We start from the raw sequence: 144,179 nt of genomic DNA on the forward strand, positions 1-144,179 counted from the left end.
TAAAAAGGAGAGAAATTAATAAAAGTAAATTACCACAATCTCCTTGAGAAGATCCTTAGTACCTTAAATGGCAAGCAGTCTTAAGGGTCATTTTGATAACCCCACATTCACAAAATGTCGCCGCCCATAATTAGTTTAAAGACAAAAGCATGCAAGCTTATCCACGTTGTCATGAGTTGGCCTCTCTCTCTCTCTCTCTCTCTCTCTGTATTTTTGTGAAAGAGGTCTCATGCATCCAAGGTGGGTCCGGAATATGAGTGATCTTGAACACAGATTTATAAGATCAACGGTCTAGACATAATAAAAGAGAACATCATAAAAATTTTCTTGGTTTCTTGAAAGGGAGACGTCATCCTAAAAGGTGGCACCCAAGTGGGTGCACTGCAATATATTAGTGATTTGGTCATACATTCGCAAGATCAACGGTATCTAGGCATAAAGAGAAACATCATAAATTACTTCTCTCTGCATTTAAGCGATGGGCAAAAGAAGGCTAACGGTAGGGATGTCAACGAATCAGATTTTATCCAATATCTGACCAAATTGGTTTTAGTTTAGTTGCATTTGGTAAGCCAAAACCATATGGGATTATAAACGGATGCGGTATCCATTTTTTGCTACCAAATCTAACAAATATCCGAATTTGACAAATATTAGAATCTGTTTACACGTAACAAAAAAGTAGATCTGATGAGAGTCTTTTACCATTAGAATGGGTTTGGCCAACATCTGATTAGTCAAATATGATATTAATGGCCACTTACCATTCAAATCCAAACAGTTTGCATCCCTAGTTAAGGGTGCTTTAAAACGGCACCAAGATTACTGTAGTAGCCTGATCCATTTTTCAAACGGTTACAATCAGGCTTTAAATGAATGGTAAATTGGATAGCTTCACACCCATTCATTACGCATGAAGAGAGATACCTTGTCTTGAAGTTAAATGACTGGAACACCCCCAAACTCTTTGGACAATTTACTTAGAAGCGCCACAAGAAATGGTATTGGTTGGGAGGATCGGAGATTGAACATACGTTGATGAGAGCGAGGCCTCCATGCTGTTCCATCTCTTTTGAACAAGTCAATTATCCAGGAAAAAACACCTCCTTTTCTAGACCCAAGAATTTTTCAAATTGCTTACAGAGATGGAAATTGACCTGAAACGGTTATTGGAGGGTGATGACATTCCATTTCCTGGAACAGGGAGGTCTAGCATCTCGTACCAACATCAAAATTCCATGATTTCCAGTTCTGGAATGCGAATTTTTTTTCCCGTCCTTCGATCCTGGATACGGTGGTAGGAGAATCGTACACTTGACGCAGCAATCGTGGCGGCTTTTCGGAGAATTGGCATGGGAAGGAAACTGAAGGTCTGGTCAGAATCTGCAGCTCACAGGAGCTTCAACCTCAATCTCCTGATTCATAGCATCAACGGTCTATCAATCGACGGCATCAAGCAGAACGATAATTACAACATTATATTGCAGATCCACTGGAAGGGACCGCGAAATCGTGGCAGTTGCCGATCCAAATCCGTTAGAAACACGACCGCAAAGCAATCTGTTCAGATTGGTGGCTCTGTCACCTGGAACGAGTCATTTGATCATGTCTGCAAGTTGAAGTTTCTGAACACCAGATGCTTATCAAGTTGGGACATTCATCTTGAGGTTCATGTAAGCAGTTCTACCTGACGCCGTTTACAACCATGAAAGCCATCTAGATATGATCAGATCTGCATAATTACTTACATTGAAATCATTGAAATTGATCAGGGTTTGGCTCCAGATTCAGATAGCCGAACATCGATCCTCGGCAATGTCATGGTGGACTTTGCAGAGTTTGTGACCCCAGATGCATCAAAAAGAACCATACAAATTCCAGTTGATTGCAATGTGGGAGGATTGAAAATGGAGGCCGAATTAACGGTAAGCTTCATTGGTCTCATTTCTTGTAACCAAATTCTCACGTATGATCTCACACCTATCCATGCCTTTGAATTTCCAGATGACGCTCGCGTTCTCTGAGATTCAAACTGAAAGCAGCAGCAGCAGCGTGATATCTCGCGCACGAGCTCTTCTTTTCCATACTGGATCATGCAGAGGTCTTCCTCAAATCGACAACAGATCTCAAGTTCTTATTCCACAACATAAAAAACTAGCTAAAGCAGTTGAACATGAAGCAGAGAAGCAAGTCGCTTCGGAGTATGATGGGATCAGCGACTGCAAATTCACTCCGGAACAGTCGAAAGAACTCACAACTACTGAATCATCATCATCACCATCATCTGAAGAGGGGACTGAATTTAGTTACGGGAACATAGCTGAAACAAATCTCCTGGTTGGAGTGAAGAACAGAAACCAGGAAAACAACAGAATAGAAAACCAGGAAGAGTCCCAGCCATTAACCTCTGATTATCAAACCGCACAAAGATCTACCCTGTTTAGCCTCCTTTCATGGAAAACCCCAAGTTTCAGAGGGTCCCATCGTCAAAGAGGAACTCCATTGCTTAACAAAGACTGCGAAGATGGCGGCGACGATATTGACCAAGATAGGCGCTACCAACCAAACCTGCAATCAGAAACAATAAAGCCAAGTGATGCTCCATTGCAGAACAGTTCGCCAGCTTCAGGGTTCGATGACGAAGACTGCTTCGAGATCGGGTGTTGGGAGAAGAAGCTCTTTGTCAGCAGGGACAGCCAGTCGGAGCTGTTTACGAACACCTTCTTAGCTTCCGTCGACCAGTGCAGCGAGAAGGTGGCAGGAGAGGGTGCTTGTGCAGTTCTTGTTGCCGTTATAGCTCACTGGCTGCATAGAAACCAAGAGACTCTGCCTCTAAAATGCCAATTTGACAAGTTGATAAGAGAAGGATCATTGGAGTGGAGAAAGCTCTGTGAAAATGAGAACCACATGGAGAAGTTCTCAGACAAGCACTTTGATCTTGAAACTGTTCTTGCAGCAAAAGTGCGACCTCTCACTATTGTTCCACAAAAGTCGTACATAGGATTCTTTGTGCCAGATGACATGACAGAGCCTTTTGAATTCCTAGAAGGGGCAATGTCCTTTGACAGTATATGGGAGGAACTTGTCAGCAATGTTGGACCTGAAGGGAGTGTTTACATCATTAGCTGGAATGATCATTTTTTCATTATCAAAGTAGAAATGGAGGCGATTTACTTGATTGACACACTAGGGGAGAGGCTACATGAGGGCTGCAACCAGGCTTACATATTGAAGTTCGACAAAGATACAATAGTCTATGGACTGCAGCCAGAACTCAGCAATCCGGACAGGGAATTGCAAGACAATAGTGACACTGCTTCAAGCTATACCATGGCTGAACAAGGAGCAGTTTTGACAAGGGAGGTCATAAGCCAAGGGATGTCTTCGTGCAGAGAATTCATCAAGAACTTCTTGGCAGCCTTACCACTGAGAGAGTTGCAGGATGATATGAAAAAGGGATTGATCAGGAAAGAGCTGTTGCACCGCCGATTGCAGATCGAGTTCCATCATACTGCTCTGTGTGACTAGCCAACTAGAGAAACAAATACCACACTGAGAGACTCACCTGATCATTCCATAGACATTCGGTGTCGAATTGTAGGAGGATAGCCATGAATTTCTTGGATAAGCCTAGGGAATTTGACCAGTAAGGGAAATCTAGTTGACATGAGATGTACATACACAAGCCCCACCGGTGTAATCTAAGATGCACAGTACATGTAGCCAATGATCAATGGATATAAAGCTTTTAAATTTTCATCAGTATATCATGCCACATTCTTTTTTGGATATCAAAAGTTTTATCTTGACAATGCAAAACAACAATCAACTTCTGAGGAAGTTATCATTCACATAGAGAAATATCAATAGCCATCAGATCAAGCCAGTTTGTCTCCTCACTGTAACCCACAGAAAACCAAACGCAAAAGAGACTGTAGTGTCATGACATGCCACACCCTCTGGCATAAGGGCAACACCGTCCTTTGTATTTCATTGTTTGTTCTTGAGTTCTTTTCTGAAGGATCATTTGATCGCCCTGTTGCAAATTGCAAGTGAAATGGAACATTGGTCTTCTAATAATAAGTCCATATGCTTATCCCTTGTTGCAAATTGGAAGTTATGTGGCACTTATCTTTGAACAATAGTCCCTGTGCTTTCACATAATGCTGTTACATAGAGTTGTCCAACCCCAAAAGTTTGCAAACTCAACGTTACAAAAGCCCTTTAGACTCGTGCATCAAGCTGGTTCATTGTCTATCAGTTGGATAATTACTGGCCATTCCCCAAACTTGTGTTACTTAAAACCTTTAAGCTCTGTTTGGGAGCTGGAGCTGGAGATTCAATGAATCCCACCTACTGCCACAGATTGGAAGTCCAGATTTGGGAGATGCCCTCCCATTCCCAATTATAACATCCTGACAAGGATGTAGTTGAGAACTCCAGTCTCATCACACATTCCCTTCACTCCCACCACCCCATTCCCTTCACTCTGATCATCCTCTCATCTCTCGAACACTGGCTGCCAAACAGAGCCTTAATGGTCTTCAATTTCACTGCACCTGCCTACACATCCCACCAGAGCCCTGGATGCTGCAGCTGGTCCTCTGGTGATATTTAATCACAGGTTTTAACGATTGTTCATACAATCTATGATTTGATTTTCGTGGTTGAAATCATTTTGCTTCTTAAATTCCTACTGGGTTCCCATATGTTCAGAGAACTTTCTGAATCAACTGCAACTTCACAAACTCATAAAGACAGACAACAAACAAGAGCCATGTTGAAGGGGCATCACTGCAGATTGATCGATAGGAAGGTCATGCAATAAGCTTACGTACAAATGTTAAAAACAAAAAGGTTACTGAAATACATCCCCTTTCACTAAGTTCTGTTTGGGAGCCTTGAAACGGAGTGGTGTTGCGGTTTTCTCCCAGTGCTCTCACACTATTTGCGGTTTGGGGGCAGCAAAACACTGCATTGAGAATGGAATTGGCATCCCCAACACCACATTTCAACACCATTCACAAGAGCCTGTTTTTGGAGGGATAGGTAGCCAAGGCTGGGCAGTACCTTGCCAATTACATTTCTGAAGATGGCTATAGACTTGATTCTATTTCAGTTAAAACGATGGTTGAAATTTAGGTAACATATCAAGGAGAAAATAATAGAATAGCATTTTCTTTTCTATTTTCCTTTTTGAAACATTACCTCAAAATGTTAGAAACTAAAAGAAGTCCATCTGATCATCTTTCTAGCATCTTTGAGCTTATCTCTTTTGAATAAATCCTCTCATTTTATGGGATCAAAGATGTAAGCACTTCTGAAAGAACATAAAGCCAATTGATTAAGGCTCTGTTTGGGAACCTGCAGCTAGCGAGGCAAGCAATGAATCCACGGTTTTTATGGCTTTGTCAAATCCACACGGTTGTTTGGAAGGCCTCTTACAGTTCAGACGAGGATTCCCCAATTCTCTTTTCAAGTTGTTTGGGGGTGCAGCTTGCATGGTAATAAATAACACAGTAAAGGCTGTAGGAAAGGTCACTGAGGAGTGGGAGGCTCCATCAGAAGGGCAACTGGTGCAGCAGTTGCTAATTACCACCTTCATGGGCGCTGAAGTGTGGAACTGGCACATGCAATGCACTCCCAAGTGCATCTTTTCCTACTTTTCCACTCTCCCAAACAAGAGTTGATGCTGGGGATTCCTCAGCTCTTCTCCGATGGTGCTCTGACGGTAGGCTCCCAAACAGAGCCTAAAAGCAAGAACAGCTATCAAAACTTGACAATAAATTACATAGAGGTGACAAAATATACAAGATTAGCTTGGATGCTAACCCAGGCAACTTAGACAAAACTACAAGATGGTCTGGGGAGCATCAAACTTTGATAATCTAGAACAATGGGCTTGGCATTTGGCATCTCAAAGACAGAATACAAGACATGATAAATTACAATGTTATACCATGCTGGAATCCGCAACACACTGTTATAAGGGAGTTATTGGCTGCTCTCGAATTATGTTATACAGAGAGATAAGTATCTCAACACTTATTAATAGGATTATTATCCACTCCAAGAAATCTGATTTCCTATTCTGAAGAATTTCTTGTAGAAACCGAATATTATGCTGCAAAAGGAAAAAAATTGCATTTCAGATAAAGAAACATAAGATCATAGCTGCCCTTTTATTACACAAAAAAGCAGGACAGAATACAGATGAAAGCTACCTCCACAAATTTCAGTTTAAAGTCCAGGCTTCCAAATCTTTGAGCTAATTCATACTCATCCCGAAGATACTCCCATATTTGAGCATAATTGGCACTTTTCCAAGCAATGTCTGATCTGGAGGAAAAAAAAAGAAAGGCATCATCTAAACTGCATGAACCTAGTAAAACATAAGACCTAAGAATCTGTAGTAGGTTCCTGCTCCTCTGTAAAATTACAATGTGGCACCAAAATTCCTCTTCTCCACATCTTGTACATGAAGACTGAGGCAATATTGATATTCTTTAATGATTACAATATGTCGCAAAAATGGTATCCAATTGTATGATATGATGTCAGTGCACAACCCCCTTTCCCTCCCCCCAATACAACACGATACTCTAATTAGAAAATTCAGTGTACTTTATCATATCATGAAATATAATCATATTATTATGTTGTGCAATTCAAGATGTACTGCTCAAGTTAATTTCAAATAACAAAAATGATAACAACAACAGCCACTGCAATGGCTATTTTTTGGTATATTTGTTTCAAACAATTTGGCTAGACTTTTAAGTGCATATTGGGTTTGACTCTTTTTTTTCATTCTTTACAGTTTTTAACATCTGCATGATTTTCTCCAAATTGTCAAGAAAACAAACTAACATAGGGAACTTTTACCCATCCCCAATCCAGCCTAACATAGGGAACCTCTTAAATCTTGTGGAAAAGCTCAATCCATACTTGAGGAGGTAAGACATAAAATTTAGGGAGGTGAGATAAGGCAGCTTCCAAGGTTTAACCAGCATGCACCTCTAGAGATCTCGTACATGCAATAAACTGAAATTAATAATTTAATTGATAAAATTTAAAATACCAAAACAAAAGAAAAATGGATCGAGAGGCCACAAACTGAAAATGAAATCATTTAATTGCATAAAATACCAAAAAAATGTGTGGTTATTTATCTAGTAAGTCAAAGAAAATGGAGGGCTTGTCATAAATATTTGGTTAATGATAGAGATGTTAAAACTTTAAATGTGGTCCATCTTATTATTAACAATGCAATTATGTGAATAGTTCAAGATAAACACAAGTATTTTTGTTTGATGCCCTTTGGCAGCCTATTGTGTAACATTTAGATTATATGCTTTTGGTAAATGGATCGAATAGCCCATGTTATTGAAAGCTCAAGCATGTAGCTATAGTTTATTAACAACTACAGATGACTATTGAATTTAAGAAGGTTCACTAATGATGTAGAGTTGGTATTCACGCACAAACAAGATAACAACATTTTAACACTGCAAAACAAAGTTTTGCATTGTATGGTATAAAAACAGATGCTTGCACTAAATGACCAATATTCTCACAAAGATGATATGTTGGTTCGCTTTTCTAAATTGTGGTGGAAACACATTGTATTTTAGAGGTAAAGCACCAATAATAACATTGAGAGGTTAACACTAATGACATGTTAACTATTTGCTATTATATGAGGTTATGGGCAAAGAAAATTAACAAATTAAAGATAGTTATGAGGGCAAGAAAGTTACTTCATGAGTTGGTCAGATTAATAATCTTGATAAAGAAAGTCATGTCGCAAACTATTTTTGAATCACATAAAAGATACGTCATGCTATTATCATAAGCAAGTCTGGAAATTTACATGCATCAATTAAAATCATACATACTGTTTTCATTTCTTCTTTTAAAAAAAACTCCATCACCCATAAAAGATCAAATTCTAGAATTTTAGTGCATTTAACTAAACCTTCAATAACATGGTGCACCAAATCAAGCATGCACTAAACTGTAGAAATCGATCACATGGGCCATTTCATGATCATAGTAACAATGTAAACATGGCTGACATCCAAATTTTATGAGCACCATCCAGTTTTCAAATTTGGTAAAGAGAACACAAACTTTTCGTTCTTCTGTATTAATTTTTTTTTTTCAAAATGAGAACCTGCCCAGCTGTACCAGATTGATTGGACCTGGTATGCCAGGCCAGCTGAACTCGGTTCAGCTGGGCCTGGTAGGTCTAGAAGGGCCTGGCAAAACCTGGCAGGGGGGTGGGGCATACCAGTCCAGCCCAACAGGCCCCCAGCCTGCCCAGCCAAGTCACTCGGCTGGGCTACCAGGCTGCCAGCCAGCACTAGGCCGGGTTTGGTCTGGTCTGATCAGACCCCAGCCGAACCTGGTGGGGTCTGGCAAGTCAGGCCAGCCAAACATGGTTTGGCTGGTCTGACAGCCAGCCCACCAAAAATTTATTTAAAAGATTTTTTTTTAAGACATACCTGCCCAGCCAAACGGCTGGGCCCTGGCAAGGTCTGTCAGCACCTGTCAGGTGCTGCCAGACCTGTCCCTTGCCCAGCCGACTGGCTGGGCATGGCAGGGACTGGGCTTTCGCCCAACCAAGCCCACTTGACTGGGCCGCCATCCAGGCCAGCACAATGATAGCACAATGATAGGTATAAAAAAAGCATTATGAACCTGCAAAAACACATGTATTTAGGTTGGATGATGCATGCATATGTGTAATCAAATTCAGACTGCTTGCATATGAAATTTTTATCTCTTATGTATGCATGGATATACATGTTCACACCAATTTGTATGTAGAAACAAACTCATTTTTCAAGTATGCATCTATGATTCTATATACTTATTTATTATCGAGAATACATTCAGATTTGCATAAATCCATAACCCAATAAACCATGCTCATGTAGACATTCAATTTGGTATGCATGCACATGCTTATTTATTATTATTATTATTATTTTGAATCCAATTTCAAGATTTTACCTATACTAAATCTGGAACAGATTTGCGCATGTTGCAAACATGGCAAATCTGTCCCAAAATAGGGTTCCACAAATACAAGTATTAAATACATGTATTTTTCCCAAAATAACCCCCTGAAAAAGAGAAGCATAAAACCCATATTGGAGTAAATATCCAGGTTTACTCTTTTCCCATAGATTTTTATTAAAATCTTACATGGAAATCATATCCATGTTTTTTTTCTCATTCGAAACAAGAGAAAGACCCATACCTTACGTGTAGATCGAAAAGGAATATGGATTTAATGGTGAAAATGACGGATGATCGAGAAAGAAGCTCCCTTCTTCTTCCTCTTCCTCTCTTTTCCTCTCATTTTCCTTCTTTCTCTCTCTTTCTTTCTTTTTCTTTCTCTTTCTTCCCCTTTTTTTTGACTTATTTATAGAGCTTTAGATGGGCCGGAGAAGAGAGTGCAGCCCCAGCCGGAACTCTCTTCTCTTAGAGTTCCAAAAATTTTGAAACTCTCCAAGTTGACTTTTTCAAAGTTTTATTTCATTTGGAACTCTATATTTCTTAAACCTTCTTAGATGCTTCTAGGTGTATTTAAGAGCTCTACTAAGAGTCCTAAAGAAATGTCAAATTAAATTTTTGGAATTAAATTAATTACTTGATTAATTAATTATTTAATATTAAATAATAAATAAATTTTCAGAAGCTTCCAAAAATTACTAAATTAACTTGAGAGGCTTCTTAACATTAATTAACTCTAATTTAAAGGTTTCTAATGAATTTAAAGTTGAAAAAGTCGTTGAGCATGGATTTGGATTTGGATTTGGATCTGAATCCAAGATCCAAATCCATCTCAAAAAATCCAAATAAGTTTTGTGCTGGATTAAATTCATCAGATCCGGTCCGATCCAAATCCAGATCTGAACCGCCAAATTGCTCAATTTTTTAAAAAATGTGATTTTCGGGCCAACCGTAACCCGAATCAAGGAAAATAAAGTATCGTTACGCTCATAATTTCGAAACGCATCCAACGATATATAACTCAAATTTCGCTTTCAAAATTTGCCTGAAAATAACCTGAATTTCGCTCGAATTTTGCTTGAATTTAAAAGTCGAAAATAAAACTTTTTCTCACGTTTTGAGTGGCTCGTTTAGGCCTTAACAATGAGACCTGAGCCAAGCCCAGACTCCAAAGCATCGGCCTAAAATTGAGAATCTACCAATTTTTCTTCTATACTTAGCCAAATTTTCAAAAATCTCAAATTTAACTAAGTGCGAAAATACGCGATATTACATCCCTACCTCCTTAAAAAAATTTCATCCACGAAATCAGAATATACTGAATAGGTATAAGTATACATACATCTAAAACATAAAAACTTTTAGAGAGTTATACCCTGATCGATCCTACCCTTTTAGGATTGATCCCGTACGCTTACAATAAATACAATTATATAAACACATTAAAATTTCTTAATTTATACAATAAAAATTAAGAATTAAACCATGAATATATAAGAAATTCACATACTTTCATAAAAGTATCTAATAGCCTTACCAGTGAAAGAGACAACTCTGGAGCACGAGGCACGACTTTTTGACATTCTTGGACAAAGCTCAATAAACAACATAGACTTTTAGTACAAAAAGATGACAGAATATAAGATTTTATGGTGGGCTTTGATACCAAACCTATAACGACCCTAACTCATATCCATGAAAAAGTGACAATTTTTTTTTTCAAATGCAGAAACATTCTCCGAAACCCGAGGCCTTTACAGTTCAAACACAATCACCATCACAAGGGATCTTATACTCATCTTTCAAACAAAACCCAAACTTTATTTATTAAAGTGCATATAGTCTGAGACATGAACAAATAATATAAATAAAGTAGAAAGAAGAGTCACGCTGTCTAAATGTATCTGTCAAGCAATCATGTAGTCCCCTCGTGACTCCTCTCAAAAGCAAGTCACATCACTAGGCATTTGAGGCCGCGAAAAACACAATAGTAGGAGTATCAAAATTCAAAGAATTTTGTGTACGAATCCCTCTAATAAAACAAATAAATAAAAAGAACACAAATAAGATTCATGCATTATTTTAGAGAGATACAATTATAACAAATTCACAACTCAATTAACTATTATTGCAATAGAGAACAATTGCAAAACAAGAGAAAACAATTACTATCAATAGGGACCACAATTTAAGCATTAAAGATATTTTACATGCATTAGGGAACAAACATCATGCATTCACCAATATATCAAAATTAAGGGAACAAGTAAATATGCATGATCTAATGCATAGCAGGAATATGCATGATTTCATTTCAATGCATAAATAAATTATTATCTTTTATTAGAGTTTTCTTTTCATATGCATGTCTCTTTTAAATGCACACAATTTAAGTTCATCTTTTTAATTACCGTTGCCCGCAGATACTCCAAACGGGTAAAAATCTTCGAGGTCAAGTTAGGTTCCCAGGGTAGCTTAGCACACAATTTGTATTTTATTACCATGTTTAAAACTTAGCCCTCGACCGAAACAACCTTTGGAACATTAGACATCAAAATCTAATGTCGGAGATAATAGGGACATCCAAATCCACAAGTGTCACTTTCTTGGGATACCAAAACAACAGTTGTGTTTACACACCACCCCCAGACAAAGTGACAGATTCTTCCTAAAACCGTGACCAGGAGAGGAACCTCACTATCGGATTTAGGGGGAACAACAACGTACACAGAGTTTTAGTATCCTCATGGTTCTCCAAAACCGCAATGTCCAAGATTTCCACACTATAGAAGGGACATCAAGGAAATGTAGATTACACTATTCTTTAATTTCTTTTAATCTTGTTATTAATTCATCTATTTTAATTTGTAATTCAACATATAGAATTAATAACACAAGTTCGCACATCCACATGCGAAGGGGAGTATATCAGTCCAGCCGAATGGCTGGGTTGGGCTGGGCCAAATAGGACCCCAGCCGAGCCACTCGACTGGGCTACCAGGCTGCCAGCCAACACTAGGCCAGGTTTGGTCTGATCAAACCCCAGCCGAAACTGGTGGGGTCTGGCAAGTCAGGCCAACCAACCCACCAAGAACTTATTTAAAAGATTTTTTTATTTTTTAAGAAATACCTGCCCAGCCAAACGGTTGGGCCCTAGCAAGGTCTGTCAAGTGCTGCCAGACCTATCCCTTGCCTAGCCGACTGTCTGGGCATGGCGGGGATTGGGCTTTTGCCCAACCAAGCCCACTCGGTTGGGCCACCACCGAGGCCAACACAAAGATAGGTATAAAAAAACATTATGAACCTGCAAAAACACATCTATTTAGGTTTGATGATGCATGCATATGCGTAATCAAATTCAGACTGCTTGCATATGAAATTTTCATCTCATGTATGCATAGATATACATGTTCACACCAATTTGTACGTAGAAACAAACTCATTTTTCAAGTATGCATCTATATACTTATTTATTATCGAGAATACATTTAGATTTGCATAAATCCATAACCCAATAAACCATGCTCATGTAGACATTCAATTTGGTATGCATGCACATGATTATTTATTATTATTATTATTATTATTATTATTATTATTATTATTATTATTATTATTTTGCATCCAGTTTCAAGATTTTACCTATACTAAATCTGGAACATATTTGCGCATGTTGCAAACATGGCAAATCTGTCCCGAAATAGAGTTCCACAAATACAAGCATTAATACATGTATTTTTTCCAAAATAAACCCCAAAAAAGAGAAACATAAACCCCATATTGGAGTAAATATCCAGGTTTACTCTTTTCCCATAGATTTTTACTAAAATATTTACATGGAAATCATATCTATGTTTTTTTTCTCATTCGAAACAAGAGAAAGACCCGTACCTTACATGTAGATCGAAAAGGAATATGGATTTAATTGTGGAAACGACGGATGATCGGGGAAGAAGCTCGCTTCTTCTTCCTCTCTTTTCCTCTCTTTTTCTTTCTTTCTCTCTCTTTCTCTCTTTTTCTTTTTCTTTCTTTCCCTTTTTTTTGACTTATTTATAAAGCTCTAGATGGGCTGGAAAAGAGAGTGCAACCCCAGCTGGAACTCTCTTCTTTCTTAGAGTTTCGAAAATTTTGAAACTCTCCAAGTTGACTTTTTCAAAGTTTTATTTCATTTGGAACTCTATGTTTCTTAAACCTTCTTAGATGCTTCTAAGTGTATTTAAGGGCTCTACTAAGAGTATTAAACAAATGTCAAATTAAATTTTTGGAATTAAATTAATTAATTAATATTAAATAATAAATAAATTTCTAAAAGCTTCCAAAAATTACCAAATTAACTTGAGAGGCTTCTTAACATTAATTAACTCTAATTTAAAGGTTTCTAATGAATTTAAAGTTGAAAAAACCATTGGGCATGAATTTGGATCTGGATTGGATCCAAGATCCAAATCCATCTCCAAAAATCCAAATAAGTTTTGGGATGGATCAAATCCAGATTAATTTGGGTCTTGAATAGAGTCCAAATCCATATTAACTTGGATCAAATCCATCAGATCCGGTCCGATACAAACCCAGATCTCAACCAACAAACAGCTCAATTTTAAAAAAAATGCGAGTTTTGGGGGCAACCATAACCCGAATCAAGGAAAATAAAATATCGTTACGCTCAGAATTTCGAGACGCATCTAACGATATATAACTCGAATTTTTCTTCCAAAATTCGCCCAAAAATAACCCGAATTTGGTTCGAATTTCGCTTCAATTTAAAAGTAAAAAATAAATCTTTTTCTCACATTTTGAGTGGCTCATTTAGGCTTTGACAATGAGACCTTGGCCAAGCCCAGACTCCAAAGCATCGGCCTAAAATCGAGAATCTGCCGATTTTTCTTCTATACTTAGTCAAATTTTCAAAAATCTCAAATTTAACTAAGTGTGAAAATACGCAATATTACACAGATAGTCTTATAGAGCATAATCATAAGTTGGGCTTGCAAACTAATGATAAATATGAAGACATCTGTGTTAAGATTAATGTATCATTATATATATATATATATATATTGTTTAATTATATATATATATATATACATATATACAACAACAACAACAACTACGCCTTCATCCCAAAACAATTGGGGTCGGCAATATGAACCAACAAAGAAAATCATTCTGGGTCTTCCACATGAATCCTTCTCCTTCAATCATTTCTATCAAATGCCATGTCCTCGGTGAGGTTCAAAGAATTCATATCCTTTCCTATCATCTCCATCCAAGTCTTCCTAGGCCTACCCCGACCTCTTTTAACTAATATATTTTCCCATTTCTCCATCCTTCTAACTGGAGCATCATTAGGCCTTCGCCGAATATGTCCCAACCACTGTAAACGATTCTCTCTCATCTTATTTTCAATGGGTGCAACGCCTACCTTGTAATGAAATGATGGTCTTCAACAAATGCACGAATAACTCACAAACAAGTGTCTATTGGAGACACTACAAGCATGACCCTTGAAAGGGTATAAAAGCAAGAACACTTGAAAAATAAATAATACTTTATTCATAAACAAAATGCTTAAGAAGCATAGTAATTTACATTGAAGGGGTTCACCCCTATATATACAAAAAATGTGGAAGAGAGAGGAGAGCTCATTTTGAGCTCTCCAAAAGAGACGTTGGACTGTAGTCCAACGTCTCTTATTATAGTTGTTGGACTACAATCCAACAACATTTATTATAGCTGTTGGACTACAGTCCAACAGCTATTTGCACAGTCAAGTTCCAACAGGAACTTGACTGGATCAAATATCTAGTTTCTATTAAACTAGATGCTAAAAAAGAAAATAAAAAAAATCGAAAAAGAAAATAATAAAAGAAAATATAATAATATTAAATAGTATATATATATATTACAGTTTACATTTTAACACTCCCCCTCAAACTTACGGTACAATGAGCGAGAAATCTGGGAGCAGCGAGAGGCTTGGTGAAGAAGTCTGCTAATTGATATTTTGATGTAACATATGGCAGATCAATGGTTCCATGTAAGTATTCCTCTCTGACATAGTGACAGTCCATCTCAATGTGTTTAGTGCGCTCATGGAATGTCCGGTTGCTTGCAATGTAGATCGCACTTTTGTTGTCACAGCACATCTTTGAAGCTTGCGTTGCTTTAGCTCCCATATCCGCTAGCAATCGTCTGAGCCAAACAACCTCCATAGTGGTGGTTGTCATGGCTCTGTATTTAGCTTCGGTGGAGGAAAGAGAGACTTTCTGCTGCTTCTTGCACCTCCACGAAATTAAGGCTTCACCTAGGAACACACACAAACCAGTAGTTGAATGTCTATTATTGGGATCACCTCCCCAGTCAGCATCAGTATATGCAATTAAATTTAATGAAGATGAAGCAGACAAGAAGAATCCTCGTGAAAGAGAGGATTTTAAGTATCTAATAATACGCAAAATTGCTCTCATATGCACGGAAGTGGGAGCATGCTGAAACTGACTGGCTGTATGAACCGCATGAGTTATATCTGGCCTACTAATGAAAAGATAAGAAAGAGCTCCAACAAGCTGTCTATAAGGAGTAGGATCATCAAGAAGTTCTTCATCATCAATTTTCATTTTAACATTGACAACTTCTGGAGTGTCTACTTTCTTATCATCTGTAATTCCAGACCTGGAAACGATATCAAGAGCAAATTTAGATTGAGATATCAAATACCCCCGAGGGGAATAAGCAACTTCAATGCCTAAAAAATATCTTAATAAACCTAAGTCAGTCATTTCAAAGTGAGTTTTAAGAAGAGATTTGATATTTGCAACTCCTTGTTTGTCGCCTCCGGTGATGATCATATCGTCCACATAGAGAAGAAGAATAATGATGCCTGTATCAGATTTCTTAACAAACAAAGCAGTGTCAGTTAAACAAGGTTGAAAACCAATATCAAGCATAACATGACTAAATCGGTCATACCAGACTTTTGGAGCCTGTTTAAGACCATAAAGAGCTTTTTCTAGACGAAGAGCTTTACCCTTAGGGATACTAATACCAGGTGGGGCTTCCATGTATACTTCTTCAACGAGATTCTCATTCAAGAAAGCATTTTTGACATCTAATTGAAAGATAGGTCATGTTCTAATGAAGGCCAAGGCTATTAAAGTTCTAACAATGGTCATACGTGCCACATGAGCAAATGTTTCTTCATAATCGATGCCATACTCTTGGGCATATCCTTTTGCTACTAAACGGGCCTTATATCTTTCCAGGGTCCCATCACTTTTGGTTTTGACTTTGTATACCCACCTACAGCCTATAGGTTTCTTACCTGGAGGGATATCTTGGATCGTCCAAGTATTGGCCTTTTCTAGTGCATCCAATTCTATTTTCATGGCTTCTATCCATTCTATATGATTTTTGGCTTGATAATAGGATGATGGTTCAACATATGATTGTATTAATGTAATGGCGGCCCTATACATGGGTGAAAAAGATTCATAAGACACAAATTTTTCTGGAGGTCTAGAGATTCTAGACGTTCTTCTAGGTGAGACTTCAGAGTATTTTTGTAATGCACATGGAAGATTTTGTTCTCTACGTCTTGAATATTGTAGACTAACATCCCTATGGATTTGCTCTTCATTATCATCATTTTCAACAACAATAGGACTTTGATCATTGTCAAGGTCACATCCAACATCACATTCATTGGATTTTGAAGTTGGATCAATTAAAAACGAGTATTCAGTGGCATCCTTGGATTTTTCAAATTCAAAGAAGCTTTCTTTTTCCAAAAAAGATACATTTCTTGACACATATAATTTGTCATTTTGAAAATCGAAACACCTGTAGCCTTTTTTATTATCAGCATATCCTAAAAAGGCACATAGGATTGCACGAGGAGAAAGTGTCATTTTTGTTGGTGAAAACAAAACATTTGCATCCAAAGACTCTTAATCTAGAATAATCTGGAGTTAAATTAACAAGCTTTTCTATTGGAGTTGTATTCTTTAATGAGGAAGATGGCATCCTATTAATGAGGTAGGTGGCAGTTAGGACCGCTTCAGCCCAAAAACTTTTTGGAACTTGATTTGCAATTAGCAATGTCCTAGTAGTTTCCATAATGTGCCGATGTTTGCGTTCGGCTAGGCCATTCTGCTGTGGAGTGTGTGGACATGATCTTTGATGTGTAATACCATATAAATTGAGATAGTCTTTGAATTTGTTGGACATAAACTCTTCCCCTGAATCAGTGCGAAAAACGGAAATATCATTTTGAAACTTATTTTTAACCATTTTATGAAATATTTGGAAGTTAGCAAAGACATCAGATTTATGTTTAAGAAAATAAATCCAAGTATGTCTAGAAAAGTCATCAACAAAAATGACATAATATGTATAACCACCTTTGGAAATAACTGGCGCGGGACCCCAAACATCTGAATGTATTAACTCAAGTGGTCGTGAGGAAACAAAAGTTCTACTAAGAAATGATAACCTTTTCATTTTGCCAAGAATGCAGTCTTTACAAGAAAAATTTTCAGAATTACAAAAAATTTTCAAACTTGGAAAATATTGAATTTTAGACATATGAGGATGGCCAAGTCTTTTGTGCCATAAATCCAATTCTAATTTCTGAATATTATAACAAAATGCATTCTTGGGTAATTCCAAAAAATCCATGTAATAGAATCCTTCTCTATGGCCTTCCCCAATCAGCTTCCCTGACTGGCGATCCTGCACCCAACAAGCATGAGAAGAGAAGGATATATTACATCCATAATCAGATATTTGCGAGACAGATAAGAGATTCAAATTAAGTTTAGGGATATATCTAACTTCTGGGATAAAAAAATTTTTGGATTTTTGAAGATTTTCAAAACATTCTATTCCTTTTACTTCAAGAGATGTGCCATCGGCTGTAAAAACCTTTGACACACTTGAGTTATTTTTAAGACATTCGGATAGACTATTAACATTTGGGGTCATGTGAAAAGAAGCACCAGAATCTAAAAGCCAAGGAAAGTTACCTGGACCGGAGAAAGATGCAACTGTCGCTCCAGTTGAGGCTTCGGTTGAGGAGGATACCTCTTTGAGAAGAGGTTGAAGGATTTCCATCAGTTGAGCCATAGACACAGGTGCATCTTGATATTTTGACTCGGATTCAACAGATGCAACTCTTTTTTCTTCTCTTCTTTTTAACTTTGGACAGTGAGGCCTATAGTGCCCCGGTTCATGACAATGATGACAAATAACTTTTCTTTTATCAAAGTCGTTGTTTTGCCTTCCAAAATGAGGCGGCTTGTAAGTACGAGTATGATTCCCCGGTCTAGATACAGCTAAAACTGAGTCATCATCAACTTTTGGAGTACTTTTTCTAAGTCTATTTTCTTCCATAGTGAGTTCTTCTATAGTATCAACAATAGAAGGAATTTTTTCACGATGTAATAGGGCCAATTTGGTGGATTCAAACTCCGGCCTTAGACCATTCACAAATTGATAGAAATGTTCCATATCGAGTTGCTTTTGGCGAAACTCGATATCTTCGGCACAATGCCATTTGGGCTCAAGAAGAGCCAACTCTTCCCAAAGTTCGGACAACTCATTATAATATTCTCGAATAGTTTTATCTTTTTGAGTCATTGTCCGAACTTTGTCTTGTAAATTGCATACATGTGCAATATCTTTAAGGGAATACATGTTTTTGAGGTATTCCCAAGCCTTATCGACATGCTCAAACTTAGCTAGACTAGAGCATTTTTTAATGTCTATGCTATTGATGAGCCATAACATAATTTTTGCATGCCCTATCCTCCACTCTTTCCATTTCTTTTCATAAGTGGCTAACGCCTTACTCTTCTCTTCTTCCGTTAGAGGAACCTCTTTATCACCCTCTTTCTTGGTAAGAGATAGTTTAGGTTCCAAATCGGAACCATCCACTATACCCCATAAACCTTTTCCCCAAATGTGGTGCTTCATAATCGAAGCCCACATTACATAGTTAGTATCATTTAGCTTCATAGGAATGATGGTGATCTTATCATTGTCATCCATCTTTTACAAGGGTAAGAGAGAAATAAATAGGAGGAGAGAGAAAAATAAAAAGAAAAGAAAAAGAGTAGACAAGGGAATAAGAGAGGATACAAAACCAAAAATTTTTTAGCACAAGTTCGCCTTTCTTCAAACAAATCTTCTTGAGCCAAGAACAAGGTGATGAAACACCTTTTGTAAATGTGGCACGGAAATCGAGACGAAAGCGCTTCAAGATCTAAGGATTTCGTAGCTCTGATACCATGTAATGAAATGGTGGTCTTCAACAAATGCACAAATAACTCAAAAAACAAGTGTCTATTGGAGACACTACAAGCATGACCCTTGAAAGGGTATAAAAGGAAGAACACTTGAAAAATAAATAATACTTTATTCATGAACAAAATGCTTAAGAAGCATAGTAATTTACATTGAAGGGGTTCACCCCTATATATACAAAAAAGTGGAAGAGAGAGGAGAGCTCATTTTGAGCTCTCCAAAAGAGACGTTGGACTGTAGTCCAACGTCTCTTATTATAGTTGTTGGACTACAGTCCAACAACATTTATTATAGCTGTTGGACTACAGTCCAACAGCTATTTGTACAGTCAAGTTCCAACAGGAACTTGACTGGATCAAATATCTAGTTTCTATTGAATTAGATGCTAAAAAAGAAAATAAAGAAAAATAGAAAAAGAAAATAATAAAAGAAAATATAATAATATTAAATAATATATATATATATATTACAGTTTACATTTTAACACTTCTTACGTATCTCCTCGTTCTGAATCTTATCTTTTATTGTATTTTCAAACATCCATCTAAGCATACGCATCTCAGCTACACTCATTTTTTGAATATGATGTCTCTTGGCAGCCCAACATTCCGTACCATATAGTAAAGTGGGCCTAATTGTCGGCCTATAAAACTTTTCCTTCAACCGCAATGACATTCTACGATCGCACAACACTCCAGCTGCACTTTTTCATTTCATCCACCCAACCTTTATCCTATGATTTACATATCCATCAATTTCTCCATACTTTTGAATGATAGATCCCAAATATTTAAAACAGTCACCGGTATTTCTTGCTCACCAAGCTTCACTATACTCCCATCACTACTTCGTTGCTTACTAAACCAACATTCCATATATTCTGTCTTACTCAACTTAAAACCTCTTGCTTCCAATGTTTGTCTCCATAATTCTAACTTAGCATTAACCCCAACTCTAGACTCATCAATCAAAACAATATCATCAGCAAACAACATACACCACGGCACATTTTCTTGAATTGATCTCGTAAGCTCATCCATCACTATAGCAAATAGGAAAGGGCTTAAAGCAGATCTTTGATGTAACCCAACCATTATAGGAAAATTGGTTGTTACCCCTCCACAGGTGCGGACATTGGTTACTACTCCTTCATACATATCCTTAATTATACTAATGTATTTGAGAGAAACACCTTTCTTCATCATTGTCCATCAGAGAACGTCCCTAGGTACTCTATCGTATGCCTTCTCCAAATCAATAAAAACCATATGCAAATCTTTGTTCCTCTCTCTATTTCTCTCAATAAGTTGTCTAAGAAGATGTATAGCTTCCATAGTTGATCTTCCAGGCATAAAACCAAATTGATTCTCCGATATCATGACAACCTTCCTCAACCTAGACTCAATCACCCTCTCCCAAAGTTTCATAGTATGACTCATGAGTTTTATACCACGATAGTTTGTGCAATCTTGTATATCACCCTTATATACATGTATACATATTTATGTATATAGTATAATATATACATAATATATATGTTGGGGACCAAGTCAAACTAGTTGAGAGAGTGATGGGTAGATTTAGGATTTTGTGTGATTTGAGTGTATTGTAGTGAGAAATAAATGTAATCTTCTTTTGTTTTTTTAATGTTCTTTATCAATGAAGATATTCATTCATATTCTGTGTTTCATTGTAGTTCTCATGTTTTAGTCGAAATGTATAAGGTTCTTGGAGTTCACTATGGAGTGCATTGGGATTCATGTCATAGTATCAGAGCAAGGCATCATGGTCTTGAAAAAGATTCACATTTATGAATGGCATGGATTCAAGGATTTCACATTCCGGTATGTATCATTTTTTTTCTATCTTTATATGTATGGTAGGTGGTTTTTAAAAGGGATATTAAAATTAAATGTATTTTCTTTTGAAATTAGCATGTGTAGAGATTGTTGTCTTTTGATATATGAAATATATGTTTTTGAATTATGAATATGTAGTGAAAATTTATGTTTTGCAAAGATATGTGCTTTCTTAAAATCCTATGTGTTCATGTTTTGCAAAATGTTAAAATGTTTGAATGTCCCTTTAACGAATGTGTATAAATGGACTATCTTTGGGATTACTAATATATTGTGATGTTTCTTTAGGTCATGTTTAATTTCTATCAATCATATGAATGTATTATTCGGTTATTCTATATATGTTTGAGTGATATTGCTCTATAACTTATTAATATTATTTTTAAATTAATGACTTAAGTTGGATTAAGTAATTCTTGGTATATGCCTGAAGTAGTCTTTATGATTATTATTGAATGTTTGCCTTCTCAAAAAAATAAGCATGGCTTGTCATCATGTACTCGAATGCATATTTTAATAATACTAAATGTGTTTCTCTATTATGTGTTGTATCTTTCTCTTAGTGGATTTTTGTGTTTATGCTTCCTCTTGAACATTGTTAAAACTTATTTTTGAAAGATTCTTGTAGGATTGTCATTTAGTCTTTAGTGACTTTATGTGCTTTTGTCCATTAGTGATTTATTGATTTGAGTACTTGTGCACCCTTGCAATTCTTAGTGGTTTCTTTCTTGTTATATCATGATTCTTAGAGATTTTATACTTGCTGCATTGTAATAAAATTTCTTGTATGACACATGATTAGAGATAATTATGTATGTTATTAAACTTCTATATGTAGATCTTTATGAATCTCTACAATTGTCTCATGGTAGACTTGTGGTTTAAATTTAGCTTATTAAAAGGCTATTATTTTTATCTCTTTATTGATTTCTATTGGATCTTTATGCCTTGGTGCACATGCTCCTTGATTGATGGATTTATTATTCCATTATCTCTTGAAAGGTACTCCAAAAATTTCATCTCCTCTGTGTTGATTGCTTAATTTGGGCATAATCCTTGTTCATCATTTGCTTGTTCAAATTTGTGAAAAATTATCATGAGACATCATGTATTGCATATAATTGCATCAATTGACATATTGTTGTACATATGATTGCACTATATTCATTCTAAGTTTTCATCCACCTTTATTGGATTTGATTTGAAACTTTGTCTTTTCAAATCAGTTATTTTATATAAACTCACTTGTATGAAAATTGATTTCCGTGAGTATTTATTGGATAATTTCTCTGGCCTTGTTATTATTGAATCAGAGATGCTTGTTGGGGTGAGTTGTGGGGACCTCGTTTTAAGTTAGTTTAGATTGTCAACTTATAGTTTGACTCTAACTGACGGTTGTTTGATCTCTAGCATTTGTAATTGGGCTTTTGTTCTACTAGCTGATACACTCAAATTTTTGAAGTTTGGAGGTCTAGTGAGGTGATTGCTTGTGATGGTCAAACTATTGTTGAGATTTGCAAACATCATTTATTATGTTATATAAGTTTTTTAAATCTATCCATAAAATTTCTAAGTTTTTACTACTCATTTGCCCTTGTATGGGAAATGGTTATTGAAATATTTGTATGCATTGTTATGTGCATTGAATATGCTTTAATTGAATGAGTAAAGATATTTTAAATTTGTTCCATGTTGGTTGTTTTACATGTTTTGCATAAACTAATGCTTTTTGCTAAACATATTATCAATAAAATCCTTTATTTTTGTATGCTCTTTGTTGGCTTTTTGTGTTGTCCCTAGTGAACTTATGATCGTGAACATTGAATTGTGTTTTTTGGCTCAAATTTGTCTTTTATGACATTCATATATACATTAATTGTATGGTTAACATTGCTTCTAGAAATGAAGCAGTTGATTAATTTATGTTTGTCATTCTTGTCTTGTCTTCATTGAATGATTTGAATCACTATATCTTCCGCTGTGTAAAAATATTTTGTTCGCAAAAGAAAATTTATCTATATCAAAATTTACTCTTATGGGATTTTATGAGTTAAACTCCTTTGTGAGTTACTTATTGATGTTTGTTTAAAAATCCATATTTCATGTCCTTGATTCATTAATGTGATAGATATATGTGTATTAACTTTAAATTATGCATGCTTTCAAGAATGTTTAAGGTGGTTAATGATTTATAAACCTATCTTTGAGATATTTTATGCATAATCTCTCCTTGTGATATTATGCATTTATATTCTCTTATTAAGAACTATGACTTCTCAAAATTAATGATTTTTCAAAATGGTAAACAATCTTATTAAATGTTTCCTATATATTGTGTTTTTGGTGTGTTTGGCCGTCCTCTCTCCACAATATATAATTAATATAAGTAATCTTTTTTAAATCTTTTTATGATATATATGTGTACAGTTGGGATATTTTGTGAGCTCTATTTACTAGTTCTCAAGCCTTGATGATAATAGAAATCCTAAAGACCTTTTCAGAGCATATGTTTGAAGACCAAGAGCACCCTTTAAGGAAGCAACAAATGGAAGAGCTTGATGAAGTCAAATGTAATGGGTTCTTAGTCTGTATTTGCAAACTTCCAATGAGTCACTGTAAGTTTGAGGAGTGTTAAGATTAATGTATCATTTTTTTATATATGTATATATACGTATAAATATATGTTTATATATTGTTTAATTGTATTTGTATATATACATATTTACATATATAGTATAATATATACGTATATACATGTACATATCTTTATACATACACATTATACATATATATAATAATATATATTATATATATTTTAATATATATAATATATAAGTTGGGGACCAAGTTCTAGCCGTTGGGAGGTCTCTCATTCTTTACAAGAGACGACTCCTTCCCTCATCTTATGCTTCACTATTCTTCTTCCTCTCTTTATCCTCTATAAATAGGGACGTGTATGTATGTGTAGGGGCTGAGAGCATTAAAAACGTGCCTCAAGGCGCAAAAAATGTGCCTCGCCTCAAGGCGAGGGCCTTTGTGCCTTGAAGTGCAGGTATAAAGCGTAAAAGCCTCGAGGCATACGCCTTGAGGCGTACACCTCAGGGCGAAATGCGCCTCAATGTGAGGCGTATACGCCTCATTTTTTTGCTCAAATGAGGGTTTTGGCCCTTATTTGACCAAAACATAGATTTTAGAAAATCAGGGCCCCCGACCCTAATTAGGGTCGGGGCCCCTAATTTTTCATTTTTATTCACTCATCTCTCTTTCGTCTCTCGCAGTCCCTCTCTTATCTCTCGCAGTCTCTCTCTCATCTCTCTCTCACAGTCCCTCACTCGTCTCTCGCAATCTCTCTCTCGTTTCTCACTCCTCTCTCTCTCGTAATCCCTCACTCGGCTCTCGCAGTCTCTCTCTCGTTTCTCACTCATCTCTCTCCCACCTCTCTTTGTCTCGTCTGTCAACCTAACTCGAGCTTGGGTTTCGGAAGAGAAAGAAGAAGAAGAAGAGAGGTACATGTTATATATATATATATTTGGTATTTTTCTGTGCGAAATAGCAGTCTGCAGTTTGGTTGAGTTCTAATCTCCTTTAGCGTTAAATTTTGGGCTGGTATACAACATGAAATAGACAGAATTTATGTTGTACAACATGAAATAGATAAAATTTATGTTGTACAATGCATTGTACATACATGTATATGCATGTGTATGTGTGTCTATGTGAGTGTGCACGTGTGTGTGCATGCGTGCATGTTTGTATTGGCAGACATGCAAACATTTGCATGTGGGACCATACAAGGGTTGTTTGTGACGCTGAAATAACTATCTTTTTGTCTTGAATAACTCTGTCACCTTGCTGCCCCAAATTGGTTTTCCCTATTAGAAAGCACATTCATTTTTGACAATTTGAAAAGACAAACCATATCAACCAACAAAATCATAAAGCTTTGCTGATTTTATAGATATCTGGAGCTTGTTAAGCATGTTTCGCTGGTGGAAATATTCACATGGTCAAACAACTAAGGCCTGTCATGTCTTTAGTAGCTTTTTAACTTGTCTGCCTGCTCATTGAGTAGGCACCACTTAGTAACCAAATTATGCCTTAGAACAGATGCTTTTCCATGATCATTGAATCACTTCTGATATGATTTAATATTTACTGTTGTTTCGAAGAGGAAAACAAAGAAATGAATACACCCACTTAAGGCCATCCTTTTTGTATGAAACTAAGGTTGTCCTACTCTTTCATGCATGTCCTTGAAAGGTATCATTTGCTTAGAAAATGAATGGCAAGAGGTCTTTCTTCAAACACCAAATGCCACGAGGAGGAACCAGCTTCACCTGATACTCTTTGAATTGTTTGGCAAGTACAATATTGAGATTGTATAAATCTTGTATGGCTTGGAAAATTTTATTATTTTTGTAGTAGAGATTTGGAGAAAAGAAGTTGTATCTTCTTAGTTTCCAAGTTATATATGTTGATTCTTATTGAATATGAATCTAAATTCATTGGATTATATAAAGCAGTCTTAGTTTTTTTTTAACTTTTTTTGTAAATTTTTGTGTTAATATATATTTTCTTATATGCATTTTTGCAGTTGAACAATGAAAAAATATGTAGGATGAGATCATGGAGCTAAAGTTTCAAATCTCACTAAAGATCCCAAACTCGTAGGACATGTAATTTACAATTACTGTCATAAAGAGACTACAGGAGGCATCTGTAATGAAGTGCCAAGTGAGAGAGGCGAAATCTCCAAGAGAGAGCACGGAAGCACGCACATACACAAGAAACCACTAATGGGCAAAATAAACCACAAAAAGTGGTCAAGCACACAAAGAGGTAAAAAAATATATTTCACTCATGAAATGCTTCATAAGAAGCTTAAGAAATACATGGGGCCATGCCCCTTATTTATACACAGCAAGGGACCCAAGGAGGGGCTCCCATAGAGTTGTTGGAGCCCCTCCAACGGTCATATTTATGACCATTGGAGGGGTCCAACGACTCTATGTGGACCCCTCTCAAATAAATAAAAAAAAGAAAAACTAAAAAGGAAAAAGGAAAAAGAATAAAAGGGAAAAAGAAAAGAAAGCATATCTATGATATGCGTGTACAAGTGAAATGACAGAATTACCCCTATCGGGTATTACAAAATAAATATATATATTTATATATGTAGATAGACACATAGACATATATATGATAATATATATGTGTATGTGTCGTAAATCTATATATATATACATCATATTTTAACACCCCCCTCAAACACACGGTGAAATCACCGAGAGTTTGCTAAGAAGGAAATAGAAGCGAGGCGATGGCAAAGCTTTGGTGAAGAAGTCCGCCAACTGATATTCGGTAGGAACATATGAGAGTTGAATGGTGCCCCGTAAGAACTCATCACGAACATAATGACAGTTCATCTCAATGTGCTTTGTTCGTTCATGAAAGGTGTGATTGCTAGCAATATAGATAGAGCTCTTGTTGTCGCAACACAGCTTTGAAGGAGTTGAGAATGAGACATCCATATCTTTAAGCAGGTTTCTTAACCATACAATCTTAGTTGTGGTAGTGGCCATCGCCCGATATTCTGCTTCGGTAGACGAGAGAGAGACTTTATGCTGCTTCTTACACCTCCAAGAGATGAGTGACTCACCAAGAAACACACAATAACCTGTGGTAGAAATACGATCATCGAGGTTACCCCCCCAATCAGAGTCAGTATATGCAAGTAAAGTAAGAGGTGAAGAAGAGGATAAGAATACTCCCTTAGTTATGGAATTTTTTAAGTATCTGATAATCCTCATTATTGTTGCCATGTGAACAGTAGAAGGAGCAGTTTGAAACTGGCTTGCACTATGAACTGCATGTGAAATGTCGGGTCTGGTGATAGATAAATATGTCAGAGATCCAATCAATTGACGGTAAGGCATGGGGTCTGCTAAAGGAGTGTCATCACTGGCTCTCATCTTGGCATTGATTACTTCTGGAGTCTCCACCCTTTTGTCATCTGTCAGCCCAGACCTAGCAATAATGTCAGAGACAAGCTTCATCTGAGATAGGACATACCCCTTGGGGGAGTATGCAACTTCAATTCCTAAGAAATACCTTAGAAAACCCAGGTCAGACATATCAAAATTTTTCTTAAGAATATTTTTAATAAGGTCAATACCTTTCTTATCATTACCTGTGATAATCATGTCATTAACATATAGCAACAAAATTGTTATGTATTCATTAGAAGATTTAACAAACAAAGCAGTATCTGTGTAGCATGAGAAAAAACCATTATCAATAACTACTTTGCTAAAAAGATCATACCAAGCTTTTGGTGCTTGTTTAAGACCATAGAGAGCTTTGTTCAATTTTAGAATATTTCCTTTCCCAATTTCAAGACCCGACGGGGGGTCCATAAGAACTTCACACAGAGTTCCATTAAGGAACGCATTTTTAACGTCAAGTTGATATATCGGCCATTGCTTGATGGAGGCTAAAGCAATTAAGGTTCGTACACTAGTCATTCTGGCTACAGGAGCAAAGGTTTCTTCATAATCAATCCCATATTCTTGGGCATAGCCTTTAGCAACCAAGCGAGCTTTGTATCTTTCTAGAGACCCATCACATTTAGTTTTGACTTTATATACCCATCTACACCCAATTGCTTTTTTTCCTAAAGGTTGAGGAATAATGCTCCAGGTTTGGGCTTTGTTAAGAGCCTCTAATTCGATTTTCATAGCTTCAATCCAATGTGGATGATCTTTAGCTTCCTTGAATGAGGTAGGTTCATGATACGAATGTATTAACATGAGACAAGTTCTATAATTCGGAGAAAAGGATTCATAAGACACAAACTTTTGTGGTGGCCTATTAGTACGAGAAGATCTCCTAGGAGGATTGTTGTTCTAAAGAGAAGTCTTGAGAGTATCTGTCAATAGCAGGTTGATGTTCATTTCCTAATTATATCATTAAGATTTTCATTTTGGGAAACATTATCATGTTATGGTATATCATTATAATGTAAAATGCCATCACAAGTAGTATCACAAATAATTGCCTCTGGGGACTCAAATCTAGGAGCTAAGTCAAATAGAAAAGAATAGTCAATGTCTTCCCTAGATGTGTGGATATCGAAACCATTTTGTTCTTCAATAAAGTTTACATTTCTCGACACATATAGTTTATTGTTTCGAATATCATAGCATCTATAGCCTTTTTTATTCTCACCATAGCCAATGAACACACATTCAAGAGCTTTAGGTGATAATTTATCTTGTCCTTTACTAAGTACAAACATTTGCATCCAAAGATTCTTAGTCTATTAAAATCTGGAGTAATTTTAAATAATTTTTCAAAAGGTGAAACATTTTTTAAAGAAGAAGAGGGCATATGATTTATAAGATATGTTGCGGTAAGAAGAGCTTCGGCCCAAAAGTTTTTAGGAACATTTTTAGACACAAGAAGAGTTCTAGTGGTTTCGATTAAATGTCTATGTTTTCTTTCCGCAAGACCATTTTGTTGCGGAGTTTTAGGACAAGATCGTTGGTGCAAAATTCCATTTGTTTTAAAATAATTTTGAAACTCTTTAGACATGTACTCACCTCCAGAGTCAGATCTAAATATGGCTATATTGTGTTGAAATTGATTTTGAACAAGAACGTGAAATTCTTTAAAATTATTGAAGACATCGGATTTATTCTTAATAATGTAAACCCATGTATATCTAATAAAGTCATCAATAAAAGAAACATAGTAAGAATAACCCCCTTTGGACATAACGGGTGCCGGTCCCCATACATCGGAATGCACAAGTTCAAAAGGCCTCTTTGACACGAAATTACTATGTGAATATGGAAGTGAGTGAATTTTCCCAAGAATACAATCATTGCATGTAAATGTATTTGTATTACAAAATTTTTCCAAAAATGGAAAGAGGTACAACTTGGAAATACTAGGGTGTCCAAGTCTCTTATGCCAAGTCTCAATATCTTTAGATTGAACATGATTACAAAATGATTTGGATGACAAAGACAAAAAAACCATATAATAAAGGTCCCCTCTTCTATGGCCTTGCCCAATCCGCTTTCCGGACCGGAGATCCTGCACATAGCAATGGGTAGGTGAAAAAGAGACATTACATTCAAAATCGGTAATTTGAGAGACGGGAAAAAGATTTAGATTAAGTTTTGGGATGATTCGGATTTTGGGAACAAAAAATTCTTTGTTTTTGTCATAAATTTTCTCAAGGTTTCCAATACCCTCAACATTTAAAGAAGTTCCATCGGCGGTGGATACATATGATTTAAATTTATTGAGACTTGGTTTGGACAAAAGTGAAGCATTTGGAGTCATATGGAAAGAGGCACCCGAGTCAAGAATCCAAGAAGTCATACCTGGAAAGGAGGAGATGGCGGCACCGGAAGTGGAAGGTGAAGATGATGATGTAGAGGAGTTCATCTTTATAAATTGTTGAAGAGTTTTGGTTAGATGAGCGATGGACTCCTTTATGTCACCATCCTTCTTTGAATCTTCATTGATAATTGGAGGACTTTCTCCCACAGAAGCCACCTTCTTTTTGAATTTAGGGCAATCCGGACGAATATGACAATGTTTATTACAATTGTGACAAATGATTTTTCTTCCTCCACCATCATTATTCTTCCAAAAATATGGAGGTTTATATGATCTAACATTGTTTCCGGGTCTAGACACGGCATGAACTTCATCATCTCTTTTCAAGGCCAAACGGGTTTCTTCTTGACATAAGTCGGCCAAAATATTACTTAGAGGAGTAGAGGCCCTATAAAGAAGAGATCCTCTAAGTTGCTCAAATTCGGGACGAAGCCCGTGAATAAATTGAAAGAACCTCTCTTTTTCCATTTGCTCTTGTCTCATGGCAATAGCACTTCCTTCCCATTGCGGTTCGAGAAGAACAAGCTCATCCCATAAAGAGGATAGAGCATTATAGTAGTCTCTAATACTCATATCACCTTGCTTGGTGGCTCTTACCTTTTCTTGTAGAAAAAAATGCCTAGCAAGGTCTCTTTGGGTGTACATGCCTTTCATAAAAAACCAAGCTTCATTAGCCTTCTTGAATTTTGCAAGATTTGCACAAATCTTCAATTCGACATTATTCATGAACCATGCTAAGATTTTATCATGCTCACTTTCCCAATCTTCCATTTTAGAAGAGTAATCAAGAATAGCATTTTCTTTTTCTTCTTCGTTCAATGCTTTTTCTTCATTTCCTTCAAACTTAGTTAGCTTCAATTGTGGTTCCGAAATGGTTCCACATACGTAACCCCAAAGTTTTTTACCTTTGAGATTATTTTCCATAGCGGCCGCCCACATGCGGTAATTGGTCCCATCCAATTTGAATGCGAGATCGATTTTTGCATCTTTGTTGGCCATTTATAGAAAAAGAATTTTGAATACAAGAGAGGAGAGATATTACTTGTCAAGAGAGAATCCGATGAAGCCTATTCAACCAATGCTCTGATACCATGTAATGAAGTGCCAAGTGAGAGAGGCGAAATCTCCAAGAGAGAGCACGGAAGCACGCACATACACAAGAAGCCACTAATGGGCAAAATAAACCACAAAAAGTGGTCAAGCACACAAAGAGGTAAAAAAATATATTTCACTCATGAAATGCTTCATAAGAAGCTTAAGAAATACATGGGGCCATGCCCCTTATTTATACACAGCAAGGGACCCAAGGAGGGGCTCCCATAGAGTCGTTGGAGCCCCTCCAACGGTCATATTTATGACCGTTGGAGGGGTCCAACGACTCTATGTGGACCCCTCTCAAATAAATAAAAAAAAGAAAAAGTAAAAAGTAAAAAGGAAAAAGAATAAAAGGGAAAAAGAAAAGAAAGCATATCTATGATATGCGTGTATAAGTGAAATGACAGAATTACCCCTATCGGGTATTACAAAATAAATATATATATTTATATATGTAGATAGACACATAGACATATATATGATAATATATGTGTATGTGTCATAAATCTATATATATAGATATATATATATACATCATATTTTAACAGCATCTATAGGTTAAAACATCACTTAGCTGGCACAAAACATGGTGTAAGCACGTGCGAAGCAGTTTCACCTGATGTGAAAAGGTTTTTTCAGAATCATCTAAGAGATCAGAAGCAAAAGCAACAAGAGGAGGAACAAAGCAACTTCGAAATTGAGAGGAGTGTTTATTTTGGATCATCAAGAGTCGATAATTTGAACAAAGAAACTAGTAGATCATGTAGTGATGCAAAAACAATCATAGGTGGTCTCATAGACCTCTTTGTGAACAAAAAAGCATGACAAACAACAATAAACAATGCTTTCAAAAGAGATGAAAGAAAAAACGTACGTCGTGCCATTGGTAAATTTTTTTATTCAAATGCCTTATCATTTAATCTTTGCAAGAGTCCATATTTTGGTGCAATGGTAGAAGCTATTGCAAATTATGAGTGAGTTCAACCCATCTTTTTATCACGAGATCAGCACGTGGATTTTGAAGGATGAGGTAGATTGTACTCATGAAATTTTAAAAGAGTTAAAAAATGAATGGTCAAAAGTTGGTTGTAGCATTATGGCAGATGGTTGGACAGATAAAAAAGGAAGAAAATTAATTTTCTTGTGAACAACTCATCTGGGACAGTATTTTTGAAGTCCGTTGACATCAGCGATATGGAAAAAACTAGTGCAAATTTGTGTAAGTTGTTTGAAGAAATTGTTAAAGAAGTTAGTAAAAGCAATGTGGTGCAATTCATTACAGATAATGCACCAAATTATATGACAACTAGGAATATGATAACAACAGGAAAAACATGTTTTTGGACACCATATGTGGCGTATTGCTTGGATCTGATGTTAGAAGATATTGGAAAGATATCAATTTTTAAAGATACAATGAAAAATGCAAAAAAAATTACAAGATATATCTATAGTCATACATGGGTATTAAATTTGATGAAAAAGTTTACAAAGAAAGAAAGAACTTCTACGTCCAGCCGTCACTCGTTTTACCACAACATATCTCACGCTTCATAGTATTAGATGTTATAAGAAAGAGTTGAAGTCGATGTTCTTGTCTTCAAATTTAGATCATCTAATTACTATAAGAAATATGATGCTAAGAACATTTCTTATATTGTTCTTAATGATCATAAGTTTTAGGCAGCCATATCATATGTAATTAAAGTTACACTGCCTCTCGTAAAAGTATTGCGATTAGTGGATACAGATGAGTCTGCTATGAGATTTTTGTACAAGGCAATAGATAGAGCAAAGGAGAAAATTGCTTTAAACCTTGACAAGGTTGAAAAAAAATATAAACCTATTTGGAATATCATTGATAGACGATGGGACTTGCAACTTCATAAGCTGTGAGATTCTTAATATTTTCTTTATGTTTTTGTTAATATTTTCTTTATGTTTTTGTTAATTGTAACATTCTTAATGTTTTTATCAATTCTTTATTGTTTTATTTGAATGCAGCTGATTGGTGGAGTTCATTTGGACAAGAAAATCCTGAATTGATAAATTTTGCAATTCGAATTTTAAGTTTGGTGTGCAGTGCATCGGGTTGTGAGAGGAATTGAAGTACTTTCTCATTGGTTTGTGACTTTATATTTTATTTTTGAAATATATTTTTATAATTGTAATTATCTTATAATTGATTACCAATGATTTATAATTATAGGTGCATTCAAAACGGAGGAATAGACTTGAACAAGAGAAGATGAATGCATTGGTTTTTGTAATGTACAATATGAAATTAAGAGAGAGAAATATGAGGAGGACTACCAAAGACCCTATATGTTTAGATCATATAGACTTAGACGATGAGTGAATTGTGGAGAAGGAAGATCCAGTGTTGCCTATTGATCCCAATTGGTTGAAGGATTCATGGTTGGATCCAAACTTCGACATAAATGCCATTGAGCATGTGCCTATTGAAAAAGTCACTTCACCTCATGATTCACAAAGTGGTTCTAGGCAAGACAACTCTTCAAGAGATCGAGGTAAAGCTATATTCCTTTTACCTTGCTATGAATATAAATATATATTTTTAATTACATAAAATAAGTATTTAATACATGATTTTTTATTGAAGGAAAAAGAAAAGCAAAAGAAGTGACCGGAGATGTGGAGGAAGAAAGTGCAGATAATGAAAAATCAAAGAATGAAGATGAAGAAGAACCTATTTATATGGATTCCTCAGATGATAACATTGAAGACTTAGATATTGATGATGATGAGACACAAGAAGAGCCTAAGCCCTAATTCATATCATAGGGCTATGGCCATTTATATGTTTTTTAGATATTTCATTTGCAATTGTGAATGTTAACACTCATTTTGAAGAGTTTTGGATAAATATATTAACATTTGGTTATTAATGCTAACATGCATTTTCTAATTATGATATGATGTTGTTAATGCTAATATGCATTTCGTTGTTAATGTTAATTTTTTATTGAATGAATGCTAATATTTTATTTCTTAGATACTTACGTAGATCAAGTTCTTGCATTAATGTTACTTTTACATGTTAATCTTATATTTTTTTTAATATTTATTTGAGATTTTTTATTTCTTATTGGTTGTTGCTTCACCAATAAAGCATTTTTTATTTATTTGTAATTTTAGATATTTTTTATAGTTTTTTAAAATTTAAAAAAAAAATTGAGGCTTACGCTTTACGCCTCAGATTTTGGTGGAGCTCCTCGCTATGCCTCAACGCTTTTCACAACATTGGTTGAGAGAGTGATGGGTAGATTTAGGATTCTGCGTGATTTGAGTGTAGTATAGTGAGGAATAAATGTAATCTTCTTTTGTATTTTGCCATAATCCCTCATCTAACACCTCAAGATGTAGATATAGTCTTTAAAGAGTCACAAGCATCTTCCCTCCAACTGGTAAAATCTCTCTCTCAACTTAACAATAGAAGGAGCTAGTGACACAATAGGCAGCTGCATGTCACCAACAAAGCAACTAAGCTTGAAGTTGATTTGAAATCGAAAATGCAGGAATAGTAGATAAAATCATCTACAAATATGTGTTGTGTTTTATATGCACACACACAATAAGCATATATATTATTTATTTATTTAGTACTAACGAAGGTACAAAACTATTGCCTATAAATCACATTTTTTCATATTTTTTCAATCTTTTTGAAGATTGGACCTACAAATATGATCTACATGGTTTGTTTAGTAGGAAAAGGTTTTAAATCGACATTGTGACTTTTCAAGGGCTTCAAAATATAACGGTATACAATGCAGAAAACACTTTGGGACTCAGATAATCATGTTCTTACATCAGAAAAACACGACCCAAGATCAGATGTTTAGTAACCAATCATGATGCACACATTTATATAGTCAAATTGAGTCGGATATAGCTTGTACCTATGATTTCCAGATCAATATTTTTTACCTTGATTAGTACCAAATATTTTCCCATATAAAATATATACACCACACACACACACACACACACACAAACATATATATATATATATATATATAGAGAGAGAGAGAGAAATTAGGTAAGTTGATACACAAAGAACAAATGTTACCTTTCCAAAAGCTTGACCTTAAGGATCACGTCAGCCAGATTAGAGTTCGCCTTTCCTACAAGCTGAAATAGTTTCTTTCTCTCCATTGTAAATGTACCACTTTTTTCCATCTCACGGTTTATGTCTGTGAACTCTGCAACCATACCATCAACCTGTAGGGAAAAATGTTGATCAGAATTTTATAGAATAAACAGTGTGCTTCCTGATATTATAAAAGACAAGATTAAAAAGAAAAAAAAATGAGAAAGATATTACCTGCCGGACGTAGTAATCAAGAGCGACACTTTGACCAAGCACACTTCCAATAGTACGTATTCCATCAATGTTTACATTTTTCAGAACTATGTAGTCTAGACCATCTTGCATCCATGTCTCCAATGTAGGCTTCTCAACTACAGCATAATCTGTCAGTTCAAAGAAAAAGACATAAATTTACCTCCATAACAAAAATCACACAGTAGATAAACCTTCAATTGCCACAGTTGCAGAAAAGGATGTTCCCTCTACTAAAAGATGGAGCAAATGAAAAAGAGAACAAAATAAAAACCATGTCCTATTTTTTTTCAGGAAAAGGCCATGGTTCAAGCCTCATGAATTACTGTTTTCTTCTCCAAGAAAAGTTCCATTTTTCATAGAAAAATCAGAAATAAACAATCTAAAAGAACAGGGTGTAAGTTCTTTTCAGAAAAATCTTTGATCCTACAATTACTTTGACAACAATCTTTTACAAATATAAAATTACATTGCCCTCTTCAAGGAGGCGTCAGAAGTGCACTTTCATCAAAATTTCATGTTCCACCTTGATAGATATATCTTTTACCAACTTTACCCTCTTTTCCTTAAATGCATCTCGTAAATCAGTGAGAAAAGGTGCAGATGCTATGTTGGAGGGTACCAGGAGAGAAAAGAGTTAAGATATAGGGAGACTTATGGCAACCAACATCATCCACACCCAACCACAGCAAACATAGCATCTACCCTTTTATTCTTTTTCTCCTTTTAAATCAAAACCATAAACCCGGGTTTCCCATCAACAATATTTTTCTTTATTATTTTCCCTTTCCATCAAAATGGTTCAAGATGCTGACCCATTGCAAGTGCATGCGAGAGAGAGCGCGCGCGCGCGAGAGAGAGAGAGAGAGAGAGAGAGAGATTGATTAAAAGTAAATGTTAAGAAGGAAATCAGTAGCATTAGTAAGGGGTTGTTGAAAAAAATATCAAAGCAAGGGATGGTGACTTTGACTGGAAAAATGCCTCACACTTCTTCAGAGGCAAAGAATGAATTTTTCCTTCCTAAACTTCTAAAGCCACATTTATAAATATTGTCAAATCAATCAACAAGGTAAAAGCAGAGAGTGCCTCATTTTAAATTAAATATTTTGATAGAGATTAGTATAAAAAATTAAAATTCCTGAAAATTAGAGTTCTTGACAGGGAAAATATTTAAATTGCTAGAGTTAAATACATACCATCCTTCCTCATTTCCGTGAGCAAGCCTGAAGCGTGATTCTTTACAATTTCAAGAAATCCCTCAACTTCATGGTCAGCAACATTGAATAAGACAACTGAACCATATTGAAAAACTACCATGTAGCTATAATGATTACTATTATCCAACCCCTGAAAATTAGAATCTATCATCAGGCCTATTAACCACTACCATATTTAGAATTGTTTATGGTTTACATGGCAAGAACAGAAAAGAAATCAAGAATATCATGATTTCCAAAAATTTCAGGATCAAAAGGGTTGTGCATAGTGTACCCACAGAATATCATGATAATGCCAAAAAATTCAGTCTCATGGATCAACAAGATGTGCATGATACATATGAAGAGAACTTTTTAAAGGTGCCACAGGGCAAGGAGATGAGGAAGTCCATTGCTATGTCCCTAAATGGTGGATCTATTATAATTCCTAGCACTGTTCCTAAAGATGATAATGTTATTCTTATCTCTATGGCATCTTATAGTTAAATGAAAGGATAAAATTGTCTTTTGCCTTTCAAAATTCTCCAGGAAATTTCTTGTTCGTGAGAGTTAAAATTGTCTCAAAAGACATGTTCTTTCCTGAAAGGATAAGATTGTTCTACTGCAAAAAGGTTAGGTTGTTCATTCAAATTGTCAACTATGTCACAGGGATACTCCAATGTACTCTCATGTCACGTCCGCTTACATACTATTCTTCGTGAGAAATAACCCGAGTGGTGTATCCCATGCTCTTGTGCCATTTCCTTGTACTAAAAAATGTGTACTCGCCTTAACATTTCTCTTGAAGGTAGAAGTAGAAAGTAGGAATTATAAAAAAAAATTGGAACATATAACTTCCAAAATCAGTTTATAGACCTTATCCTACTCTTGAGTCACATCAAGAATGAGAATATTTCTTGGAAAGATAAGCCACCAGACTGAGATGCACTTGAAATGTCTGGCACAACCTTCTAATTATAAATACAAGGAGGCATACTCATAATTTTGTGATATCTAGTCATTCATTGAATTGGTACCTTTACTTTTTTCTGAAAAGAAAAAGAGGCATATTTAGCCCCGAGCTAGATCATATCATAAAAAGAAAAAGAGTATAATAAAGAGTGGCAGAGGTAGTCACATGTACGAAACCACGTGTGAAATTTTTTCTACCAATTTTCAATGGGACATATCAAATTGAGATGATTCTTTTTCTTTTTCCTTTTCCTTTTCCACTGAGAAGAAAGCAATGGCAAATGGAAAAAAATAATTAAATAAAAAGGAATTGCAAGTGCAACAATTTTCAGGTTTGGTAGACAAAATATAATGAAAAAACATCAATAGCTTATCATGAATGTTTCTGGAGAACAATCAAGTTATATTACCCATCATGCAGGTGAAATCCCAGCATGTCAAAGAATATTCAAATGAAGAATCACAATATTGTTATCCATAAAATAATTTGATGTCTCCATAATATAATAAACATTCATACTGTAACACCAAACTAGCAACTCTGAATAGAGCAAGAAATATTTGTTCAACTATTTGGCTGTGGAAGTACAAAAGCTAGCTACTTAACGAAATTTAGTGAAATTCACTAGCTGTCCATCAAAGAACATGGTGAGGAAATCCAACACATACTAGCAAAAACTATTTTTGCAGTGAGTGTTGTCGTAGACTTCATAATTTTGGATATGGAAGGAGTTGATGAGGTTAGGAAGACGCCCATCATCTTAGGTCGACCTTTCTTAGCTACTGCCAATGAGTGCATTAACTGTCGCACAGGAGCGATAGATGTATCATTTGGTAATAGAAAGATATGGTTGAATATTTTCAATGCAGCGATGGGCCCTGCAGGCGAGGATGCTTCCTTCCAGGTTGACTTAGTTCAGGACCTAGTAGAAGCAAAGCCGGAATGGACGTTGAGTGATTCACCTCAGAAGAAGGATGATGAATCACTCAAGGGAGATAGTTTTGGTTTGAGGCACTTTGAGCCCCTCCCAGATTTGGCAAAGAAAATCGCCTGAACTTGAGCTAAAGCCTCTGCCTGCTTTGCTCAAATACACTTTCTTAGGAAAGGACCAGACTCTACCAGTTATCATTTCAACGGACCTGACGAGCACTCAAGAGTGCTAGCTTCTCCATGCTTTGCATGAGCATAAAAAGGCGATCGGTTGATCTGTGGCGGATCTCAAGGGAATAGACCCCTCATTTTGCATGCATCGGATCATCATGAAAGAGGGCGCTAAACCCTCTAGAGAAATGCAAAAGAGATTGAATCCCTACATGAAGGAGGTGGTGAAAAAAGAGGTAGTCAAGCATCTATTCCATCTCTGACAGACAATGGGTGAGCCCAACCCAGGTTGTCCCCAAGAAATCTGAGCTCACCGTCACCATCAATGATAAAGGAAAGAGCGTCCCCGCGAGGACTACCACAGGCTGACGAGTTTGCATCGACTATCAAAAACTGAACAACGCAACGCAGAAAGATCATTTCCCACTGTCGTTCATTAACCAAATATTAGAGCGACTCGCAAGCCAACACTATTTTTGTTTCTTGGATGGATATTTAGGATATAATCAAGTGGTCATTCACCCTGAAGACCAGAAGAAAACTACATTCACCTGTCCTTATGACACCTTCATATTCAGAAGAATGTTGTTCGGGCTTTGTAATGCCCCGACAACATTTCAAAGGTGCATGATGGCTATTTTCTCCTACATGGTGGATGACATCCTTGAGATTTTCATGGACAATTTTTCGTTGTATGGTTCTTCATTTGATGATTGTCTCTAGAAGTTAGCGAGAGTGCTTAAGCGGTGTATGGAGACAAATCTTATACTTAGCTGGGAGAAGAGTCATTTCATGGTTCAACAGGGGATTGTTTTGAGATATATTATCTCTGAGAAAGGGATCAAAGTCGATAAAGCCAAAGTGGAGTCAATAGTGAAACTCTCTCTACCGACCTCTGTGCGGCAAGTGCGTTCATTTTTAGGGCATGCACGTTTCTATAGGCTATTCATCAAGGATTTCAGCAAAATTTCAAGACCGCTCTGTAACCTGCTTTCCAATGATCAGTCATTTCATTTTGATGATGCCTTTCTGAAAGCATTTTTCTCTCTGAAGGAGGCCCTGACCACCGCCCCTATTCTGTGATTTCCCGATTGGTCACTACCCTTTGAAATCATGTGCAACGCGTCTGATTACGCGGTTGGAGCCATTCTTGGCCAAAAGATTGAACAGAAGTCATATATTATTTATTACGCTAGCAGAACCCTCTCGAAAGCTCAGATGAACTACACTGCTAATGAGAAGGAATTGCTAGCTATAGTTTTTGCATTAGAAAAATTCCGTTCATATTTATTGGGCTCCAAGGTCGTTGTTTACTCAGATCATGCCACCCTATGGTATTTGATGAGTAAAAAGGATACAAAATCACATATCATCCATTGGATCCTTCTGCTATAAGAATTTGATATCGAGATTTGAGACAAGAGCGGATGTGAGAACCTTGTAGCAGATCATCTATCCAGACTGACAGTGGAGTCATCCACTGATTAGAGACAGATTAATGATTCATTTCCAGATGAGCAGCTTCTGCATGTTAAGCGTCCACCATGGTTCACAAACAACATTAATTATTTAGTGATTGGAAGGTTCCTTGCGCATTTTGAAACAAAAATGAGAAAGATCGATTTGTAGGGCACGTGAAATATTACTTCTGGGAGGATCCAGAGTTATTCAAGCTATGTCCGGATCAGATGATTAGAAGGTACATTCCCGAGAAGGAGTTCGAGTCCATCCTGGCTTTTTTGTCATTCCTTGATTTGTAGAGGCCACTTTTCCAATCGGAAGACCACCGTGAAGGTCCTCCAATCTGGGTTTTTGTAGTCGACACTACATAGAGATTCACACGAGTTCTGCAAGAGATGCTTGTGTTGTCAGCAAACTGGGAATATTTCTAAGCGCAATATGATATGCCCCTGCTCCCTATTCTTGTCGTTGATATCTTTGATGTTTGGAGCATCGATTTTATGGGTCTCTTCCCGCCTTCGTTTGAAAATGTTTATATTCTGGTGACGGTAGATTATGTGACCAAGTGGATTAAGGTCGTAGTCACCCGAACCAATGACCATAAAGAGGTGCTTAAGTTCATTAAACACAATATCTTTAGCAGGTTCAGCGTTCCGAGAGCCATTACTAGTGATAGAGGCAAACATGTCAAGAATGTATATGTTGCTTATTTAGGAAGTATTCGATACATCATTGAATTTTTACACCATACCATCCGCAGACTAGTGGTCAGGTCGAGGACTCAAATAGGGAGATCAAACGAATTCTTGAAAAGACAGTCAAAACAGACCGAAAGGATTGGTCTCAGTGCTTGAATGATGTATTGTGGGTGTACAAGACTGCTTTCAAGACTCTAATTGGCATGTCTCCTTACCGGTTGGTATTCGAGAAACCATGTCATCTCCCTATTGAATTGGAACACAGGGCCTATTGGGCGATAAAGAAATTCAATTTTGACTTGGCTCAAGCTAGCACAAAGCGGAAGCTTCAATTGAGTGAGCTCGAGGAGTTGCGAAATGATGCTTATGAGAGTGTCAAAATTTACAAAGCTCGAACGAAGAATTTTCATGATAAGCATATTTTGAGAAAGCAGCTTGAGCCTGGTCAGAAAGTTTAGCTCTTTAATTTGCGACTCCAATTGTTTCAAGGGAAGCTGAAGTCGAGATGGGATCACCCGTTCATAGTCCAGGAAGTATTTCTACATGGTGCAGTTAATATTTTGGACCCAAGAACGGGTGGAAATTTCAAGGTCAATGGGCAAAGACTGAAGCCCTGCTTTTTTGATGTCGCTACAAATCGGGATATCGAAGTCATTGACCTCATTGATGTGTAAGGAAGCGCGCAGTGTATATTGTGTACGATTAGCATCTAGTTTAGCTTTTCAGAGTTTTTTCGTAATTTTGTGCATAATTCTTTCTTTTTGGTTTTTGTGCACGAATGATAGGTCATGTATACATCTCATTTCTTTGTAGGGTTTATAAGTTGCAGGTAATAAGCCATGTTGGAGCCTCTCCAGGAGCAAGTATAGTATGAAGCAACATCTGAGGTTCCACAACACACATCAGGTGATACCTATCCCGTCTCTTGTATGTCTTGTTCGTAGTGTGCATTCATTTAGTTGCATATAAGCACGAGAGAGTGTCACTGAGGACAGTGTCATTCAAGAATGGAGGATGGTATAGTTTGCACCCAATTTTTTTCTATCCATGTAATTACTCTGATAAAAACTCATAAAAATTAGGCTTTCAAGAAATAAGTTGAGCTTATATGAATGTGTTACATGATCCAACATTTTAGAGATTTTTTAAGCCCTACAAAAAAAATTCTGACACTAATCTAGAAAGCGTGGTCATTTATGCGGATTTCAAAGAAAGGACGGTAGATGAATATGAGAGTTTATTTTGAATCACGAATATGAATATGCACAGCTTTATATTTAAAAAACTAAGCAAATGAAAAATATCAAGAATAAGAGCTTAAAAAAAATGAGCATACGTTTAGTCGTTTGATGTCTTCGTTGTTCCCTAGTAGCGGGGCTCAAATACAAGTTGAAGTGTTTGATTCTCATGTCAAAAGAGACAACGAAGGAAATTACTTCTTTGTCTAAGTCAATATTTATGGCCTATTTGGTTCGAGCAAGTAGAGCCTGGGGGGTGTTTAACACCTGGTGCCCTAAAGTCATCTCGTTTGAGAGCCACCGGCTCAAAAGCCTGCTATATGGACTTTATAGAGAGCCTAAGAGATGTTGACATGACACATGACAAGAAGAAAGTTATACGTAGAACTATAAAAATAGAAGGTCTAATGACTCGAGCAATTAAGTCGGAGGGATACTCTGTATCTGGTGCCCTAAGGTCGTCTGGCCTGGGAGTTACTGACCCAAAGCTCGTTACACGGGTCACGAAAACTAGAAAATTGATATAGTTCTCAACTGAGAAAAAAAAAGAAAGGAAAAGAATAATGAAAATTTATTGCTTAGAAAGAATCATTAAAAACTGTGCAGAAAACATATAAGTGAGGATAAATAAGCAATGGCGTGAGTGTACGTGATTTTTTCATAATAAAGCATAGACAATTGCAATTTTTAGAAAAGTAAAGGAAAAGGTTTTTCTTCTATAGTGGCATGTGAAAACTCTAAATATGTTCTGAAAATGTAATGGCATAAAATTTTTGTAAAACAGATTTCTTAACTGCCTAATGCTCTTTGAATTTGAATTCTGATGTTTACATGACAGAGATGTTTGTGGGAAGTATCATTGCAAACCCTCACGAAACCTTACTCGTCCACTGGGGTAACCCAGGATTTAAAAAGCTTGTTGCATACGCTAAATACAACCGTGATTCTTACGAAAGTGAGTTAGGTTGTTTTGCATGTTTCATTTTGTTTTTGTTAAAGGGTCAGTTTACTCGAGGACTAGCAAACAATAAGCATGGGGGGAACTTGATCATGCATAATTTTATGCATATTATATATATGTTTATGTGCATGATTAATAGCGAAAATAGACTAAACACTTGTGGTTATCAACTTTTTCCAGGGCATTACTCAATTCCTGAAAAAGAGAAAAATCGCACCAATTAATCTCACCTGAGTGTTTTGGGAATTTGATTTCTTTTAATAGTCTTCTTTTGAAAATAATTTCTAGAAAAAGTGGTTTTAGGAATCTTATAAAATTAGGTAGAGTGTTTAGAAACTAATTTGTTTAACCTAATTTTGTTTTATAAATAGTACTAAACAAAGAGAGGGGGGCGTCTTCCCTTGGGAAAAATGTCAGCCCCTCTCTCTTCTCTTTCCCTCTCCTCTCTCTCCACTGCTGGTTTCTCTCCCGTTTCTTTTCTTCTCCGTTCTTTATTTCATCTTTACTCCTTTCTCGTCTATCGCCGGCATCCTTTCCCGTTCATCAGAGCTAGCGTGTGACTTCAGGGAACGACCACTTCTCTCCTCAACCCCTTCGTCGGAAGTGGCTGCGAGGTACGCTTCTTCTCCCCCATTTCTTTATTTGCTTTACATTTAGTTTAGATTTATTTCAGTTCGTTGAATGCATAAATCAGTTTTTATTTTAGCGTAGCATATAGGGTAACTTATTTTTCTGCATCTTAGTTGCATATAGAATAGGATAGAATTTAAATTTCTGCAATACCTAATTAGTCTTGTAAGAAGATGAAGTCCACAAACAAAAACTCTCAAAATACTCACAAAAATGTCTCTCACAAGAACCATAAAGGTTCACAAATAATGCTCAATCACAAGAACCACTAGGGTTCATACAAAATACCCAAAAAAGGGTATGCACAATGAAGAAAAAAATGTATTTCATTAAGTGGGAGAAATCCTAACTCAAAAGATAATATTACAAGGGGGAAAGCACCCAAATTTATGTAATGAAAAGAGGCGGAAGCACCAATAGAGCAAAAGCACTCTTTAAGAGTGACCACAAGAGCCAAGAACACAAACACTAAAGGTGTACACACAAAACTCACAAAAGTAGAAAATGACTTAAAGTCATAAGTTGAATATTATTGAAGAAAGAAAGAGAAGGGTGAAAACCCCATACCTTAGAAGAGGAAAAACCTCCTCTATTTATAGAGGAGGGAGTCATAAGAAGGGGACCACAAGGAGCTCCCATGTAGTCGTTGGGAGCCCCAACGGTCATAAATCTGACCGTTGGGGCCCCAACGACTACATGTGTGGGGCCCTTGTGGTCTTAAAAAAGCTGAAAATAAAAAGGAAAAAAGAAAAAAGAAAAAGGAAGAAAAGAAAATATATAAAAAGAAAAAAGATTACATGTGGTTTTACCAAAATACCCCTATCGGGTATTTTGAGGAAAGAAAAAGAAAAAATTGTATATATATATATACATATATGTATATATATACTTATATATATACGTATGTATATATATAAGTATATGTATATATATATACATAATTTAACACGCCCCCTCAAACTTTACGGGGAGAAGACCGAAAGTTTGCCAAGAAGAAACATAAATCGTGGAGTTGGGAGCGCTTTGGTGAAGAAGTCAGCTAGTTGATATTCTGAAGTGACGTATGGTAATGTGATAGTTCCTCTGAGGAATTCATCTCGAACGTAGTGGCAATCCATCTCGATATGCTTGGTCCGTTCGTGAAACGTATGATTGCTTGCAATGTAGATCGCACTTTTGTTATCCCAGCAGAGCTTGGTGGGTGAGGAGATGAGGACACCCATGTCCCCAAGGAGTCCTCTGAGCCACACGATTTCCATTGTTGTCATTGTCATAGCCCGATATTCAGCTTCAGTGGATGATAGAGAGACATTTTGTTGCTTCTTACATCTCCACGAGATGAGGGATTCACCTAAAAAAATGCAAAGACCAGTAATTGAGATACGATCATTGGGATTTCCTCCCCAGTCAGCATCAGTAAAAGTAGTTAATTCAAGAGATAAGGAAGAGGATAAGAAGAGTCCCTTGGAGATGGTATTTTTGATGTATCGCACAATTCTCATTACGGCTGCCATATGAACCGAAGTAGGTGCATGCTGAAACTGGCTTGCTGCATGAACCGCATGAGCTATATCTGGACGTGTGATGGATAGATAGGTGAGGGATCCAATTAATTGACGGAAGGGGGTTGGATCCTCAAGAAGAACACCATCTTCAAGTCTCAGTTTTGCATTGATAACTTCAGGAGTCTCAACTTTCTTTTCATCAGATATTCCTGATTTGGTACAAATTTCTGCAGCTAATTTCATTTGAGATAGGATGTATCCTCGCCCGGAATAAGCCACTTCAATTCCTAAAAAATATTTCAAGTATCCAAGATCAGACATATCAAAAGTTTCTTTTAACATAGACTTTACATCATTTACCCCCTTTTTGTCATTCCCAGTGATGATCATATCATCAACATATAGCAGAAGCATAACAATGAAGTCACCTGTCTTCTTAACAAAAAGAGCAGTGTCAATATAGCAAGAAGAAAATCCTAAATTGATTAATACATTACTAAACCTGTCATACCAAGCTTTAGGAGCTTGCTTAAGTCCATATAAGGCCTTTTTTAATTTCAAAAATTTTCCATTTAAATTCATACCTGGAGGTTCCATATAAACTTTTTCATTTGAATTTCCATTCAAAAAGGCATTTTTGACATCAAGTTGAAAGATTGACCATTTTTTAACAGAGGCTATAGCAATAAGAGCTCGAACACTAGTCATTCCAGCAACTGGGGCAAAAGTTTCATCATAATCTACCCCATACTCTTGGGCATATCCTTTGGCTACTAACCTAGCCTTATATTTTTCTAATGAACCATCACATCACTCTTAATTTTTACTTTAAAAACCCATCTACATCCAATGGGTTTCTTGCCATTGGGAGGATCAATGATTTCCCAAGTTTGCGCCTTTTTAAGAGCATTAAGTTCTAGTTCCATAGCTTCGTTCCAATGAACATATTGTTTAGCATCATTGTAATGAGATGGTTCATGAAAGAAGTGAAGAGCAAGTAGACATGCTCGAAAGTTTGGAGAAAAAGAATCATAAGAAACAAATCTATTTGGTATTTTGGAAATACGATTTGATCTTCTTTGAGAGGTTTCTTCGATCGACTCACTTTGAGAGAATTTTTCAAGGGCACAAGGAGGATTTCTTTCATTCCTTTTAGAGTAGACTTGTATTTGTCTTGAAACATTTTCTTCTAAATTTTGATCATCATTTGGATGTTCAAAATGATCTTCAATAAGAGGTTCACTAGGATCAATATGATCATCTATGATGTTTTCTTGAGGCAACAAGTCAAATAAAAAGGAATAATCAATATTTTTATTTGGTTGGTGCGAAAAACCATTTTCTTCTTTTAGGAATGTGACATCTTTTAAGATATAAAGTTTGTTTTTTAGTATGTCAAAACATCGATAACCTTTTTGTTTTTCGCCATATCCTAAGAAAATACATTCAATAGCCCTAGGAGAAAGTTTATCATTTTTATGAGTTAGAACAAAGCATTTACATCCAAAAATTCTTAGTCTTTTATAATTGGGAGACATCTTGTAAAGTTTTTCAAATGGAGAAAGATTTTTCAAAGAAGATGAAGGGGTTCTATTGATAAGGTATGTTGATGTTAGAACCGCTTCGGCCCAAAAGGACTTTGGAATATTTTTTGAAATTAATAACGTTCTTGTAGTTTCTATTATGTGTCTATGCTTTCTTTCCGCAAGACCATTTTGTTGCGGAGTGTTGGGACAAGAACGTTGATGACAAATTCCATTGTCTTTTAAATAGCTTTGAAAATCATTCGACATATATTCGCCTCCCGAATCGGACCTAAGAATAGATAGATTTCCCAAAAATTGATTTTTAACCATCGCATGGAATTCTTTAAAGAAGAAGAAAACTTCGGATTTGCGACTTAGGAAGTAAATCCATGTAAATCGAGTGAAGTCATCAATAAAGACCACATAGTACGAAAATCCTCCTTTAGACAAAATAGGGGAAGGTCCCCACACATCGGAATGAACAAGTTCAAAAGGCCGAGTGGTGAAGTAACTTCTTTGAGGAAATGGAGTAGCTTTAAATTTCCCAAAAATGCAATCTTTACAAGTCATGTGATTGTCTTTACAAGTATTGTTCGAAAAAAGAAAAAGAGACATTTTTACAAAATTTGGATGACTAAGTCTCTAATGCCAAATTCCAATACTTTTGTCTTTTACAAGATTGCAAGATGACTTAGATGGAAGAGTCAAAAAATCCATAAAATAGAGATCACCCCTTCTATGGCCTTGCCCAATCAGCTTCCCTGACTGGAGATCCTGCACGGTGCAATCTTTAGGTGAGAAAGAGACTTGGCATCCATGATCAGTGATTTAAGAAACGGAAAAAAGATTTAGATTAATTTTTGGAACGATTCTTACTTTAGGAACGAAAAAGTTTTGAGAATTTTTAAAATCAAGTGTTCCAATGCTTTCAATTTTCAAAGATGTTCCATCGGCCGTTGAAACATAAGAGGATATGGGTTCGGAAAAAACATTTGAAAGAGAGTTTTTATGAGATGTCATGTGAAAGAAAGCACCGGAGTCTAGTATCCACGTACTTGGAGGTGATGAAGAATAGGCGATGGCGGCTCCGAATGTTGAAGAAGAAGTCTTGAGAAGATGTTGGAGAACTTCGGAGATATGATTAAGAGTTTCTTTGATATCTCCCTCTTTGGCACTTTCTTCTTCCTTCTTTGGAGAATTTTCTCCAACCGCGGCTACTTTTCCCTTAAGTTTGGGACAAACTGGTCTAATGTGTCCCGGTTCATTACAATAATGACATATCACTCCCTTTCTAGGCCCATTACTATTTTTGTTAAAGTGAGGAGGTCTATATGCTTTTACATTTGATCCGGGCCTAGTAACGGCCAAAACTTCATCACTCTTAACGCTTAAGCCAAGTCGAGTTTCCTCTTGGCATATTTCGGCAAGGACGTCTTCAATGGGTAAGGCTTTGCTTCTATGGAGAAGGGATGCCCTAACTTGTTCAAATTTCGGTCGAAGACCATGAAGAAATTAGAAAAAGTGCTCTTTTTCAATTTGTTCCCTTCTTAACTCAATATCTTCCGGAGCCACTCATTTAGGCTCAAGAAGAGCAAGTTCATCCCAAAGAGGGGTTAGAGAGCTAAAGTAGACTCGGACACTCATATCCATTTGTTTGGTGGAACGGATTTTTTCTTGACAAAAGAATTGACGAGCAAGATCCTTTTGGGTATACATACCCTTAAGGAAAAACCATGCCTCATTGGCCCTTCTAAATTTGGCAATATTAGCACAATTTTTAAGGTCTACATTGTTCATAAACCATGCCAAAATTTTGGCATGGTTACTCTCCCAATCCTCAACTTTGGATTGATGGTCATTGATAGCTTTGATGCGTTCATCGCCATCTAAAGCTTTTTCAACCTCATTTTCGATTTTAGTGAGAACAAGATAGGGTTCGGGAGTAGTTCCCATAACAAAACCCCAAAGTTTCTTACCTCTTAGATGATTTTCCATAGCGGAGGCCCACATAAGATAGTTGGACCCATTGAGCTTAAAAGAAAGCTCAACTTTAGAATCACGTTCCATCGGCACCAAATATTCTTCCTTTCTTCAAAAGCTTGAGAGGCACACGTTCCAAGATAACAAAGAGAAGCTCAATCACCAACCGAGCTCTGATACCATGTAATGAAAAGAGGCGAAAGCACCAATAGAGCAAAAGCACTCTTTAAGAGTGACCACAAGAGCCAAGAACACAAACACTAAAGGTGTACACACAAAACTCACAAAAGTAGAAAATGACTTAAAGTCATAAGTTGAATATTATTGAAGAAAGAAAGAGAAGGGTGAAAACCCCATACCTTACAAGAGGAAAAACCTCCTCTATTTATAGAGGAGGGAGTCATAAGAAGGGGACCACAAGGGGCTCCCATGTAGTCGTTGGGAGCCCCAACGGTCATAAATCTGACCGTTGGGGCCCCAACGACTACATGTGTGGGGCCCTTGTGGTCTTACAAAAAGGAAAAAATAAAAAAGAAAAAGGAAGAAAAGAAAATATATAAAAAGAAAAAGATTACATGTGGTTTTACCAAAATACCCCTATCGGGTATTTTGAGGAAAGAAAAAGAAAAAACTGTATATATATACATATATGTATATATATACTTATATATATAAGTATGTATATATATAAATATATGTATATATATATACATAATTTAACAATTTATAGATGATAAAGAAAGGCCATTGAGGGAGTCGTTGGGCTCTCTCTCATAAAGTTGCTTTTTGACTTTTGGTCAAAAAGCAAAGTGGCTAAAAAGTCTAAAAAAAAAGTCCTAATCCTAATTAGATTAATTCTATCCTAACTAAAATACATAACAAGACTAAAGGAAAGAATCATGCATAAGGTTTTGCTTTAAAAATAAATATGTATACAGATTCTATGGGTCGATTTTCGATAGAGTAGGTGCATACCCAGAAACAGCGTGTATCGATCTTTGATTTTTTATGTTTGTGTACAGATTGTATACCTTGAGTTACCATTTTTTTAGATGCATGTGCAGATGCTTGTTCATTCATGTGTTGTCTGTTATTAAAGATTTATGTATGGATTCAGGTCATCATATATCAATTCCTTTAGGATGTATGCACAGAAATTTTTTTTATTGCAAGTATTGATTATCATTGAAGGTAGCATACAGATTGTCCTTGTAATTATTGCATCCAAGTTCTGTTATGGGCCATGTACTGATATTGTTTTTTTTTATTCAATCTAATCTGCCTTTTGGTTGATCATGTTTAGATTTCCTGGACTGAATAGGGAATCGGTTTTTGTTGTTAGACTTGATGTCGGACCGAACTTGAAATCGGTCCTGACTGAATTTGGTAGGTATGGACGGGACTCTAGAATCTGTCCAAACCTAGATTCATGTTTGTGATCATTGCAAAATTTTTCCTCTTTTGTTTCCCTCTTTTCCTTCTCTTTTCCTTTCTAACCTCTATTTCCCTTTTTAAAGGGAAAATAAAAGACAGAAAAGAAGAAAGAAAAGGAAAGAAAGAAAAAAAGAAGAACTCTTTTGCAAAGGTCTCACTTGACCTTAATTTTGAAAATGTTTTGAAATTACTCGCCTCCGTTTTGAAAATTTGCGGGAAAAATGAAGATACGGGATTCGCTCGTCGGTACGAGGTTCAACCGTTCCTGGTACCTTTACCAGAGGTAATCGAACCAATGATCGAATTTATGTCTTTTTGCTTTGTTAAAATATTATCTAAAAATTTATTCTAAGTCTAAAATGCACAGAGAATCATGCTTGTGCAATGCAAATGCAGAAATGTATGCTTTTGAGAAAACACTTTTGGAAATTTGAAATTTTCCGAGTGATTCTGAAATAAATGTGATAATGGAGTGAAGAAATGATTTTTGAAAGTTGAATCTAACTTAGAGCTTGAGATAGATCTGAAAAGATATTTGAAGTTCTAAGTTTTGAAATAATTAGAGTTGGGAAAATAAATCTTGAATTGAAAAGAACGAAGAGAAAGGGGGGAGAGAAGATGAATCGGTGACTTACCTTTGTTTTTGCAGAGTTTTGGAGGAGGGAGGGGAGATCTTCCTTTAGCAACTCCAAGAAGGACCAGAGAAATGGGATTGAGAGGAAAAATTTGGGTGGAGAGGCAGAAGACCGATCGGAGCGACGATGGTGGGGTGAAACTGGACCACTTTCTTCTTCTCCGTTGCTTTCTTTTATAGAGAAGGGATGAAGAATCGAGAAGGAGGTTGGTTGGAGATTGACGAAAGAGGGAAAGGATGGAGAGAGATCGAGAGCGGGAGGGAGCAGCCTCTGCGATCCTCCTTGCAACGGAAAGCCGTTAGGGGCTTTTTCAAAGCATGTCCTTCCATTTTTCAAAATTTTCAAAAAAATGGTTTCGTTCAAAAACTTTTTCTAAAAAAGAGGTTTTATAATAAAGACAATTTTGGCAAAAAGAAGGGGTTTTCAAAACCATTTCCTTTTTTGTATTTTCTTTTCTATTTTCATTTTTTTTCTTTTCTTCATATTTTCTGCATTTTTTTGTATTTTTGAAATAAAAACTCTAAAAAAAATTGAAGGAAAATAAGAGATTTAAAACTTTTTTTTTTGTATTTTCAAGAAATATTTACAAAAGAGGGGTTTTCCGAGGATTCGAGGTTAATTTCTTCAGAAAACGGGTTCTGATCCGGAATTTGAGGAAATATTCTAGTTTTTAACCTCGAATCGGGAAATACAAAGCAGTGGATCCAAACGGTCACCGAATAGACTGTTTGAGCCTTTCAGAAATTATTTTTGATATTTTTGTAAAATTGGTTTAAAAATTGGATAACGAGGCTCAGATTTGGATTCTGAACTGGATCCGAATCCGGAATTGAGTCAGATATATAAAATGAATTTGGATTCTAGTGAATCCGAGAAGTAACTGAAATTTAGATTGAAAATGACTCAATTTATTCAGAAAAGTGAGGTCAGGGGCAAAAACGAAATATTTACAAAATTTTGAAAATTTTGGGGTGTTCACAACGTTCGGCTTGGACTGATAAAAAAAACAGAAAGAAAAAAAGTCTGAGTTTGTAAATGAATTGGTTAGAACTGATTTTTTTTTTCTTGCAAGTATATGCCCATGTTCAGTTCTTGATTTGTTTCCGCATACCGATCTCTGCTAGGTTATGCTTAGGTAAAGATTTAACCCGCACTGATTTTTGCGAATCTAGGTTTATGTACAGATTCTCAAGTGTGAGGTATCGATATTTTTTTTATTGACAATACATGCACAGATTATTAGTTGTTCATGTATCGGTTTGATAATGCATGCCCAGACTATTAGTTATTCATGTATTGGTTTGATGCTGCATGCACCAAATTTTTTTTTTAATGTTCAGGTCTCGATTGTTATTGAAGGATAAGTACAGATTTTGTTTTTTTATTTACCCTGTTACCTGTAACTATTTTTCTCTTATGGTTATGCACCGATTTTTGGATTGAAGATGATCCGCATGTTTTATGGTTCGTGATTGGAGTTCGAGAACGGATCGAAGAGAATCAGTGTGGCAGGTTCACGTTGGATCTTGAATGAACCAAGGATTTGTTGGGATTGGTTCAACCTGTGTTTTTGGAGAATCTTTCTTTGTGGTTAATATTTAAAAATCTAGTTTTAGATTTAATAAAATTTGAGTTTTTTTTTGTCAAATCCGACTTTTTTGGTTTATATAGATAAAATCTGATTTTTTCACTATCATGAAGCTGTTTTTTTGGTTGGCTTAAAACTGAATTTCTGATTTTAGATTTAGATTAAACAGGCTTTAAATCAGTAATTTAAAAATGGGCTTAAATCTGGAATTTAATTAAATAAATCAGAATTTTTGTTAAATGATTTAAATCTGGGATTTTAGTTAAATGAATCTAGATTTTTGTCAACCACGATCTAAAATCTGAGATTTTAAGTAATAAATTAGAAGTTTTACTTAAATAAGTAAAATATGGGATTTAGTATATAAATCAAATAATTTTTACTGGGTATGATTATAAAACTGGATTTAAGGGTTGTAATTAAAATTTCTGATTTTTGGTTATAAGGTTCATGAAACCTATTGTTCTAATTTGGTTCATAATCCGCATTGAGTTCAGTACTTCTTGGAATCTAAATTTTTATCTAGTGCCCTGATATTTAGAGGGCCTTTTAAGGTTGTGTGTTTGTGCCCTGATATTTAGATAATTGTGAAATGCATTGATAAGATTATTTATAATGCTTCTGATTTAATGTTACATATGGCACAAATATTACATTGTTGTAACCTACTCCGGTGATAACCCAATCAGATAATGCACGTTGATTTGTATGTTCTTGTGTGAAGAACCCTTAATAGGTTAAGAAAGGTACGAGAGACCCAAGAAGTATAATTAAATTTTCTTCCTTGGTTGCCCTCTAAAATGGTGGGATCCTTGGATGGCGGTCATGGAAGACTGTGAGGATACTAAACAATGTGTGCACTGTTTACCCAAAGAACCTGATAGGTGGTTCGTGTTCCTAGCCACAGTCAAATGAAACTTTCACCACTTTTATTGGGGGTGTTGTTTTAACTCAACTGTAGTTATTGGTATACCAAGAAAAGTGGTGTTGAAGGGTGATGATGCCCTTGTCGTCCTGGCATTAGGTGATGATTCCTGATGTCCCGACTTAAGGTGATGATTCCTGACATTGGTCGAGGGACATATGTGAAACCCAGTTAATAAAAATACAATTGTATGATTAAGATACAAACTGAAAACTGCCTTGGACTTCGAGATTTGACCCGTTTGTAGTATCTGCAGGATTGTTAAAGATGAAAACTTACATAAGGTGCATTAAGCATACACATGCATTCAAAAGCAATGGTTAATAATTAGATAAAAAGTCATTCAGTAAATGTGCATTAGTTCATGCATCAACTATGCATTGGTTTATATATGGGTTACCGAAAGCATCATAGGGCATGGGGAAACGGGCTTCCCCGAAGCACAAAACGTGGCACTTCTGAAACATGCTGAGAAGTGTCGAAAATTTTGGGAAGCGCGCTTCCCAATTTAAAGGAAGCATGCTTCCCCTTCAAAGGAAGCTCACTTCCCTTTATTTTTTTTTGTGTTTTCATTTTTCTTTTTTTTTCTCTTTTTTTGCTTCCCCCTCACTTCTTAGGTCCCTTCTAGTTTGCTTCCTAGGTCACTTCCGATTCGCTTCTTAGGTTGCTTTCAAGACGATTCCTGGTTCGCTTCTAAGTCGTCCCGCGCTTCCTGCTTCCTAAAATTTTGAAAGTGCCTCGCTTCTCGCTTCTCGCTTCCGCTTCTCGAATCGCTTCTCGCACTCGCTTCCCCGACTTGCAACTCTGGTTTATATAGCATGTGATTTTGTATTGCCTGTATTAAATTGGTTTATATTGCAAGTATGTCTTAATTGTGAATTGTGCTTTCTTAAACTTATATTTGTTTTGATGTATGCTTCTTTCTTTACTGTTGGATTTTGAGAGTGTTTCTTACGATAACTTCGGTTCCTACCCCATTTTTAAAAACCTTTTTCAAGTGTTGAGGCTCAGGATTAACTAAGTATGGTGATGGCGGAGCTGAATTACTGGAGGTGGCGATGTTTATGATGGGCTACTGAGATTCTAACCGTGTCAAGGATTTGTTTTTGTTAAACTTTTGGACATAATGTTTGAGTCTATTAAGATTTGATTGATTTCCATTAAATCTTGGTTAAATACATTTTTGGTTTGTGATCATGCATAATATTTGCATTTTAATAATCATTATTTATGCATGATCCATGATTAAAATTACTATAAAAACCCATTTTTATCGTTAGTTTTGAGAAACCGCATTGAATTGAATTTTATCAGAAAATCGTATTCTTCAAAGCTTTTCCTGCGTTTTTAGTGTTTTAGTGGTTTAGGAAGTTTCTTTTAGTTATACTTTGATTATATTAGGTTCTAAATAGCTAAGTTAGTAAATTTAGGAATAGGCATTTTTAGGAAAATTATTTTTTCAAGCAAAGCCTCTTTTGAAAATTGCTAAACTTTTGGGACTTGTTTTGAAAATTTTATTTTAACCTAATATTGTATTATAAATAGCATAACTCAGCAAAGAGGAAGGGTCTCTCACTTTGGAATTCACGCAGCCCACTTTGAAGCTCTCTCTCTCTCTCTCTCTCTCTCTCTCTCTCTCTCTCTCTCTCTCTCTCTCTCTCTCTCTCTCTCTCCACCATCCAGTTCGTAGTCTCTTCTATTTTTCCAGCACACAAAAAGGCAGCGTGTTGATTTCATGGGGAGAGACCACTCTCTTCGCAACCACTCCAGCCGGGCCACTCGGTAATCCTTTCTTCTGCTCCCCTCTCTTTTCACGTATTTGAGTTCAGTTCATTATTGTCTTTGCTGGTACCATAGGCTCTATGTTTTGTTGGTTCATAGGTTCTGCATTTATTTTGTTCTGTTGAGATTCAACGTTGTGTTTATTTAGTGTGTTTAGTCTATTCAATCATGCGTTAACAGTCTATGTGTTTTGATGGATCAACATGTTTTCAGCAAGAGTTAGTCGTCAGTCATTAGAATATTAGTAATTGGCATATGTTGAGTTGTTAGTCGGTGTGCATACAGTTATCAGTTGAAATAAATATTTTATTTATCAGTAATTTTTATGCAATCAGCGTTTTTATAGATTAGTGTTCTTCATTAGCGTCAGGTTTTACAATAGTTAATTAGATCTGTTAATTGCTTAGGTTATCAATCTTTATTCAGTCGGTTTGATGCACCAGCGTTTTGGTTTATTCAACAGCATAGTCGTTGGTTAGAAATTAATGTTAGTCGTTTTTTTTTGGGTAATATTATATTGTTTGAGTTGGTTATTTAAACACTTCCTTTTAACCTTATATCGTGTGTTCCTTAGTTTTGTCACTCAGCACATAGAAGTCTATGTTTCTAACTAGTTTTCCTATTACATAGTATAGTATAGTCTAATGTCTTTAGCCGTGAGTCCATTGTAGTGTAGTATTAGTTAATCTTTGTCTTCTAAACTGTCATGTGGACTATGCTTTCCTTTTCAGCAATTAGTTTAGTGCTATTCCTATTTGAATGTCATTAACGTAGTTTAATTAGGGTAATTAGCTTAGGCTAATTTAAGGTAGCTGATTCTTGTTTCCATTCAAGTAAGTAGTTAGTGATTAATAATATTACATAGCTAGTCGTAGTTTCAGATTTAGCATCCGTACAACAAGTTTTATTTTGTTGATTGATAGCCATTAGTCTTGCATATAGTTTAGTAATTTGTGTTAATTAACGCTTGCCAGCCGATTCACATTGTTTTCTCGTAAATTTTGTTGCTTAAGTCCTGCTTACTTTTAATAGCTTGTTGATATTAGATTAATGGATTGGTTGGATTAATTTTTGAGTTCAGTGGAGTACTTTCTTAATCGGTGTTAGTTTACTTTAGTTTCTTGAATTCTCGATTTCTTGAATTAGCTAGATGTTAGTCATTAGTTGGTTAGATGTTGACTTCTTGATTAATTAGTAAATTGTTATGCTATTTCGTCAATTAGTATAGGTTGTTACAAGTTAGTTCGTAGTTAGTTCATGTTTAGTTTAGTTTAGTTAATTCAAATCGTGCTTTTGCTGAATATTTTTAATCATTAGCTATTAATTTCTTGTATAGTTTTCGTAGTACTGCTTGTGTTTTATTTTTGTGTTTTGCAGGGAAGCGCTGGGACGTGCGATAGAAGCGATTTTGACCCTCAGAAAGGTCCTCAGAGAGCCCTCAGAGAAGCAAAAGTGCAAGAAAACATACATTACTTCAAGAAGGGACAAGAAGACTCGAAGCACTGAAGCCTTTCTTTTCTTTTTAGATTAGGGTTTTATTTTATTTTATTAATTGGGTCTGTAATAAAACCATTTATTTATTTTGTTTAAGCCCTCTGCGTAGGGCCGTACTCTCGTAGTTAATTATTTAATTAATTCTTTTTATTTTGGCAATAAAGAGTAGTTAGATTGTGTGTTTGAATACGAAGTATTTCCCGTTCCCTGAGATCGACCCGGACTCCACCACTCGTGCGAGCCGGTTTTTATATTTTTGGTGTCTGGCTTTCACTTGATTTTGATTAAAAATATTGTTTTAAAAATTGTTTTCATAAAACTCACACCAGTTTGGAATGTATATGGGTTGGTGATATAAATATGTGATGTACCCCGGATTGATGGGTTTGTCTTTCCACATTGATTTAAAAATATGTATTCGTTTAAAAGGAAAAATCTGCAAATTTTCAAGTGTGAGTTTGGGGTAGTTACAATAGTTATGTCCTCGTACCCATATTTTTTTGGAATTGCCGTGTCGTACCCTCCGTACCCGCACCCAGGTGACATAGTATCCACCTGTAAATTTCCACCCTTTATGATGGCAAGAAAGTTCAATATTTGGACGCAATCCTAAAGAATGCATTCACAGCATGAAAATACAAAAAATTCTAACCGAATTGTTTCATGTCCTTAAAGTATTGTTTTCAATAAATTTTATGGATCAGATATTTAACAAATCAGTGACATGAGCTTTCTAAGCAAGTCAAAGATATTCTTTCCACAAAATCTGGACATGAGAAACAATAATATATGATTTATAAACTATTGTAGTCCTATGCAAGACTAAGAGTCTGTGAACTAAATTTAAAGAATACTTCATGAGCAATCCTCACACATCCTTTTCATTTATAAAAGATCATAAAATAACATATTCAGTGCATGCCCTTGAAGCGACTGACACTGAATTTTTATTGTATATTAGGACTTATGAGTGGCATATTATCTTGCTTTTCTTTTCATCGCTATACTTTTTTTCCTTACACATAGATGCTTTTTTATGTTTGGTGACATATTCTCCTCTTTTTTCCAACTTTAATCCATCTTATTGGATATCTCATCATTTCCTTGAAAGTAAAACAAAAAATTAATGAATAATTTAAAGGATTGCCAAAATTATGTAGGTCATGCATCAACTAAGTGGCCTAACTTTAAAATATCAAGTGTACCATTTGCAGAATTTTAAGTCCAATATCTTAGCATTGAGATTTCCAGCATACTCAAAGGACAAGCATGTGAAACTGCTAAGATCAAAGGACCTGAAAAATATTGTACTAGGAAGAGGATGGCAACTAGGAGCTGTAACTTTAAACTTGAAGTGAATCTAGTGTCTTCCATATGATCTTGAGATCTCATAGCAAGTACAAAATTTCAACATCAGAAAGTATTTATATCATATAATGTATAAAAACAATAATGAAAAGATCCCAAGCCTTCCAAAGTCAAGTTTTGTCCTTTTCAAATAAAGGAATTGGATGACATATAATGCTTTTGAAAAGTGTTACAAATAAACCAATGAATCTGTGCCAAACCAACGATATTTCAGGTGTCAGCTCTACATAAGTCACAGAAGATTTAGAGCATTTTTATGCCCAAAACTCATTACTAAAGAACATTTTTTCCACAAATGTTGTATATATTGACATATATGCTTGATTTGACTACTTTTTGCCTGATCTTAAATCATTTGCATATTGTAGTGCCATAAAACGTACATAAAGATATACACTGTAATAGATAGTGGCAGGACAAGGAAGATATCATTCCATGAAGAATTCCTAATTGAACAGACAACTGCAGTATGCAGAAATTTTTCAAAGCTCAAGTTCAACAAATAAAGGAACAGCTGCTGCATCAAGAGATTCCTGGCAACAAGGTCATAACCACATGGGTTGCAACTATGAAACCGAATGACCTCAATAACATTGTCGATGTAAAGTGACAATAAGAACAGCACAATGTTTGGGAACAACCAGAGAGATGATGGGATTAAGGTAGATATATACTAACTCAAAACCGATTCCTTTTCAAGAAAGTTTCTTAAACTGTTCATTCCACACTACTTTCTAAATTGATAAACTGCAAAAATTAGGCACTATAACTTACTTTTCCACTGAAAAGTGAAAACATAAATTTGCATGATTCAATACCTAAAGAGTCATATTATGTTTTTGCAGCTATCAGAAACAAGGGGCTTACAAGGAGAACGGAAGCTACAAAATCAAAAGCAGAAAAAATGCTGAAGGATCATCAATGTGAAAGAGTTCCCCTTAGGTATGAAAACTGCAAAGACATTCTTTTGAAGACCTTATATCATTAAGATAGCTAATTTAGTACATGAATACACAAGAATTCCACCTGCCATCTGCTCAGTAAGGACAGAGAAAAAAGCAGAAGAGTCCAATAATGCTAGATCTATAAATTTCCTTCTACTCTTGTCGTAGACTAGAATGAGCTGCATCAGTGATATAGCCCGTGAACAAGAAGATGATCTGAAAAACAAAACCAATTAAAGCAAAGACACACTTGGAGAATCCCTATGAGTTGGGAGAAGAAAAGGACCCATGGTTGAAGAAGGTGATTTAAGGTTCAAAAACCCATCAATCAACACAGGAACGAACAGAGGAACACTGGGTTTCAAATAGCCCAATTACAATATTATGGCCTCCAAAACCACAAAACAGTCCCCATACAAAATGCTTTATAATTCATGAAAAAAGAGGGTAATATCAAGATGGATCAAAGCATACAATGGAAACAGTAACCAACAAAAAGAATGACAAATACGCATCCAAAATAAATAAATAAAATATAGGCACCAAAAATAAAGTAAAGAATTAATCCAATCCCCTTTCCTCTGAGACCAGTAATCATTCCGGCATAACTAAACCAGCCAAACTCAAAAAAGCAGAGACAGAAGAAGCACTCACATTGGGACTGGGCATGGCACTTGGGTACCTAAGAACCACGTAATTAGCAGCACGAGAACTAGGAGGTATCACATTTGGAGCATTCTGCGCCTGCAAGCTCTTCAAATCCACACTGCACGCCCCAACCGCGCACTCTTAAAAGCCAATTCCAGCAAAAAAACGCAAAACCAAACAAGAAACCAAAACAAAAGCAGAAAAACAGGAACCAGAAACAGAACCCGCCTAGTGCAAAGGAAGAAGGCGTTAACAGGGATGAACCGGCTCTGCTTCTCCTGCCGAACCTCAAGCAAAACCTCACGGTAGTCATCATCATCGCCAAAAACTTCCGGGCTCGAATCATTCTCCTTCCACTCGACCTCGCTGCCAGAGAACGCCGAAGAGGCAACGCGCCTCGAGAGAGGTGGAAACATGAAGCAATTCGGGACGAAGAAGCCACGACGGCGATGGAAGGAGGTCGGGGTTCTGGAGAAGGAGGAGCAGGCTCGACATCGGATTAAGAGGGGGGAACAAGAAGAAGAGGTGCGGAGGAGGGTGGTTCCGAGGTGGAGGAGGGCGAGAGAGGGAGAAGGGGCGAACATGGCTCTGAGGTTGTGGCTCAGAGAGAAGGAAGAGGATGAGAATCTCCGCATCCTCACATCAATAGTCGAGAGGGAGGAACGAGCGACGCAGACAAGGGACGACGAGCTCGCCCATGGCGGACTCTCTCTCTCTCTCTCAAACACACCTCCCAAGTGGAGGGGACGAAAGGGTCTCTCTCTCTCTCATATAACGGGACGAATGCATCGTCATCAGATATGGCGGGGCATCTGTGGTGACGGTTAGGCCTGCAAAGAAGACCCGATCCATCCTCAATTGGATCTTATCCTAGACCATGGTTAGCAAAACTTGTTTAAAACGTGCCTTTTTAATAAAACTTTGATAGCCACTAAAAAAAACTTAAAGGTCGATCTTCTGCAAAAATATCAGCAAAGCGACTCATTCTTTCGATAGAAACATTTAAAAGGCAAAAGCTTACACTTAAAGAGGTGCATTTCCAAAAACTCAAGTATATATTCAATTTCATCAGATATTGAGTTAAAGTCATGAGGCCTTGAATTTGAACCACTCGAGTATATTTACAATTTTAGCAGATACTGAGTTCAAGTCACATTAAATCTCGTATTTGAAACACTAGATTACCAAGTGAGAATCACATATTTGTCTCTTCTTTACTTCGTTTTATAAATGGTCTCTCACTGTTAAGAGATTGATAACGAAAGATGAACCACCACCACTTCAATAGAGCAGATCCAGTGATCGAAAACGAGTACTTTCCAAAGTACTCAGGTACACAAAACAGAGAAGATCACTAGCCTTTGGGCTGCACTACCCATGAAAGGCTGGCGCAGTAGTTGGTGAGACTGGTACACTTGGTGGGCTATGACAGCTCCTCCTCTACTCGAGTCCTCAATCCGCTTGCCAAGCTCTAGGCATTGATAATATTTTGCTACTTGTTGTGAAAATTACCACAGTTTAATTGGCAACATCCTCCTGGTTGTCTAAGTAGTCTCTTTCACTTCACAAGGTAGACTGTTGTTATTGCAGGGTGTGGTGGTGTAATCCCACTTCACTAGAGGTGGTAAATAAAAGGTTTTCTATTTCATCTCATTGCATTGTATGGCTTCAACTAACTCAAGTGCAAGATGGGATACATGTAGAATGGGGGGAACTTCCAGATAGCAATCAATTGATGATCTGGAAAGCCCCATCATGTCAGTGAATGATCCCCTGTGTGCTCCACTGAGACTGTTGCTTACTCTGAATATAGTTTGAGAAGTATTCAAGTCCTCCAATCAATACTCTATAGGTAGAGATGCCTTTGATCTACCTATGTATCCATCCTCCTTTCAACCTTGCTGAGGTAAGCCTCAGTAAGATCAGCTTGATCTTGCCAATACCTGGCAAATTAATGAGCTACAGGGCTCTTGCCTTGGCATGCTGTATGATTGTGGCATGAGCGGTTGTTGTTTAGTAGTAGGCTCAAACTGTGGTTGCACACTTCACTCTTGTGCCAAGTTGCAGAAACACTGCTGCTTAACACCAAAGTTGTGTCTCAAGTATTCCTTAAATAGGACATTAGTTTGCTCAATTTGCCCCTTGGTATGGGGATGGACGCTTGTCCACTAACATAACTATAATAATGCCGTCAAGCTAAAAACTTTCAGCCATAATTGTTTTGTGAATCCAAGTCACGGTCACTGATGATAGTTCTTTAAAATCTTCAAGACTTCAGTACTTAGCCACATTCGTAACAAATATATTGGACACCTGATCAGCGCTACCACAAAAAAGAGAGCATTCATTGAATCCACCGTGATGGAACCTTACTCATTGACCTTAAAAGTAGGGCCATGATTAAAGCCATGGAGATTTCCCTCCTAAGACAGCTTAATATGAACAGGAGTCCTATGATGTAAATATGAGAAATAGATTTACAGAGAAATCTACCCAACTGCGAATTTATCTTGGAATATCTAATAATATCTTGGAAAAACTGAAAATTAAAGGAAATTATGGGAAAATAACTTGAAATTGCAAGAAGTTAACTGAAACTAGAAATAAACCAAATAAATGGGGAATTAACAAATTTTGGATTTCAACTCAATTGTAATTTAACTCTCACCCCCTTTCATCTATGTCTAGATGAGATATTACAATCTTAGATGATTCAAGTTTGATTGACATCTAATTCGGAAAGAAATTCTAACCCTACTAAAGTATTAAAATGGATACCGATCAACCACTTAGATCTAATATTCATTGCAAAGGACCAAATACAAGAAAAAAACCTAAACTAAAAATATGGATCTCAAATGATCCGATAAACCCTGTGGACCCAAATATGTGTCGCTTCACTCTTGCATGATTCTCTTCAGGTTGGAGAAGACTTTCCCTCAAATCTGGATCTTACTTGCACTTCTTTCAATTATGTTCTACCACCATGAACCATAGATGTGATGCAATTTTTAATGAATATGGATCTATTAGGCACTGATATGCAGGAACTGATGGTGGTAGGATCCATTTTGCAGACAATGTGAGCACGAGGAATTGATGGTGGTACGATCTATTTGGACCTTGTTTCTTCTTGGTAGTTGGTGTGGAACAACTCCAGCTGGGTCCACTTCAAGTATATGGACCAAATTCAAAAGACACATTTGGTGACACAACTGGACCCAAATAGTTTTAATTGGACCCAATTGCTCCACATCTGGATTTGGATAATGGATAGGCTTTATAATAGGGCCAGTAGAGAGTTCATTTTGGTTAAGGTTAGTTTGGGTTGGGTTTGGACTTGGGTCAACTGGGAAGATTATGTTGTTTAAGTGGGTTGGTTCCAAGTTTTTTTTTAACAAATACGAGTCTATAAAGGTAATGGGTTCTAATAAAGGCTTTGGGCAAGGGTCAGGTGGTTCTGATTGGTTTTGGGTTGGATATAGATCCAAAATAGTATAGGACACGCTAGGCAGGGTTGAAACTAGTGGGTATTGGGTCGAATTTGGGTCAAAATGGGAGGTTGGACCCAACCCAGTAAACTTGGATAGTGAACAGGGTCCACCAGGGCATGAACCAATGGGCCTTGGGCCGGAAACAAGCCCAGGCCTCTTTAGTGTTGTGCATTGCCGATAACATCACGCTGGGAACTCCAAATCGTATACTGGGTAGTGGTGGTTGTGCATCAATGATCCTCAATGCTATGGATCCACCTTTTTTATTCGAGCACTCCCCATAGCTCTCCAGGGCATGATGATTCTTGCTATTTTTCTAATTCAATCATTAATGAACTCCTTAAACTTTTTCCCATCTTTTTTGTGCCTTCTTTGACTTCCTAAGTCGACCGAGCATTCAACACAATATTCTTGTTTATGTTAACCACGACCACTTATCAGGATATCACTTTTGTTGACAAATCTATTACTCGCAATTGGCTTTGACCACAATTTCCTCCATGTTCACTTCCTATGATCAAGTTTTTTCTCTTATACCAGCTGATATAAACCTAAGATTAGATTTACAAGCAAATCTACCCAGCTACAATTTTTTCTAGAAATATCTAATAATATGTAAGAAAAATTAAAAATTAACAGAAATCATGCGAAAATATTTAGAAATTGCAAGAAGTTAACTGAAGCTAGAAATAAACCAAATAAACTAGTGTAGACACACCAATTTTGACCTAGTTGTCTTTTGCCGCATGTCATATTTCAAAAGCCCTATCTTACCTTCTCAAAAAACTAGATCTCATGCATAAGCCTTCCCAAAACCAAAGATAAGCCAAGTCAGCCTGCCTAAACCACCTTTCTTAACCCTTAAATAAATCAATCAGCCAATCAAAGCCTTACATCTCAAAACTCTGACCAATTAGATTCATGCTATTGTGCAGTAGTAGCTAGATTTGAACACCTAAATCTAGAATCCTGCACATTAGGATCCAAAGTCCAGTAAAAAACCTATCAATATATACTTAGAACTCTCTCAACATCTATAACTTGAGTGTGAGAATATTGTTGCTAGGAGAGATCATCCTAGCGTTGTGCCCTTACTCTGCTGATCCACTAGCCATCTTTTAGGTCTAGATTTATTGCTACATTGGGTCCACCTTGTTGGGCCATAGATCTCAAATTTTGAAAAGGAACTAAAAGCAAGGTTTCCAAAAGAAATTTTAAAAGAAGTGGACCAAAAATTGGATCTAAGTTTGAGAGTTATGAGTTATGTTTTACAAGCTACATACTTTTCCTTCTCCGTTGAACAGGAATCAATCACACCAAAAGCTCAAGATCTTTAATTGCATGTTTCAACTTTTGCAAGTATATGTACCTCATATGCATATTCTAAGACAAAATGAGCTTAGCGGCATGGGCCACCAAAACTTGGGAGAAGGTAGAAAACACCAAAAAATATATGAAGGTTAGGGAGTTTTATCCTTATAACATGAATGAAATAAATAAATAAATTGACTCTCACGTATAGCTTAGGTAATCATTTTCTACATTGATGATGAGCAAGGTGAAACTTGGGCAGCACTCTGGCTAAGCGCAGGTTCTGCATGATAGGTCAGATCGATGATCTGGTCCTAAGCTAGGCTTAATAGACTTAGCTAGTAGGCTAAGTGGGCTAGGTCTAGTTGTATAAAGATTTCAACGAAAGTCAAGACTCTTACTTTAAATGCTAGAATAGGGGAGACTGAACCCCTATTTATAATTTTTTGACAGGTTTGGACATGATTCTTGAGAATCCAGGATTCGTGGATATGAATTCATTTAGGGAGTGACAGGTTTGGACATGTGCTGCCTGCAACATTCTCCTTGTAGCAGTTCAAAGTTTTCTGTCCCCAAATGAAATATCAGAAATTTTTGAACCAAATCAACAGCATTACAGCATCCAATCCCAAATCTCATATGCCAATCAAACCATCCAAAGCAAAAAAGAAGTTACATCACAAAAGAGTGCTTCAACGAGGGAAAAAATTCACTCAAATAGCAATCAATTGCAAAGATTGAACAACTACTAATTTAGAGATCTTTCACGACTAATTCATATATAAGAAAAAAAAAAACACAGATATCACACAAAACTGTCAGATTGCATCCGAAAAACTACAGAGAGAGAGAAAGAGAGAGAAGATTCTTTTTTTCAGAAAAGAAAAAATGTAAGATATTGACATCCTATGAGAATTATCCATAAAAGCAAAACAACAAAGATCAGAAACCCCATCCCTAAGGATTGATCGAAGGCAATACATGTAAGAGTGTGTGAAGAACAAAGGCAACATTGACCAACACACCTATCAGTTAATGAAGATCACAAGATGCCAAAAAACAACCCCAGCCAACACCGATAGGAATGTGCATGCCTGAAAGCTCCCACGCCATCGCCCATCCAAGAAGAGAACATCAGAGCGAGCATGCAAGGTGGAAGGGAGAAAGGGAATAAATAGAGAGATCAGAAGATCACAAAACAGTAGGCAGTTCATTGCCAATCACAAGTTATTGTAAAACTACAAAACATGCAACAAGTGGGACTATATAGGCCCCAGCCAGTTAGGGATGGTAAACAAGTTGAATGAATCGAACATTGAGGAGAAAACTCAGATCCAAATCTTGCGCAACAAAGAGAAAGGGGAAGAAATCAATCTCAAGAAGCAAATCTCACAAGATCGACCGCACCGAGGAGGAACAAGAGAGGAGGAGCGACGATGCAGAAGTCTCGTGTCCGGCATTGCCAATTGATGCATGGAGTCCTGCGAACAAAGGCAAACAACAGGGCCAGCGAAGGGCTCTGGCAGGCGTCGTCTGGCGGGCGATGTTCCCCCGTTTTTAGGGATTTAGGGTTTTCAAGAGGAAATTAAAAGAAAATGGGAGGGAGCGCTCGTGCTAAAAGATTTCATGAAAAATAATGCTGTGTGTCAGGAGGACCCCAAACTGTGGCACTGAAATCCCACAATCTTTGGCGCAATTGTTGTTTGCGTCAGTAAAAACTGTTATATGACACGCCAGTCCAATCCCGTAGGTCAACAAGTGCACCAGTAAAACCTCTTTTTCATTTTCATATAGTGCTAGTACTGCTTTGGATCTCATATCATATTCCTCTCTATCTTGATTCAAGTTTGAGGGGATTGGGACATCATGAGAACTCGCATTTGTTTTTGTTTTTGTTTCCTTTGCCCATAAGCTTAGGTTTCTATGCACACATAGTCCAGGCAAAAGCACCTTTTACACATAGGGATGGCAGTGGACCGGGGGACAATGGGCTCCGCCCCGCCCCATCCCCAATCCTTTAAGGGATGACTATAGACTAAGGCGAAACTGGCCCCGCCTTGCCTCACCCCCGTTTGGATCGGGGATGGAGGACATGAAACGGGGATGGAGGCGGGGTGGAGGTTGAAATCCATCCCCATGCGGGGATGGAGACGGGGATGAAGGTTTGGATTTTGAAACGGGGCGGGGGTGGAGACCTTGTCCCCCGCCCCGGTCCACTGCCATCCCTATTTACATATATCTAAATTTTGAAAACAATTGGGCTTTCTAGATCTTTTGGAATGCTCCATGGATATGTGAGATCAATTTAATGGGTTCTAAATGAGTAAGACTTACTTATTGCCTGACCTTTCACTATATACTCGAGCTATAACTCTTGGTATGTGTGAGTGGGTATGTACTCTGCCTCCTTGGACCACCACCAATATAGTTAAGTTGATGACTTTTGATCTGGGTGGAAGGATCCAAAGATCCAAAAATCAAGATACAATTTTAAAAAATGAAGCAAGAAAATAGAGGCTCTACGATTAGAGTCCAAAGAAAATGATAAATCAAAGAGAAGCATAGACGATGAAAACAATTTCTCACGCAAAATGGATGACTAACTTGTTGGAGGTTGTGATATTTACCTAAGAATTCTACATGACAATTTTCTTTAACAAAGGTTTCTAGTTAAATTTTCTAACTAAAAAATAGGCAAACAAAGAATCTACTTAAAAGAAAGCGGGAAATAGACACTCGAAAATATTATTTTTTCAAACTAAAGAGTTTCTAAAAAATAGTCTATTTTCATGAGATTCAATTCATGAGAATACAAATCGTGGGATCAGGAACTGAATTTTGAATACCTAAGGATTTTTTCAAGTCCAAACATAGCACAATAGAACCCAAATAATAATATCAAAATAATTAATGACTCATGTGGTAGAATCATTAGATTTCGATACCCAAAAAGGAAGATCTGGTCAAAAGCTAGGAGTTACCTAAAAATTTATGTTGTCTCAAATTTATATCAGACTTTGACACTAATTTTGGACTTAGAAGATGGAAGAATCCTGTAACATCCTAACTTTTTCAAACATAGTAATATGATCATATTTTAATTCAATATGACCATTTTTGTGTTATGAATGTGTAATCGCTTATAAACATGTGTTTATCATGGTTTTGGATATCAAATCAATCAAAATTTGGGTTTGGATTGACAACATTTGGATTTGGGGGCAAAATCATCATTTTGAAAAAGACTATGGGCTTTTTTGGCAAAGGACATGCTCAGTATTCTTGATAAAGGTTTATGACACTTTCTTCATAAGGATATAGAAGAGATTTTTGAAAAAGACATTGGTTTTTAACGGCAATAGTAGAATTGGTAATTAGGAGGCATATGAGGAATTTTTTGATAGGCAAAGGACTCTTTTTTAGGGCATTGTTGTCATTTTAGAGGGACAACTGGTGCAGAGGTGAGCCAAGTGGTCCCACCCTCTTTCTCATTTTGCCACACATCCCTTGTTAAATTAAGATTAAAATGTGTGTTAGTGTTGACCCATTCTTTCTTTTCCATGTATGCATATCCTCCTCCCTCACTTTCATCACCACTAAATGCAAACCATATCATCCTCTTCCCTCCTCTCACCCAACTTCTTCTTGCCCTCTCACTCCATTGCCAAGTCTTGTTGCAAGAAGGGGGAGGATGCACTTGTAGAACATGTAGTGGTTGGCATTATGTACCTTGGGAATTCTTACAAAAATGGAAACTGATCTTGGACAATTGTTGATTGTATTTTGGTGTTCTTGCATGATCTAAAAGGTATGATACCCTACTCCCATGACCTCTAGGAAGTATGGGACATGTATTTTGGAAACCATGTTAGAGAAAGAGGTTTCTGAAAAAAATTGCATATCTTATGCTTAATCTATAAATTGAAAATTTGTTTTAGCATGTTAGGTACTTCTTGAATATTTTTTCTTTGATTCAAGATTGTGATTTTTGGGGGAAAATCATGCTTAAAGGTCTGAAATTTAGAGATTTTATATACAACATGCTCCATGTCCAAGAAAGTATGTTTAGCATGTTTTCTGTATTTACATGCTTTAAACTATATAGTTTTTGGATCTTTGTCTAAAGAGTCATGCTGAAGGTAATGTGTAGAGATTTGAAAGTAAAATTTGTGCTTCGGAGGATTTGAAAAATGTGTTTATTTTGAGTTTGTAAACGAGTATGTTCTAGTTTGTGTAGTCCAAGTTCATATTCATGACTATGGTTGCTAAGGATTGTTTGTTGTTTTAGATTTTTACAACCTGTTTATGTTTGGTTACATTCTATCTCGCCCCTAGGAGGTCGGGGTGGAGTTTGATGGGATAGAAGCACTGTTTGGTAGTGTTTTGATGTCAATCATGGTGTTTTGGTGGAGCTACCTGACTCCATAAAATACATGAGTCGGCTCTTGCACTTAAGAGTCAACTCTTGCTACCTCACAGGCTGTTGGAAAGTCCTGAGGGTCGACCCTTACTTCTTGGGTGCCGATTCTTGTTGGGTTAGGTTGATCTCTGCTCCCTAAAGAGTCGACTCCTTCCTTTAGTGAGTTGACTCTTGTTTCAGAAGAGTCAACTCTTTCTTTCTGAGAGTTGACTCTTTGTTGAAGAGATGACTTCTGGTTATAAAGAGTTGACTTCTGTTGAGTAAGAGTCAACTCCTACTGAAAAGAGTTAACTCCTGTTAGGAGAAGAGTCGATTGTTGTGCCCAAGAGAGTTAACTCTTGTATACGAGATTGTGATTTCTTAATGTTTTGGGCTCTAGTAAGGGCTTTTAAGCCTACGATTCAAGTGAATCACTCCAAGAACAAGTTGAGAAACTTGTGTTTGCAATATTTTTGGGTTTGCTATATTTATTTGTGTTGGGTGGTCCAAGAAGGGACCCAGTTCATGTTGAAATGCATAGGTATGCAAACATGCATGCATGTTGTGATACATATGAATGCATGCATGCTTTTCCTTTCTAGTACTATTGATGAAAGGTTGATGTCATATCCTACTGTAAGTGTGGCATTACTGAATTGAGTATGCATGGATTTGCTTATGTATGGTTCATATTTGCAAATGTGGCAATACAAAGTTATGGTGCTTATATGAGCACAAAATTATGGTTTTATATTGTAAGGATGGGCAATACATAGATGAATGCATGGCATAAGTGTGATGTTAGTTTTGAGTGTAGCTTGTGTGGGCATTGGTCCATGGTATAGAGATAGTACGATATGATGCATCAAGAAGTAACAATTAAAAACAAGTTACACTAAATGACTTTTTTGAGCTTGCCAATGTGTGTGGCTGGAGCAAGCTTGTCAAGTGTGGACAAACATGAGCACCAACCCCATCGTAGGGCGTGATAATGCATAAAAATGCATTCATGTTTATTATTAAATTTATGCATTTATATGTATTTTATCATTTTTATGCTCATGTTTCTGGTGCTTCATATGTCAAGGAGTCATGGTTCAAATTTTGTCTAAATTGAAGCTAAAATGATAAAGTTATAGTCGTTTTATGGTTTTGGATGCCTAGAGTTGGCCATCGTCCAACCCTAGCTGCTGGCTAGATCTAGTTCATTTTTTTTATTAGTTGTATTTTGATTTTGATTTTTGTTATTTTGTCTATTAGTTAGAAGATTAATCCATTTTTTAATCTATTAATCTTATTAGTTAGAGTTGTTTTTTTCCGGCAAAATAAATAATTAGAATAGTTGTCGAGTTGAAAAAAAAATTATTAGTTTTGAATTTTGGTTTTGTTTTTTTATATTGTTTTGTGCATATCTGAAGATTTTGAAAGTATTTTCAATTCTGAAAATTGGGTTAGGTCTTTGGATGCATCTAGTTTATTTTTGCAATTTTTTGTCAGAATCTGAATCTATTTGATGGACTATCGCGCTATTGTCCCGAATGTTGTCTAGAAATCTCCTATTTATCAGTTTTATATTTTTTAGTTTATAGTCATCATTTTATGTAACTTTTTGTAGAGTTTTTCAATTCCGTAAATTGCATTGGATTCTTGAGTGTGTCAGAAATATTTTTTGCAAAATTTTATTAGGATCTGACACTGTTTACTTGCCAGTCTTACTGTTTTATGAGAATCTATTTAGAACAGGCGATTCTCTAAATCGCATAAGGCAAAATTGTCATTTTTGCAATTTTTAAGTATTTTTTTTTTGAACTTTTCAGTGGGTGACATGTCTTGGAACAAAGGACACTCTGTTTTAGTTTAGAAACCAATAAAATCACATTGGAATCTATATGTAGATTCATTTTATTCTTTTATTTTATATTTAATGCTCTCATTTCTTTATTTTTTACTAACATAGTTGTGTGTAGTTCATCGTTTTGGTTGTGTGGTTGTGGTTAGGGGTGGAAATCGTGTCGGGTTGGCGGGTCGACCCGACGGGTTGGCAGGTCAGCATACCTCAACCTGAACCCGACCCGTTTAATAAACGGGTAACCCGACATGACCCGCCAACCCATTCGATAAATGGGTTGGGTCGGGTAAACGGGTTCTCAGGTTCGCGGGCCAGGTTGACGGGTCCGGGTTGGTGGGTCGACGGGTTGGTGGGTCGGGTTGGCGGGTTGGTAGATGGGTTGGCGGGTCGGGTTGGCGGGTTGACCCACCCGCCTAACCCGTTTATTAAACGGGTCAGCCGGGTTGGCATACCCCCAACCCGAACCCGACCTGTTTAATAAACGGGTTACGCGGGTCGACCCGTTTATTAAATGGGTTGGCTTAAGCCCAACCCGAACCCGCCTAAGAGGCGGGTTGGCGGGTCGGGTCGGGTCAGGTTTTGCCACCCCTAGTTGTGGTTGTGCAAGTGGCTGCCGTGAGCGAGAAGCAAGGTTAAGTGGTTGGCATTGAGATGGACACACCAAGATTCTCGACACCCGCATATAAGGAACATGGTTCGCGAGCAATGGCATTTTCTTTTACATTTTTTTTTCTTTTTTTTAGTTAAGTAGGGCCTTAGGACACTTTTAATTGGTTTGTATTAATTTCTTTCTGCTCGAACATCTTGTAATAGGTTTTTGTGCTTGTTTGCTATGTTTTTTTTTATTTTAAGGCAATAAAGGTGTGATTTTGTGTTGAATACTTAGATTTTGTTCTCGTTCCTTGAGTTCGACCCTAACTTCACCATTACTGAGAAACAATTTTTATTATTTTGTGTTCGGTTTGCACAAAAGTTTTTACTGAAAATATCTTTTTAAAAATATATTTTATAAAACTTACACCAAATTTTTGAAGTGATTGTCGAGGAAGGGCGCTCGAGAACTAAGTATTCACTTTATTGCCTAATGTTTGTTCATGTGTTATTAGGATTACTAGTTTGATTTTTTGTATTTTTATTAGGATTGCTTAGTCTATTTTCTTGTTGATATCTAGGATTGTTTAGTTTACTTTTCCAAGTTATTTAGGATTGTTAGGACTGCGTTGTTTGACATCCTTAGAGCTATCTTACTTTTCTTGTCCAACCCACCTAATAGGGTACCCATTTCATAGGTGATCGTGCCTCTAGTTTGAATTCTTTAAGATAACTGTTTGGGTGCAAGTGTGTACTTGTTTGTTTATTTATTTGCTTTTACTTGCTTGCGTGGTGTGATTTACGTGCTTGTATATCAGGATAGATAGGCAAATCACCCCTTAGGATGGTTGCTACTCTGGTCTTTACACAAGGTGTATGCAAGAGGGACACTTGCAAGACCTCGAATTTATTGTACCCTTAGAGGACCTAAAGTCCATCCTTAGGCAAGCTTGCAGATTCGACCATATGGTTGAAGATCAGTAGATTACCTGTCCTCTTAGGAAGTATTTCATCCCTACTTAATATACTCCTACCTCCAGTATCGCGAGACTTGATGTAAGAGCGAACCAATATGAGATTAAGACCAACGTTATCCAGATGCTACCTTCATTTTATGACCTTAGCAACAAGGACCCCTATTGTCATCTTGACAAATTCTTGGAGATCTGCTCCATTGTGCGAATCAATAACTTTGGAGATGATGCACTTAAGTTGACCCTCTTCTCGTTCTCCCTTAAGAACAAGTCAAGCACTGGTTAAAGTCCTTAGATATAGTAAGGATTGCCACATGAGAATAATTACAAAAATGATTTTTTGAAAAAAGTACTCTCTTATTGGCAAGACAAACCAGTATAGAAAGGCCAATACTAGCTTTAGTCAGTTCGAGGGAGAATAATTTCAGAAGACCTGAGATAGGCTTAAAGACGTATTCAGGAACTGTCCCCACCACCAAGTGTCCAAATGACAGTTGGTGCAGTATTTCTATGATGGCCTGACTAAGAAAGACAGGCAGATGGTTGATTCCTTGTGTGGAGGCACATTCATGCTCAAGAGCGAGGATGAGGTATGGGCCCTGTTTAAGACATTGAGTAAAAATTTAATGCACCATGTCGCGGCCTCAATAGCAGATCGGGCAATATTTGTGACTGGGAGACCCAAGAAAAGGGGGATATATGAGGTAGAGGCATCTTTAGAGCTGCATCACAAGGTTGATATGCTGACCCAAAAATTGGATCAGCTTCTTTCTAGCTCTTTCCCAGCTCAGCAGGTGTGTGTGTTGTGTTCTAGCCTAACATACCAAATCATGGATTATTCTGTGGTGCCATAGTACCTTGAATTTGTCCAGAAACAAGTTCAGGCGGTGCGAGGTTTTGCTAGGCCTACTAATAATCCCTTCTCACAGACCTATAACCCAGGATAATGAAACCATCTCAATTTTTCATAGAAAAATCTACAAGACCCATCCCTTGTTCCTACCTAGACACAGACTAGAGCGGGTAACTACCAACAAAGTTACCCAAGACCCACATTTCTACAGGCTCTACCTCAATTTACCCAGCCTTCTTCCCAAGAACTTACATCGAGCCAACACTTTCAGAAGAAGCTTCTTGAGGCCTTTTTTGGTATCAAGGCCAACCTTAACTCCCACACAAAATCAATAGCTAAGCTAGAGACTCAGATGAGACAGCTGACTGAGGCTTTGAAAAGGCATAAGGAGGGGAGCCTTTCTAGTCAATCTGTTATCAACCCGAGGGGCAAGAACCCCATGTACTCTGGCCTGCACATGACAAAGTCACACCAAGAGTAGGCCAAGTCAGTTATGACCCTTCAGAGTGGGAAGGAACTCCACTCAGATCAGGAGAAGACTAAAGAATCCAATGTTGGGACTACAAACCAGTCGAGTTCTTCTGTTAGGCCCAAGGAAAGTGGTTAGGGCTCACAGCCTGAGCTATTTACTTCTTATATACCTAGAGCCCCCTTTCCTCTTGCCTTAGAGAAGTCGAAACCCTTTGGCAAGCAGGGAGTGAAGATGAACGAGATGCTTGAGTTATTCAAGTAGGTCCATATAAACCTCTCATTGCTAGATGCCATACAACAGGTTCCAGCCTATGCGAAATTTCTTAAGAAGCTTTGCGCTCAGAAGTGGAAGTCAAGGTTCAATATACCCAAGCAAGTATATCTGACTGAGCAGGTGAGTTTGGTGCTTTTGCATCAGACTCCACCCAAGCTTAAGGACCCTGGAGCACCGATCATTTCATGTGTCATAGAAAACATTACTATTGAGCGTGCTCTGCTCAATCTTGAGGTAAGTGTCAATATCTTGTCGGGTTTCTTTTATAATACATTTAGGCTTAAGGATATGAAGCCTACATTGATGACTCTGCAGTTAACAAATAGATCTGTCAAGGTCCCGCAAGGGATCCTTGAGGACGTCTTGGTTAAGGTGTAGGGCTTCTACTTCCACGTAGACTTCATTATTCTGGACATGGAAGGCGTGGATCATGTTCGGTAGACGCCCATTATTTTGGGATAACCTTTCTTGGCGACAACGAATGCTTGCATCAACTATCACACTAGAGCCATGAACGTGTCCTTTGGTAACAAGAAGATGAGACTGAATATTTTCAATATTGTCATGGGGCCTGCAGGCTATGATGCTTGCTTCTAGGTAGACATTGTCCAGGACCTGGTTGAAACAGAGTCGTTGTGGATGTCAAGTGACCACCCTCAGGATGAGGATGATGTGTTGCTCTGAGAGAATGAGTCTGAGTTGAATGATGTGATGGTGGTCTCACTAGGCGAGAGACGATTGACCTGAACTTTTGAGCCTCTTCTGGACCTAGCAGAATTACCTGCCAAACCCTCAGTGGAGTGTTCACTAGTCCTTGAGCTAAAACCCTTACTAGCCTCGCTCAAGTATGCCTTTTTAGGTGACCAGCAAATACTCCCAGTCATCATTGCTTTGGATTTGATGAGCGATCAAGAACATCAGTTGATTCAGGTCCTGCAAGAGCATAAGATGACTATAGGATGATCCGTCGCTAATTTAAAGGGGATAAACCCCTCCTTTTGCATGCATAAGATCATAGTGGATGAATGTGTTAAACCCTTCTGAGAGATGCAAAGGAGGCTAAACCCGAATATGAAGAAGGTGGTGAAGTGGCTGAATACAGGGATTATTTATCCCATTTCTGATAGTCAGTGTGTGAGCCATACGTAGGTTGTTACCAAGAAATCAGGGCTCACTGTGACGATGAATGAGAAAGGAGATAGCATCCCCACGGGAACCACCACAAGGTTGTGCGTTTGCATAGATTACAGGAGGTTGAACAATGCGACGAGAAATGACCACTTCTCGTTGTCATTTATAAACCAGATCCTTGAGTGACTCGCAGGCCAGAGTTACTTTTATTTTTTGAATGGATATTTAGGATACAATCAAGTGGCCATCCACCATGAGGATCAGGATAAGACCACTTTCACCTGTCCCTATGGAACCTTCACATTCAGACGTATGTTGTTTGGGCTATTCAATGCATCAACCACTTTTCAAAGGTGTATGTTGGCCATCTTTTCGAACATGGTGGATGACATCCTAGAGATTTTCATAAAAGATTTCCCGGTTCATGGTTCATCATTTAAGGATTGTCTCAAAAAGTTGACTAGAGTATTGAAACGATATATGGAGACAAACCTGAGGATTAGTTGGGAGAAGAGTCATTTTATGGTGAAACAAGGGATAGTGTTTGGCCATATCATGTCCCAAAGGAGCATTGAGGTAGATAAGGCCAAGGTGGAGACCATTTCCAAACTTACTTCACCTACCTCAGTGCGTCAGGTTCATTTGTTCTTAGGGCATGCTGGATTCTATAAAAGATTCATTAAGGATTTCAACAAAATCTTCCAGCCTTTATGTGCATTGCTTTCAAAAGAGATGCCCTTTTACTTTGATTTGGATTACGTGTAGGCTTTCCTTACGTTTAGGGAAGCTTTGATTTCAATCCCAATTTTGCGATCTCTAGATTGAGCATTACCTTTCGAAATAATGTATGATACATCCGATTATGCTGTAGGAGATATTTTTGGCCAAAGGGTTGACCGGAAACCCTATGTAATCTATTACGCCAGTAGGACCCTCTTTGATACATAACTAAATTATACCAATAGTGTTTGCATTGGAGAAGTTTCAGCCATATTTTTTGGGCTCCAAGGTGGTCGTCTACTCGGATCATGTCGCTTTGCAGTATTTGATAAGAAAGACACAAAGTCGTGATTCATCTGATGGATCTTACTACTACAGGAGTTCAATCTTGAGATTTAAGATAAGAGTGATAGTGAAAACGTAGTAGCAGATCACCTGTTGAGACTGATAGTGGAGTCATCCCCTCAACTGGGGTCAATCAATAACTCCTTTCTGGATGGGCAGATCTTGAGTGTTCAACGTCTTCCCTAGTTTGTTGATATTATCATTTACTTAGTGACCGAAAAGCTCCCTACACATTGGAGCAAGACTGTGAGAGACCGGTTTATGGCATAAGTGAAGCATTATTTCTGCGAGGATCTAGAACTTTTTAGATTGGGTGCAAATTAGGTGATTCAGAGGTGTGTGCTTGAGGAGGAGGTCCACTCTATTTTGACCTTTTGTCATTCCCTGGCTTATGGAGGTCATTTTTTCAGCAGAAAGACCGTAGCTAAGGTCTTATAGTTTGGATTTTGGTGGCCCACACTGCATAAAGACTCACATGAGTTTTGTCATAGATGTTTGTGTTGCCAACATATGGGGAACATGTTCAAGAGGAACATGATACCCCTAATCCCCATTTTGATTATCAAGATCTTTGATGTTTAGGGGATCGATGTTATGGGTCAACTTCCACCATCGTATAGTTTTATTTATATTCTTATTGCAGTGGATTATGTCTCCAAGTGGGTGGAGGCAGTGGCTACCCGAATCAATGATCACAAGGTAGTGCTTAATTTCATTAAGTATAACATCTTTAGTCGGTTCAGTATGCCACGTGCCACAATAAGTAATGGGGGAAAACACTTTAAGAATGTGCAGGTTGCTTCTCTTATAAAGAAGTACCCTGTACAACACAAGATTGCTACCCCCTACCACCCACAGACCAGTGGTCAAGTTGAAGTCTCCAACAGAGAGATCAAGAGGATCTTAGAGAAGACGGTCAGGACAGACCGTAAGGACTGGTCTCAGCACCTTGATGATGCCTTATGGGCACATATGACTGCCTACAAGACTCCAATTGGCATGTCTCCTTACCGCCTGATCTTTGGAAAGACATGCCATCTCTTTGTTGAGTTGGAGCATAGGGCCTATTGGGCGATCAAATCATTTGATTTTGATTTATCCCAAGCTGGCAAAGAGCACAAATTATAATTGAGTGAGCTTGAAAAGCTCTACAACGAGGCATATGATAATGCCAAAATTTACAAAGCACGAGCTAAGGCCTTCCATGACAAGCATATCCTTAGGAAGGAGTTTGTGACTGGCCAGAAAGTTTGGTTGTTCAATGCGCGGTTGCAACTTTTTCTAGGGAAGTTTAGGTCCAGATGGGGTGGCCCGTTTGTGGTCCATATGCTATTTCCTCACTGTGCAGTTACTTTAATGGACCCCAAAATGGGCGGACACTTCAAAGTGAATGGGCAAAGGTTGAAGCCCTATATCTTGGACCTTGGAGAGAGACATGACATTGAGTCCATCGATCTTATTGACTGCAAGGGCTAGCAGTTTTTGAGTCTAGCTAAAGACTTAAAACTTAGCACTGCATGAGAGGAAACCCATGGTAGATATAATGATTTTTCTGATTTTTGGTTTGTTTTAGATAGGATCAGGATATAGTCATGCATATATTATGATTTGATATGCTTCAATGTGTATGAGTTTTCATTTTGTATAATACAAGACATTAAGGAGCCCTACATGCATATGGTAGTACAGAAGGAGGCATCTTATCAAGCGAGCTCCAACATACATATCAGGTCGTATCTCTCCTTTTTCCCTTTCGTGTTGTTCTTTATGTGCACTCATGCATTTATTTAAGCATGGAAGAGCGCCACTGAGGACAGTGACATTCAAGCATGGGGGGAAGGTATGATGCATACCTCAATTTTTTTTATGTATTAGTTTTATTAAAGCTCATAAAATTAGGTATTTTTAAGCATTTTTTAACAATATGTGATTGTTTTCACATGTCTTTGACATTTTGAGATGATTTTAAAGCCCCATGTAGAAATTTTTCTGAAATGGATTTAGATGAATAGGTTATTTATGCGGCTTTTGAAGAAAATACTTGTTTATAATTGTTAGAATCTACTTTGATTTATACGGATATAGATGCATTGATATTTTTTTGAAAATGAGTAAGGTTAAAAAGTAAAGAAAAGAAAGAACACACATGTAATATTTTGATTTTCTTAGTTGTTTTGTCCTTAGTAGTTGGGCTAGGGCATAAGTTGAAGTGTCTGCGCTCATGTGAATAGGATCCTTAGTAGCTGGGTTCAAGCACGAGTTGAAGTGTCTGTGATCACGCGAATAGGGCAGCTAGGACTATCAAAACTTCTTGTCTAGACAACACATAAAGCCTTTTGGATTTAAGCAATTAAGTTTGAGGGTTGTTCTATACCTGGTGCTCTAAAGCCATCTGTCTTGGGAGCCACCGGTCCAAAGCTCGCTACATGGATCCATTAGAAAGCCCAATCAATAGAGACATTGCATACGATAGGGAGAAAAACTACAAGTAGCTATGCAATCTAGGGTATAGTGACTCGAGAGATTAAGTATGAAGGACACTCTGTGTCTAGTGCCCTAAAGTCGTTTGACATGGGAGTCACTGGCCTAAAACTCGTTACATGGGTCACAAAATCTGAAAATTGACATAGTGCTCAGAAGAAAAATAAATAAAAATATGATAAGAGCCTAAAGAAAAATATTACTTTAAATTTTGTTGTAAAACTGTGCAAAAGTGTTCGTGTAATGATAGCAGATGATGACATGAGTATGCAAGTTTCTCCAAGAATAAAGTATACATAATCTTGAATTCTAAAGAAGTAGATAGAAAATGTTTCTACTATGGAGGCGTTGCTGATTCGAAAAATGAGAAAGAATGTAATTTCATGAAATATACTTGTTAAAAAGAGTTTTAATTGCCTAATGTTTTTGGAAATTATATAAGTATGCATGGCAAAGATGTTTGTGAGTATCATCGCTGGAAACCCTCACGAGACCACACTCATCTACTGGGGTAACCCAGAGGTTTAAAGGGCTTGTTGCATACGCTAAATGTAATCGTGATTCTTATGAAAGTGAGTTAGATATTGTACATTAGTTTTTGCATTGTTGCTTTTGTTTTGCATATAGGTTTTTTTTTTTCTTAGTTTAGGAATAAAGTTTGGTCGAGGACTAGCAAACAATAAGCATGGGAGAATTTGATAATGTATGAAAATGCATTCATATTTATTATTAAATTCATGAATTTATGTCTCTTTTACCATTTTGATGCCCATGTTTTTGGTGTTTCAGGTGTCATGGAGTCATGGTTCGAATTCTGTCTAAATCAGAGCTAAAATAACGAAGTTATAGTCGTTTTATTGTTTTGGATCGAATTTCAAGGAGAAACTATTCCAGATCCGGCCCAAAACACCACCTTATAGATCTTGGATCTGATCCACACTTGTTCAGTAGTCCATTCAACCCAAATCCATTGTGAAATTTTCTAAAATGTCCCTCATAATAGGCGCCACCCCTTTTTGTGTAAATTAGGATAGATTTAGGAAGTGGTTTGAAATAATTGTAACTTAAGCATAGTTTAGGTATTTTTTCTTAAAACCTAAAAAGCTAATATAAATAATAAGAGAAAGGGGCGTGAAGAGCAGTTTTGGCCCTCTCTACAACACCCCCCACTTCTTTTTCCCCTCTTTCCATCTCACATGAAACTCGCTCTTCCCAACACCTTCTTTTTTATTTTATTTTCTACTTTCTCTTTCTCCTTCTCTATTTTCTTTTCTATTTTTTTTCTATAGGATCAGCATGAAAATCAACTCTGGAGGGTGTTTGCACACTTTACGATGCCACAACTCACTTTCTCCTCAGCCCAATCCGTTGAGAAATGCCAAATCGGTCGGTTTGGTACCTCCTTGTCTTTTCCTCTCTGTCATAGATCTAGTTTTTAATTTCTGATATTTTTTTTTCTGATTTTTTGTTTATAGATTAGATTAGTTTAATTAAATTTACTCTTCCAGCATATAGTTCAAATTTCTCTTTGTGATATTTGTTTTTGGTAAAAAAAAAAAAAAAGAGAAACCGATGCCTAGAGTTGGCCATCATCCAACCATAGCCACCGGCTAGATCTAGTTCATTTTTTTATTAGCTGTATTTTGATTTTGATTTTTGTTATTTTCTTTATTAGTTAGAAGATTAATCTATTTTCTAATCTGTTAATATTATTAGTTAGAGTTATTTTTTTTCAGCAAAATAAATAATTAGAATAGTTGTCCAGTTGGAAAAAAATTGTTAGTTTTGATTTTTAGTTTTTTATTTTTCGATATTGTTTTGTGCATTTTTGGAGATTTCGAAAGTATTTTTCAAATTCGTCGATTGGGTTAGGTTTCTAGAGACATCTAGTTTATTTCTGCAAATTTTTGTCAGAATCCGAATCAATTTGAAAGACTATTGCGCTATTTTTCCGAATGTTGTTTAAAAATCTCCTATTTATTAGTTTTATGTTTTTTCGTTTGTAGTTATCATTTTATGTAACGTTTTGTAGAGTTTTTCAATTTTGTAAATTATGTTGGATTTCTAAGTGTGTTAAAAACATTTTTGATAGGATCTAACGTCGTTTACTTGCTTGTCTTGCTGTTTTACAAGAATCTATTCAGAACAAGCAATTCTCTAAATCGTGTAGGGCAAAATTATCATTTTTGTAGTTTTAAGTATTGTTTGTAAACTTTCCAGTGAATGTTATGTCTTGAAACAGAGGACACTCTGTTTTAGTTCAGTTCCAACAAAATCACATTAAGATCTATGTCTAGATTCTTTTTGTTCTTTTATTTTATATTTAATGATCTTATTCCTTTGTTTTTCACTGACATAGTTGTGTGTAGTTTGTCATTTTAGTTGTGTGGTTATGTTTGTGCATGTGGCTGTCCTGAGTGAGAAGCAAGGTTAGGTAGTTGGCATTGAAGTGGATGCACCAAGATTCCTGACATCCACATATAAGGATCATGGTTCGTGAGCAGAGGCATTTTCCTTTATGTTTTTCTTTTTTTTTTTAGTTAAGGCCTTAGGCCACTTTTAATTGGGTTGTATTAATTTTCTTTCTGCTCAAACATCTTGTAGTAGGTTTTCACGCTTGTTTGGTATATATTTTTTTATTTTAAGGCAATAAAGGTATGATTTTGTGTGAAATACTTAAATTCCATTCTTGTTCCTTAAGTTCGACTTGGACTTCACCATTAGTGTGAACCAGTTTTTTATTATTTGTTCGGTTTGCACAAAAGTTTTTATTGAAAATATCATTTTAAAAATATATTTTATAAAACTCACAGCAGGGAATTTAACGTTGTTTTGTCAATTGTTGACCGTCCTTAGCCACGATGGATTAGGGTACATTGGACTCTCATACTCAAGGCAAAGGTAGAGTTGTTGCAGTATGCCTTTCATAGTGCACTACATTGTTCTTTGGGAGTGGAGTGACATGCTCTTGACCCGGTGTAAGTGTCGTGGTATCCCTCAAGGTTAAAATATACAATTAAATAGATAAGCAAACTCGTAGGTTCCCAAGTAGTAAGAGGAGTGATACCTCTTTGGGTAAGCAAGATTGAAATGATAAATATGTGTGCGACATGGCATATAAGGCAATCACAATTAAATGTAAAGACTTAATAAAATACCCATGCATGTGTAAGTAGGTATGTCATAAGTCTGTGAGTTGGTGCCTTGGGCATTGAGGGTCAACCCCTGAGTTGGGCGAGTCAACTCTTGATTTGGGTGGGTCGACTCCCTTTTGTGTTCAATAGAGGTTCAATTGCACTAAGGGTCAACTCCTAAGTTGGGAGGGTAGACTCATGTTTGTTTTAATTAGTGGCTCAGTTACAGTGAGGGTTGACCCCTGTGTTGAGTGGGTCGACTCCTCCATCTATCAGTTGTGGTGTAGTTGAGTTGAGGGTCAACCCCTAAGTTGATGATTCGACCCCTCCTTGTTCAGTTAGTAGTTCAAATGAGCTAAGAGTCAACCCCTCTGATGGGTCAATCAACTCTTTTGTGTTTCATTAGTAGGTTTGTTGGGTTGAGGGTCGATCCCTGTATTAGGAGGGTCAATTCCCCTTATATGGTATGTATGATATGTTTTGAGGGCCAACTCCTGAGATTGCATGGTCGACTCCTCCTTGCTGATTTGAATATATTAGCTTCAGTCTAGGGTCGACTCCTCTTGAGTTCTTTCTTTTGATATACTTTTTGGTTTGCGAGTCGACCCCAGTGTGGGATAAGTTGACTCCTTTTGACTTCTTCTCTTGAGTATGAGTTACCTGAAGGTCGACAGTTATGGGAAGGGTCAATTCTTTGTGTTTGAGAATATTAAGATTTTGGAAAATAAACTTTGGTTTTGGATCATATTTACCTAGTGATTGTGCGAGTAGTGGGACTGTATAGAGACAAGTTATGTCTCACCCTCATACTTATTCTATTTTTCAGGAACTAAAGCAAAAGCGAAATAGAGTGTAGTGGGCACCAGAGGCTTGTGGACCTTGATAAACGATTTCTAAGACTTCCTTCTTGAGGAACCTTTTGAGATTTTGAGTTATGATCTAAATTTTGAAAAGTGTGATGTATAAACTCTCCTATTTTTTGTGAATGAATGAAATACGATAACTTTTGTCTAAGTGTTCAAACTCATTCTTATTTGGGATCCTGGTTTGATTGATATGGTTTAGAAAAAACCTTTAAATTGACTTATATTTTGAATAAATCTAAAAAATGTTTCACAAAGGTTTTAAAACATGCTTAATAAATACTTGGGCGTGACAAATCTAAAAAAACTCATAAAATAACAAAAAAATAAGATAAAAATAGACACTCACTAGAAAATAAGAAGCAGACATTGAGATACAACCTCAACAATGTACCAACAATAAGAGAAAAATAGACACTCAAGTACATATCTTGATTAATCTAGCCTACTTTTTAGTCACCAACAATATAAATCAAGAAAAATAAATAATAAATAATAAATAGAATGAAGTCAGCTTTCCAATGACTCTGAAATTACCCTGATCTGATGTGTGGTTGGAGAGTTATGGCCTTCGGAAGACAAACTATCCAACAACCACCAACTGCAGACCAAAAATCTACCTCGGTTTTGCAACATAGAAACGATGAACCTAGAGGGATTTTAAGTTCTAATTCAAAACAAAGAAGTTTTAGATCAGGATCTCAATTTTTCAATAGTTATGAAAACTTTGAATTTTAAAATTTGAGTATTGACATATGATATGAAAAATAAAAGTGGATCAAGATTTATGTGCATTTATGGAGGCCTTAGATGCAAAATTTGAACTCACAGCGAAAATAAGAAGTATAGCCCCAAATGTCTATTTTTCAATGAATCCTAGGATGCAATAATATGACTTATGAACAGAGAGATATGGCCTTACCAATAGGGCAAGTTAGCTAGAAAGGATAAAACAAAAATGGATTTTAGATCTGGCGGTGGATCTAACATCTAAAAATACTAAAAAAATGATAAAATTGACCTTGCATTGTTAATCCTAAAGATCTTTGATTTTGATGTCGAAATGAGTGGTCCCACCATGATCACCATTTTATACTTTTCTGAAGTTTTCAAGAAAAATAAGAATAAATTTGAAAATATTTTTGGATTAAAAAACAAATCTAAATTTTAAAAGACAAGAAAATATGGGGTACACTCTTTAAGTAGTGTGCCTTTTATTCTTCGATGAGCAGGAATCAACCGCTCCAAAAACTTCAGAATGTTTTAAGAGACACCTACCTTGTAAGAAAATATTGAAAAGAAGGTAAGGTTGATAGTGTAAGGCACCATCAAGGCTCGAAAAAGCATAAAAACACAAAAAATATAATATTCATTAGAAAAATCTACACTTTTATAATAAAATAAATAAAACAATTATAATAGAAAGTGCAAGGGATCAATCCTCACTTCGAGCTTAGGTAGCCTTTTCCTATGATGTTGACTCCGACAAGCAACAAATTCAACACCTCTGTATGGCACAAGCTCAAGGAGGTTCTAATCCAACAATATGAATTATAGGATAAGTGATTTAGACATAAATTTGGCTAGTAGGTTTGACAGAGTGAGAATGCTAAGGTTGGGCTATGCTCTAAAAGTGAGGAGGCTTCCTTCCTCTAGCTCGAGATGTTTGAACTGGGGTGTGAGAGTCCCTATTTATAGTTTTTGTATTGGATATGGATCATAATCTTATAGATCTGAGATCTAAAGATCTGGATTTGCTTATGGATGACATGGCAAGATCTTATTGGTTGGAGGTTTGAAGGTCTCTTTCTAATTGACTAGAGTTACCTTCCTTAGAGCCTAAGGTTTCTGAGATAAGATGATAGACAAAATGGGTTTCTAAGTTTCAAGAATGAGGTTAGGTTCAATGAGTGAAATTTTCAAGATTTTGTGATAGGAATGAGAAGTTTTTGGAGGTTTATCCTTAATTATCATGTGAATTTGAATCAAATAAGCCAAATGTGTTATTAATGACACATATGGTGCTAACGATACTACTAAAATGCTAACTACATATAAGGGTTTTTCTAATGACAATTTATCATTTTTGGATACTGTTAACTACAATCCAATGCTTAATGACAATTTAGGGTTTGTCGTTAGTAGACAAACTAAATTATATCGACATGTTAACTTGTTTTGGCTATAACTTTATATCTAGATATTAGATCGAGGTAATTTTTAATGCGTTGAAAAACTAACATCCTTTACTTTCATCTAATTTTCAAGTAAAAACTAAATTTGAATATTTTGATGATAAAAAATATGCTCAAAATGGGCTATGTGTAAAAAATAAGATTTTTACTGAACAAGTTACATTGTTTTGGTCATAACTTTTTATTTCGATGTTGTATTGACCTAGTTTTTTAGCTTGTTTGGAAGTTGAAATCCTTTAGTTCAGTTAATCTTTTGGACAAAAACCTTTTAGATGTTGTTTTGGAGGCCAAAAATGAAGTTGAAGTCATATTATCCCTGAAATGGGTTGAAGACATTGGATTTTGGTGTATGACTCCTAGCTTGATCAAAATTGGGGTATCTTTATATAAAAATCGTTGTTGTTGAGCATGCAAAGCTTGGCCAATAATAAAAAAATTGACATATTGATTTTGAAATGATAATAAAAATTAACTCTAACACTTGGCTTTTAAAACACGTCTTATGAAAAGACGATGACATGATGGTGGAGAATGTATTCTATAGCTAAAACTATGAATATAGCTCAACACGAGGGTCTTTCTATGATGATATTTTATATAAGCGAAGTGGTCTTGACTGAACGATCCTGGGCCAAAGACTAAGTTAGTGCCTTGTCTCACAAGAGGGCTTTTCTTTGAACTCAATCTGGTGAACAAAAAGTCTTTGTTAAGCATGGTTAGATGAAACAAGTGTCTTATCACATCAGATTGTATAGGAGACAACAATTTTTCAAAATACATAGACTTCTTGAAAAGACCAAGGTAGAGACAAACTTTTATGACAAAGATATGAGATAGCGACACTTTTAGTCCAGACATGTTTAAAGAAAACAGTGGTTGTGCACTTGCCAAATGGGTATCAGATTGCCCAATTAATCCATGAGTCAACCTATGGACCAAAAGTTTATATATCTATCAATGAGACAACCTATGGACCGAAAGTTCATCTATTTACACACTTTTTATCTTTTATACGTAGACACACCGTTTTGGTTGTCTTTAGTGACACAAATTGGACATCCTAAGATGACCCAAGCATGTGAATATATAATTATTTAAATATTTTATAGTTTCTAAAAATATTTAGCTACATTTTAATAAAAAATATATATAATAAAAAGTTAAAAATTATTTTTTATTGATTTAAAATTTGAAATTCATTACCTTGTGTTCCTGCTTTTAGAAATTTTTAACAAGCTCGTGTCATTCATGGGTTGCACCCATATTTTGGTGACATAGTTTTATAACTCATATACATGTAACTCATATCTTGACCCAATTGTAGGGCTGGGAAACAAGCTGAGCCATTCGTGGCTCAGCTCACAAGATCACATTCAAACTCGTAAGATAAACTCGGCAAGCTGAGCATAAACAACAGGTAATCGGCCAGCTCAACTCATACGAGCTCATTAAGTAGTGTAAAAAGTAGTTTTGTATATATTTTACATCATATAGTATATGTAGAACATGTGATTTAACTATTTAATCTGTGAAAAATAGGTTTAGTGGTAAATATTCTGAAACAATGCATTTTTTTGTAATTATATTTTCTCCAGTTCTAAAACAATGTATTTTTTTCTATGAACAAGCCAGCTCAAACTTGACTCGTTTAACTTGAACTCATTATGAGCACGAACTCGGATGAACTGGCCACAAGAATGAGACAAGCTTGAACACTTCAAGATCTCGTTCATTCGGCTCGTTTATAATCGAGCAAAATGAAGGTGATACATGAACGAAATCCTGATTTTTGTGGGATGTAGGAAATTTTGAATGATCGCATTTAACAACCTTGATCCAGCTATTCAAAGCCGAGCTCTAAAATTCAAAGTGCTTATTCTCGCACTGAGAAAAAAACTGGAATACCGGAAAAGCCCAGAACAATTCAATAACTTCCACAGATATTCCCACCGACTTGGCCGTGGGGTATATCCGTCATTAACGAAAAGGGAAGATGGTGGGAGGATCCTCTCACCGTGGGAAAGGAATCATGAGGGACGGATTTCCTTCCTCATTTACGTCATACCTTATCGGATAGTCGTTCATCTCGGGAAATCTGAGAAATCTCTGCCGTCTATTGGAGGGCGACGGGCTTTATCCGTAAGATCTCGGATCGGACGGCCAGGAAGAGGGCTACTCGAAGCTTCTAGAGTTGGGGCGGGGACCATTTATAGTCCGACTCTGCGCAATGGACGATGCGTGGAGCGCTCGTGTCATTTGCTGGTTCGGTTTTAGGGTTTTGCTTTCGCTCCTCTTGCTGTCGCTTTTCACTGTCGGTGAGCCAATGATTTCCTTCCTCTTCCTTCTCCGTTACATCGTGGATTCTTTGTGCTATTTTCTTCCCCATTTTCTGCATTTTTATTATATTTTCTGCATTCTTTTAGTTTTCAATGGCGATCGTTTTGATCGAATGCACTGTTTGAAGTATTGGTATTTTTTCGAGCTTTTGTTTCGATATTGAATCTGTAACCGCTCTCATTTATATCGGATGGTTGATTTCATCATTTAGGCTGTAGCTATCTCCTTCTCTGGTTCGATGTGCTTTTTCTTTTAATGTACTTGGTTTTGCTCTACATGGTCACGATTTTAACGTTTTTTGGCTAATGTTTTTTACTTATTTCTCATGAAGACGATGACGAAGATTATGATGATGCTCAAATCCATCGTGATCTTGTGTAGTAGTTCCACTTTGTTCGGAGATTTGTTTGTTTTCGATTTTTCGGATTTATTTTACTGCATTTATGCTCTTTTTGTGTACACCTTGTTCATTTTTTGGTGTCAAATCACTTTACGAATTCCAAATCGTCTTTCAATCGTCGTCGTCATCATCTTCAGTAGCTCCATTTTCTGGGTTTTATTCCGCGACTTTTTGATCCTTTTTTTTTTGCTTCTCGCATAGTTGCTTTTTCTGGTTTTTCTTTTATTTTCTTCTAATGCCTACACCATCTGGGATTTCATTGCTTTCCTCTCTCTACATTTTGCCTTTCTATTCAGATACTGTATTCCTTTTTTTTCGGCATCTTTTCGCGTTTATTTGTCTTGGAATTTCCCCCCATTTCTTCAGTCATTTTGGGTCCCATCGAGGAGTGAAGGAGCGGTTGTATCATGATGCAGTGAATGCTCTCTCTCCCTCTCATGCCTTACGTATTGATTGTGTTTTAACTGTCCGCTCTCTATCTTTTTGGCGTGTTAGTCCGAGTCCGTTTCTTCTCCTTTTGATCTACCTATTTTGATGTGGACCCTCTTCCCTTTGGTTTTAAGCAGTCCTGCTATCGATCTTTGGGTGATCCGCAATTAATCGTACTTGTGACGGGTTTAGTTGAGAGTATAACTCGTTCAAACTGATTTGTTGATTTTTTTCCGGTTTCGCTAATCTCTTGATTTCGTTGTTATTATTAGGATGTCCTTTTATCCAGAAATGTGGTATAACTGTGGATATTCCCATTTTTTTTGTGAGTGGATAATCAGCCATAACTAACCACCACGCCAGCTGGATTTTAACCTTTTTCCATAGTTTCTTTTGAATCTTTTTCTTGTAACGCATTTATGCTATGTCCTCACAACGAACCCCTCAATTATGCTCTTCTCCAAGCACTTGCTTTTCTTGATTTCTTTTGCCTTATCGTTCAGCGATCGCTTTGTGATTTTTATTGCATCACTTTCCTGTTTTTCAGTCATTATTCATTCTTTTAGCTCATATCTTTGTCCCTGGTTTTTAGCTTTCAAACGAGAGAAGACTAGGGTAAAAATGATTCCTTCGCAGATAGAATATATGGTTCTTCAAGGATAATAAATTTGCTCTTCAAATTAATAGCTGAATTTACCTTTTTCTTTCTCTACCTCGTGCATCCCTTTTATTCTTATTTTATCCTTGATTATATGCTCTTTTATTTTGCCTCTTTTTTACAACGTTTGGGAACTTAATATTAGAACCCCGAAGCTGACGAGGCAGATGGTCTCTGTGATTGCGAAATTTTTGGGACAAGTGGGTGCGTCACATGGATCGAACGCAGCAAACCACTGGGACATGTCAAAATTATCGTGATTTTCACCCATGCGCTTCTTCAATTTCTCTCAGTTAGTTCCCCCCATAATGCACACGTCTTATTGGATAACTTCAGAATTGCAGTTTCTGTTTTTTTCGTGTTGATCTTTTCTAATTAAAAATTTCTCTGCGGAAACGAAGTCCGGCCACTCCGTCAGGCTTTGTTTCCCCTGAAAAGAGAGGGTTTCTTTGCTCCCGTGTTTCAACTGGAGTATGTGGGGCCCACGGAAACCGCTTTCCGCCTCCCAAACGAGACCTAAAATGAGAGCGGAATTTACTTCCAGTCTCTTCATAGTTCCCATTTGTTGTATTGTCTTTTAATCCTTTCCTTGTCGCTTCCCCACCTTATCTTGTTAATTTTTAATTCTGGGAGCTCGTCAGAGGTTGAGCTGGCGTGCTTGATTAGTCTAAATAAGTTCTGGAGTGGAGTTTAATGGAATAACTTACGGTTCTTTGGCTGCAATTTCAGGGCTTCACCATGGGAAAGAGCTACCCCACCGTTAGCGAGGAATACAAGAAAGCCGTTGAGGGATGCAGGCGGAAGCTCAGAGGGGTCATTGCTGAGAAGAATTGTGCCCCCATTATCCTCCGTCTGGCGTAAGTCCAGACTCTTTTTTTTATGACCCTCTTTGGTTGTCATCATGTCTTCAGAGCTTTTCCTTTTGTGTTGGTTCGTTTTGATTGGTTATGTTTTCCAAAGTTATTTTGGTCATCTCAAATGCCAAACTAGAGCAACACAACCCTTTTTTGTATTTTTGTGTTTTTGTGCTTACGTGTTCCTGAGAAGGCTGGGCATCTTTTCCACCTTAGAAACATCTGGGGCTGTTAAATCCTTCAAAATGTACCGAATTATCTCTCCTCCCAAGAAGGAACTTAAGGTTCAGGATAGCTCGCCAAAACGTATACCGGCGCTTTATCCTCCCCAAGATGAGGAGTTACCTTTGTTAGCTAACACTTGCAGCTCTAATTGTTGTTCCATCGCTTAAAAATTTGTAGCGCAGCAAGCAGGCTCGATATTTGCTTAAATGGTAGTCTGCGGAAGTCATTGTGGCCTTTACTGCCTGATAATGTATGCTTAAGGCCGATTATCAACATGTTTATAAGAGGCCTGACTGCTGCCTATGCATGACGATCCACTCTATAGCTTATATAGGGGAGTCATCCTTATTTTATTTAGTATATTTAGTCCATTGGGGTTCGTGATGGGATATGGTGTTCTAAGGATCGGTTGGAAACCACATGAGGTGATGACGAGCAGGCTTTCGCTCTTTTCACCGATCAATTCTTGCCGGCTGATCGACCTTTGTTATCAAGATCTCTGCAACTTCTGTTACATACATGCGATACAATGTCTCTTTGAGCCCGTGACATTCCCAGATTATACTGTTGCATTATGCTGCAGAAAATTTCACTGAATGGCTGTATAAAATGCCTCTGCACAGTAATTCCCAGGGTCCATGCCCTGCAACCGTGGTTATTTTATGGTGTCTACATCTGCTGCAGATGGCACTCGGCTGGTACTTTTGATGTTAAGACTATGACTGGAGGTCCTTTTGGGACCATCAAGAATGACGCTGAGCTTGCCCATGGGGCTAATGCTGGGCTCGACATTGCTGTGAGGCTTTTGGAACCAGTCAGGCAACAGTTCCCCATCCTCTCTTATGCCGACTTTGTCCAGGTAATCTCTCTCTCTCTCTCTCTCTGCAAGCATGTTTTACTTCCATTTAGTGTGTTCTGTTCGGTTAAAATATTGCAAAAGAACAAACTGCTTTGAAACCTTTTGTTTTCAGTCTAGTATTATACTGCTATTTCATTGTATTCCTAATTATATTTCGTGATTCATTTAGCATAAAAACTGTGCTGCAGCTAGCTGGAGTTGTTGCTGTTGAAGTTACCGGGGGACCGGACGTTCCATTCCATCCTGGGAGGCCGGTAAATTGATTGTTCCTGTGTATTATTATGTGTTATGTGTATCTCTAAGAATCCAATTTCTTTTCTTCAGGAAAATGATGCATTGTCAACAGATCTTACTTTTTATAATTATAATACTCGGTAACATTTGCAGGACAAGGTTGAGTCACCAGTGGAAGGCCGCCTTCCTGATGCTACCAAGGGTTCGTATGATACGCCTGACCATCGATCTTGTTTCTGTAGGTTGCTTAAATGTGAAGACGATTATTTCTTTTTCTTTATCACTTTGCAGGTTCTGATCACCTGAGAGTTGTCTTCAAGGACCAGATGGGTCTCACTGACCAGGACATCGTTGCATTGTCCGGCGGACACACCCTGGTATGACCTAGTTCTATTCAAAACATTGCTTTGCATTAGTACCGAAACATGCGCAATTGTTAGTGTTATGTAAATTCAAGGGTTCATATCTTACTCTCAGAAACTACTCTGGAAGTCTTTTATTCATGGGATTTATTAAAGTGAAGCCAATTTGACAATTCTGCATGTCGCAAATGTAGCCTTTGTGGTTAGTCTGGTGGTAGTCATGTAGATGGTTCATTGAGTGTCCCTCGTTGCAGGGAAGGTGCCACAAGGAGCGGTCTGGATTTGAGGGAGCCTGGACAACCAACCCTCTCATCTTTGATAACAGCTACTTCAAGTAAAAAGCCGTAGTCCCTTCCGTTTATCGTCATTACTTTTGTTGGTGAAATTTTAAACGAGTGTGTTCGGGTTATAGCTTGTGAAACCAATTAACCCAAGTTTGCTGTTTCCAGGGAGCTGCTGAGCGGGGAGAAAGATGGTCTGCTTCAGTTGCCATCAGACAAAGTTCTTCTGAGCGATCCAGTCTTCCGACCCTTGGTGGACAAGTATGCAGCGGTAGGTGGTTTGGTCGCTTGCTATTCTTTCTCTCGGAGCCTTTTGCTTATGCCTTTTTCTTTGCGATGGCCTCGAACCATCAAAGAAATTGTTTTTTTGATAGGCAAGCTGGGGTTAGGCAGACCCGCACCTGTTGTTCATGGTGTCATTGGGTTTTGAACTTGCAACGTCCCAACACAAGGAGACGTCTGCTAACCGCTCCTACCAAACAACCGGAGCACCCCTCGATACCAAAGATTTTTTTTTTAACATTAAAATCTTTTTTTGTCGTTATTGATTCTCATATATCTGATGAACGACGGTGGATGTTTTAGGATGAGGATCGCTTCTTTGCTGACTATGCTGAGGCTCACATGAAGCTGTCCGAACTGGGGTAAGTTCAGATGAATACTGAGTTTGGTTTTGTTTGCACCAAAAAAACAAAGCCAACGCTACTTGCTTTTTTATTTAAAGGCTTGGTTGTTTCTTTCTTGAATCAGATTTGTTGCATGCTGAAGGCGAAATATGATAAGAGGGGATGGTGGCGGTGGCAGTGTGCGTGGTTTTCTTTTTGAAGGGGTTTTGCTAATCAACAGGTGGGTGTCGTTAGTGTTTTTGGGCGGGCGTTATAGCACATGTAATAAAATTAGACTTGTGGACGGATGCATAGATGTTATGTTGGATATTATCAAAATTTGAAACCTGCCAACGACCTCTCTCTCTATCGTGAAGTGTTTAGATAATTGTCTTTGATGATGAATAGCTGCTATTAATAGTTGCTTCGTAACCACTAAATAAGTTATTGGGTAAATCAGTTGAAATATTCTGTGAAAACGAAGCCACGGTCCATGAGCAAGGCCGTTTGACTACCTTTTGAGCAAAGGCCTTTTGACCTGACTGGCTTCATTGAGGTTTGGATGGTTCCTGATTTTGGGTGGTGCCCGTGTTTTGTAACTTTTGTTAGTAAGCAAACAATAAGTGGCGGCTTCGATGGTCCGAGCCAGCTCGGCCAGTTGGGTGGCACGTTTGTGAGTAGTGCTTGCGTTGAGTGGCAAAAATCTGTGGGTTATGGCCTAAGTTTTAACTTTTAAAAGGAAAATTTCCATTTAAGATCAAACTTTTACTTGAGATTTCAAGTCAGGTAGCAACTTTTCAGTTTTTCTGACATTCAAAAATTCTAAGATGAGACCAAACTTTTGATCCAAATTGTACGATGACCCTGTGTTGGCCTCCCTTAACGAGAAGTCTACTACAATGTGAAACCATTCAAAGTTTCTCAGAATTCAGATTGTACCCTTGTAAAAAACACATGGTTGCCCTCTTAATGATGTCAAAATGAGATGATCCATAAATGCCACGACTGACCAACAATCGTTAATCAATTCACCCTCTTCCCATCAATGGAAAACCTCAACTCAGCCAAACTAAAAAACAGATCTATCAATGGGTCGGATCTGAGGTGATAGAGCGGATCTGTACCTGAATGCCCTAGCATGAACATTATATGGTTGACCTGCGGCCCCCACGATTTTATATAATCCGACCTGCCTTGGCTTAACCTGCACTTTTAGTGAACATAAGTTTTTTAAAAGATACAGATCTGAATTTGGAATTTACTCGTGAAAACCTGAACTCGAAAACCAAAATTTGCAAGTGGTTATTTGAACAAGATTCATGCACCTTGAAATTCTTGATGATCCGGATAGCTGAGTTGTTGACAACCGTGCTCATGATTCACATTCCCAATGAAAACGAAGCTATCTAAAATGAAATAGTAACCATTTCTTAGTCTTTTTTTCATTCATAAACCTAATCACATGGAACCAACACAGGTGAATAGTAGGCGAGAGCGGGAGCGGCAGGTTATTTCCTTAAGGTGAGACCGACCATTGGCTTGCAGAATTCATTTAGCTGAACGAGACCATAACAAAGAGAAGTCCGGTAGAGAATGAGAGAGATGCTTAACCTTAGGTCACTGTTTGGATTCAAGGAATCCTGACGAATATAATTCAGGGAATTCAATTCCTAGAATGAAATTCTCAAGGAGTCCAAATTTTTTGTTTGGATGACTTTGTGAATTGGAATTAGATTCCCATTCCCTCGTTTGTATCCAATAATGGAAACGGAATCCCTTTTTTTTCATATATATATATTTTTTATGTTTGAGATTGATTCCCCTTAGTACTATATGAAAACTCTCTCTCTCTCTCCTGAAAAAACGTAATCATGTGACAGTTGGACAGAAATTACGAATTTTATTCAACATAAGAGGAAAATATATTAGAATCTTGACAAATAGTATGAAAACTCTCTCTCTCTCTCTCTCTCAGCAGTAAAAAAAAACATAATCATGTGACAGTTGGAATTTTATTCAACATAAGAGGAAACTATATTACAATCTTGACAAATAGTTTACAATTCAAGACCCATGCTAAAATCACCGATGCAATTACTCACTGATCACACTTTACAAGCTGGAATGCAAGGTAACATCCAAAATCAACACACACAGATAACTTTATGAAAATGCACTCTGCATCAATCATCCACATATTCTCTCTCATCACCGCTACTACTGTCTCCTGCTGATTGTTATATCCGGAGAGGATGATAATTTTGAGTATCCCCCAGTTGCGTTGGTCTCTTGGCGTTCTCGAAGAGTTCACAGGATCAAGGTTTTCAGGAAATAACTTAGACAGCATGCATTAGGGCTGTCAATGGATCTAACACCTTGAAACATTCAAAGTTGGATTAGTCCAATTAAGCTGTCATGAGTTGATGCAAGAAGGCATCTGCTAGTGATTAGCTGAGAAAAGGCACATATATATATATATATATATATATATATATATATATATATATATATATATATATATATATATATATATATATATATAGTGTGTGTGTGTGTGTGTGTGCTAAATGAGTTTCGGCTTTTCTAAAATCTAAGATCTGTGGCCGATTTTGCCACAGATTTTGACCTAAAAAATGAAGTATTTCGATAAACACAGAAAAGAACAGAGAAACTAGATACAAGGACATCAGATTCACTAAAAAATAATAAGCAGGTGCTGAGATACAGTCCCAAAAACGTTCATACAACAGGAGATGAATAGGTGCGGGTGCACCCATCCCAACTGATATACACTATTTGACCTATACCAGAAATGTAGGAAAAGAATAAAAATGATAGAGACAAATCAGAACATTAGCTTTCAAAGATCACCATGATCTATTGGGTAGTTGGGGAGAAACGTCATCTGAAAGATAGACTTTTCAACAGTTTCAGTGTGTCTGTTTTGTTTTTAGAACTAAGAAACGAGAACCTTAGGGGGTTTATCTTAACACCCATTCATCATTTAACTTTTTACTGTTTACCTAGATTCATGGTGCAGGTAGTCGGCAAATAGCGTATATGTTATCATTGCAAAGTTTTACTTTTGCAAGTTAAACTGACATTTGAAAACGATTTTGAAAATAACTCGCCTCCATTTTTAAAATGCGAGAAATTTTGAGGAATGAGACTCGCCTGTCGATATGAAGTTCAACCGTTTCTGCCGCCATAACTAGGGGTAATCGAACCAAGGATCAATCATGTGCTTTGCTTTACTCAACTATCTAAATCGATATTCTATTTCCTAAATGCACAAAGAATCAAGCATGTGCTATAAATTTTCGAAAATGCGGATTGAAAACATGATGTATGCTTCAAAGATTAGAAAATACTTGAAAAATGATACTTTGAAAATCGTGAATCACATTAGGAAAGTATTTTGGAAGAGAAGAAAAATCGATTTATGAAGAAATCCTAATGTTTTGAAAAAAACCGATTTTGAATAAAATTCAGATAACTCTGAGAAAGTTGATTTCTCTAAATTTAAACTTTGAAATTTAGAAATATTGAAGCTTGGAAAACATCTCCGAAGAAGAGCAAACTTGAAAAATCGTAAACTAAACTTGGAAAAGCCTTGGACAATTCTTTGAAAAACCATGGGTTTTGAGAAAATCGATTTTGGGAAAAATCCAAGATAACTTAGAGAAAATTGATTTTTCTGAGGTTGGTTTGTGAAATAACTCAACAGGGATGGGCATGTGACCCTATGAAATCTTTTCATGATGTAGTCTAAACCTAGATAAATGAATGCAAATTGAGAAAATATTTTCTGAAGAATTTATGAAAAAATCTTTTGTAAAAGGATTCATGTGCCTTATAGAATTTAGATGAAATAAACTCAACACATATTCCTAACTATGACCATGAATGTGTATTGAATATAGTTTATTTGATTCTAAAAGGGGTAAATACTTAGAAAAGTTATGAAAATATGCCACGATTTCTGAAAATGCCTAAGAGTGTAGGCTGCTTGTGGCTTAAAAGAATATGATCTGGATATTGTTCGTATTCTGACTATGACCACAAATATGAACTCAATCGAGTTTATTAACCCCTTAGAAGCGAGTGCACATTCCATTCATATAGACCATTATGAAATTGAAATATGCATGAATCATCATTCATCACACGAATCATATTATTAAAAATAACTATATGCAATGCAACCTTAATCTAAGCAAAAAATTAAATTCTTATTTCAATATTTATAATTTACATCAATAATAAATTGAAGAAAAAGAAAAGAGAAATAAAGAAAAATATAATCTTGAATATTCCTGCAAAATAATCAAACTTGCTAGTAGACAAATATCAAATTTTCGGGATTTATCCAACAATATCTGTAATTGAGAAATTTATCTGGATATAAGCCTTTTCCAATGGTTCCCTAAAATAAAACTCAATAAATGACATAATAGATGATATATAATTGAATAAATAATAAAAAAAACAACTTTAAAATTCAGAATTTTGAAAAAAATGGTCAAAATAGCCTTGAAAATTGACCTTTATTGTAAAACAGGGTTAAAAACAAGGTTTTTCAGAAAAGATTTTGGTAATTCATTTAATCCGGGGATCAAACGAACTCAAAACAAAGCCAAATCGGGTAGAGAGCACCTTTATATGATTATGAACATGATCAAACCCTAAAAATATAAAACTTTTCATGAAAAATTTCAAATATTAGAAAAATATTAATTTTTGCCCGTGTTTCAGTTGAATCAGGACTCTACGAGCATCCTGCTTTTATGATTTAACTAAATAATGCATCAAATGAATTTCAAAACTCAAAAAAATTAACATGAACACTTATAATAACTTTAAAATTAAAATGCAATAAAATATATATTTTTGGTATTATTTTGATATAAAAATTAAATAAAAAGATGAAAATATATGATTTTGTCTGTGGGCACGTGCCTGTCACATTGTCAGACCTAAATAAGATATCAAACGACCATGAAAACTTATGAAATTTTACAGAGAAAAACTAGATAGATGAAAAAAAATAGTCTTTTTTACATATCGAAAAAATCATCTTTGGTTAGGGAGATATGCTTCCAGAAACACGTACCTAATTCAGGCATATGCATAACAAGATAAAACAGACAGATGCAGTTTTGGGTGCAAGAAAATATAGCAAAACAAAACTAAAATTTTTGAAAATTTTACAAAAGATATTAGACATCATGATGAAGACACTCTTTTTTACGGATCATCAATACAATCTCCGGTTAGAGATAAATCGTTTCTGGCAAGTTAGCTTTAATTCTAAATAACGATTAACAGTTGCAGAAATACAAATCCGATTCTTAACTGAAATAAAATATCAATCCACTATAGAAATTTATAAAATTTTTATAGATTTAAGTAGACATCATGTGTAATACACTACTTTTTACGGATCGAAAAAGTGATCTCCGATAAGGGAGATATGTCTCCAACAAGATGACTTTGGATTTTCATAGCGTTTTCTCAACTCAGAAAATAGGTTTCGGTTTGGATTTTTTAAAACAGGGTTACAGATCTCAAAAAAGTCTATTTTTTTATTGAAAATCGTGGGCACATGCATGCTTTCACCATAAAAAATTTATATATTTTTAACGAATATAAATTGATGAAATAAATACATTAACAGATGGCTAGATTTGTAAATAACGAATCTAAAACCCTAGAATGAAATAACATGGATTATTCATGCTAAAAAATATTAAAAAATGTGTAAATAATGCAATGAATCATGATTTGATGTTTGAACAACTAAAATAAATATGAGTATAATGAAATAAACAAAAACAAATTAGGGAAACACAGTTAGAATTTTGATTTAGCCATTAAAAGAGGGATTCAACCTATAAAAGGTTGAATCTCGATCTTTTTCGGGCATTTAACATAATAATTGAATTTCTAACAAATCCAATGGATTAAAAGCATGAAAACAACCATGGATGATCAGTAGATCATCATCTTAGGTCGTGGAACATGGATCTTGAACAAAAAAAATAAAGAAAAACTAATGCATAGCGGCGACAAAGGTGAAAACACATAAAAAATAATGAAAACTAAAAAAAAAAATGAAGGGAGAGAGAAAGCTCACCTTGGTTGCAGCAATGGAGGAAGGAGGAAGCTTGAGGAAGAGAGAGGAGAGGAGAGAACATGCTGGTCGACCCCCTTATAGCCCTCTATTTATAGCATTTTTAGAACTCTTAATTAGAGCTTTTTATTTTTTTAAAACTCCTCTTAATTAATTCAATTAAGGGGGATGGTTTGGCTAAAGACTTCTAACATAACTAAACTACTAATTAACCTAATTGAGACCCCTAATTAACTTTGAAAACCCCCAAATGTAGCGCCACTTATGTGGGCCCACATTTGGTTTTTAAAAACTTCTAATTACACGTTTTAAAATCAATGTTTAAAATGTTAAAATAAAGATTGATTTTTAAAATCAATCTTGACTTTTCAAACTTCTAATTTAATTAGAATACTAACTAAACCTAAACTAACCTAAACACCTTCAAATGTGGCGTCACCTAGTGTGTGCTCCATTTGATTTTTCAAAAATGATTTTAAAACTTGAAAATAAAGGAGTTAAAAATACGATTTTCAAAAAAGAGTTTGAAACAAAAGATAAGTTTGAAAATGAAAACAAAGTTCTAAATCAACTAGAGTCCTAAATAAACTGAAAATCTCTCAAATGTGGTGCCAGTTGTGTGGTCTCCACATTCGGGTTTTGAAAAGGTTAAAATAAAGATTAAAAAGGGTTTTTAAAACAAAGTTAAAATCACCAGCTAAATATCAAAAGTTTAAACAAAGTCCTAAACTAATTCAAACTCTAGACTAGAGTCCTAAACCAACTAAAACTCTAAAATTTGATTTTTTGAAAGACAAATGAAGGAGGTTTTTAAAAGATTTTCTCAAAAATTGACAAAAGATGAAGTCAGGGTCAGAATCCTAAATCAACTAAAACTCTGGAACAGAGTCCTGATCCAGCTAAAACTCTAAAATTTTGGTTTCTTTTTGAAATATTTTGAAAGGCTTTCTTAAAATAGGTAAAAATAGAAATTAAAATAGAGTCCTAAACTGACTGAAACTCCGGGACAGTCCTAAACTGACTAAAACTTTTGAAATCACTAAAATTTGAGAAATCTTAATAAAAGAAGTGATCCAGAAGTGACGCCACCTAGATGGGTCTCATCTTAGAATTGAGATCAGTTAAAAATTGAGTTTGAAATGAATCCAGATTGCTTTCGAAAAAAAATATTTTTGAGATAAAGGAGTATAAAACCTTGGGGGTTAGCCAAAAGACAAATATTGATTTAAAACCCAGGTATTTGAAATTAACTCCGAAATAAAGGTTTTAAAAATCGAGTCTGGATTTGAGATTCTGAAAAACCAGAGTACTGGACCTCAAAGATGAAATGCAATACGATAAAATGCAATAAAATGGCATGAAATGATACAGAATGGTGCAAAGTGATATGAATGCGATGCAAAATATGAACCCTGGGTGAGGGATTTGAAGTCCTAGACCCCTGGCAAAGACAAAAAATTGAACATTCCTGTTTGAGGATGAAAATTAAAGATTGAACATCAAACCCGATATTGGATTCGATCCAAATGCAAATTGAGTCTCGCACACAACTAAAATTTTCAAGAAGGAAATTGATCCGAGATCAGATTGATACTTATACCAGCTTAAAAAATGATAGAAATGATATTTCGAACAAAATGATCCGAGAAATGCTTTTGCCTCTGCAGGGCAAGAAGTGACACTAAAGACTGAGATTTTGAACTGGTTTAAACTGAATCCTAAGGTTTCTAAACTCAAAGGAACTAAACAAATAACAACTCAACTTACTTTCAGGCTGAATGATTGAGAAATGTCATAATTCTCAGTGAAATGGTGAGAAATGACCAATGGAGTGAAGTGGGTGACAAAAATATACTGAGTTTGAGCTAGAACAAAGGTCAGAATTACTGAGGTGAACTAATTTCAGAGTTCAAACACTAGCTCAACTGATTGGATTTAGCTCAACTTCAATTGAAATGAGCTGAAATGAGCTAAAATGGACTCTGACAGTATGGAAAATAAAATTGTACTGAAACTGGAGTGCTTGAACTCCTGGTAAGCTCAAGTTAGACTCGAGGGAATAGGGTCGACTGAAATTAATTGACTCGAAGACAATTGGCTTGGATTCGAGCTAGAAATGAGCTCATTTATAAAAAAATGGACTGATTTTAGCTCAAATGGTCAGAAATGAAAAGGATTCACTCATCGTGAGCTCATATGCGCTAGAAATGACTGACATTCTAACTGTTCTGAGCTTAAAACAAGCTCGATTGACTCTAACTAACTGAAATCCAATATAATCTAGGGGTAAAATGGTAAATTTCTTGACAAAATGGGGGAAATGACACCTAAACTGGACAAACTTAAGGTTTGACTCCTATAATGACCTACAGAGGTTGGCATCTGCGAGAGGGGGGTGTCTGAGAATGGATGAGGAAAATTTGAGGTGTTTACAATATATCAATTGGGATGGGTGCACCCGCACCTGTTTATCTTCTGCTTTAAGAATGTTTTTGGGGCTGTATCTGAGCACCCGTTCATCATTTTTAAGTGAATATGATGTTATGTCTAGTTTCTTTGTTTTTCTGTGATTTTTTGAAATACTTTATTTTTGAGGTCAAAATCAGTGGCAAAATTGGCCATAGATATTAGATTTTAGAAAAATCCAATAAAACCTTGTTTTTTCGACCGGTCTACGTTTTGGGTCTCTGTTACTGTCCTAGATTCATGAAAGACGTTAGAACCATTGCTCTAAGATTCAAATGCCACCTCATCTAGTCAAGGGGCCTTTCCAATGTGGTCCCTCTCCATAAAGAAAAATCCATAAATATGTCCTCACCACAATGAAGGAGAAGTAAGTCAATGGTTCATGGTTTATTATAAAGGAGTCCAAATTCTCAAGGAGTTCAAATTCTCAAGGCATCAATATATGTTGGGGCATGGTCAATTTACTAGGAATCGACACCTGGATCATGTGTTTTTGATGAAAAAATGATATTTAGAGCCTAAAATTTTTACAAAGATTTTAGACCGTTGATTTTTTGAACCTTGTAAAAACCCACCCATGCGTTGGAATCAAATGCTTCAAGAACTGATCCCTATAAAATCAATTACATAGATCACATATGTACCGTCAAAATTTAAAAACAAAACAAAAAAAGCTTAAAAAAACCATTTAACATGTTTCATTTATTTCATTTTACATGAATGTATTACCCTATACATATATATAAAAGCAGAAAGATGAGAAATCATCCAATACTACAAGAAAACACATGAAAGAACATAAAAAAAGAAGATAATTGTGGATCCTCAAATTTTTGAAAATAAATCATTGATTAATTGAATATGATGTCGTTCTGTCTATTTTTATGTTGTGTAAATTGAAATATTTCGAAAACACATAGAAAAGAACAAAGAAACTAGATAGAAGAAATTTGGATTCAATGAAAAATGATGAACGAGTGCTGACATACAACCCTAAGAACATTCCAAAAGCAGGAGATGAACAAGGGCGGGTGCACCCATCCCAACTGATATACGCTATTTGCAGGCTACCTATACAAGGAATCCAAGACAATGATAAATATGATAAAAATATACCTGGATGTTAGCTTTCCAATGCCACCAAGATCACCGTGATCTATTAAGCGGTTGAGGAGAAAGATCCTCTAGAAGATGGACTGTTTAACATTTTCAGTTTGCAGGATAATTTTTTGTTTTGGTTTTGGAACTCAAAAACAGAAACCCTAAGGGATTTTCGCTTTAGACCCAAAACTTAAAAGTTTTAGACCTATGTCTTAGCTTTCCAACTACTCTAAAAATACAGACTCTCAATCTTAGATTGTTAAGACACCTGAAAACTAAGACTGTTATGCAGAAAGTAATCAGGAAACTAATTATTTTTCTTATTTACGCACATTTGCAGATACTTTAGAATCATAATTCAAAATTGTGTGAAAAATGAGAATGAAAGAGCCGAATGTCTATTTTCCAATGAGCTATAAAATGTTGAAAAATGTCCTAAGGGAAGGGAGATATGACTCTGTCAAGCGGATAATGCGAGAGAGGACACAAGACAAAACTGGATTTTGGATCTCAGGTGAATCCAATACACAAACATCAAACAGAAACAAAACTACTAATCTTGAAACATCAATTTTTCAAAAATTCGAATCTTGGATCCCCAAGTTTTTGAAACAAAAAAGAACAAATTTCATGGAAAAAGATTTAAAAAAGGGTCCGAAATCTGGATCTAAATTTTAGAAATTGTGGGGTCTGTTCCTCAAGGTTGTGCGCCTTTCCTCCTCCGTTGAGCAGGGAAACTAGGAGCTCCAGATCTTTGTTTTGGTGTAGCGGCTTGCAATTGTTCTTTCATGGATCCTATAAAAAGGGCAAGTTTGATGGTGGGAGCCACCAAAACTCAAAAAAATTATAAAACAAACAAGAATATATAAACATTAGGGCTTTCAACACTTAAATTCAATAAATGAACAAAAGAAATAAAAGAAATGAATTGAATCTCACCTCGGGTATAAGTAGCCCTTTCTACATTGTTGATGAGAAAGAAAAAACACAAACAACACTTTGCCTTGACACAGGCTCCAAAAGAAAGTGAAATAGAAGATCTCGGTCCTAAGGTAGGCTAGATATAGACTTTACTAGGCTAGGTCGGCTAGGCAAAGGCATGTAGAGATTTTTCGCAGAATAATGCTAGAGCTAGAACTTGGATTCCAGATATTGAAATAGAGAGAGGGTCTCCCTAGTTATAATTTTTCTAGCGGATCCGAATCTGTTTATCGCGTATCAAGAATCTATTTTTTTGGACCCGATCCATATTGGGATCTAAGATTCATAGAGGACGGTTTTAGAATGGACAACTATGATTTGTCCAAGGCATGTTGTCTTAGATATGATTTTATCTTTATAAAAGGGTTTCTGAATTAAATGGGAATGGAATGTCCCTTTCTAAGTTTGGAAGAACGAAATAAGTCAGGTTGATCCCAAGGGCATGCGTCTTTCAAACTATTGCTGACGACAAATGTTACTAACGACAATTCATGCTGATGATAAATGTTGTTGATGACCATTCATAAGCATTAACGATAATTCATTATTTTTTGAACCCTCTTACGATATTTGTACCCATGCTTGTAGGGTACCTCAAGGTTAAGATCCATAAGATTCTTCCAATTCTTGTTTGGCTCTCACGGATGGGCGCTCTTATTGAATGAATTAAAAAATTAATGCCATTAGTGGCGCTAATATTAATTGCATCAAAAGTAACAGTATTGGTAATGATTTCTCACATAATTACAAATATATTCTCGGCAAGAGAAGATCCAGTGATGTATAAAAAAGGTCTCAAAAGGAATATTGTCACGAGTAAAAACAGAAATTTGAAAAATATTGGAAAAAGGTCATAAAAAGTAAATGCATGTAAAAAAAATTATCGATGAGATTTCGATCCTTTGGTTTTTTTTTTTTTTTTAAAAAGAGAGTTTTCGATCCTTTTGAGGGGGAGACGTGGGGCTCCTCTTTATGAATCATTGATGTAAACAAACAAAAATACTCGGGTGGTTAACGTATGCAACTGAAGCTTAGACTCTGTACTTTATACAACAATAGATGATAAAAGAAATTGAGCACTCCCGCAATATCAAACATTGTCCAGACCCTCTCCACCTTTATTAATCAATATACTGGACGACAAGTTGCTTGACAAACACCAATTAGCTCCGGCGTTGTAGCTTGTACAGCTTAGCACAAACAAGATAGCACAAGAGGTTGAGCCCTCCTAACACAGCCAGCAGCCAATACACATTGTCTAGACGCCCCTTGTTGATATCATTGGTTAGCCATCCCGTAGCCCTTCTCACAACATCCACAACCAATGTACTCAAGTAAAACCCAATCCCAATGTTCAACGACATCATCGACGCGCCGGTGTTCTTAAGCGAGGCCGGAAATTCTTGGTAGTACAGACTCACTCGGCCTGGCATGTAGAAAGCGGTGCTAGCTCCGATGAGTGCAAGTGGGGGCACTAGCCAAAGTGCTGAGATTGGTAGGATGGTATCAGGGTGGTCTGCAGGCCCATGAGTGTGCATTATTTGAAGCCTCTTTGATTCAACATATGCCATGGCAGCCATGCCAAGAATGTTTACCATATGTCCAACACCTATACGGTGAAGGACTGTTGGTGGCCGGCGAGTCAGGATTCGGCAAAATGGGTAAAAGAATCTGTCAATAATTGGTAGGAACACGACCATGGTAATGAGTGCAAAGACCTGAAAGGAAGCAGCTGGGATCTTAAAGTGAGGACCTAAACTACGATTCATGGTAAGGGCCTGCAGAATAGTGAGGTTAGTTTGGATACCGAAGGCAGTGGAAAGGAAGACCCCAGTGGACCACAGAGGAAGCAACTTGAGTATAGTCTTGAGATCCTCAACTTCTTGGACGGTGCATAGACTCCATGGCTTTGCTATCGAGCCATCCAAATGAGTGTCACCTTCTGTTGTAAGAGCTGCTTTATTGAAGAAACTGCATGAACAATGCATGCGTATTTTAATGGTGACATAAGTGCTTTTAATGAGACCTACGTCATGTGGAAGAACCAAGTTCATAAACTTCAATATTTTCACAACTTGGAAAGTAGAGGACCATGAACTTGTTCATGTGGAAGTAGAAAGTGTTAGCGCCCAATAAGCTAACTAATCCAAAATTTGCCTTTGATAAAACCATGCTATCGTAATGATAAGATATGGTTGTTCCAAATTTCAATAAATACCACTCTAGGAGGGGTGTCCATAAGCCAATACCCTTGTAATTATTTCTCAAAAAAAAGAAGAAAAAAGTCCCATGCTTTTAATTAAGAATTTATAATTATTTGGGAGAAGTTTCTTCGTAAGACAAGCTAAGTGACCGAGGGTGAATCTCCAAGTAGACCATACCTGAAACTTGAAGTCAATGCGGGAGTCCTGCCTTGAGGACTATCCTCATAGTAGTAGTCCTCTTCATTTTTTGACAACCCAATCCTAGTCTTCCGAGTCGCTCCGATCACTACACGAGCCATGCTCACAAAAGGGCTCCCCTTTGGTCTAACAATTCGGTAGCGCCATTTGCCTAGAAGGAACAAGATCAAGCTAATGGCACTGAGCACAGCACACAATCCATAGCCCCAGCCCCAGCCCGCATTGTCTAGGATGTACACAACCACCGTGAACGCCACAAGCATCGCGAGTGTAGTCATAAAGAAGAACCAGTTGACGAACACTTCCTGGTCCTTTTGTTTATCAAACTGGTTCGCGCCGTTTGTAACATAGGTGAAGCTTGCTCCTGCTGCACCTAGCGTGGTTGTTGCAAAGACTAAGCATAGGAAGGCGAACTGAGTTCTTGAGGGAGGCACACATGAGCCTAATGCATGCTCACATGAAGGTGGCGCAAAGGATGGAATTAATGCCGTAAGCATCAGCATCATTGTGCCCTGCAGATTGGAGAATTGATTTGAGCATGGTTGGGTACGTACGAATGCATGCAAATGTAGGAATCAAACAACATTGAGTTGCCACTGTTCAAATAGAGTCAGTGGTGTTTTAGAAACTCCTGTATAGAAAACATTGGTAATTTATATACTACAGGTGCCCATAAGAGCTCCACACATCAGTTTAGTTCGGTTGGCTTATTAAGACTTTCAAGTTAGAGGAGCTCGAGAATTGGATACTCGGGTTGCACACCCTTTACTGCAAGGGCAAAGCCGATGAGAAACTGTACCTGGTGGTTTGAGGGGAGTACTCTGGAGTTTTAGATTGGAGACACTGACCAAGTCCCTGGTCAACTATACATTTGATTTGCAAGCAATATCTTTAGATTTCAAATTTTATTGTTTTGTAGCTTTGAAGCAACGTAAATTTTTTTTTGTAAACAAGCCGGCTCAAGCTCCATCAACCTTGGTGTTACAGAAAACACAGAAAGGCCCGAGTGATATTCGTGAATCACAAATTTGGTGGGGCAGTTTGGCAACTCCTCCAGACCACTGGGTTCAGACAGTGGAGGAAGAAGAAGGAGATTTAGAGTCCATATGAAAACATACCAAGAAAGAAATGAATGCGAATATGGAGATGGTTAAGAAGCAGCCCAGGTAGGAATCGCACAAGATGGCGCCGGCCACTGGAGTCAAATTCATGAGTGAGTTGATTATGTTTGTGATCTGTGATGCCTCAATGTTCTCGATGTTGAATCGGCGATCAAGATATTGTATAAGGTCTATGCTTACTCCATTGATGGCAACGACAGAGGCAAATGCACTCCCTGCAAGTGAATCACAAACCAAGTCATTCTTTGACATCAATGCCTACTTCACAATTAGGGGGTGCCTGGGATTCACTGTGCAAAATCCTCATGATTCCTACATCATACAACGACCAACATGTTTCACGCCTGCTTTCGTGCGAAAAATCCTTAATTTCACATGAAAGTGCAACTCTTTCCGCCTGGATTAACATGAACACGAGGTGGGGCCTGCACATTTTCAACCGAAACAACGGGTTTCACAAGAAACCTGCATCGCACCACTCCGTTTCAGGCCACTCTTATTTTTATGGTGTGAAACAAACGCAAGGCGTGGTTGGATTCTGAGGCAACAAATTTCTGATTCTCCAGATTTTGGAGCACACAAGAAATCATGCCATGTGCAGATTCCCCCAACTTATTCTTTTTTATGACGGTGAACCCTCACCGAAGCCAGGAAAATCCCTGGCTGGGGCCCCACGGACACCTCATCTTACCTGGCCCTACTCTAAAAACTAAGACACACCCATGCGCCAGCAGGGTTTGATTGGGTGCCTTCATCTCAGCACCCTCACAACCACCCCAATAACCACGTGAGCGACCTCCGCCATGGTCCATGTGCAGATTCCCCAACTTAGACAAACATTATATCATCTCTTTATCGTGATTATTTTACAACCATTTTCATCTACATCAGATTGATTGAAAAAAAGAGGAACTTTAAACCATTTTAAGGCCCCTTTAGACAAACATGAGATAAAAAAGTAGGGAAGTGTTTGTTTTATGCTCTTTAATGGGAAAGAAGCGGACGTGGTTCTGTGTTCGGGGCCGAACACGCATAGAGTATTGGGCACTTTAATAGGGGAACCAGTACACTGGAGTCCCCTCTCTAATAGGGGGCACCCCCTTTTTTTTTTATAGGGGGGCAGCCATTAGATGACTCCTAGCTAGTTTGGCAGTACACCTTTTATAAGGCTTTTTTGCCACAAACACTAGATCTGCTCCCCAATCAGAGCCTCTTTTCCGAATGAAACAAACACCCTCGTGCAAAATATGTGGTGTGACCCACATACTAAATGCAAAAAAAAAAAAAAAATCTTTCCTATCAAAATAGGCTGGAAAGCACTTTCCTCAACATCCCTTTTATGAGAAAGTAGCTCATGTATGGGTTGGGGGTGTAACTTAAACTTATTAGAAAATGTAGAATAGTTTGGGAAACATGCTGTATGCTACATAATACTATTTGCCAAGCAAACACCTCTTGGAGAGGCGGATCAGGTGCAATCACATTGCACACTTTTGGTGTGCTGCTGCACCTGGCAACCCTCCATCCTTGAAATAAAGCCCGTCAGCTGTGAGGCCTAACAACAAATGGAGAGCGGATCAGGTGCAATCACATTGCGTACTTTTAGTGTGCTGCTGCACCTGACCACCCTCCATCCTTGGGATAAAGCTTGTCAGCTCCGAGGCCCAACAGACCAGGTGCAGTGGCATTTTAAACTGTGCAATGTGATTGCACCTTGGAGAGGAGGACGGTGAAAGTATTGAGGTCTTATTATACCTATGATAAAAGGGGCTGCGCTCCATCCTCCTTTATGACCAATTTTGTTGTGGGGAATTTGAATGGCAAGGGCTTGGGGGTTGCACTCCGGCTCCTGAGAAGCCATTTTCCTCCTCTTAGCTGGTGGGTTTCCTTTGTCTTGGAGATAAAATTTGTGGGGAGGCCACTATATATAACGCCCCTTGTTAAAGAAGGGGATGACCTTGGCGATGCCTGTGGTGAGGGCCAGTTTGCGTTAGCATTCACCAACCTTGACTCCCACCTACTTTGGGGTTATCATCAATTTAAACGACTCATGACAAGACACATTTTCATGAATTGATAAAACAAAAGTCAGGCTCTAAAAGTCTCCCATGTCATGGTAACACGTCACTTGGGCCCGTGTACACGAATCGGACACGTCCTGTGCATCGACAATGTCTAAGGCTCATAAAAACAATGTTTTAAAATTTTAAATGCATTGATAATTTTAAATATATTTAATAAAAATTACATTTTTATATATATACCAAAACTAAACAGTTTTTTATCGATTAAAAAGGTAGAAAATCCTTGTCTTCTGTCCTATTTTGTTCAAAAAAATCACGAATTTGCATCACAAACTGGTCTTGGACAGGGGGTTGTACCCGTATCTTTCTGATATAGATTCTTGCCAGCCAAAGAACTGCCCGTTCCTGTGACAGATTCTGTCCAAACAATTGTAGTTCGATTAAGCAAGCAAGCAACTAGAGAAACTTGAGAGAGAGAGGGGTGGGGTGGTTGGTGTAGTGGTTGGAGGGATGGCAACAACCTGGTTCTCTAACTCGTGTTCAAACAAATATTGTTAAATCCAAATAATAACTATGTATCGATATCTAGGTGGGATCTAGAACAATTATGTGGGCTTTATTATTTTTTTTTGTGTCAAGAGTTCGAGTTAGCAAATCTTATCTGATCTGCATCAAAATCAAGTCCAACTAACCTGTTTTATCTTTAGCATATAGAAACAATAAATTTTACCAGCTTCTTGCTGATCCCTCAGCACCACAAAAAAATAGGGCTGGGAAGCAAGCCGAGCTGCTCGTGGCTCGGCTCATAAGAAGCTTGTTCAAACTCGTAAAATAGGCTCAACAAGTCGAATATGGACAATAGGTACTCAGCTGTGCTCTACTCGTATGAGCTTGTTAGGTACTAAAAATATATTTTAGACATATTTTACACATTTTACATGTACTTTTTGTAATCTATCTTCCAGCTCTAAACTATTGTATGTTTTCTATAAATAAGCCAGATCGAACTTGACTTGGCTCGCCACAAGAATGAGCCAAGCTTGAACACTTCAAGCTCGTCTCATTTAAACCAAAAGCAAATATGAGGAAAAGAAAGAGTAATGAGAGTAACACAAGAGATACGTGGTTCAACACTCTTAGCCTACATCCATGGTAAGGATAACCTTTCTTTCTCATTTTTTCATCTCTTTCTGTTTACATTTTATAAGGCCATCTTTACTGTTACATATATACTTATCTTTCCTTCCTTGGCTAACCATTTTCTTTCTTTGATAGGATTCTGTACTGTTACAAATATACTTATCTTTCTTTTCTTGATTAGCCATTTTCTTCCTTTGATAAAATTTTGTAGGATAAGATGAGGTGGCCAATTGATCTTGCTTGCTATTCATATTCACGTTGTTAATAATTTGGTTGAGCTGGACAAATGATCCTATGCATCATTTGTATCTGGATCAAATTTGATAATACCCCCCTTTAAGCTCGGTGTGGGGGAAATCCACAACCCAAGCTTGTATCTTAGAGAATAGAAAACAACCTTAGTGATGGGTTTTGTGAGAATGTATGTGACTTGAGCATTAGAAGGACGAGTCAAGTTTCTAATTGTCGTTGTGCTACTTTTTTGTGAATGAAATGCTAATCGATCTCAATATGTTTGGATCGATTATGAAAAACGTGATTAACAGTCATGTGAAGAGCTGACATGTTGTCGTAAAAGATAGTGGGGGCATGCAGTATGGATAGTTTGTGGTCCCGTAGAATGAATATGATCCAAGTTAGTTCAGCTGTAGTAGATGCCAAGGCACGATATTCAGCTTTAGAGCTAGATCGAGCAACCATAGGTTGCTTCTTTGAGCTCCATGAAATACAATTTCCTCCGAGATAGATGCAATAACTGATAGTGTGGGGCAGCCAACCCAGTCAGCATCAAAAAATTCATACAACACCAATGGATTGCAAGCAAGAAATCAAATTCCATGGTGAATAGTTCCCTTGATGTAACATAGAATCCACTTAATCAATTGAAAATGATACTTTGTGGGAGCATGCATGAACTGGCAGATGAAGTTAACACTGTAGTAGAGGCTTGGTCATGTGAAGATCAAATATTGAAGACTCCCATCAAGGCTTTGATAAAACTGAATGTCTTTAAATGGGTCATCGTGTGAAGGTGAGTGGGGCCTTCCAACCGTAGGTGTAGATATGGGTTGGCAATCAAGCATTTATGCTTTTTCTAAAATTTCATAGGCATATCTAGTTTGATTAAAAAAGAGACCTCTGTTGAATTTCTAAACTTGGATGCCAAGAAAATGGTGAATGAATCCCAAATCTGTCATAGCAAACTCGTGTTGTTGCAGATGAAAATGGATAAATCAACAACACTACTGTAGAATCCCATAGCCAATAAGAATATACAAAATCTGTCAAACTAGGTTTTGGAAGATTGTCAAAGACTATAAAGGGCACATCTCAGTTGGCACACATGATCTGGACGATTCGGGTCTCAAAAACTGGGTGGTTGTTCCATGAAAATGGATTCATCTAAAGATCAATGCAGGAATGCATTTTTAATATCAAGTTGTCAAATTTGCCACCCTTTAGCTAGAGCGATGGAGATAACAATTTTGATGGTGGTGGGTTTAATGACCAATGAGAATGTCTCAAGAAAATCTATTCCAGGCAACTGGGTAAAGCCCTTGGTGACAAGGTGGGCTTTTAGATGCTCAAGGGAGCCATCTGCCCATAACTTGGTCTTAAAAACCCATTTGCATCTGACAATGTTCATGTGAGGACCTTTCGAAACAAGCTCCCAAGTGTGTGTTTCACTACAAGAAAATTGTTAATTAGCGACGGAAATTAGCGACGGATTTTTTCCGTCGCTAATTAGCGACAGATTAGCTAGAGATAGAATCTGTCGCTAATTCGTGACGGATTAGCGAGGAAACAAATTTTATCGCTAATCTGTCGCTACTTAGCGACTGCATTTTTTGTCGCTACTTTTTATTACAAGAACACCATTTTAGCGATGGATTTAGAGAGGGAACTCTGTCGTCGCTAATCCGTCGCTAATTAGCGACGGCGTAGCGACAAAATATATTTCGTCACTTTTTTTGTATTTTGATTTAGCGACGGCTTAGCGACGGAATGTTTCCGTCGCTAAGCCATCGCTAAATGTCGCGTAAATCCCTAATCCCATCCCTCTTTCTCTTTTTCCTGTTTCGCTGTATTGCTCCCGCCTGCCGCCCTCTCCCTCCCGCCGCTCGTCGGCTCTCGCCACCGTCCGGCCGCCGCCGCTCGCCAGCCGCCGCTCCCCGCCCACCGCTCGCCAGCCGGCGCTCGCCAGCTGCCGCTCCCCGTCAACCTCCCACCACCGCCCGGCGACGCGCAGGTAATCTTCTTCTTCTTCTTCTTCTTCTTCTTCATTTGTCGTTAGTGTTTCTTTACTTCTGAGGCCTCTGAACCATTTCCAGGACCTCCAGAATGCAAAATTTTATGCACTCATGTCTGTTATCTGGTTTTGTGGATTCCTTGTGTATTTGAGATAGTTGGCTAACTAATTTAGATCTAAATGGACCAGATCTGAATGATTTTTTTGTGTAGATTTTCTTTATTTTCACGTGTTGCCTAGCTTGACAACTGAATCTTTCTTTGAGGATTGATGCCAGTCTTTTTGCTGTCTGATATTACAATGAGAAACGGTATTGGAAATATTGTTGGTTCTGTGTATTATGCAGCAATCGACTGTAAAGGATCATGGCACCCTCAACTTTAGGAAGTCCTTCCTTCCAATTCATCTTCTTAGCAAATTTTCTTGAATGAAATATATTTATCAAGATTGTGGTGATTTCAGGTGTTGTGTGCTTTATTTGGACTTGATATGTCTTTTTTTTTTGTTATGATTTGCTGTTGTTTTCGGCAAGCTGGCTGCTCATTGGTGTCACTGAAGTATACAATTAGCATGTTGATCTTTCATGTATCATATACTTCCAATTTAGCAGTAAATTTACACTTTTTTACTTGCAACAATACAAATTCAAGTTTATAAATTTTCTACATTTTAAGAGATTCTACCTACCATTTTCTCTATCTTGTTGATTCTGTTTTTCTTGTTTATCCCAAGGGTTATCTGTTGTCTTGCCCGTACACTTTGGGTGTTGTTACATTGAGCCTTTTGAGAAATATGCTAAAATTTCAAATGGCTAAATGAAAAAATGAATATCATATTCTCTCTTTCTAATAAATTTTTTCTTTTTCTTTGAAAAGAACCTTACTTTTGTTTTATGTGGAAGGTAAGGTGGTTAAAACTTAGAACTTGTCTAGTTTCTGATTGTTACTACTAGGTAGTCATTGATTTGTAATGGACAACACGAGGAACTTATCTTTCAACAAGTGTGTGATGCTTGTGTAATTTGATAAATTTACGTTTCTAGTACATGCTATGAATTCATAGTTTGCCTTTCAATGATATGATTGCTTTTTCTGCATTTAATGGGTAGATGTCTGGATGATGAAGGATTTACAGTGTAAGGTTGGAACTTATTTTAAACCTATTTGACAATTGCCCAATAGAGAATTGGAGACACCAACAATTTCCTAGACCTCAGAAAACAATGGAGTCCCAAAACTTTTGTTGAATGAAGCTTTTCACATGGTCATGTACCTTCTAAATCGACTTACCACTAATGTGCTTAATAACAATGTTTTTTTTTGTGTTATTATTATTATTATTATTATACAGATTATTAACTTTGAAAACTTCTCATTATTCAATTCTAAAAATTTCTGATGTTGATTTACGTCCACATTTATGAAAACAAGAAAAGAAAAATAGATTGCAAGTTGAGTTGTGCACATTGATGTTCAAGCTTCAAAAACAAGGTTCAGAGTGCACTTATAATTTTTCTCCCTTTTTTTTAGGGGAAGACGCTAGTTTAAAAAAATATATCATCAATGCTTCTTTTTCACTTTATTTCACCGCATTTCATCATTAGATATATCATCAACAGTTTAGTTGTTTTTTGCATTGCATAAGTGTTTGTGTTTTCCTAATTAGCTTCAATATTCATTTTAACACAGTGTTTTTTGCAGATTTCTCAACGAAACTCGCTTGTGCCCCGCCACCCGTGGTAAGTAAGTGACAAAAACAATGCAAATCGGGTAAATACCCGTGGTGAGTAAGTGATGCAAGTGCATCACATGTTATTTAATTTATTGAATGTAACACTTTATTGTTCACACACTCACTTAGTTGTTGATATCTAGGACTGCTTTGTTGGAGTTCGGAGATCATGCTGAGCATGATTTTAATGTATGAGAATAGAAGTGTTCTTATTTTTGGAGTACGGAGTCCATGCTATGCATGGTAATAGTTAGTGGGATATTGAAGTGTGTTTGCTGCAGGTACATGTTTGACATTTGTTTGATATGAATTATTTCGATGTATTGCAATGTTTGATGTGATTGTATCCATGCTTACATGTTGTTACTTTCAATTTGATTATGTCTTCCATGTGAAATTGTATACTGAAAGCATGCTTCAAATGAATGTATCGTATCATGAATAGTTTGCACATGAAAATATTAAGTTATCAATGCATGCATCATAATTCTTGTGATTGTATGACATCATATATTGCATGATAAATTTGATATTTTGTTCATCATAGCATTCTGATGGTTCTCTTTTAACTGGTTAGGATACTATTCGTAATATCATACGACAGAATGACTGCAAACCGTGAATGGATGTACCGTAGGTTAGTGGACAATGAGTTATCGCATGAATATATGGATGGTGTCGATAGTTTTATTGAATTTGCAACGACAAGTGTCAGTACGGTAGATCCCACAGGTCGGATTAGGTGTCCCTGCAAGATTTGTAAGAATAATCGATTTGTAGAACCTCATGGCGTTAGACATCACCTATACATGAAGGGTTTTGTGAGTGATTATCAGAACTGGACGTTTCATGGAGAAGAATTTAGAAACGATTTTGATGCACGGGTGAATGTGGTGCACGATAATCCATATACGAATTTGATATTTGATGCTGCAGGAACAGAACTGGGTTCTGCTATGAGTTCTAGTGATGTAAGAACTGCCGTAGATGAAGAATCACCAAACGATGCAGCTAGTAGATTTTATGATTTACTTAGAGATGCTGATGAGCCACTTTGGAACGGTTGTGAGAGTCACACTATCTTGTCTGCAGTTCTTCAACTAATGAATTTGAAGTTCGAGTATAATTTGAGTCAATCATGTTTTGACCGTTTGTGCATGATTGTGAAAAGTATGTTGCCTAAAGATGAGAAATTGCCACAAAATTTCTATCGTGCGAAAGTTATGGTCAACGCTTTAAGTATGGGTTACAAAAGGATTGATGCTTGTCCAAATCACTGCATGTTGTATTTCAAGGAGCAGGAAAATGACATATCATGCCCGTCATGTGGGCATCCTCGGTTCAAGCCAAAGACAAGAGGCAATGGTAGCACGAGATCAAAGGAAGTTTCATACAAGTCGCTCCGCTACTTTCCTATCACTCCTAGATTGCAGCGATTGTATATGTCTTCAAGGACAGCTAAACACATGAGATGGCATACAAATAAAGTTCGACACGATGAAAACAAGATCACGCATCCTGTTGACGCTGAAGCTTGGAAGCACTTTGATCGTACTCATCAGAACTTCGCAATGGAAGTGCAAAATGTTAGACTCGGTCTATGTACAGATGGATTTAATCCATTTGGGGGTAGATCAACTCCATACTCATGCTGGCCAGTATTTGTAACTCCATACAACCTTCCACCAAGCTTATGTATAAAACATCCAAATCTTTTCTTGTCTATGTTGATCCCTGGTCCGACCTCACCTGGCCAAAATATTGATGTATATCTAAGGCCATTGATTGATGAATTAAAAGTACTGTGGGATGACGGTGTTACCACGTATGATGCCCACAAAAAACAAAATTTCAACATGAAGGCCGCTGTTCTATGGACAATCAGTGACTTCCCTGCATATGGTATGTTATCTGGTTGGAGCACACATGAGAGGTTGGCTTGTCCGTACTGCATGGAGGATTCCAAAGCTTTTAGATTGATGCATGGAAGGAAGCCTTGCTGGTTCGATTGCCATCGTCGATTTCTACCCAGCGATCATCTGTTTCGACGTCAAAAGAATGCATTTACAGCAGGCACAACTGAAACGGAAGGTCCATCCTCAAGATTGTCTGGCATAGAGATTCTAAGAAGATTGCGATACTTTCCAGATGTATTAACAGATGCCCGCAGTCCTACACCCTTTCGTGGATTTGGGAAGGATCACAATTGGACGAAAAAAATCTATTTTTTGGGAACTACTGTATTGACCGACCTTATTGATACGACATAATTTGGATGTGATGCATGTAGAAAAAAATGTGTTTGATAATGTGTTCAATACAGTAATGAATATTAAAGGAAAAACGAAGGATAATCCGAAGGCCCGTATGGATTTAAAATTAATATGTAAAAGACCAGAATTGGAACTCAAAGAGTATAATGGCAAAGTACTGAAACCAAAGGCGAAGTACGTGCTCGGACCTGATCAAATAAAACATGTATGTCAATGGTTGAGACAACTGAGATTTCCAGATGGATATGTCTCTAACATTGCTCGGGCTGTGAAGATTGACGATGGACAGTTATATGGTTTGAAGAGCCATGATTGTCATATCTTTATGCAACGATTGATACCCCTAGCATTCCATGATATGTTAGACAAACGTATATGGGGGGTATTGTCTGAGTTGAGCGGATTTTTCAGAACATTGTGCGCATCGGAGGTCATTGTATCAGATGTAAAGAATCTCGAGGACTCTGTCATCACCACTGTTTGTCTGTTAGAAAAGATATTTCCGCCAGCATTTTTCGATGTTATGGAACATTTGATCATACATCTGCCATATGAACTAAGGGTTGGTGGCCCTGTGCAATATCGATGGATGTACCCATTTGAAAGGTATATGTTTTTTTATATTTGTCTCTTTAATGACAGATATTTAAAATTTGAAATATATATTCTTGTCAGATGCATGTTCGACCTAAAAAAAAAGGTTCGTAATAAAGCAAGAGTAGAAGGCTCTATTTGTGAGGCGTACACTTTAGAAGAGATTTCAAATTTCTCATCTATGTACTTCGAACCTCATATTCCAACACGTTACACATGCCCGCCCCGTAACGATGATGGAGAACAAGTAACTGTAGCTGACAAGCTGTTGATATTTCAACCACTTGGGCATGCATTTGGTAGTTGCCGATCAAGGTTATTGACAGATCGAGAGCAAGATGCAGCACACATCTATATTCTTTTTAATTGCTCAGCAATCGACCCATACATCGAGTAAGTATATGTATATGCAACTCAATTATAAATCCTTTTATGTTCTATATGTGGATACATGACTCGGTAATATAAGTATTTGTGGTTTGCAGACGATTTGATCTGGAGTTGCGAAACGAAGTTTCACATCTCACTGATGCAGAAGTACAAAAAGAACGTGAAACTAAGTTTGTGGAGTGGTTGAAACAGTTGGTAAAGAAGCTAACATAAATTTTGTACTTATAAACAACACTAAGTTACTTAATTGATCGTGATCACAATCATTGTTTATGTTTGTGCGTAGGTTCGTAATGGTGATGTTAAAGATCGAGGAATATGTGATTTAGAAAATGGTCCGACCAAAGTTGTGCAATGCTACAATGGGTATATCGTAAATGGTTATCGATTCCATACAAAAGACTACGGTATAAACAAATCAACGATAAATAGTGGCGTGTGTGTCAAGGGTAGCAGCTACGGTGAAAATGAACATGATTACTACGGTGTTATAGAAGAAATAATGGAGTTGACTTACTTAGGCATGAATAACAGGGTTACGATATTCAAGTGTCATTGGTTTGATCCAACTGCAACAAGACTCGACAAAGCTTCAGGCATTGTGGAGGTGAATCATAAATCCAGGTTTGGAACATATGAACCATTCATATTAGCCTCGCAAGCTCAACAAGTTTATTATACTTCATATCCGAGTATAAAAAAGTCAGATAGAAATGAATGGTGGGCAGTTTGCAAGGTGAAATCCAAACTATACCCCGAGTATGATCAGTTACAGGAAGATGAGTTAGCTGAAGACAGTGATTACTATCAATCAGATGATGTCTGTGACTTTGCTTATGGTCACGATGTTGCGCATGATATGCATGTCATATCTCCATTGGCTGATGAAACATTCATAGAGGAATGTGATCCAAATGATGTACCAAGTGGATGGGCAAACAATTAAGAAGAAGAAGAAGAAGAAGAAGAAGAAGAAGAAGAAGAAGAAGAAGAAGAAGAAAGTCAAACTAGTGACGAGGAAGAATTCTCAAGCTAGTGAGCAAAATCTTATACTACAAACCTCTATTTAAATGCATTGTAATACTTGATGTGAGTTGTATTGCAATACTTGGTGTGAATGATTAAAAATTTTATTTGAATGTATTGTAATACTTGATACAAATGATTCAAATGCATTGTAATACTTGATGTGAATGATTTCAATTATCTGAATGTATTATAATTTATGCAATTAATAAATGATTTGAATTAGTGCAATACTTGATGTCAATGATTTGAATTATTTGAATGCATTGCAATGCTTGATGTGAATGACTTGAATGCATTGTAATACTTGATGTGAATTATTTGAATGTATTGTATGACATATGTTATTTGTTAGAATATGGTTCGTGGAGGTTATAGTGGTCGCTCATCCAGTAGTAGCCAGGCTCAACCTTCAGCTTCACGGGCTCCTGTGATAGGTATATCATATAACTAATTAGATGCTTGATTAGTTCAAATGCACATTCTGAGAATTTCTAATGTATTTTTTTACAGATGATGTTGCGCTTGTACACGACCCACCTACACTAGTTGATCACACAAGTCAACAGCCAACACAGGAAACAAGGTCTTCTCAGGCTGGCACAAGAAGACACATTCAAATAGTGTATATCGATAATCGACCATAAGTATTTTGTTTTCAATTATTGCATATCTTTTAAATATTTTATATTGATATTTACTGTGTAACAATTCATGTGCAGCACGAGGTTTGAGCCACAAGAAGTAGTACGAGAGATTAGGAATTCACTTCTTCAACATCTACCAGGACCAGTTGCTCAATGGAAAGAGTACCCAAAGGAGGTGTTAGACAGATTGTGGTCCTCATTCATGGTATACAGTTATTCCTCATAGTTAATGTGTTTCATATTTAATTTATTTAAGCAATGTCTACTAACTTTCTGAAAATATTTGTAGGCTTCGAATCGCTTTGCAACTACGGTGGAAGAAAATGATGCAAGGAAGGTGTGGCAGAAGGTGGCTGCCAATCGATTTGCAGACATGCTGCACACTATGAAGACTGCAGCAAAAAAAACATCTGGCGTAGTAGATGATCCATTACTGTGGAAGGGCCATGGTCCTATTACTATCAGGAGAGATTACTGGGATGAAATGTGCGATAAGTGGGTGGGAGATGCATTTAAAAATCGCTCTGCGAAGGCTTCACAAAATCGATCGAAGATGCCCGAAGCCCATCTACACACAGGTGGATCTAAGACATTTGGGAGCCACCTAAAGAAAATGGTAACTCATTAATATATAATATTAATTTTATAAGTATTGTTGTAAACTTGTGTACTAAATCTTTTGTCATTTAACTTCGCAGGAAGCAGAAAAAGGAGGCAGTGTACCATATAAGGATGTGTTTGTAGAAACACATAAACGGAAGACCACGGGAGTCTTCGTATCAGAGAAGGCGAGAACGACAACGGTATGTATTAATTCTATTAATAATCATTGCAATATATATGCAAGTTATCATAATGTTATCATTAATTATTAATGAATACTTTAAACATTATTTTGTAGGAGGCATATGAGCAACAGATGGTAGAGCGATATGGCGAAGACGCTACTCATCATCCATCATTTGATCCTACAGCATGGGTGACTGCAGCAGGTGAACCCAAAAAAGGTCGTGTGTTTGGGTTTGGGAGTAATATGAACACTTCACCAGTTATTGGTTCTTCCAGTTACGGCTCACCGACTTCTTGCGCCGACATAAGCTCCAAGCAGCCGACTATTCTTTCCGGTGATGATGTACGCGAGATCATTAATGAATCACTGAATAACTACTTCCAATACACCGTCGCCCCCTTTCTCCGAAATGAGATCAAGGCCGCTGTTCAGGATAGGGGATCTTCGATTCCAGGTCCCTCTCAGGTATAATCACATATATAGTTTTTTTGACTGTCTTAAAGCACATCTGAGCATGGTAGAATCACATATAGAGTTTTTCTAGATGCCTTAGAACACATATGAACATGCTATAATCACATATTCAATTTTTTTACTGCCTTAGCACACATATGAGCATGATAGAATCACATATAAAGTTGCTTTGCCTGCCTTAGAGCACATATGAGCATGCTATATTCACATATTCAATTTTTTTACTGCCTTAGCACACATATGAGCATGATCGAATCACATATATAGTTTTTTGCCTGCCTTAAAGCACATCTGAGCATGGTAGAATCACATATAGAGTTTTTTTATATGCCTTAGAACACATATGAACATGCTATAATCACATATTCAATTTTTTGACTGCCTTAGCACACATATGAGCATGATAGAATCATATATATATATATATATATATAAAACTTTTTGTCTGCCTTAGAGCACATATGAGCATGATAGAATCACATATAAAGTTTTTTTGATTGCATTAGAACACATATGAGCATGCTATAATCACATATTCAGTTTTTGACTGCCTAAGAACACATATGAGCATATTATAATCACATATTCAGTTTTTTGACTGCCTTAGCACACATATGAGCATGCTATAATAACATATAGAGTTTTTTAACTGCCTTAGAACACATATGAACATGTTATATATCATTTATGATAGAATCACATATAAAATTTTTGACTTTGCCTGCCTTAGAGCACATATGAGCATGCTATATTCACATATTCAATTTTTTTACTGCCTTAGCACACATACGAGCATGATCGAATCACATATATAGTTTTTTGCCTGCCTTAAAGCACATCTGAGCATGGTAGAATCACATATAGAGTTTTTTTAGATGCCTTAGAACACATATGAACATGCTATAATCACATATTCAATTTTTTGACTGCCTTAGCACACATATGAGCATGATAGAATCACATATAGAGTTTTTTTATTGCCTTAGATCACACATGAGCACATGATAGAATCACATATAGTGTGTAATTTATTTCATTATATTTTGTTTATCAATACTAACTGTTCTTTTCTTGTGTAGGCTGCTAGCGATAATCAGGGTAGTGGAGCTGAAGGGACAGATAAAGACAATGAACAAGAAGACGCACAAAATCTTGGCGATGATTAGAGGACTGTGTTGAAGAAGTTCTATTTTTTTATTTTTCCTAAATGTAATTGTTGAATTGTAAATAATTAAACTTCTTAATTTTAAGGTGGAACGATTAATTATTGTAGATACTTGTTATATGAATTTTTTTGTGTGGTTTGTTTTTTATTTACAGGAAATATAAATTGTACAGGAAATAGAAATTGTACAGTTCTCGGTAATTAATTTTTAAATAATTTTTTTTTTGATTTTTTTTCGTGTTTGCGACGGATTAGCGACGGATGATTCCGTCGCTATTCATATTAATCTAGCGACAGCATAGCGACGGAACCATCCGTCACTATTCATATTAATCTAGCGACGACATAGCGACGGAATTAAATCCGTCGCCAAGCCGTGGTCGCCGTTTAGTACCGGCGGATTGGCGACGGAATATAGCCCTCGTTATTCTGTCGCAATTAGCGACGAACCTGGCGACAGAATAATTCTGTCGCCAGTTAGCGTCGAAATATTCGCGACGTAAGCATACTGTCGCCTCGTTGTCGCTAATCCGTCGCTAACATGGTTAGCGACGGATTAGCGACGGAATGTGGTCGTCGCTAATCTACTGCTTTGTTGTAGTGTTTGTTGCAGAGCATGCATTTCATCTTGCATTGCTTGACGCCAACTAGGATGTTGTAATGCAGTTTTGACACTCTTAGGTTTAGTGGGAATGTCAAGCTTGACCAGGAAATATTTGGGATTGGGCTTCACGATCCCAAGCTTCCCACGACTCACCATGTTATGAATATTAGAGAGTTGGGTAGTAATACCATTTAAAACAACATTGGATATGACAACGTTTGGGTTGATGTGAGTAGAATCGTGTTGCCCAGTACAACTGATATGTTGTTCAAGACCAACGACAACATCATTTTGATCTCCTTGAGTGCCTTGAACAGGTTTCCCTTATTGTCTATCATTCTGGGCGACATTAGTAAAGGACATGAGATCAGATTCAATATAGGTTTGGCTCTGATAATCAGCACTGACGATAGGGGACTGGTACTGTGATTGGTTATGATGATCAACATTCTCAAGACCTGAAACCCATTCAGAAAACACAACTGGTTCACCATAATTACCCGAGTCTTGATTATCTTTTTGAAATGGCAGATGGAGTTCATCAAATAGGACGTCTACTGATATACATGTGTCTAGTTTCAAGATGTAAGCAATGATAACCCTTATATGTTTCACTATATCCCATGAAGACACAAGGTAACGACCTTGATTCAAATTTATGTTTAACATAATCTTGAAGGTGTGGGTAACAACGAGATCCAAAAATGTGCATGTATGAGTAGTCAAGTCTCTGATTATTTTTTTTTTCAAAAGGAGAGATCATGCATAGAGTTGTTGTAGGGAGTCTATTTAAAAGCTATGTGGTGGTGAAAAATGCTTCAACCCAAAATTTAAAAGGGATCCCTATATAAAAAATCACAAAGAGGCCTAGTTCAACAATGCTTCAATGTTTCCTTTTAGCCTGACCATTTTGTTCGGGTGTCTTAGGATAAGACATTCTATGATGAATGCCATGTTCTCTTAAATATTTCTAAAAATTATAACAATAAATTCACCCCCACTGTCTGATTGAAATTTTTTGACATTTTTCTGAAAACGATTAGTAATCATCTTATGAAATTCATAAAACTGAGCAAATAATTCAGATTTTGATTTCAAAGGATAAATCCATAAGAATCTTGAGTAATCATCAACCAAAATAGCATAGTACTTAAAACCTTGAACAAAAATAATTGGGGCTGGACCCTACAGATCACAATGCACCTTTTCAAATGGTCCACTACAAATAGTTGTAGACTCAAAGAAGGGAAGACGACAAGACTTAGCAACGACGCAACTAGAGCATATGTCATTGCTTTTATTAACTGAACTTGAAATAAAAAAATTTCTTCGCAAAACCTCAACTATTTCCATACTGGGATGTCCCAAACATCGATGCCACGTATCAAGGTCCACAACGCGTTGACAGTTGGATAAGAACACCTCCTTATTTATTTGATCCAGAACATATAGAACACCTCTTCTACGAACGAACACTATCATATTCTGAGTTCTCATGTCCTTTATCATGAAATGATCAACATAAAATTCAAAGGTTAGATCCTAATCGGTAGCCAACTGACTTACGGATATAAGGTTCTTTTTTATTTCTGACACAACTAAAACATTATCAAGATCTATTTTTCCTTTACCAGTATCTATAGACATTAACCCAATATGGTTTTTTTTTTTAGTTTATTGTCATCCCCAACCATAATTTTTTTTGACCCATGATAAGTAATGATTTGATTGAGATTACCTAGATCAGCTGTTATGTGAGAACTCGCACCGGTGTCGAAAAACCATGAGTTATCTTGGCTGTCAGAGATGGACATGGCAACAAGAGCTGATAGAATGTCTCCAGATTGATACATCTGATTGAATCTGTGGTAACACTTAAGAGCAGTGTGATTCGGTTTGAAACATATTTGGCATGCAACTCCTTTGGCTTTCTGATTGCTATTTTGTCCAAAATTTTGTCATCCACCTCCTTGATTGTTGTGATTGTTTTGATTTCCAGCTCCTTGATTATTTTGATGCATCTGTTGAGAAGATTGCTGCCTGAGTTGGGTAAACTCACGTCCTTTGGATGTGAATTGATTATGATGTCCACCCCTTTTATTATAGCCTCTTCCTTGTTTTTGGCTAAAAAAGGCCATGTTTTGATAAACATGGCTTGTGTTTTCCAGCATTTGCAAAGATTTCCTTATTTTATGACTTTAAAGAAGTGAAAAAAGTCGGTTATAGGAAGAGATAGGAGGTTTAATCATAATTGTAACAAATGACTCATAGTTACTACCGAGCCCATTTAACAGCAAGAAAACTTGTTTTTGTCACTCACTGACTTGCCAATGGCAGCCAACTCATCACAGATATTTTTTAGCGATGCAGTGAATTCAAATAAGCTTTGATTTCCCTTGTGATGGGTTTATATCTTCAGATTAAGGTAACATTCCCTTTCTTGGGAATCTAAAGCAAATGTTTCCTCAAGTAATGACCATACCTGAGTTGCAGATTCAAGGCCAACAACGAATTCGAGCACCTCCTCGGACAATGTTTCTGTTATCAACCCACATAATAGCCTGTCAGACTTTCTCCAAGCTATAAAATCTAGGCTTTGGACTTGGTTCTCATCTTTGCCAATGATGAATTGCATAGGTACTAAAATTTCACCGTTTATGAACTCCTATAGATCCTGACTCTCAATTAGGCTAAGTAATTGGGTTCTCCATAACAAGTAATTGGTATGGGATAGTTTAATGGAGACAAAATTTGACACGTTGAGTGTAGCAGGGTACGGATACTTAGATACATCTGCTAAGTTGGATTGGGTGGCCATTAGAAAAAAAACCAGTTAAAGGCTCTGATACCATAAACCAAAAGCAAATATGAGGAAAAGAGAGAGCAATGAAAGTAACACAAGAGATACGTGGTTTGACACTCTTAGCCTACATCCACGGTAAGGATAACCTTTTTTTCACATTTTTTTTCTCTTTCTGTTTGCATTTTATAAGACCATCTTTACTGTTATAGATATACTTATCTTTCCTTCCTTGGCTAACCATTTTCTTTCTTGGTATGATTCTGTACTGTTACAGATATACTTATCTTTCCTTGGTTAACCATTTTCTTCCTTTGATAGAATTATGTAGGATAAAGTGAGTTGGCCAATTGATTTTGCTTGCTATTCATATTCACACTATTAATAAGGTGGTTGAGCTAGACAAATGATCTTGCACATCATTTGTATTTGGATCAGATCCGATAATATCATTCACCTCATTTACCATCACTACAAAAGATTAAATTCTAACCACATTTAGAATTTTACTATGAGAATTGAGTCAAATTCAAATCCAGATTTGCACCAAATCTTCAAAAAATGGATATATATTTTTTTTGAAAGGCAAGCTGGGGTTAGACCGACCCCTGCCAGTTATACAATAGTTTTGGGTCAACCTTGGTAAGCAGATTACAAAAAGTCACTAGAAGAAATTTTACACAAAATCAAAGTCTCAATATCCACTGATCCAAAATACCTTTTGCTTTGGTTTCACAACTCATAACTAACTTGCCTTTTAACATTTTTTGAGAAGATACACCTAAACCTACTTTTTATCACACTAAAGACCTTTACATAATAGTCCAAGTCAGAGGCATTTTAGTACTCAATTGTTTAGTAGATGGAGGAGGAGAAATCAATGTATGTCCTAGTTTGATCTGGGGATACCAAGGTCTGAGTTTGGAGCCCACTGCATCCAGATAAGTGGGTATGATGGGAATACAATAACCATAGAAGGGAAAATCATGCTAAATGTAACTATCAGTCCAATTACACACAATACTCTCTTTCATGTAGTTAATATGCCAACATCCTACGACTTGCTATTGGGAAAACCTTGGATAGATGATTTAAAGGCGGTATCCTTCACTTATCATTAGCACTTAAAACTCTCGTAGGACAATCGAGTGGTCATAGTTTCCTTGGATGATCCCACCATCTGGCTAACCCAATCGATGCTCTCCAGAATTGATGATACTGCTGATATGCACAAAGTTTGGGATAAAGCTAAAACTCTAGAAGGGGTAAAAAGCAGAGCCAAATGAAGTAGCAATGGCAGACTGCTCCAAAGGACCCAATTTCTTTAAGAATGGAGAAAGGGTCGATGATTCTTTGATTTTTCAAGGTCAGATAATGGGTAGCCTCTAATACTGAAAATAAGCTATTTACATTTTGAAGGACTGGGTGTTTACAATCAAGGGATATTATAGCCAATCATCCCAAAAGGGAATTCAGAAACATAGGCATTATAAGGCAGAAGATTGGCAGAATAACACAAGTAAAAATTGTTTTAACAAGATTTCCTGACCTAGGTCAGGAAATCTCTAAGTCCTATGTCAGAAAATCTTGTTCTTAAAGCATTCCCCTTCTTTAACAAAAATGACCTTTCCTTTCTACTTGTGTAATAAAAGTAGAATGGTCTATAGCTAAAAGGATTGTCTCAAAATCATGGGTCTTAGAACAAGATTTTCTGACCTAGGAAGGGGCATACCTAGACTAAAGGTAGGAAGGATTTTTTAATTTTTGTTTAAAAAATAATCTTAAATTCGTAATAAGGATGTGATACAGTCCAAATTCTAGAGGACCCTGCTCTAGATCCATTGCCCCAGTCAAGCAAAATGAATTTCAGTGTAGAAGACTCCGACTGACACTCATTGGCCTAAATGGATCTACGTATGGCGTACTCAAATCCAAATCTATTATAGCAAGGGATTTGGGTGGATCTAAGCATTACTATAGAGCTAAATATTGAAGACCCAATTCGAGTTATAGAAGACCCAAATCCAAGTTTCGTGGTTTAAGCAATCAATGCTGACTCATTTCATATAGATCCAGATCCATGTTTCATCCTATAGTGGGACCCACCCCTAAGGTGCCAAATCATCATTTGCAACATCCTCATCCAAGTATGCCTCATTTCGCATTTGTGACTCAGATCCAGTTCGGGATTGAATGGAGATAAGCAAGAAGAAACCAAACCTATTTTGGACGGATCTAAATCCAAAGGAGACACCAAGGGCCAACTGGACCATGTGAGACCCACTAAGGAGGTCAACCTCACCTCTTGGGGTGCCTAGATAGACATGCAAAGGTGATTTAAGAAGACCCTAGGTGTTATCCTAACCCTAGGAAGGTTTTACCCAGTTTTAGAGTTGAGACTTCAAGGAGCCACTTAGGATTTGTCATTCTGCATTTACATTTATTGTATTTGGTGAAACTTTTATGTCTTTCCCATGAGCTTATATATAAAGCCTCTTTTGTAGTTTAAAGATGATATGAAAATGAAGTGAAGAATGGAAGTTTCTCACTCTCTCTAATTCGTCTTTCTCCTCTCTCTCCCTAAGGGTGTCCCTCTCTCTTAAGTGACTTCTCTCTTCCTGGCTTCTATGCCCTCTTCTCTCTTTGATATAGGAGCCCCCCCTTGAGCCTAAACATTTTAAAGGTCAACCTCAATTGGGCTTGGTGTACGCCTAAGTCTGAATCATATATCATATCAAGCAAATTCAGTAAAACCAACCTGCATAAGCCAAATCGATTTCTCAAGACCTACCCAGATTGTGGATGTCAAAAAGATACTCTCCCTTAACCTATCAAACCCCTGGTAAGTCGACCTAACTTAAACCTAAAACAATCCTAGACTCATTACACCTAGTCAAAGCCCTGCATTTTGTTGCTATAAAGTGTAGAATCAGACCTGAATTTCCCCAACCAGAACGAGTTCGACTTCAAATTTTAACCATAAACCCTCCTACTTGTCCTTAACTAACCCATCAAAAATTGGGTATAGAATCCACCCCAGTGAGGATAAATAAATTCGACACCCAGACCTATTTTTGACAAATCTCAGTCCAGACCTAGTCCCATTTTCCCTGTTCCCATATTTTTATCTCCCAAACCCTCTCGACTTAGAACCCCAAACTTTATCAGAACCTTTCCTAACCTATCCCAAAACTTTTTCTAATTTTTTATATTTTCTTATTAGTATTCCAAGGAATATAAATTTCTCTCTTAAGGTCTATAAAAAAAATCCAAAAAATATAATTATTTCTCTTAAAATACAAGTCCTAAACTCCCAAAAATTTTACCCAAGTTAGACCAACATGTCGAAAAGCCCCTCATAAATTTCAGCACTAAACTTGGACAAAAGCAAACTGAACCTGACCTTGTCTCTAACCTACACAACCTAGCTTGAAACTAAGCTTGAACCCAAAAAAACCCAGTGGGCTTAGGAATGTAACAAGATATGCCCTTCTATTATTTCTAAAAATGATGATTTATTGATCCAACTAATCTTTTCCCAAATTTTGAATAGATGAAATCATGATGAAAAAGAATACCCAAAGTGAGGAAGTGAATCCAAGTTCATTTAGACCAATTCAAAGTTAGAAATCATTGATTAGTGGAAAACTGAGACGATCTTTGGATATCAGAGTAAGACCACTAAGGAACCATGTTTATGTCCAATTCTATAAACCTAAGAAAATAAAAACAAAAAATTTTTAGAAGCATAGTCTCGAAAGCATTGTGTGTGGAAAATTTGTGAAAATCTAAAAGAAAAAAAAGAAAGGAAAAGTGCGAAAAAAATCATATAGAAAAAGAAAAGCTCACAAAATATACAAAGCATTGAAAAGAGAAAAAAATAAGAGGTGTACTTAGGCCAATACTCACCTTGGGTCTATGGTTGGTGGATAGGCTCTGTTCATATGACTACCTAGCAGGTAGAGGTTGGATTAGAAAAATATGTGCTAGGAGAAAACCACTACTAATCTCCCAGGTATGTGGCATGGAGGCAGGGCTCTAGTCATGTATTCACATGTAGGGAAGGTTGGTTAGTGTGGGCATCACCCATGGATTAGTCTTCATGAGGCCCATGATCGACTAGTCAGAGACAAGGTTGTGGCAAAAGTGAGAACAAAGTCTTTCAAGCCTAAGTGAATAAAGAAATTTTTTATCTCTTATTATAACGAATTTCTCACACTTTCAATCCAAGCTTGAAACCTGGTGTTTAAAGTTTAATTGGGGCAACATTGATCCAATGTTTCGAAACAAGAGTTAAAAAAAAAAAACAAGGACTTGAGGATGCTTAGCAGGTTTGTCATTCCTATTGATTTTTTGAAAAAGATAAAAGGGAAAAATTAATTGGATTTAGAAACCAAAGTTCAAGAAAAAGATAGAACAAACTACCCAAAAGAGGAGGAATACACTTCTATACAAACATCACAAATTTCGAAAGGATTTTTTTAAAATTTTTTTGCAAGACAGTTTTACGACAAGAGACTTTGAAAATATTTTGATCGAAAGGATTTTTTAAATTTTTTTTTGCAAGACAATTTTACGACAAGGGACTTTGAAAATATTTTGATCATAAGACTCATTTTCCATTTGGCAGGCCAAGAATGACCAATTGTAGCCGGATTTTACAAAAAGAGCGAATGATGAAAATAGGGGCTTGAGCTTGAATATTCTCCATCCATATAGGGAAGATTTAAAAAGGGCATCAAGTTTCTTTGAGGAAAAAAATCTTTTCTTCGCGTTTCCTGCATTTTTTAGCCTTTTATTTGAAAAAGAAGCAAAAACATTTTCTTTATGTTTTGTCATAAAGTTTCTTCTTTTACATTTGTGTTTTCAAACATTCCTTTCACTAAAAGTAAGATTTGTGACATTTTTTGCTTTTCAATTTCAAAACAAGACATGTCTTACTTTCTTTCAAGGGTTTTTTTGCAGCAAAAATATTTCTGCAAGGTATAAGAAAGAGCAAGTGAAGTCGAGAGGATCTATCAAGTTCAAGAAATCTCAAGATGTGCCCAGCAAAACTCCCAAAAGGTGGGAAATAAAAATAATGTGAATTTTCATAAAATCTCCCATCTTCCTGTCAAAATTTCAAAAGGCACTCTAGCTTTTTCAAATCATCCCCAACAATTTCTCAAAAGAGCGTTGTATTTTTACAATATTTAGTCAAAACTCCCCTCATTTTAGTCTAAAAATTGCACAACCATTCTGTTTTCCAGAAATCTCAATAAAAATCTCCAAGAAATCACCTAGTTTTAAAAAATCTTTTGAAAATTTGCAATGATAAAAAATGTCTTAAAAAATCATGGAAGTTTTTCCATTATTCTAAGAGAGTTCATAAATTTTTTGAGCTTCGTTCTTTGATTCATGGTTCCAAAGCATGGATATCAAAGAAAAATCATTAAAAAAAGCATCATGAAACTTCCTAAAATCTCTTCATCATGCAAACATCCAAACAAAAAAAATAGAAAAAATAAAATTACAAAAAATATCTAAAGAAAACCATAAAAATCTCAAAAATATATATAAATTTCCCAAAACATTCAAGGATAAATTGTTAAAAAAGAGTTCTTAACTCATAAAAAATCCTTGAAAATTCATGAGAAATCAAGGAAAACACATCTTTGAATCATCAAATAAAAAATGTTCAAAATCATTAAAATCCTTGAAAATTTTCATAAAATCATTCAAACTTGTTACATCCCATCACGGGTCGGGATAAGCCAAAAATCAATCTACTATATAAAAATCTTCAAAATGATTTTTTTTAAATCAAGTAAAATTTTTGTCAAAATCTCTTTGGGGTGCTTGAAGAACTTGTTTTTATCCTATCACGGATTTGCCCAAAAGACAAGATTCCAAAACCTTCTCACTTTGATCCACACAAGGAAATTTTCTGGAAAGCAAACACTAAAAAGGGTAAAAATCATGAAAGAGAATGTTAAAAAAAACTACAAATCACCTTAAAAAATCATGACAAATATAAAAAAAGTTCAAGAAAAATGACCAAAAATCATGAAAAATCCTCAAAGTCATGATAAAATCTTTAAGAATCGATGACCTTTAAAAGAAGCACACATCTTTAAATCCTCATAAGGTCCCCCTTTTTCAAAGGTGCCTTTTACACCTTCGCAAACATGTTTTTTTAAAAGACGTGTCTTTTTAGTTGCGAGTCTCACAACAAGATATCTCATTTGAGCAAACATGTTCATTGTTTAGGTTGTCCTTGGGACATGAACCCTTGAGCTTAAAAGAATATCCATTAAAGTTGCAAGTTCTCAACAAAAGAAAGAAATCCAACTACAAGATGCCCACCAATCAAGATTACATCTCTTGTTTTGTGTTGAAATGGGTGATATAGGTATGGCAAGACCCCCTTGGAACCCACATGTGGAACAAGTTTGCTTCCCTTGTCTTAGAAAGGCCAGCAAAAAAGATTGCTATGCCTCGACATTGAGTCTGGTAGACCTCGATTCACAAAATGAATGCATGAGATCCTCGTGTAAGGAAGCATAAACAAAAACAAACAAATAAGATCATCCCCAACAAATCTAAAATATCTTTGTCTTTGGATTCTTCTCACGCAGAGAGAATCTCCAGCTTTGAATGGAATTTTTTTTGAGCATGTCAACTTCTTTGTTATCAATCAAGATTCACATGCGCCATAACAAAGAGGGGCATCTATTGACACCCAATTCTTTTTGAGTTCCCAACCAACACACATGTTGGCTCCAACACACTAGAGTCACTTTCATCACTTATCAGAAATGGGATGGTTTGTTCATACTCTAAAGATCATGGATGCGAACTTGAGGTATTTTCATCGCAAGACACAAAATACTTCATGAAGAAACTCTTCTTTATAGATTTTCAAACAATTATAGGCATAAAATATCATAAAAAATCTTTTCAAAAGTTGAGAGAGACTTTTTATAACTTTTAAACCCTTTTTAAGAGAAAAAAACCTTGAGAAGCCTAAAAATATTTCCAACTACCAAATATTTCAAAGGTGTTTTGATGTGTTATAACCAAAAAATCAGTCTTTCACCTATAAATTAATATTTTCAATCAAAATTATAGGTTTCTATCTTTTTAACAAATCAAAAATCACTTCAATTTGATATTGAAGTGAACAGTTATGGTCAAAACATGATTTTGGATTTTGAAATAACTTGTTTGGAAACATAGACCACTTTGATGGAATTTTTAACATTTTAAATGGTTGAATTTAGTTATGAGAGGATGTTAGCTTTGAAACACACCAAACTATTTATCAAATGGACTTATAAATCTCAAGATATAGGCATTTTATTGAAACGTGTCAGAATGGGTCCACACCAATCTAGGTTTTTGACTCGAACTGAATCCATATCCAACTAGATTGTTACTAGTTGGCCTAACTAGTGATGAACTATATGAATCAGGTATAGATCATATCAAAGCAAACCTGATCCATATCCATATCCATATCCATATCCAATTAAATCATCACTAGTTAACCTAATTGGCAATGATCTGGATGGGTTTGGATCAGATTTGGGCCTGATTTGACACAAATGGCCTAGACCGAGGGTTGGTCAGCACCAGTTGTCCCAACTGGCAACAACCTCATAGGGTCTACACCCAGATTCAGATCTGACCTGACCTGGATTGGCACCTAACTGGCGATGACCTAGCTCATCACCAGTTTGCCCAAATGGCAATGAGCAAGCTCGTCACCATTTAGCATAATTGACTATGAGCTTAGTAGGTTTAGCACTAGAAATGCCTATAAAAAACCGCCCTCCTTTCTTTTACCTCCCATCTTAAGTCCCTTTTCCTCTTGAGCATTCTAAGAGAATAATTCATGCTTTCTTTTTGTGGGTTTTCCTAGGTTTTTGGAGGGATTTCTAGCCCCTATTGAGCCTAAAACCCCTTGGGTTTCTAAAACCTCTCTCTTTCTTTTCTATCTTTAACCTTGAAGTGTTGTCCATGTTTGGAATTAAGTCAACCTATGCATCCTTCGCTACTAGGGAGGGAGGATTGAGGTAAAATAAAAAAACTCTTGTGAATTTCATTAAATTCATTGCTTTTCTTGGGTTCTTTTTCTCAAGAAATCCCCTTTCTTGAAATCTTTATTTCACGAAACCACTTTTCTTGCAATCAGTATTCCATAAAACACCTTTCTTGTGGGAAAGCTCCTTTTTTTATAAGAAATATTCTACTAGAGATCTTAAACTTGTAGACACACAAATTTTGATCGAGTCATTTCATGTCAAGAGTTCTGTACCAAAATCTGGTGTTTTCGACCTATTTTAAAGTTATGTTATCTTCAACTTCATTTTTGGTCTCTAAAATGGTGTCCTCAAGGTTTTTGTCCAAAAGAGAAATTAAACTAGATGATCTCAGCTTTTCAGCAAGCCAAAAATTAGGTCAATCCAATATCAGAGTAGAAAGATAACCAAAACAATGAGTTGTTTAGTAAAAAATATGTTTTTTAGATAGGACCCAATTTGAGTGCATTATTGACAAACAAAATGATCGAATTTGAGTTTTCACATTAAATTAACATTGAGCATGTTTGATTTTCAGCACATTAAAAAACACCTCAAACCAACATCCAGGTGGAAAGTTATGGCCAAAACAAATTAGTCTGTCGAACTTGTTTTTCTCCAAAAATGCTAACGACAACTAACTCGTCGTTAGAGCTTTAAAGGTGTCGTCAGCAGTTTTTTTTATCAAGAATTGTCGTCAGAGAAGTTGTTATAGGACTTGTTAAATGTTTCTTTGAATGATAAGTTATGTTGTCGTTAAAGCAACTTATCGTCAGCATTTTGCTAACCCCAACTTATTGTCAGACACCTTTTTTACATGTCTTTGAGATGAGATTTGCCTTCTCAGCCTTCTAAAATCGTATTTGAAAACATTCTCCATTCCTAAAATCCCTTTCTTTAGAAAAAATCTCCCTCTAAAGCAATAAACTTTGGCTAAATTCCAGCATTTGATTCAAAATAACTCATTTAGAGGTGATCGTCTATCTAGATAGATCTCGGATATGCAAAAAACATATCCGGATTCACTTTAAAAACCATAAATAGGGAAGCACCTCCCCTATTATAGCATCTGGCATCTATCTCTCATAGCATTGTCATTCTGCCAAAATCTCTACAAGGCCTAGCCTAAGATTTAGATCCATTGTCTCACTCCATTTTTAGAGCATATGCCAAATTGAAGTATCACTCATGCTCCCCCACGCTTGTCAACGTAGAAAGGGCTACCAAAGCTCGAGGTGAGATTCAATTTGTTTTAATATTTATTTTGTTTATTTGATGCATTTTTCCTAAGTTTTGATAGTCGTAACCTTCGTATATTGTTTATATTGTTGTCTTTTTCTCAAGTTTTGATGGCACCCACTACTGAACTTGTTTTCTTCTAGGTCTCGCATATAAGGTACGAATCTTCGCAATACTACCATGCCAAAAACAAAGATCAAAGTTTTCCAGTTTGGCTAATCTTTGCTCATTGAAAGAGGAAATGCACTTTGCTTTGAAGAACGATCTCTGCACTCTCTCAAAGTCTGAATTCGCTCAAGTTTATTTTAAAGAAAAAAATATCTTTTAGTGGAAAACCCCTATTTTTTAAACTTAGGAGGGATCCATAAAGCTATGTTGAAATCACATCAGAACATGCTTGAGATGAGGTGACACTGTTGGAATCACATTAAAATAAGCTAGGGTTTTCAAGAATCCTAGGTAAGTTTTTTTCTCCCTCTTTTCCTTCATTATTTCATATATTTTCTTGAGAATCTGGTTGGATCATATTCTTTTTCTAACCCACACATATATTTTCTTGTTTTGAATCTTGCCTGAGTGGAACCACCACTCAAGGCTTATCCCATAGATGCTCTCTAAGGCATCCAAGGAAGCTTGAGAAAGGATTTCCTTGAGTAAATATATCAAGCTTGATCTGATTGCACCTTACCATTTGGAAGGGAATAGTTGGGTCTTGTACCAAGCCCAAAATCCATAACTTTTTAATGGAGGTGATTTCACAAAATCAAATTTTAAAAACTTTTCAAAATTTTTAAAATTCTCTTGTTGGTGAACCCATCAACAAGGACTTGCTCAGGTAACCAACTCTATGAGCTTAAAATGAGGCCAATTGCACCTTCCGCTTGGCCTTGCTTCTTAACTTCCTTTGGTCGGTCTTAAGGAATGTCTAGCTACTAACCTTAGGTGGACTTTAACAATAGCCAAACCAAAAGTATGTTATTGAAGAAAAAATTCATCAAAGGAAGTCAAATAAAAAAAGGATAAAAAAAGAACAAAAAAGAACAAAAAAGCGAGAAAACCCTCATCATCTCCAAGGCAGAGTGGTTGTTGTGGAGGCTATCACTCAATCTTAGGTTCTAGTGATGATGGACAAAGGAAAAAAATGGTCAAAGTGCAAAAAGGAAAATTGTATTAAGAAGCTTTCAAAATGTCTCAAAAGTTCATATCAAGTGTGAAAGAAGTGAGAAAAGTGGAGGGGTTATTGGTTCAAGTAAGCCATAAAAGGGTGAACTTAGTTAGGATGAACCTAAACTTATCTTCCGTATATAACATTTTCTCAAGGGCAAGAAAATTCCCCTAGGTGCTTTCCATGTTTGCCAACTATGGATCCTCAAATTTTAAAAGCTATAAATGAATGTTTTTCACAAAAAAATTTATTTTAGAAGGTGGATTTGAGATTCGGATCCGAATTTGAGAAGAGTGTGGGAACCGTTCTTCAAGACCTTGTGCATTTCCTCCTCCATTGAGTAAGGACCATCCAGATCAAGGAGTTTCAATCATCGTTGTTGGGATGACTGCATTGTGAAAGGTAGTACCTCAGTCTCAATTCTATAAAAAAGATGAGTTTGGTGGCAAATAAGAAAAACAAAAAGACATGAATGATATACGAATGTTAGAATAACTAAAATTTAGAAAAATACATATAAATAAAATACAAATTTTATTAACTGAATCTCAACTTGGGCTTAGGAAGCCCTTCCTACATTTGATGAGCGCAGGGGAGCATAGACGACACTTCAGTTAGGTTTGAGCTTCGAATAGGGTGAGATAGGGTGATCTGGACCCTAGGCTAGGTCAGATAAGCTAGGCCTTATATTGTCTAGACAAGAAAATCCAGATCTAGTTATGCTTTTTAGTGTAGATCCAGGCCATATTTTCTTCCCCAAGGGTCGATCCAGATCTAAAAGTCAAGATACAATCTAGACTATCATCCAGAGCAGAGGATCTAGATCCAAACTCCAGAATGACACTCTAGATTGTTGTTCCAACCTCACCTATCATTGAGGCATGATTTCATGTGAGAAAATGTATTTTGGGCCTTGAAACTTTCCAAAAACCTAGAAACTCACCTCCCCCAACCTTCTAAAATCAAAACCTTAGCCCCCTTAGCTTGTCAAAACCATGAAATTTAGTCCCTAAGCTAAAACATTGTCCAATCAGATTTTGCCACCTCAAATCTCTTGCCAATCACTTTGATATGGTTTTTGTGGCCCAGAATTCACTAGATCTAGGTCTAGGATCCGGTCATAATCTTATAAATAAGGGTCACATCCCCCAAATTCTGGGATCTATGATCTAGTTACTAGAATCTAGCTTATAGGACCCTCCATCTATGATCTAGCATCTAGAATCTAGCCTATAGGACCCCCCATCTATGATCTAAGTCCTCTGCACCTAGACTCTGATAGACTACCCTCAGCCCAGTGTATTAACTAATTATTTGAAATTAAAATTTTATAAATTAAATTGGTGGTGATATATTGAAATGGCGTTAATATACATTGTTGACACCCAAAATTTTTCAGATTCTCAAACCAACTCCGATCATTGGTCCCCAGCATATAGTCATGTCACGACTCATTGCAATTCAGGTTTCATTCATTCAAACTTGGTAGGTCTCTAGGTGTGAATTTTGGAATATTTTGTTACTAGTCAAGAGTATGAAATATTTCATGAAAGGAGTTTTTGAAGAAGCACACCGGGCATAACCAAGCACAACCGAGCATATTCTTGCACATTTGAAGTATATGTAATCGTTCAAGGAGAATGTTCAAAACTTCATTTCACCAAAAATGCGTTTTAGGAAATATCTTTTAGAAAAAGGTTAGGTGCATCGGGTCCTTCAAACTAAAAATTGGTGCTTGCCACATTTTGACCCATGATATAACATCCTCCATCATTTCCAAAAAAAGTTTTTATCTTTTCAACGAGTCATTAATCACTTCGATCTGAGATCGGAGTGAAAAGTTATAGCCAAACATGTTTTGTATTTTCAAAAGAACTTGTTTCAAAACTGGGGTTTCGTTTGAGTGCATTTTGGGCAAAGAAAATGATCAAATTTGTTTTATACTCAAAAAACCAGTTTAGAAAGAGGATGTTAGCTTTTCAACATACGAAACCACTTGTTCAATGGACCTATGAATAGGGAGATATTGTTGATTTTCCATAAAAGTTTGAAAATATCTAAAATTACCCAATACCCACTTTATTTTTCCAAAATTCTGATTTGGAACCTCTGCCTTAGCAGTAGGGGTGGCAAAACCTGACACGACCCACCAACCCGCCTCTTAGGCGGGTTCGAGTTGGGCTTAAACGGGTTCGTGTCATAAATGGGTCGACCCGACTAACCCGTTTATTAAACAGGTCAGGTTCGTGTTAGGGGTATGCCAACCCGCCAACCCGGCTGACCCATTTAATAAACTCTCCTTTAAGTGGTGGTCTACGAAAACAACATAAGGTTATGCTCGGTGACAAGATTTTTTTGGAAAGATCACAATGTAATCTCAGACTTTTTTGAAAAGATCGGCAAATTTTTTTTTTTTTTTTTTCATTTCCGGGTAATGATTGGTCTTGTTTGCATGAGTCTGACTAGGTCTAACATAAAGTCCCACAAAGGGACACCCTCTCCTATGTGCTCTGACTGTCCGATCGGACCTGGTGGTCCCCACCCCACTGTAGACTCCCGTACTCCCTGCTCATCTCCTTTGGACGATTATGTCCTCCTACAATCCTACTTCTTATCTTTTTACCTTTCCCAGAATATGTTATTGTTTTGGAACTTTTGGTCCCTCCTGTCCCGTGACTTTAAGTGGTGGTCTATTACCCACGTTCATATGTCTCCCCCCCCCTTCTCTCGTTCGGTGTGCCATTTCTTTTGTCCCCTCCCTAGTTACATTGAAACCTGTAGTTTCACCCGTATTCCCTGGTCGGGGTTCAAAAACCCGACCCGCCAACCCGTTTACCCGACCCAACCCGTTTATTAAACGGGTTAACCGGGTCGTGTCGGGTTACCCATTTAATAAATGGGTTGGGTTCGTGTTTGCCACAGCCGACCCGTTTAATAAACGGGTCGGGTTCGTGCTGAGGTATGCTGACCCACCAACCCGCCGACACAACCCACCAACCCGGCCTGATTACCACCCCTACTTAGCAGCAGATGGCGTATATGCCACCAAGGTTCAGAATCTAATTTCAGACTGGGCCCAGCTCGAATCCGGATGGAATCCAGATCTAGAAGCTTAGAGGCAAATGACTTGTCTATGTGTAACATCTCGGATCTGGGTCCTATCTCAGACCAGACCCGATCTTGCTAGGATCCAAACCCAGAAGCTTGGCGGTAAATGGCTCACCTGCCAGTAAGGTCTCAGATCCGGGCCCTAATCCAGACCATACCCAATCCAGTTGAGGTATGAACCAGGGCTGCTTAGCGGTTGACCTATCTACAGTTGGGTCTGGGGCTTAGTAGCAGTCTAGCAGATGGGCAATCTACTGCTAAGGTCTCTTTGGCAAATGTTTTTAAAGTCCCATATCAATTATTTTCTGGAACTTTAGAGGTGGGTTTGAGACTATAAAATAGGTTTAATTTGGCCCATTAGCTCTCATCTTTGGAACTCCAGTAGATCTTCCATAGGCTAGTTTTGCCACTTTGTTGACCACCAAGTCGGGAAAGGTACGAGTTCCTTACACTCTACTGCCTTTTTCCTTAAGATGGTTTTCTTTTCCACTCATCACTTGAGATTTTTTCACATTTTGTGGGAAAATTCAAGTTAGCACTTTAGTATAGCATAAGAATTTACTTTCCTAGCATAGTAGAGTAGTTTTTCCTATTGAGAGTGTCCTTCCCCATGTAGGTCTTCAGTTAGAGTAGTGCTACTTTGCCTGACTTTGAGCTCGCAGTTTAGAGTGAATAAACTCCAGCGATGCATGAGCAAGGGCTAGGGTTTCTCAAGCTTGAGTATCTTCTTTTCTTCTTGTTGCTTTCTTTTTTATTTCCTTTTTTTAAGCACTTCATGTTTTGATCGTACAAGAGAACTGACATGCCAGTAAAATATCTTTACTGGCACTAAATAGCGCCAGATTGTGCCGGTAAAAGTTTTACTGATGCAATTTTTTAATGCCAGAAAAATATTTCTTCTAGCCCCAGAAAAAATACCTTTTATGGCGCTAAAAAAGAGCCAGAAAAAAATGCTTTTATTGAAGCTATAATAACACCATTAAAAGTAGCTAACAGAAAAAAAGTTATATTCTGTCAGGTGTGTCAAGCACTCATCAAAATACTCAATGAAAAAAAAACAATAACAGAGAAACACTTATCAAAATACTGCTCCAAATTTGTATCAGGTGTGTCAAACACTGATATCGATAAAAAATGAAGTCCAAAAGGTTAACCAAAAAGTACATTATAGCTTGTGGCCTTGTATCAGGTGTGACATAGGTGCTTTATACAAGTGATTATATGATCAGTAACAGTCTTGTAGCCAATGGCGTTTTATGTAAAATTTGCTGCATGTACATTTATAAAACATGTGTATTTTACAAGCGCATATTTGTGAAGTAAAGCAAGACACCTTATATAAGGGATTCTAATAGAAGGGATGTCAATGACCTCCCTGATTTTTCGACTGCCAAGGCTTCACTTCCGCCTCCATCTTATTCTACGAAGATTTCTCCAATAGTACGGCACACACACACACACACACACATATATATATATATATATATATATATATATATATATAATTTGTTTGTTTATTTATTTCTGATTCCATTGAAATAATAGATAGACAAATGTTTGATTTCCTGCACACAAAAAAGGAAACAAACCAAAAATCATAGAAACAAAATAGATAGGAAACAATGATAATATGACAATACATATATAATTAGTGTATAGCAAGGCTGTCACGTCAAAATGTCTTTAGCATAAGCAAGACAATGAAAATTTACAAATATTCAAAAGAAGAAAACAAATTTAACCATTTCAAGCACATAAATGTGGTATGAAGGACGCATCAACAAACTTGTATTGATTAAAAACTACCTTCTCTCCTTGTCAACTTTGGTACCATGAATTGTATCTTGGCTTCAGTTTTCTGATTAATAAGGCAAACATGATACAATATTAAAAGGAACCATACCTTATAAAGAAAATTTTGAACATTTTGGACTAAATAGCAAACCAAAAACCTCATTGAGGCATTTGTCACAGAATATCTATTCAAACAGATCTAGGTATGCACATGGGGAAACAATTCTTCATGCAAAAAGAATAATTAATTAGTTGATATATTTTTAAATGCCAAACTCTCTGTCCTTGTAACACCAAGACCTACCACTTTGAAGTACATCAATAGGTCATAATATCAATACATTTCTATGGGTGGTCCATAGGTGTCTAAACAAGCTTTCACGTCGGAATGGGTTCAACAATAAAAATGTGATGGTGATCAAGATGAACACCATGGTTTCTAGTTTGTCTTCATATAAAATGCAAAGAAATTAGAAAGGAAAAAGTTAACCTTCTATTTTCTTGTATGTGAAATCATTTGGGTAAGAAGAATACAAAGATTTAGCCACCACTAGCATATGAGTGATATTCAAGTGCTTTAATACCTCCTACTCCAACTGAACCCAAGAAAAGACCTTCTAAATTAAAGATTCTGCAATATTAACATGTCTTTTTAAAACAAAACTACCTTTGAAGAAAGCATCCACACTTTCAATAAGAATATCAGCAAAAAAAGAAAACCTGTCTATAGTGAATTGGGTTAGTAATATATAAGCCACTCAATTCATTCCAACTGCAAATATGAAGAATCTATCTTTCTAGGATAATTTTAACATAACTATGCACGCATGGATCATGAATAGAATCACAACTAAACATGGGAAGTTAAAACTTTAACATCCTCAACACTAAATTAGAAAAAAGATCCCTCTTTCATCAAGCTATCAATACAAATAAAAACCTCTTAGTGGACCAACAACCCTTTGGATCACAAATGGCCCTGACTACCTCATTGAATTAGAAACAATAAAAAAAATAGTGGGAGGTTAATCTGCACCAAAGACTTTCATGAAATGACACGTTCACCAAAAAAACAAACAAAATTAAAGCAATTTTAGAGTAAACTAAATAATATAGTATGCAGATATTTTTTGTTGACAATATGCACAACAAAAAAGGTTTCACCCTAACAGTTAAGGCGTTGGACATTCATACAGGAGTGCTGGGTTTGAATCCAGCAGTCTTTGCTTTAAGCCCAAAGTTTTTTGTAGAGGTGATCAGCTCAAGCCGAGGCTGATCACAGATATATCCTGTTCAAGCTCGAGCCAGCCTAAGCTCGGCTAAAACCCGGCTTGTGTGCAGCCCTATCAATAGCTAATGACAATGACACAACTCACCATCTGACAAGGCATCTCTATATAGCGCAAGAAATGGGACGGATGTAGGGTGGGTCACGCTGAACATACAGTAAACCAACCTGGGGAAAGCCAGGGAGTGAAAGAATTAGTAGGATAATAATAATAATAATAATAATAATAATAATAATAATAATAATAATAATACATCTGCATAAATCATTTTGAAATTGCCTTCATAAATGCAGTGTCTGAAGGATCATCCAGTATTTCAAGACTATGTTCACCTAAATAGTTTACCTGAACATATATTAAGAACATCAGCCTGTATGAAGTAGGAGCACTCAAGTAACATTCAAAGTTTAAAACAGATAAAGCAGTTGCAAGAAACAAGCTCTCGACTCCTTCATTCACTAACAAATAATTTGAGGTAGCATTTTTCTTGCAGACAAATGCAGTATTTCAAAAGTTGGAGCATAACATTATAGATACCTGATATCCATTTTCAAAGACAGCCCTCTGTATGTCAATAATAGAGATGGGCGTGACAAGGATGTTCAATGTTGTACCAAGGTTGTATGTATTGTATCATTCGGGCCCAAAATAAGATAAACATCATATTGTATCTTTAAAAATCATAATTTTTGAAAAAATAAACTTTAAAATTCTAAAAACAATCATAAAAAATAAAAAAAGTAGCAAAAATTTTAAAAAATTATTACACACAAAACAATGATGAAATGCACAAAATGCAACCTTAAAATCACATGTGATGCTCAATATTCAAGTGCCCCATTGCCATGCAGGATCATTTGATGCTATTCTCCCTAAAAATAACTAAAAAAGAAGCAAAGAATAGGGTTATTTACCTTAACCCATGCACTCTTGATGAAATCACAAAAGCCCTCTCCCTTACGCACACATCGGTCCCCAAAATGCTCTAACAAGTCCTAGAGTACGTAGATACCTCTCTAGTGACCTCTACACAAATGAGGGAGTTGGCCCTCAAGAGGTCATTAAAACCCTAAATGAAAAAAATTATGATTCGGCCGAGCCTATTTTGTACAATACACCTCGTATTGTATGATACTGTACGATACTATACATGGTTATATTGTATAATACATATGATACAGCTACGATACACAACACTCATATCATGATACGAGTGCCTATCATAATGGTTTCCTTCATAGTAATGATGCGTACTATACGGTACGATATGGACAACATTGTGCAGTGTAGCCAATATGCATGTGCTATTATGCAACTGCTATCAAATATGGCTTGTATGCAGACGTGATTGACTGCAACACTTGTTCGCACATGTGATGGTGTGTAGGATATGACTGATCGAGCTGGACATGAAATCAGATATGAGTTTACCTAGCCTAACTACCTATAACAAACCATATTGGTTTCTACTAGATGGACGTGGACACAGACTAACTCCAAAGCAACCTATCTTTAGTGTTACCAACAAGTTACAACAATTCAATGCAAATGAGTAAAAATATATTCACTTAACTGCAATGAAAACCAAAACACAAGATTGAATAATGAAACAAAATTTTTTTCTGACGCACTTTTAATGTATGTAAAAAACTATTTGTGCTGGTGTACTTTTTTATGTGCGTCAGAAAAAGTTTATTATACTGGCGCAGTACATTTTGCGCTAGTATAACTTACTCTTGCATTAGCGCTAAGTAAAATAGTGCTAATGAAAAAGCTCTTTTACTGGAGTGCGAAGAGGGGTTTTCTTGTACTGGTTATTTTAGCACAAGTCAAGCACCCTTGGCTTACTTCACTGAAAAATTAATTTTCTCAAGAAATCCGAATCATGGTTGGGTTACACCCGGCCATTTCGGGGTGGAGGCTTGACCTGATCCCACAATTGTTTTGAGAAGAAGTCAGGTTCAAAGAGATACTTTCTAAAGTTTTTTTAGATAAAATCTTTTCCAAAATGATTTTTAAATCCTAGACATATCATTCTGCAATAGAAATATTCATTATTATTTTGTTTTTTGAATATGATATTATGAATGTTCCCTTCCAAAAGACATGACTGCTACAGAAGAGGTTTTTCACCAAAAGACGCAACTTACGTGACAGTTATTACCATATATTTTTAAAACGATATGTTTGGTCACCAATATAAATCAGACAATATTATGATGTTTCCAAAACATAAACGACATTATCTTGATATTTACGTCACTAAACACTTTTATTTTTTTTAATTTTCTTCATATTCTTTTACTTTATGTTTCTAATATTTTTAAATTCACTGAATTTTCTCAAGACTTTTTTAGAAAGCAAATGTTTTTCATTTATCACCAGATTTTCCTTCACTGATAATATCAGATGCCGTAAGTTGTAAAATTAAATGTAGCCATTCATAGAACCATTATTCTGAGCTTATAGAACTATAATAACAGTATTAGACTCTATTATTGAGCCTCTTTAGGAGAGTACCGAGCTCAATGGTTCTTCTCTCCAAATTTCACTCTAATTATTGTTTTATTTTGATTTAAAGCGAGCGAGCGAGAGAGAGAGAGAGAGAGAGCGAGAGAGAGAGAGAGAGAGAGAGAGAGAGAGAGAGAGAGAGAGAGAGAGAGAGAAAATTCCAATAACAATGCCAAAACAGAAGACCCCTTACCAACGAGAGTTGGACCCAGGACGAGATGGAGAAACAAAGCATAAAAAAACAAAAACAGGAGTTAAGCTTTAACAATCGCAGCCAGCAAACCATGCAGCCCCCACTCCCCCACCGAATGCGAATGGCAACAAGGATATCATAGTTGATCTGATGCACCAGCGTCGTCAAGACTACACGCCCACCCCTATAAATCACGTCGTTTCGTGTAGTCCAAATCACCCATCACAAGCTAAATAACCATGTTCTCCCGATGAATCTCCATTTTTTGCTACGCCTTATTTGTAGGGGACCCCGAATGAGATTTCTGAAAATAGAGTCATTTCTGAGAGGATCACTTGCATGAATGCTTGTCGCTTCTTGAATGGATTCAATTACGATAGCAGAGGCCAGGGAACGTGGCTGACATCGGTAGACTGTCTAGCTAGTTCTAAGAATTATCAGTGTTTGTGAACCAGAAGTATACTGCCAAAACTTTAATAGCTAAAGTTGATTCACAAGGGAAAATTTTTACTCCACTTCATTGCTCTATACGTGCCAAGCTTGGACTTTTGTGTTCTTTTGTTAGGTAAGCCGAGGGATAACCCCATGGGTTCAAACCCGAGACCCTTCAATAGTCTGACCTAAGCATACAACTATCTCATTCAAATTCCTACTTCTCTTCTATTTAAATGTCAATGATACATACGTGACTGCTCCTATTGGTGATAGCTTAAAAAGTTTACCATGTTGCTTGACTACTATTCTAACGTAGACCACTTCCTCTTGCTCCCAACAACTGCCCTACAGATCACCATATAGCGACATGAATAAAATGAAGGAGCATTCCAACCTCCTGGGCCCACCAATTCCCCCAAAAAATAAGGATATGTTGCCCACTCTCGGGAATCAATTTGAAAGTGAAATCTATTTCACTGTTGTGTGGGTTAGGTAATGTATTTTGTTTTAAAACATCATGGTATTATCAATTTAACACCTTTTTATTTCGGAAAATAACCGCACTTTAGCACAAAAAATAATGCATTTTCTGAAATACCCTACAAATTTTAAAATCTGTCCAATGTCCAAATTCATAAATTTTCAACTATAAAAAGAACTTTTTACACTTTACACAAGAGAATTTCCTCCATGTATGAGAACTTCTTCTCAAATATCCAAATATGTGAATTTCCTCCTACATGTTCTCCTTATACAATTTTATTAAAAGAAGGCTCATGCATTTTGAGGACATTCACA

At 36.7% G+C, this 144,179-nt stretch overlaps 4 protein-coding genes and 1 pseudogene across 5 annotated transcripts; 4 read left to right on the plus strand and 1 right to left on the minus strand.

The window, feature by feature from the left end:
* Positions 1 to 1,141: 1,141 nt before the first annotated feature.
* Positions 1,142 to 3,763, plus strand: LOC149839657 (uncharacterized). Its single transcript, XM_090002717.1, has 3 exons — positions 1,142 to 1,673; positions 1,773 to 1,925; positions 2,005 to 3,763. The coding sequence occupies exons 1-3, from the start codon at positions 1,353 to 1,355 to the stop codon at positions 3,526 to 3,528; spliced, it is 1,998 nt and encodes a 665-aa protein (XP_089858843.1). The 5' UTR covers positions 1,142 to 1,352; the 3' UTR covers positions 3,529 to 3,763.
* A 2,145-nt stretch (positions 3,764 to 5,908) lies between these two features.
* Positions 5,909 to 59,879, minus strand: LOC149839658 (protein RETARDED ROOT GROWTH, mitochondrial-like). Its single transcript, XM_090002720.1, has 7 exons — positions 59,374 to 59,879; positions 59,152 to 59,263; positions 36,255 to 36,405; positions 35,041 to 35,189; positions 34,786 to 34,937; positions 6,225 to 6,339; positions 5,909 to 6,124 (listed from the first exon to the last, which is right to left on the minus strand). Exons 1-7 carry the CDS (start codon positions 59,778 to 59,780, stop codon positions 5,984 to 5,986), a joined length of 1,227 nt encoding a protein of 408 aa, XP_089858846.1. The 5' UTR covers positions 59,781 to 59,879; the 3' UTR covers positions 5,909 to 5,983.
* On the plus strand, positions 39,121 to 41,161 carry LOC149839659 (uncharacterized; annotated as a pseudogene).
* Positions 59,880 to 86,474: 26,595 nt separating the features above from the next.
* LOC149839660 (L-ascorbate peroxidase, cytosolic-like) lies at positions 86,475 to 105,848 on the plus strand. 2 transcript variants are annotated; one of them, XM_090002721.1, is made up of 10 exons: positions 86,475 to 86,545; positions 88,784 to 88,911; positions 89,818 to 89,992; positions 90,181 to 90,246; positions 90,380 to 90,428; positions 90,518 to 90,603; positions 90,843 to 90,922; positions 91,038 to 91,140; positions 91,455 to 91,513; positions 91,620 to 91,842. In XM_090002721.1, exons 2-10 carry the CDS (start codon positions 88,793 to 88,795, stop codon positions 91,633 to 91,635), a joined length of 753 nt encoding a protein of 250 aa, XP_089858847.1. In that variant the 5' UTR covers positions 86,475 to 86,545; positions 88,784 to 88,792; the 3' UTR covers positions 91,636 to 91,842. The 2 variants fall into 2 exon arrangements, with proteins under 2 accessions (XP_089858847.1, XP_089858848.1); XM_090002722.1 differs by lacking the exons at positions 90,843 to 90,922; positions 91,038 to 91,140; positions 91,455 to 91,513; positions 91,620 to 91,842 and adding an exon at positions 105,545 to 105,848.
* Positions 105,849 to 118,775: 12,927 nt separating this feature from the next.
* LOC149839661 (uncharacterized) lies at positions 118,776 to 120,328 on the plus strand. The gene is made up of 2 exons (XM_090004191.1): positions 118,776 to 119,006; positions 120,095 to 120,328. The coding sequence occupies exons 1-2, from the start codon at positions 118,785 to 118,787 to the stop codon at positions 120,179 to 120,181; spliced, it is 309 nt and encodes a 102-aa protein (XP_089860317.1). The 5' UTR covers positions 118,776 to 118,784; the 3' UTR covers positions 120,182 to 120,328.
* Positions 120,329 to 144,179: the final 23,851 nt, after the last annotated feature.

Source organism: Nuphar pumila, chromosome 4 (genome assembly GCF_984573655.1).
Source record: "Nuphar pumila chromosome 4, dmNupPumi1.hap1.1, whole genome shotgun sequence".
Classification (NCBI taxonomy): Eukaryota; Viridiplantae; Streptophyta; class Magnoliopsida; order Nymphaeales; family Nymphaeaceae; genus Nuphar; species Nuphar pumila.

Coding starts and splice junctions, on each gene's coding strand:
- LOC149839657 (XM_090002717.1), top strand. CDS start 1,353: ATGGGAAGGAAACTGAAGGTCTGGTCAGAATCTGCAGCTCACAGGAGC. Junction 1,674..1,772: donor ACATTCATCTTGAGGTTCAT/GTAAGCAGTTCT, acceptor GAAATTGATCAG/GGTTTGGCTCCAGATTCAGA. Junction 1,926..2,004: donor AAATGGAGGCCGAATTAACG/GTAAGCTTCATT, acceptor TTGAATTTCCAG/ATGACGCTCGCGTTCTCTGA.
- LOC149839658 (XM_090002720.1), bottom strand. CDS start 59,780: ATGCGGAGATTCTCATCCTCTTCCTTCTCTCTGAGCCACAACCTCAGA. Junction 34,938..35,040: donor TTGATTACTACGTCCGGCAG/GTAATATCTTTC, acceptor TTTTCCCTACAG/GTTGATGGTATGGTTGCAGA. Junction 6,125..6,224: donor TTAAACTGAAATTTGTGGAG/GTAGCTTTCATC, acceptor TTCCTTTTGCAG/CATAATATTCGGTTTCTACA.
- LOC149839660 (XM_090002721.1), top strand. CDS start 88,793: ATGGGAAAGAGCTACCCCACCGTTAGCGAGGAATACAAGAAAGCCGTT. Junction 90,247..90,379: donor CATTCCATCCTGGGAGGCCG/GTAAATTGATTG, acceptor TAACATTTGCAG/GACAAGGTTGAGTCACCAGT. Junction 91,141..91,454: donor TGGTGGACAAGTATGCAGCG/GTAGGTGGTTTG, acceptor TGGATGTTTTAG/GATGAGGATCGCTTCTTTGC.
- LOC149839661 (XM_090004191.1), top strand. CDS start 118,785: ATGAACACTTCACCAGTTATTGGTTCTTCCAGTTACGGCTCACCGACT. Junction 119,007..120,094: donor CGATTCCAGGTCCCTCTCAG/GTATAATCACAT, acceptor TTTCTTGTGTAG/GCTGCTAGCGATAATCAGGG.